Genomic DNA, 128,386 nt, shown 5'->3' with positions numbered 1-128,386 from the left:
AAGAAAGAAAGAAAGAAAGAAAGAAAGAAAGAAAGAAAGAAAGAAAGAAAGAAAGAAAGAAAGAAAGAAAGAAAGAAAGAAAGAAAGAAAGAAGGAAGGAAGCTGGTTGGGCATAGCTCTCCTCTGACACTGTTTGTTTGGTTTGGAGCACTGCAGTTTCTGGGGCATTTGGTTAAATATAAAGAATGTTGAAGACAAGTAGTATGTCCTCTTGACCTTCAGGTAATCAAATTTTAAAAAAACCAAAACAAAACAGGAAAATAGCAAAATGCTGGTTATTACATAAAAACAAACAAACAAAACCCAAACCAACCAACTAACCAACCAAAAAGTAAAACAAGAAAAAAAGAAAAACAAGAAACCCCCACACCCCCAAAACTGTTTTCTGTCAGATTATTGAATCCAGAAGTACTTTACCCTCTTTTCTCACCTCTTTCTATATTTTCTTACTTAATTTCCTTTCCCCAGATGAATTTTTGTCCTCTCAACTTAATCACAAAATATTTTTTCAATTGTTTGAAATGACAGAACAGAAAAATCCAAAACAGTGCTCTATTGATACAACTCAAAATGATTCTTCACTACTGAGCTGGGTCAATGGTAATTTACAAATAGTTTTCCTCCAAAATTGCTAAGTGCTGACATGGAATGAATGTCTTCTTTCATCACCATTCACCAGAGAACTTGCTTGTTGAGGTTTTTTTTTTTTTTGGGGGGGGGGGTGGGGGTGTTTGGGCTTAGGTTTTTTTTCAGTTGTTCTGTTTTTAACCAAGCAGCTTCTTCCAAAAGATGGTTTCTTGACAGTGCTACTTAAGTTGTAAAATAAGAGTATCCTGGTTAGAATGTTATTTGCACAGAACAGAGTTCATAGCTAAAACAAGAAAAAGACCTTGATAATTCTATGAAAAAACTAAACTAATACAATGCATGCATTTACTAGTTGGGCCTTCTCTTGAAGTTATAACTGTACCTTGTCAGTGATCTCTACCAAATCCACAATGTGTTTCTGGTGTCTTTTTGTTGTCCCTCCCATGCCTCAGGAAGTTCTTCTATTATTGTGTATCATTATTTTGTTCCTGTGAGTCCTTGGAAGAAAGGTATTTGAATAATGTTAGGAGGTTGTCATCCCTCTTGCTGGGAGGGAGAAAGATAATGTGTTTTTTCCACATGTAAGCACTCAGTGATCCCAACAAAAACAGCATTGCAAATTGGAACTACAAACGACACAAAATTCCCTGTATGTTCTGCTAATAGCAGTGATGAAAATCTCTGCTAATGACTTTGAGAAATAACCTTGCAATCTCTGGCATCTGCATCAGCTAGAGAGATAAAGTTACAGCAAGTCCTTGGTTAACATATTCTCAACAATCCTCCAAACCTCAATTACCATGGAAACTACTTATCCTTAAGGCAGTAAGGATAGCTGAAATATTTTCTCTTGACAAAAACGGGAGTGAGGCGAGAAATATATGGGATTGTACATAATGAGGCCTTTGATCTTTCATTTACATCTGTGTTAAGCAGAAGTAATCTCAGTGAAGCAAGTTGAGTTGCAGAACAAAATTTGTTTACAGGACAGAACAAGGTTTAAAACATTGTCTAGTTCTGATTATTTCTAGATATTTTTTCATTATCTTCATATGTTTATGTTAACAGATTTCTTTTTCCCTTTTCTAGTAAGAGAAACATAGTAAGGACAAATAGTATTTGTATATAAAATGAGTAGACACCAAGCTTTGAAAAATGCTTGGGGCAAATGGAACCAATCAGTCCCATTGAAGCTCAGAATTTTGCATTCTGAGATTAAAAATGCCTCCAATTTAGACCAGGTCCCCCAAAATCCCTGAGTACTCAATTTCTATAAAACAGTGTGTAGTCCGCTGTGCAGAAACATTTGCGCACCTCAAAGCAGCTCAGGAACAGAAAACCTCATTTCTGTCTTTATGTAAATTGAATCTCTAATTTGCTGTAGGAGTTCTTGTTTCATTTTAACATCAAGTTTAACAGATTTTAATGGAATAAAAATAACTTTTGGGAACATTACCTTCAAAACCCCTATGGTTCCTAATAACCAGATGCTCCCCCAGAAGTCACTGTGAGCAATAGTCTGAATGTGAAAGCTTGCACATGGGCAGGCACTGCTGGGCCACGATGTTACCTGCATTAATGTAAACCCATCAGTGTGTCATGTTTGCTCAAAGCTTCCCACTTTGACAACTAACTCGGATTATTAGTTACACTGCAGCAATAATTCCTATGAAATACACTGATCTTATCTCCAGGTTCCCTGTCTGCTGAGCAATGAGCCCGGACATGTCGTGGGCCGAGAGGTGGTTGTGCTCTGCGCTGGAGCGGGCTCACCTCGAGTACTGTGTGCAGTTTGAGCACCCCAGTGTAAGAAAGACATTAAACTATTAGCGAGTATCCAAAGAAGGGCAACAAAGGTAGTGAAGGGCCTTGAGGAGAAGCCGTGTGAGGAGCAGCTGAGGGCACTGGGTCTGTTCAGCCTGGAGGAGACTGAGGGCAGACCTCACTGCAGTTCCAGCTTCCTGAGGAGGGGAAAACGGGAGGCAGGTACTGATCTCTGCCCTGTGGTGACAGTGACAGGACCCAAGGGAATGGCCTGAAGCTGAGTCAGGGGAGGTTTAGGCGCACATCAGGAAAAGCTTCTTCACCCAGAGGGTGGTTGGGCACTGGAACAGCTCCCCAGGGCAGTGATCACAGCCTGACAGGTTCAGGAAGCCTTTGGACAATGCTCTCAGGCACATGGTGTGACTCCTAGGGTATCCTGTGCAGAGCCAGGAGCTGGACTGGGTGATGTTCGTAGGTCTCTCCAGCTCAGCACATTCCGTGCCCCTGCGAGCGCCATCGCCGCACTCCGCACCGCCCTGACCGGAGCCGCCCCCGGCCCCCCAGCCCGGCTCCCTGCGCATGCGCGGCGCCGCCCGGCGGGGCAGAGGCCAAGGGTGAGGGGCCGGCCCCGCCCCGCGGCAGCAGCGCCATGGCGGGCGATGGCAGCGGCCCCGTGCCGGGCGATGGCCCCGTGCCGGGCCATGGCACCGACCCGTCCGCCCCGCAGCGGGTGCTCTTCCCGCCCACCTTCAGCGTGTCCGAGATCAAGAACAAGCAGCGGCGGCACTTCATGTTCCTTCGCTGGAAGCAGCAGCAGAGGAAGGTGGGGCGGGCTGTTGCCGGGGGGCGGGGGAGGCCCGCGTCTGGCGTGTCTGGCTAACGGAGCGCTGTCCCTCTGCCCGCAGGAGAAGTTAGCCCTCAAGAAGAAGCGGAGGAAGGAGCGAGAGGCCCTCGGAGACAAAGTAAGGGCTAGATGGTCTTTAAAGGTCCTTTCCAGCCAAACCATTCCATGATTGTATGCGCTCTGTGCTCGCTGGCTGTGGTTGCCTTCGGAGGTACTGTTGTCTAGCAGAGGTATCAAACAGCTGATTTCAGAAACATTGTTGCTCCTGTGTTAAATGATGCTGCAAACAGGCAGACTGAGTTTTAAACTAATGACATAAAAGCAGGCCACTCTTGAAAAGTTGTTTCTGATGTGATTGCTATGGCATTTGTGTTGACATTATTACGAATTATACTCTAATAGTAATTTGTATAAATTAAAACAATCAAATCTGACCAAACCGTGCTCAGACCAGTTACCTGCTGGATTCCAAGCCTAGTCGTGAACAAAGGTTTTGCTTTCTTTTCTGAACTGATTGAAGATAGTCAGATGCAAGTTGCTGTATTACAAGTCTCACAAGAGTAGTGTAAGTTAACAGGGTAAACATGAAAGGCTGTTAGTCATTAAATTGTAGATATGAAGGTTAAAAAGTGTTGCTGTTGAAAGCAGGATCCTTTTCTTTCATGGAAGAAATAAAAGTGGATAGAAAATTCCCCTCTATTTTTGTTTTTTTTGAAAAGTGACACTGTTCTAGTGGTGCTTCTGTCCATCTGGTGCTCTCTGGTGTCCCAATACCTGTGCATGTTTTTAATCAAACTTCTTTTTTAAAAGTGGCATCAAAGAAATACTACATCCAATTCTGTGTAGAAATATACACAATATTGTGGTAGTATAAATGTGGTGTTTGCAATGCATTTAATAATTACATGAATGTGTTATGTTAATAAACTTTATGTATTTTAGGCACCTCCAAAAGCCATACCAAAGACTATTGAGAATCAGCGAGTGTATGATGAAACCACTGTAGATCCCAATGATGAAGAGGTAACTGCTTTAATTTCTGCATGTGCTATTAAGTTGACCATTTTTTTTTCTAAGAAGGGACATAAACTGATTGATGAAACTGAACATTCACCACTTTCCCGTTAATCTGTTGATGAATTACTTTTTACACATGATGGGTTTAAGAGGTGTTGTCATTTTTCATTATGTATATTAAATAATTGCCTTTTGCATTACTGATATTGGTAGTAAAAGCTGCCCATGTTCATCGCACTAGATTCTCAAAAACATAAAACCCACACACCTTTGGATGATTAATTACAGAATAGATCTTGTGAATTGAAATTTAGATCAGATTGAATAATTGCTCGTCAGTTATTTCGTACATGGTGGATTTAACAAGGCTTCTGTTCTTCCAGGTTGCTTTTGATGAAGCAACTGATGAATTTGCACCATACTTCAATAGACAGACAGTTCCCAAAATTCTTATTACAACATCAGACCGACCCCGTGGGGTATGTATATTTTACTTGGAAAGTTCTGAGCAACCAACTGATTATTAGATACCAAAGTTTGATTAATGTACTATGATTGGTACATTAAAACTGAAAATAATAGCATTTGCGTGGATTTTTTTCTGTCATTTTAATTAGTGCCCAACAATAACCTTGTATGTGTATGTTTGTTTCCTCCATAACAAAAAAAACAACCCTGTGCATGTGTTCTTATATTGAAATGATCAGCATTGCCTGATTGGAGAGATTACTGGCATAAAAGAAATTGCTTTAAAAATAAGAAAAAATACACCTCAGACAGTTCAGCTGAAAACTCAGACATGAGTTCCTGAAGAAATAGTTGTATTTTATTTTGAGATGCCGTGAACTTTTTGTAAACCAGTGTCCTTAATAAATAGTGAGTGTGGAGATTATGCTTTTTGCATTTTCCTGCTTTTCTGTGATGGAGGGAGGGGGGAAAAAAAGTCCTTAATAATACGTATCTCTGGTGTGCTGCAGTCTTTACTGCCAATGAATGTTTTTGCACTAACCGAATGAAGTAATTGAATATCTTCAAATCTTTACAGATATACTGGAAGTAATGTATGCTCAGGGAGGGTGGTTGGAATGACCAACCCCCTGTTCTCCTGATAACTGAATTCAGTGCTGAATTCCGCACATTGCCATTTAACTCCCGTGTTTTGCAGAGAACAGTGAGATTCTGTGAGCAGCTGGCTACTGTTATACCCAACTCACACGTCTACTATCGAAGAGGACTGGCTTTGAAAAGAATCATTCCACAGTGCATTGCGAGGGACTTCACGGATTTAATTGTCATTAATGAAGATCGCAAAATACCAAGTATCCTTTTGTGTGTTTATCAGGGAAAGAAAACAATTCTGTAGTGTGCATCAGAGACCTACTATATTCTGTTTTCTTTCTCTTCACAGTACAAATTACAGAGCTAAAAATCAGATCCAACTTGTGTGTCTGATGGCTAATGGAACTGGGAGTGTGTAGACAGTTGGGACTTTTTTGTTTGTAATGCATGGATAAGCACTGTTACTATTTCAGTAAATTTAACAGTTTGATTAATTAACAGATTTTTCTGACCAGGAAGATCCATTTTATTTTTCTGACAAGATAAAACATTACTAATTCGTAAGGGAGAAAGCAATAGAGGATAACTCTTGTTAGCAATTGAAACAAAATGTTTCAAAACAAAATTGAGAAGGCTAGTTAACTAGTTTGGGAATGTATGTCTGAAAATTTAACAAAACCTTGGGCATAGATTATGGATCTAAATCTCATGTAATACTGCATTTTCTGAAGACTGTTCCTCTGTAAATTGCATGTTCAGTGTTACCAGCCTTTTTTTTTTAACTTCGTGCACAGATGGTCTTGTTTTAAGTCATCTGCCTGATGGTCCAACCGCTCATTTTAGAATGAGTAGTGTGCGTTTGCGTAAAGAAATAAAGGTGAGACTCAAAAAAAATTTGTAAAGTGGGTCATCAGTTGGGCAATGATAAATACATCCAGTCTACTTCAACTGTCAAAACTGCATTTTGATATAATTCAGCTGATCTTGTAAAGGTGTTTTTCTGGTAAGCTAACAGGAGGCTAAGGATTAGTGTATACTTCATAAACAGCATATTTCCATTTTCAAGCTTATTTGCTGAATTTCTTTAACTGCCAAGTATTTTATAATGTAAGTCTGACGAGTATTTTTAAAATGTCATTAAATAGCAGATGATAACTTTATCAACAGGAAATACCCCATGTCTAGCATACACACAATAGGGTATATAAAATCAGCAGTATAAAAGGTTTCATTAGCTGTAGTCTTGAATAAAACATAGTTCTTCTTACAGCCCTGTTACCTCTTCTGTAGTATTGCTTACTTAGCCCTGCTTACGTAGCCCTAAGGAATTTGCAGTAAAGTGTGTTTTCTTCTTTGATGTATGTATTCTGTAATCAGTTTTTATTAAAGAAGCCCATATATTCTCAGTCCCATATACCCTTAGTTGGTGTGAGTACAGAGGGAATACACCTATGATAGGTAGAGTGGATTATCTGCTATAACAGGTTCTGCCAAGAGTAAGAATTGGTGCAGGAGAGAGAAATGTAAAATTACTTGTGCTTTTTCATTTAATTTATATTATTGAACCAAAGATCCTTATCTTACCAGCTGCTCCTTTACTTATGAAGTTGTGTTTGAAAAAATTATTAGGGCATGTTATCAGCCCTGTCTTCCTATTTCAAACACTTCTTTGATAATACATTAAAATCCTTTTGCATTCACTCTGTTCTTTGCATTCTTATTACTCCCATTTCAGCGAAAAGGGAAGGAGCCCACAGAACACGTCCCTGAAGTGATCCTGAACAATTTCACAACGCGGCTCGGCCATTCCATTGGCCGCATGTTTGCTGCTCTCTTCCCACACGATCCTCAGTTCATTGGAAGACAAGTAGCTACATTTCACAACCAGAGAGACTACATCTTTTTCAGATTCCACAGGTGATGTTTTCCACAAAAGTCATTTACAAGTGAGAGAGAATACTCTTGTAACTTAATTCCTAATTTTAATTCTTTTCTTCCCCAAGATACATCTTCAAGAGTGAAAAGAAAGTGGGAATTCAAGAACTGGGGCCACGTTTTACATTAAAGCTGAGGTCACTTCAAAAAGGAACCTTTGATTCCAAATTTGGAGAGTATGAGTGGATTCATAAGGTATGTCTTAATAATGATGAAAGTCCTGCTTGGGGAGACTAAACCTGGCATGAAATGTACAAAAAAATCTTACCCTAGAAAAGCAGTGTAAATGCAGTTCTCAGTGTGGAAGTGTCTAACTAAAGTTTTTAGAGGTATATTTTGAGAAACATGCAAAGCAGAAACATTCTGCTGTAGTCCAAGTCAAAAATAAAAATAGCAAGGATGATGAAATATCAATATACCATGACTACTTAATTTGCAACTCTACTATACCATAACTACATTTCACTGTCCACCCTGCTATAAAATGGAGTGGTCATCCTTGTTTGTATCCTGCATTAACTTCCTGGTAAACAACTTTTCTTTTAAATTTCAGCGTCGAGAAATGGACACAAGTAGAAGAAAATTCCACTTATAAGTGAAATCTGCCAATTGTGGGTGACCAGGAATACAGCAGCTGCTTTCAACTATGGATGATCTTGGACTCCTAACTAATGATAATGATGCTGAACAGTATCTGTCTGCAAAAAGACAAACAGCAAACATTAAAATTTTCTACAGCAGCAGATCAAGTAGGATGTCCCTTTCTTCCTGTTTGTAGCTAACATGACAAGGACAGTGACTTTTTCCAGTTTAGGAGGAAAAACTACAGCCATGTTTGAACAACCTGTCATGTAGCTATCACTAAGGATTTGCCAGAAGTGCTGCTGTTCTGTAGAAACAGATTATGCTTCACAACATCAAAGACAGTAAATATGTTGGTTAAAGAAGTTTTCAAAATAAAGTATTTCTAGTTTTACAGTTTTGTTTTATTTTTTTCCATTAACCCAGACATCTTCAGTTAATCAGGTAAGAGATAAATATTTAAAACTTATTTCTAACTTACAGTATGCTGTTCCCTGACAGTATGGGCATAGTTTTCCAAAAAAGTTCTCCTATCCAGAGAACATGGAGAAGGCAGTATGCAATCCATGATATTTTATTTCATTAGCATTTTGCATAAAAGAGGCGTGTTGCTCAAGTTACAAAAACAATATGCATAACTCAGGTATCTCTTTTGTAAATACCATATTGACAAGAGGTGTATGTGCCCAAAGCAGTTGAAAGTAAACAAAGACAAATGGGAAAGAATTCGTAAAACCTCCCTACAAGAAGTACATAAAGCTATCATCTAAAAATGCTGCTCAGTGACTATGTGAGGTCTCTGAGCAGGGCTTTCCCCATTAAAATTTTAAAAATGCTTCTTCAGCCTCACAGCTACACTGGAGTTTGTATTATCTGCATATAAACTACTGTTTTGCCTTAAATTGGCACATTCAATGGCAGCTAAAAGGTCAAGTTTTCTTTGAGTTACTTTCTTTTCATATATAGCTGTAAGTGCTTTTTCATATTTACCTAATGAATAAGAAGGCTCATAGAGTAAGTTACCTCCTAGGGTAGAATTACTTATTAAGATAAAGAATAATTTACTCTGTCTTTATTTGATGTCTATGATATGGGACAGCTGTATAGCTGAACTATAAACAGTCCAAAATTTTTTTCTGTTCTATTTCTGTTATGCTTCTAAGTATGGTACTGCTGGAGCCTCATTGTTCTGTAGGACTGTTAACCCCAGGCAGACTTGCAGCAGCACAATATTTACACTCCTTTCTCTGCTCTCCAGCTGCTACAGAGTGATGCACTGACTGTGAGGTGCCACCATACCCAGAAGTCAATCAAATTCTTACAGTAATTTCAAGACCAGACTAAGTCAAGACACTTTTATTTTTTGCTTGGCATATAAAACTGATTCCCTTATGAAACAGAAATATGTAACTAGCATACAGTTCATCTGGAGAGGTAGATGGTAAGAAGTTTGACGACAGTAGCACTTTTAGAGTTAGATTTGGCACATTAAAGCTAAGCTTTTGTACAGACTTCAAACCAGGCCACTCCTTGAGGCACTCTGCCCATATACACATCAGCAGGTAGGAAAAGATGCTAAAAGATCTGAAAAACAAAACCAAAATCTAGTTAGAAAGGTATCACTGCTAAATGAAGCAACTGTAAGAACACATATGTTCAGAGTATGCCATGGACAACTAGTTACGAAAAAATATCCTCTTTTTCCACAGCTGTTTTATAAAATATTAGTTTAAAAAATAAACCTTTAATGAAGCCATCCCCAAAGACACAATAAGATAATCAAAGCTCTTACAAAAGAACTGAAGCTTAGTGTCTCCTGGAAACCAAACTGCTAACTGTAAGGATAGAAGACATTGTTCCCGGTCACTTTGTGCTTGCCAAAACACCAGGTATCTATTTTGCCTTTGAAAAGCAGGGAATTTGTTGTGTAACTTACAGATTACACTTCCTCTTCAGTGAGGTGGTGCTGACTGGGCAAACATGAACACTATTGGCTCATCAAGAAAATACAAGGAATTATGACTAAGAAACCACCTCTTTTCAGGAAGTGCCTGCAACAGATACTGTGAAGTGAAGGAGTTTCACGTATAGGTAGTGTAACTAAAATATAAACAAGAGTTCCATTCCAAAGGCTGTACCTGAGAAAGAACATATTAAGCCTTTTATGCCTTGTGTATGCACGTGTGTTGTGAGACAGAGGAAACATTGTTTCCTGATATCCCCACCAAGGAATCCAGGAATTACTTCGCCTTGGCAAACCTTCGTGGGGAATTTTATGTGTCACTGATTAAGTACAGTTTATTAGCTTTGTATAAGTTATCAGTCTATAATGCTTACAATTATCTAATTCCGTCCTTGGATTAGTGCTTATAGATGAAGCTACACTAGTGTAGCATTCAAGAGTATTTTTAAAATAACAGTAGTTGGCAAAAATTCACAATAGAAGTACCTCTAAAAGCTACAAGAACTCTAAAGCACATTTCAGTTATACTGCTGTAATTCACTGCTCAAAACAATGTGGGAAGTGTTTCTGTTTGTTAAATAGGTAAGGATCTACTTCCATACTGTTACTACTCTGGTCTTTAAACATGGTTATTCATGCTAGTACACACGTCTGGAACTCTTCTACAGTCTGCCTGAGGGGAGAACAATTTTAACAATCAGACTGTGGTCACCTTTCTATAAAGCTGCCTTACAGCACAGTATAAATTACAGTTCTTTGGATGATACAAGTCAGCTACACAACCAGAATTTTTCAAGGTTAAGACTCACTATGAGATTCCTAAGGATTGTGAACTACTGTTAAATATGTATCAGGTGCTTTGAAATAACGTCTGTGCTCTCATCTCCAGCAGATCCAAATCAACCAGCAACAGGAAAAGGGAACATGGTAAAATTATCATGCATTTACTGCGGTCAAAATAACCAAGTTATTGTGACTCTCAGAGTTTAGATGAAACTATTCTGGATCTAAAACTCACCTTTCTAAAGAGGTTAGCCTAAAATCTAATCACCAAAATGCCAGATGAGCGAGCAGTCTGCCTGGTGATAGCAGTAGTGCTAATAAACCTATGAAAGTTTTGGAATGAAAATCCAAATGAGTATTCCACTGTTTCTAGTTATTTAAACTGCTACCCCTGTAGTAGCTTACTTGAGTGGAGTATGGGCTTTTAAAACTAAATACTTTTTTAAAAGTATATACTTATTTCTTTTGGCATAGAGGGCATCTCCCCTCCGCAGTGGTCAGTGCTCTTCTTGTGGACCACCACCACTAATCTGTTTTTGGAACTGTTCTTTAGTTCTTAAACTTCTGAAGTCTGTTTTATCTGCTACAATCAGGATTCACCACATATGCTGTCAGGTGATTAATTCTATGTGAGAAAAGGGAAATAATACCCTTACAGAGAGGAAGATACAGCACAATTACTGTACAGCTTGGTTAGTCCAAATAGCAGCTCACTACTTTGCTACGGGTACAGAAACAGGTGGAAGCTATGCAACAGCAAAGTGCTACTCATAATACTTATGGACAGCCCAGTACAGAGCTGTGACCAGAAAAGGGGAGAAGGGACCAAAAATGGGGATCTAGACCAACACCAGGTGCACAAGTCAAATGTTTCTGAGTGCCTTTCAAACAGCCTGTCTTATTTAAATGACAAAAGAGTTTATGAATTGTAATTCAAGAACTTACCACTGAAAGATACTGAAGTAGTTCACATAATTACAAAAACGAACAAACTTTCTGGGGTCTGAATGGATTTGTACTTGATGATACTCCCGTCAGTAGGGGATCATGTTGCGCATTCTGCAGGCAGAATTGCTTCAAGTCAGCTGCAGCTTGAGAAACCTAGTTATAATAAAAGCTGGCATTAGAATTCACTGAACACTCTTTACTGAGGATGTAACAACATTGAAAAGTAGAAAGAATACTACGGAATGATTTTGGAATACAGTTTATGCAGATTTTATACAATGTTTCATTGTAGTTTTTTTGTTTCTTAAAGACAAGAAGTTGAACAATGTAACAATGAAAACTAATTTGGATGTTTCAATTTCCATGTTAAACTTCTAAGTATGAAGGGTGACACACGAGCAATATCTTGGAGATGGCTTTATTACATGTACAAAGATCCTAGTTCTAGCATAAACAATTCAAAAATACTGTCTATGGTTTAACATGTTCTACTCGACTGAACTGGCATTTCATCCTCCCTTGGAAAGCCATCCTTATGATGAGATAATGGGGTTCTGAGCACCCTAATATGGGGGTTTTGGCATGCTTCCTAAAAACTGAACAGTGAAAAATTCTTTGTCTTGCTTTTCTTTGCTGTAACTCTGAACTCATAAAATAGAACGATCAAAGTTTCAAAAAGTTGCATCTTCCACTGGCACTTCGTATCTGCAGTTTGCCCAGCGTTTCCCTGCCGTGCCGGGCGCAGTGTCGCTCGGCACGGCACAAGTTCAATGCACTTCGTGTGCCTGGCACCGACATCTCCATTTTGCCGTGCTGGGGCCAGCCCAGCTCGTTGTACGCCCCGGCTCGGGCCGCCTCTCCCCAGAGCCCGACGGAAGGGCGCTCCTCATCCCGAACGGGCAGCGCGGGCCGCGTCCATCGCCCGGGGAAGCGCTTCGGCCGGGGAACGACCCCGGAGCCCGAGGGGCTGCGGGGAGCGAGCGGCCAAGCCTGGGCAGGGGCGGCGGCGGAGGGGACCCGGCGGTGCTGCTGTTCCGGGCTCGCCTCGGCCGGGGAACCCCGACGGAGCCCCGGGAGAAGCCCGGGCGCCACCGCCCAGCCGGGTCCGCGGGGCGGGGCGGGTCGGTGCCGGCGGCCCCGGCCCGGCCCCAGCGCGGCGAGCGCGGCCCCGGGGCGGTGAAATGGCGGCGCGTCCGCCCCGTCCCGTCCCGTCGCGGCTCCGCGCTCACCTTCACGCGGGTCACACTCGCCTCCAGGCGCAGCTGCTGCACCACCTTCTTCATGGCCGCCACGTTGGAGGAGCCCGACATGGCGGGGTTGGCGGCGGGCTCGGCTCGGCACTCGCGGCACTCGCAGCACAACTTCCCGGCGCGGATACAACTCCCGGACCGCGGCGCCTGCGCACCCGGGGCCGAGGCGGGCGGGGCCGCTCCGTGTGCCCGGGACGGGGCACCGCCTGCAGGCACAGAAACAACCCGCGCCGCCGCGCATTGGTAATGTGGACTGAAAGAGGAGGCTACATTCGCACCAAGGTGGCGAATCTTGGTGATAATATCCAGTGAGTTCCAAGTTTGGAGGTTATTTTGAGGTACAATGAATAAAGTGCCTAACTTTGCTCTTGCTAGCAGTTTGAGTGTTGACTGTAGCTTGGAGGATCAATTTACTAGTCCTAGGTCAGTGCAGAAAGTGCCCGGGGATGGCGGTGAAGCCTGGAGCATGGGGTGACATGAGGTACTGCAAAGTGCAGCATTGTCCGTGTAGGCAGGACCAGCGGCAGGAACCCGCGCTGAGACCGGCTGTGCCTGCCTGTGGCTGGGAATGACCGGAGGCGTGACGGGGTCTTACACTCAGGCCATTTGTGGGAGCTTGCAAGTAAAGACACAGGCCCTGGCTGAGTAGGTGCTTCCCACAGACATGAGGAAATCTTAATTCCACAGTGTCAGGGTGAGACCTGGAAGGTCGCTTGGAAAGTCTGGTCACTCGTGCTCAAGAACAGGTGAATTAGAAGTAGCTGGGGTAGAGGCAGGAGGAGGAGAGAGATTCATGTTGAGGAGATCAGAACAGCAAGGGAGTTCAGCAGGCTGAAAATCCAGAGGAGGTTTGTAACCTCAGGGGGGCTGGAACAGCCTTCAAAAATGAGAATACCAAGGAAACTCCTAACAAAAAGAGAAAGATGGAAGCAATCCTTTTAGCAGGGCCTGTTGCAATAGGACAGGGGGAATTTAAACTAAAAGATGGTTGATTAGAGTTAAAAGGAAGAAGTTTTTTACACAAACAGTGGTAAAAGCCTGGAATGGGTTGACCAGAGAGGTAGGAGATGCCCCATCCCTGGAAACATTCAAGGTCAGATTGGACTTGGAGTCTGGACAACCTGGCCAAGCGGGAGCTGTCCCTGCTCACTGCAGGGGGTTGGACTAGCTGACCTACAAAGGTCCCTTCCAACCCAAATCATTCCATGATTCTATAACAGTGTTAGGACAGAACCATGGTTTATAATTGATGGAGGTGTTTTTCTGACATGGTTGCCCAGCACAGTCGCGTTTCGTTGGAGCACTGCGTTTGGCCGGCACAATGTGTTGTTTGTTGCAGTTCACAATAATTGTCACTTTATCAGAGCCAGGCCCTGCAAGAATATCATTTTGTGGGGACTTAGGTCTGTGTCTTTAGGAGAGCAGTGGGACTGTGTAGAAAATTATATACTACCGAACTATTTTTATGAAAGGGGAGAAAATGTTAAGAGGACGTGCTCTAGGGCAGATCTCTTAGAGCCGCAGGGCTGTGATTTAGCAATTCCCCCAGTTACTTAGGTGATACTCACTTGTGTAGAAGGTGTGGTTGATTCTGTTTGCAGTTAGCTGGAAGCTTTCTGCTTCACCATAGACACAACTTCCATTTCACAAGTGGAATGAAGAACAGTATATTAAAATAAAGGATATTTATGGAGTAACTTCTCTCATAACAGATTATAATGAAACTGGCTCTTAAAGAATGCTTCAATCAAAAAGAAAATTAGAAAGCCCACCTGGCATTTGCTGTGGTCAAACAGAGGGACCAACATGTCATTCAGTCAAATGAGACCTCGAACATCACAGGTGAGAGTTTTTGTACTTTTCCATAAAGATTTTTTAGATTTCACAAATAAAAATAAAAATTTATTAAAGTAAGGTTCTAGAAGACCTGAGAGGGAAAAAAAAATTGTGCTTTTAAAATAGTATATATAGAAATAATTATTTTCTAGTTAACATTAAGCCACTCAACACTTGCAGAAATATTTAATATAGCTTATTTACATGACTTCTAGTTATAGGGAGGTGTATCATTGTTGTCAATACTATCTGATTTTTACTAAAAATATCAAGACCTGAAAATTAGTAGTGCAACAACTACCACAGGTCCAAACACAGTCTGAATGAACCTTGCTCAGAGCCAACTTAGTTATTTTTGCAGACATTAGCAGGAGCATTTTAGTGTTTTCAAGGTAGCTAATATTATTAACAACAGTCAGAAACATTTTGAATTTTTTTTTCCTTGATGACAAGATCAAGTTGTGGTGCTGTTTGAATCAAGCTTTCAGGGCTTTGCATTTTTTATGAGATGAACAAAGGTAGGATTTCAGCTGAGGGATTCTCATAGTCATGACACTCTCCAGAGTATCAACTGTTTTTGGTAAGATCTCTCCATTGCTGTCACAGTGATACATAGCAGTAGCACAGGCTCTCTATTATCTCACTTCCATTGTGGAGCTTGTTCTAATGTGAGTTATTTTGATGCTGTCAGCTGGCATTCAGTCAGAAATTGCTCTGCTGTCACTGTTCTCACTATCTAGTCATCACTGTGAGACAGGGCCTCACTGTTCTAGTCCCTGTGCTAATATCAAAGGAACCATTCCTGCCAACACAAACTAGAAGTCCACCTATACAAAACAAAGTGTATAGGAAGAGGATTGTAATACATTTACATCTGTTCCTTTTTTTTAGCTGGTGGAGCTTCATGTTTTTTATGTCCCAGCAGAAGTGTGGAACTTCAAGCTGAATACAGTTCCTGTAGCTCTTACTAGCAAATTCATCTCAGCTGGATTTATAAGGTGAGTGCAGTCTTAGGTTTCATGTATGTGGTAGGTCCTTCAGTCTTTCAGTCCAACTGTTGCTCTAGAGAGCACAGTTACATCTGTCAGCAGAAACTTGATGCCTAATTAAATTTCTGGAGGGTAAATGGTGACCATAACTAACATTATGTTCATTTGTACTGTATTGGGCTTAGCTCCCTTAGCCCATGGTGTAGACCATTGAAAAGCACTTCCAGAGCAGTGCTAGTATTTCTGCAGAATAATTTATATTGTAAAATCATATCTTTCTGTCTCCTTGAGACTGATTATCAAAAGCTGGAATTCTTTTGGGCAAGGGGTCAACTTCGAGACAGTGGCTTGGTGAAGACAGGATAGCCTGTCAGTTCCTGGGAACAGGGATGTGATGATCTGAGCCCTCTCAGTCCAGAGAAAGAGCTGAAGCCTTGTTTCTCAAGGGGAAGCATTACAGCCCATGAACCAGCAGCATTTCCCCTTTCTTCTTGAGCAGTGAAAGGCTGTGCACAGCACCATGTGCTATGTGTGCTCTCAGGTAGCTGTTTAAAGGACTTAGTGAAGGAATACCCTGGTTCCCAGTCCTAGGCTCAAATCTGGCACAGAGTTGCATTTTTAATCTTTCATAACTTTGAAAGTTTTATTTATACTCCTAAACACTTTACTCTCAAAATCTGTGTGTATCTGGTGTGGTAAGAAGTTGTAGATCAAGTAAAGTAAAGACGTGCATTGAAACAGAGGTTTTACATGCACCTTTTCTACCCCTGTGCAAAACCTGTCAATTCAGCTTAAACTGCAGGGAATAGAGGTTTTAATTAATTTAAATTGAGTCTTGTTTTATCCACTTAAGACAATATACAGTGTAGCTGAAAAGACTGACAGTGGTCAGGTATGAGCATGTAGTGCAGAATATATTCATTCTCACAGCTGCTTTTGTTGAAAGGCTGCTCAAAATCGGACAAAATAAGTGCATATACCCATTTCATGCTGTTCTAGTCAGCAGCAGAGGTGCAGAACACGTCTGAAGTGGTAACTTCATTTCATGTCATGGACATCTGTCACTGCCCTATAATATCTAGTGCAAATTTATTTCACTGAGGCATCAAATTAAATTAGGATCCTCACTGATTTCAGTGGGTTTATATTTGCCTGGGTATTGTTTTTTGCTAATGACTCTTAGATACTTGCTAATTAATTATTCTATGGGTACTATGCAATGCTGCAGTACATTAGCATTAACAATAACTAGCACCTGGCCAGTGAATCCCTGTGTTTAAAAACAAAAAAAAATTTTTAAATCTTCTTCTATTATAATCCAAGATAGGGAATGGCAGCCTTGCTGGTACTCCTGTGGCTTGGACATTGTTGTTCAGTCAGCTTGACAATCCTAATAGTGTCTGAGTCAGCCTTACAAAGGATTCCTAGGTCAAAGTACAGGCCACTTCCATTAGCTGTGTAGTTAGAGGAAGATATTAAGGGTGTAATTGTCTATGGCCCTGAGTTCTTGCTCCTATGAACTTGATTTCTCAGCCTCTGTGAGCTTTTTCTTTTTAATTCCTCGTTCCTCACCACAGAAGCTAAACTTTTATTATTTCTAGATGAGATGCAATGAACTCTTTTAAAGTTACAATGAACTCTTTTAAATCACTTTTAAAGGGATGCCCTGAAGGAAGTGACTCTTATGTGACTGTTTTCTGCCAGCCAGTGGCAGCAAGTGACAGACTAATATTTTTGTATTTTCCTAGCAGCTGCACTGGAAAATAATTTTTTAGATAATTTTCTGCTGAATATCTCAGGATCTGGGTACCTAGATATTTTTCTCTCATTATGCATTGTAGTTACTTAGATGTTTTCCCTGCTGTTCATAAATGCCTTAGTTTTAGGTTTGCTTGCCAGTTTGGACAGGCCTTATCAGTGAAGGGTGTGCAGTGTTATAATTGCCTCTGAAAGAGCTTGCATTTATTTGGTTTCAGAAGACCACTCAAGGGGCATATCTTCTCTGAGACATCAGCTTGAAGAAATTGTTGTAAATGAGAGATATTTGAATTACAGATCACCCATGTGCCTCACATAAGTCATGTAAGGATGTGTGTTGATATATGTATCCATCATCCACATTTGTCTTTATACAGTTAAAATAAAGGATGTTAAGGACAGTATCTGCAGCAAATGCGGGCGAAACGATGGCTGGGGAAGAAATAAGCAGGAGCCAAATGTACAGGAACTATGTCGTGTGGCCTAGATGTGTCCTCTCTGCAGACTTGGGTCTCCTCTGCTGCATGCCTGTGCTCCTTCTTAAGAAGGGTCCTCTAAGTCCAGGGTGTTTGAAATAATACAAGGGAAGCATTGTAGCCCACTGAAGTATTGTGTTCATTAGATGAAAATGACTGTTTTTATTACGTACTTGAGGTGTGAACTGAAGGCCTATAGGGCTGCTTGCCAGTGCAAACAAACCTTGACAGGTTAGTGTTGAAGACCTGTTCAAATGGAAGACGTGGCAGGTTCTTGACTATACAGTTTGCTGGGAAAGGCATGTGCTGTCCCCCAAGCTATGTCTGTGCATTGCTGGAGGAGTGAGAGCTGCCTGGACCAGAATCATCCTACCACTTAATCAGTGTGGGTGATTAACAGTCTTGGGCCTGAATTTGTTCTCTGGTTTATCTTATATGGCAGCAGAGAACAATTAGCATTGCCTATGCTGTGCTGCAGAGCTTTGGTGTGCCTCTGGCATACTTGGATTTATCGTGCAGAGATGCTTTTTATTCTGTAGTGATTTTTCTACTGAGCTCATTACTTTAATATTTGCATACTTTCAAGTAGTACATTAAATGATGCAATTCATATTTGTGTCAGCATTCTCATCCTCAAATCACAGTGGAAATGTTCACACTGCAGTGTTTGGTTTTTATTTAAAATACATTTGCATACACACATGCACACACCCACCTATAAATTTGTGTTGGAGAAGACAAAAGCAAAGGAATGTGCCTGCTGCTTAAAGTGGAGAGTGATGAAGGCTCCTCTGGCCGTGGGTGCTTGAAGGGAATGTTCAGCAGTCCTGAACCAGCCCCATGACACTTTGTCACTTATATGGAAGTGCACAACTGTAGTTTCCAATGTTGTTATTCATCTGCAGATGAGCAACAGCATTCTGAAGAAGTAACTTTCAAATTTTGTCTGCTTCCATATTCTCCCTTTGTATGAGGCTTATAGAATGTGAGTATTGCTAGTTAATGTTATGACAGCCCTTACAGTGCAGTGTTCTGACTGCCACGCCAAGGCTCTCTGACCTAGGTGTAACTGGGTTCAGTTCTAGGACATAGCTCCCAGTTTTGGTCATTCTGTCTGTGCAAGCCAGCACGTGTAGAGCATTATCTTCCCCCTCCTACTAACTAGCCATCATTATTTGATCTTACAGATGTATTAATGAATGACAACATTCTAGGGTGTCTCCTCACGTCACATTAAGAGTGCTGCGGGACAAGCTTGGAGAATACCTGGGTGGAGTGGTAGTTGCAGATAAATTCAAATTTTTAAAATGCATTGGGAAAAAACTAGTAGTGGTAAGTTAATGTTTTTTTTTTCTTGAGCACTCTTCTGTTTTATAATGTAAAGGAGATATTTCATTCCTGTAGATGAGATAATATCACATAAAGTAGAGATAACTTTAGGAGCACTGTTAGCACTTTTTTTAAACATGCTGCAGCATAAGCTCTTGTCAGAGCACATCTACTTCCCCACGTGCAAAGGCACAGCTGGACAGTTATATGAGCAATACCCTTTAAAGCAACAGGTGTAATTAGTTGCCATCCAGTGAAAAGATGCTAGTGTTGATAAGTCCATGGATTAAATATGATAAATCTGGTTACATTACAAAAAACCCCAAACTCATAAGTTCATTATTACCTGCATATGGTTTGGAATATGGCAGTTGATGAATTAGCAATGGAAGCTCAGTCAGAGTTCCTCTAATGGCTGCTGCTGTGACCTGCCCAAAAGCATTTAAGACATCATTCTCTGAATGGAAACTTCTCTGGATTTTCCACTGTTTAGTCCAACAATATAGCCTGAGATGTAAGTAATAAAACCCCTGCACAGGTGAATCATAACTGTTCCTCACATTGATTCTATATATATATTTATGTCTTACAAATTATAGCTTAAGATTAAATAAACTTGAAAATTAGTCCAACAGAAAGTTTGTTGATGTAATACAAAAATATTTAAGTAATTTTTGTAAGTATAGAGTACTTTTTCCATGTCTCATTTCACCTGTTTCTCATGGATTTGGAAATTAACTACAAGCAGGAAATTTGGTGCCATTCTTTATTTCATTTCTAGTTGAATTATCACTAAAATAGTGATAATTCTCTCACAGAAGACTAGAATAAATACTAAGTAATATGCTAAAACTAGGTGGAAAAACATGAAAAGAAACTTGAAAGACTGTGGTACAATCTAAATTGGAAAGTATGCTTATGTTTTCAATGAATTCAGGTCTTTTTAACTGGATAATGATAATAAGTAAGATGGTGTATTTTCTTCCCCACATAGTTTGGAGATAAATGGAGAAATTTTCCAGCCTCCTTTATAATGTCAGCAGATGAATAAAATGTTTTATGTTAATAGAGAATTAAAGATACTGGTAATCTACATGAAGATTTAGAGACAAATCAAAGGTACAGGTTTACTTTGAGGTGCTTACTGTTGCTTGATGTTTAAATTTATAACAAAGTGTAAAGCAATAAACCAACAGGTTTATTTGTTGTTTAGGGTCACGGTAACCTCACTGAATTACATCTCCATGATTAAATATTTGTTGAGTGTTCTCTCTCTCAGTCTTCTGTTTCACAACTCTAACAATGTAAGCAGAACTAAGAGCTGTGCTCTATTTGCAAGCAGGGGTCTTTTAAATGAAAAGACAAACATAAACCAAAGTCAAGTTCATTTGCTCTTCAGTTTTTGCATGTAACCTGTGTGTTTAATTCAATACAATGATTTAGATGTAAGTTCAGATTTCTTTTCTCTTCCTTACATTGGAGCACATCTTTCAAATACACACTGACTATTTTAGACTTTGTTTTTAGGACAACTGTTGAAATGTGGAAGTGTATGTCACAAAGAATATGAAGGAAAATGATAAATACAAGAAGACGTAGGATAATATTAGATTTTTTTCCATATATATTAAATATTTTGCGGTTTTGTATTAGGTGAATAGAGAAAATTATGTGAGACTCAGCATTTCTGTCCAGATTCAGCTTGAAGCAACTTTTGATAAAGAAAGTTGAAAACGTTCTTTTCCTGTGACTGTTGGATAAGATCCTTTGAACCATAAGAGAAAGGGTAAAGGAAAAAAAAAATATTCAGTATATGCATGTAATCTTGTGGGTCTGATTAAGATTTTGAAAAATAGACAAAGTTTCAGAACTATGTCAGAAAATATAATTGTATTCTAAGATTATTTTTCCCCATAAGGTTACTGGAGATTATAGTGCTGGTTATGAAAAAATACAGCATGTAAAAATGTCAGTAGAATATATATGTCACATGCAACATGATGGATCAAAGAAGTATTGTATTTTTTATGTTTCCATATTTTATCTTCTGAGGTGAAAGCAAAGCAGGAAACAGAGCTGGAACTGAAGTCATTTGCTCCTCCTTATGTAAGTATTGAATGGCTTGTAAGGTACCTTTTCAGAAACTTTACGTTGCACCTCGTCTCTTTTGTCCTGTCTGATGAATATGCTGTGTATTTTCAGGCACTTTATCCTGAATTGTATTTATTACCTGGAGTGGGGTATTTTGAAGATGTTTATCCATTACCATCATCGACTCAACAAAAACATCACTTTATTGAAGAAGCTAATAGGTTTGGTCTTGGATCAAGATTATCCAGTCTTTCCCAACAGAAACCTGAAAAAAGCAAACCATTTTTAGAAAGTGTACAAAGCAGGTGTCAGGTAGAAAATCTGGAAGTGCCCAGTCCTGTGGAATGGGGTGAGAAAGAACCTGTTCCAGTTTCACACACAAACAATAAGCAAGACAATAACAACAGGATTCAAGAAAACCAGTTTGGAGAAAAAGGTAAGTTTAACCAGTGTAGTGAAGGAGGATGATGAATGAGAAGAAAAATAAATATCACGGTTAACATTTACAATAAAATAATATCTGTTTCATATTATCAATTATTATGCAGATCAAAGTGGATCTGATGGACCTTTCTTCACACCAAGTCATTCAAATCCTGCAGATCAGGAGTCTGGAAAGTGTGACCTGGTGTTACAGAGCTCTGAGCAGAATCATCTCAGCCAAGATCAAGAAGACTATGATGCTCCTAAGTGGAATGACAAATCCAAAGGAACCGCTCTTACTCATGTAAACCATGGTGATGAACAAGGCCAGGATAACCAAAGACTCCAAAATCACATTAAATATCAAAAGGGTACAAATGTTTATTGTTGTCTTTTTGCTAAAGCAAGAGTTCTAGAAAGCTAGCGAAGTAAAGCTAAGTTTTAAGAAATCTGTAATTAAAGCGTGAGCTGGAATAGCACTATCAGAACAATATTCTGTTTTTAAAATAATAATATCTTTCAAAGAGATGTAGCTTTACCTTGTAAGTCCTTCATTATCACTGTGTGCTGATATAACCACTCTTCTATAGTTGATACATATGTCTAATCACCAGAATTAGTCAGGTACAAATTCTTATAACAAAAATACCCTTTTTTTTTCTTTATTTCTTTCTTCTATTATTCATGGAACATTTCCAAATCATAGAGATAACACCACTTGCTGTGTTAATTCACTGAATTTCCAATATAGGTTGGAAAGTCCAGTCATTGACAGTCAAACCAACCTGATTTTTGCAAGTGTAATCAATATATTTTTGTCATCACTATCCTGTCACAGAACTAACAAACACAGAAAATAGTGAGCACCAAAAAGAAACCAAATTAAGAAGAAACAGAACACAGGATGCTGAAATTTTTGAAATAATGGAAGACCAAACTACAGATTATGTCCACAAAAAACAAAGGTTAGCAAATAATGAATCTTCTAAAATAATGGATAATATTAATTCACCAATACAGACTTACTTTACAGACTTTAAATAAATTAAAGGAGGGAAAAAACCATTTCATTCAGTGAATTTTCACTTGCTTTTTGGATTTTACCTTAGGTTGCAGCAAAACAGAACTAAGAAGACTAGAGCTGATCTTGGTGAAAAACTGGATAATCAGGTATGTTTTTCAAGGTAACACTCCTAGTAATCTTGAGCAATAGATATAGTCCTCCACCTAGAAACAGTCTAATTTTGTAAGACAGGTGACTCATTATAAGTATGAAAGATTTGAGAATAATTGAGAAAAGTTAATTCATGCACTGCTACTTAGCAGATTTTCTAGTGAATATTAACTATATTTCTAAACAATTGAAATTTGCAATTACAAATTCTAGTTTAGAAATCAGCAGGTTTTGATTTCATAATCAATTAATCAGGTGGCTGTTTTAAGGCCCTGAGTTCCTGGTCTTGCATGGGAATGTCAGTAAATTGTGGGGTTATGAACATGGACAAGAACAGTTAGCAATAATCTATGGTTTTGTCTGTATGTTCTCTGTGATGTAAGTGTTCAGTGTTCTCGTTTTGTTTGCAGAAGTCCAGCTGTTTATAATTTAGTAATCATGTGTACTGGTAACAGAATAAAAAAGCCTACCTGCAGAATTCAAATTCAGCCCTCCCATTCACTCAGGCCACTTTCAGGGCATGTGTCTAATGTAACTATTCAGGATTATGGTTATGTACTTACAGTTGCGTCTTTTGACTCTATAGGCAGATGAAAACAAGCAAAATCATCTTACTTGTCCAGAAGAGTATATTTCACCTCCTAGTCCACCTTTTTTGGCGCTTACTGTAAATCCAGTTCAAGTTCCTGTAATTCAGGCAGCAAGTGAGTACATGATTCCAAGAAATTGCAAGGAAGTGAACATTTAATCAAGACTGAAGAGTCAATGAAGATGTAAATACCTACTTTATGAAAGGATTTGTACATACATTCATTCTCAGTATTGTTATGAATTTTAATTTATGGTTAGAAAATTCCAGGTATTTATGATTGCATGGGCTGTCCTTGCACTTGGCAGGTTCCCAGCACTAGAAAACCCAGCTTGTGGAGTTGTAGATTGAAGGAGAAAAGGAGGGAGATCAGATGAAATACTGCAGGCTCAAGTGAGAATGTAGCAAAGAAAACCAGAAGTAGTGTTGCTGAGGAGGAGGATAGTGAGAAGTTAAGTGTTTGACCTCTTGTTGCAGACTAGTGAAAGTCTGAGATATTGTCCTGCCAGCTGGACATTGGCAAGAGTTTGCAATGTATGGAGTGAATACATTTCTTGATTACGTAGTTTTAGTGATACATTGTCTAAACATATAGAAGGATGTTTGTCTGTGTGTATGTGTGTGAATGCCTGGTTGAGTGATAGATTTCTCCCTTTTTCTAAAGCACCAGCCATGTTGAAAAGTTAGATTAAAATGAAACCCGATTAAAATGAAGTTGTTTCTACTGCTTGTTCTGACAGAGCTTTTGGCATAATTTGTGATGAGTGCATTACAAAAATCTTGACTGATCCTTTGTACTTAGAGTATTCAGATGCTTGCTAAATAGAATTGTAATATCTTTAGAAAACAAGATGGCAGAACAATTGCAACAAATGAAGAAAGACAGAAGGCACATGGAAAAATCTAGAGAAGAGCTGATCAAAAAAGCTAAAGGGCTGCTGGAACAAAATAAGCTGAGGAGATACCATGGTACAGTTTTAATTTATTTTGGAATTTGGAATGATTGAGAAATTACACTGAAACCAATGGGAAAATATTTGTCTCCTTGTCAGTGAGCTTAATTACAGAGAGAGCAGTTTGCTAACCAATAGCTCCAAGAAGACTCATTTTGTGTAATAGCATGCTAGAAAAATTCATGGTTGCAATGTTTCCTTCCACTTTTTTTTTGTGGTATATTTTATAAAGTTAAGATTATTCTGGCTTTCATAAACTATTCAAGTTGTGTCTCATGGACGTGCAGTGTTCAGAGAGCTACTGCAGGCTGCTTCTCTCTGAGGCCCAGGGCAGCTGACATATTCTAACCCTGCCTTTAGCTGGTGCTTACAGAGGCTTGTACTGTGTTGATAGAGCTTCAGGTAAATTGCAGCGTAATAATTTTTGTTCTTCCCATCTCATGGGATTCAGCTTACGACATGGAAGTTACAAGCCTGTTGTGACAAGCTTGACAAAGCTTGGTTTTTAACAAGGTCAAATCTCATTAAAATCTTACACAAATTTCCTTCGTTAAATTATTTTCAAGTTTATACTTAAAGCTATCTTCCCTAAGTCACATCCTGGTTATACAGAGATGAGATTTAATCATTTTTGATGTTTTGAGATCTTTCTCTTTTTGCTTAAAAATAGCTATGTCATTAGGAATCTTAAATATTACTTGTAGCTCGTTGAAAGGAGACATCAAGCCAATTCTTTCAGTTATTCTCTTAAGGACATGGCTGCACTGCACTCCACAGCATGGGGAAGCTGTATTTAAAAAACCCCAAACTTGGGTACTTGAAGAACTCTGTAGTAGCATGGAGCTGCAATGCAAGCTAGAGATAAGCCCTAAATGGCTCCTGCATTGTCTTAAATTATGTTATCCAGTTAGGTAAAATAAAGAATATTTCACAAGGATTCAAACAGCTTCTGCAGGTTCTTTAAGAAGTGTCTGTACCTCTGAATTTTTTTTTTCTCAAACCTGTAGAGTTTCATAAGCAAGGGCACGTAGCAAGCATGTTTCTTACTAAGGAAAGAGCATTTTCTGCAGGAACAGCCATCCAGTCTGTATTTGATATCCTCCTAAGGCTGCCATGCTGGCAGGCACTCTCAGTTACATGGTGTAGAGTCCTCCAACAGCCAAGTTCTTTTGGGAACGTTTCAGTCATCCTGGTTCCATGAAGTATGCCTCGAAAGAAGGGATTCATTTAAGACACTGCAGGCATGCAGTGGCCATAGACTGCCACAATGCATACAGGGGTATTTATGTGCCAGCTCTTGACAGCACATTAACAACATGGGAGGAACCATCGTGAAGTGTAAACTGTTTCCCATAATTTGGGATGTCAGTATAAAATGAAGCTGTTCAAAATGTCTGGCCATGAAGAGCATAAATTTTGCCTAAATCTCCGATGCTACATTTTCTGCTACAGTAGAGCTATGGAATTCAGACTGTGCTGGGCATACCAGTCTTCACCAGCCAGGAGCACTTAAACATGCAGCAGAACCTGCAGAACAGCCAGGCTGAATAAAACTTGGGGTTTGAACCCTGTGTTTTATCTCACTGGACAGATAGAGCCTTTTGTTGCAGATGTTTGTGTGAAAATTCAGTTGCATTTATGGTGAATGTAATTTTAATGAAGATTTTTTCACTAAATGTTTATTTTAAAGAAACCTACTGCCATGTTTCAATGTGTACATTGGCCAGCTGAAGCTTGTGAGGTGAGCTGGTCGTGACTGTCTTCAGCAGACCTTATGGTAAGGTGAACAAGAGTGAACACACTATTACTGTTTTCCTGTGCAGTTCGTGAGGAATGGAAAAAGAAGTACTTTGAAACTAAGAAAGCTACAGTTTCACTGGAGGACACTTTAAATAAACTGCGGCAAGATTTAGAGCTTTACCACCAGAAATTGCTCTTGCAATTGGAAGCCAGAGCTAGCCGACAACGACCAAACAATACAACAAACTCCAAGGTACTTGCTTGTATTATTTTATTATCTCTTTTTACACAGTCTGAGGGGTTTTTGTATAAAACATAAAGTAAAGAAACAAATTTATCGCCAACCAATGACTTGTAAACTAGCTTTAGCTCAGTGATTTGAGGGACAGAATTTCTTCAGGCCGTTTGTCTCAAAAAGACTGCAGAAGTGCTTGAGTCTGAGCACTTGTTTCTTTCTGCTTTCTGTTGGTACCTTTTTGTAACAATACCACCTTCTGTTCAGTGTAGCCAATGAATAGTTCAGCTCTACTTTGTTCCCATCATTCCAAATTTCATACACGGAAGTAATGAATGTTTGGAGGACAAGAAACGTATCTGTAGCTTTTGAAGTTGTTGTACTTCAACTATTGTGCAACTGTGCATTTCATAGGAAGTTCAGAGAGGGATTAAAAAAGAAAAGATAAAAGAAAAAGGGGGAACACCCTTTCCAACAGTTGTCTGCTAATTTTCTAAATGCATTGATGGAAGCAAGTCTGTTGGCAAAATTGAAGCTAGTCTAGGAAGAATAAATGTCCCCTTCTTGCATCTGAAAGGTGCATGTATGTACAATCTAAGAGTGTACATTATATACAAATGTGTATTATTTGAGCTATCTTGAAATATCTACAAAATAAAAATATGAATAGGGTTGACATTGCATTACTGGCTATGTTCAGACAGGTTATTGCTCCTTGTGAGGGGCATATCAGGGGTGGGGTTTTTTAGGCACAAGGTAACATTCCTACAGCAGTTCTGCACTGGCCAGCACCCAGAGAAGGTAGCCAGGATTTAATGAGCTGTTAGGCTGAGCACAAGGGTGCTCCTCACTCCTCATGAACAACGTGCTGGCCAGGCAGGCATCAGGCAGGTGGGAAAGCAGGGAGTTGGAAACAGGTCAGAGGGTTGTTTCTGAGTAGTGAAGTAGCACCCAATGAGGGAAGAGATGCACTAATGCTGCACTTCAAGTTTTGTTGTTGTTTCACACAGAATTGCACAATCATCCAGATTGCTACAGTGCAGCATGAACTCGATCAGCTGAGGAAGAAGCTAGATGATACAAAAATGAAACTCATAATAGAAATTAAGGTACTTCGCCTTTTAATTAGAACAGTCAAAATGTGACAATATGTTAAAAAAACTAGAACTTACAAATTATTGGATTATATTTGCTGAAATATAATAAATATTTAAATATGTATTATGTTATACTTTATATATTTAATATATAATTATATAATATTTTATATATTTAAAATAAATAAATATTCTTTTAAATAATATAAAATATAGTAAATATTTGCTAAACAGTTCTTGTTTTACACTGTTAGTTTTAAGGTGTTAGGTGTTGTAACTTCATCACTCGAGCCAAATTACCCCAGAACACCAGATATCAGATGATTTGGAATGTAAGGCATCCAAACAACTTAGATACTCAATGTACTATATAATCTAACGTTCATAATCTTGTTCATAAAATTCCCATTTCATTCAAAAGCTAATTGAAGAAATATACCTGGTGTGGTGAGGCATTGATCAGCAATAAATAGACCATGGCAAAAGAAAAAAAATTGTTTAAAGGGAAAAAACCCCAACCAAAACAAAACAAAAAAAACCCTCTCCAAGCAGATGGCAGACCTCTCCATCAGCTTTATTCCATATCAGTGCTGCCTATGACACTTTCTGGAAGGAAGAGGTAGTATAGGCCTTCATACTGGATAGCTTTCCAGCTCTGAAATAGGAGTGTTCTATATCACAGAGATTGCCCATACCCCTTTTTACTGGGTACTCCAGGGTGGGTGTATTCATTATGACTTCTCCATTGTCTAGCAAGGAGTGGAAAGAACAATTAACTTTGCAGTTGTCTCAAAAACATCAAGGCAAAATATAGAACAAAGAAGTGCTAGAAGTATGCTATCTAATTAGACATGTAAAATTTTAAAGATGAAAGATGTATCCTGTATTCAGCCATCCTGTATAAAATATCAGTCTTAGTTATATAAACTTATATGCATGTCAGCTCCAAAAAAAGCTTCCTTAAATTGCCATTCCTTAAATTATGGGTTCTTTTGCAGATGAGAAAGCAGGCAGCATCTGACTTACGAGCACTGAGAGCGGAACTGACACAGAAGAAGATTCATTCAGCTTTAATTCTCCAGTCCAGAAAATCAAAAATTTAAGAAGATGACGTGACTAACATCTGTAAAGTCTACAGCAGCTCTCTAGTGTATATAGAAGAGAATTTCAGAGCATTTGTTTGTATGTTCTTGAAGGTATTTTGTAAAAAGACATCAACTATATAAATGTTGTGGAATTTGGGTACTAGGCTACTGAGGTAATGCAGCTCACTTCTTTTTAAATCTCACTTACTGTAAGATTAGTCAGCTCCTTAAACATACAGTTCAAGCTAGTAATGTGTCTAAAACTAAGATGTTATTTTTAAAGTGCAGATTAGTTAATTGTGTAACATCCCAGTGGTATGCTGATGTTCTTTGATTAACTACATAGCTACCAAGCAAATAAACCTAAAATCCATAACCTCCTGTTCTTTTCAGGCACACACACTACATTTTTGAGAAATTATTAAAATGCAGTTTCTATAGAATTACAGCAACAGTAATCCTTTATTTAGCTATTTACTGGAATATGTTTTTGGCATTATAAGTATGCCTATCTATAAATTAGCAATGTATCATTACTGTATTACTATGAAGCATAAACAAAATCTCAGATAATCTCACTTTATTTCATATCTAGCTTGTTCTGTTCCCTCTTTTATTAGGAAAGCCACTTGGACATTAACTGTCTTCTGTAGTTCGAAAGCTTGCCTGAAAGCTCTCTTGTGGACCAGTATCATGATGATCCTGGTCCACCTTACACTCTTGCATATTCTGTCTTTCCTCAATTCCAAGGTCATGCATGTGCTGAGATTAACAATTCTCTGAAAGAGGAACCAGAAACCTCTTCATAGGAAATTTTTTCTAGCTTTTGTATTTGCCTCTTTGCAAACCAGGTGTTATTATATTAAGCAGAAGAATAACATGTTAGGAATTAATCTCAGCTAAAAGGTTGTCAAGGCTGTATTTATTACTGGAAGTGAAACACTCATGGGAAATAAGTTATAGGATAAGAAAATTATGCAGCTCTCAAAAGAACTAACTTAGAAATGTCTTGAGTCGAACCACCCATTATCCAATTTATTTTCTAAAAAATAGGACTTAACAAAGACTTTAATTAAGGATTAAATAAATTATTAAAACTACACCCACTTTTGCTCAATTCAGGGTTGAAGCTCACATTTTCTATTTCAGAATTGTGTCTTATTTAAGATACAAGAGCAGGCTACGAGCTACTGGAAAATCAGAACCTAAATTTAAAATATAATGTTATGAATTAATGATTTTTGACTGCTACAGGAAAGAGAGTTTTATTATTGTCATCTCACCCTAGTTAGGATTTTGCAGGTCACATATTCACTCCAGAAGACTCTTTCAGCATATTCAGCAAATACCCATCTCACAGGATTTAAGCATATAGGTAGTAATACACATTTTGAAGTACATATATGTGTGTAGATATATATATAGATAGATAGATAGATAGATACCTACATCTATTACATATAAAATTTAGCACTTTCTCTTAAGCCTTACAGACCAGTGTTCTAGTGAAAAGCCTTCTGATTTGTTAAGGGAATTTTTTAGTTTCTGCAAGAGCAGTAGGCTTCACCTTCTGCTTTCCATCACCTGTAGTATCAAGCAGACAACTCAGATGAAGTCTCCAAGTCGTTTCTGCAGTAGCCATTATGGTAGTGCTGCCATACTATGGTAACTCTTTAGCAAGTGAAAAACCCCAACCAATTAAACAAAAAACCCAAAAACCATCCAACCAAATCAAACCAAAAAACCACCAAACCCACAAATGACTACATCCACCTAATTAAATACATTTTTTAATTAATTGAGTCACTTAAGCAGGGCCCAGTTGCACTTTAATTTGGTTGTGAAAGAGTTCTGAGAAGCAGACAAGAAGTGTGGGCTGTAAGCTGTAGAACAAGTAAAGCACAGACAGGAGCCATTGTTTACAAGCCTTACCAAGAGCAGCATTTTATTTAAGAAAAATATCCTGTAAACACCATCCAATCTTTACATCACTATGGATATTTTAAAAAGTTAAAAAATTTCTTTAGGCAAATGATTTTATGAAAATATGAACTAGAAAGAAAACATAAGCTCCTATTATCTCAAAGGCAACACCCCATAAAAATGAAAAGCAGGCTACTGAATGAATCTTAGGGTGTGTTGAAAAACAGATATGTAGTTCATTTAACTTCTAGTTTTCAGAAAGTAGTTTGACATGGAAGGAAACATCATCCAAGCCCTCTCCATATTAATGCTTCCTCTTCAAGCTAAGGTCAGAGGTTACTGGCTTTTGAAACTACGGAATTATGTGATACATAAGCACAGTGAAAATGGAGTTTATTGAATATTCCTTTCTAACAACAAATTTGATATAAATCTTAACAGCAACTACTTCATGTTATGTAATTTTGTCAGTCCAAAAAATCTTTTCATCTAGAAGCGTAACCAAGCTGCATGTAATCAACAATCTGTTTACCCAGTATTCTGATTTAATCTGATTCTAAAGTGACTTAGCTATAGTATTGGTTGGGTTGGGAAGTCAGAAGGCTGAGACTGCACCATGTAACACAGGAATAAATATTTGCTACATCTGGCAGCTTTAGCAAAGCATCATTATGAGCCCGCCCCTGTAAATCCATCAATTGGTCTTGTTACCAGATACATGCTGGGTTCAAGCATTATAAAACTTAGAGTAATTGTGAAAAGTGAAGAAGACAAGCAGTCTTAAAAAAACCCTACTGATAAAGCAACACTGGAATTTTCTGAATAATGAAAATACAGCTTTGCATATAAAATAACAAGATTAATTTGCCTAGTTTTTAAAGTTTTTGTAATCACAGTGTATTTGTATAAATTCAAAATCTGTGAAAGTGTCAGACAAAATAAAAAATGACCAATTTTCATAATTCTAAGTCAAGGGTTCACATAGTTCCTATGGTGTCAGAGCTTGCCACATTGCTTGAGTTTGGTGTTCTGCTACAGCTTCCTTGGAATAGTCAAGACTATTTCCATTCCACATGCCAATGCCCCTTAAACCTCGATTCTTCACATATGCTGCTTTTAGAGAAATGCTGCGAGGGTCATCAAACCATACTTGGTGGAATTGACCAACAGAATCCTAGAAAAACATTTAAACACTGGTGTCAGTAAATCAATTTTCTGTTGAACACAGTTAAAAGTATAACTCAAAACAGATATACAAGCTAGGTAGATTTACATAATATTTTCCTGATTTACCAATTCTTTGTCACACAGGAAAATTAAAAATTCTAAGCCAAATACTTGGATATTTTTTTAATTGTAGAATATAACTTATTAAACAGTGACACAATTTAACTGAAGTTAGATGAAAGGACTTAGCTAATTTGTATCTTAATATCTTTTAAAATATAGATAAAATTTCAGATACATTATCTAACCCAACAGGTGAATTTAGTTAGACGTTGTGGGGTTTTTAAAGCAATAAACAGTTTTAGAGGAGGTTATAAAATTTTATCAAGGTTATGCTGCTTTTACCTGGTCATTGCTTACAACATCTTTTAATCACCTACCTGTGAAACTTAAATAATGTCTAAAGAAACAAGATAAAATAGATACACTGTGGTGTTCTTGTCAGCACAGTCATTTATGGACTCTTCCACTGTGTCCATGTAGAAAAAAAATGCAGAAGAGAAAATGCATGCAAGGCACTGAGCTAGAAAATCTTAAGAGCATCTCAGAATCTTTATAAAAGTGAAGCGCAGAGCTATAGGATGTCTTTGTGCCAAAATGTTGGTTTTGACATGATACAGTATCTCAAGAAGACTGCAAAGTGATAAAGATCTTTATTACTCCTGTAGCCTTCAGGCACTGCACCCCTCTCTCAGACTAGGAATTCAAGACACAGAATTCCAGCAATCCTTTACCAAAAAAAAAAAAAGAAAAAAAAAAAAAAGAAAAGTAGAAAACATAAAAGGAAGAATCTAATCCTGATAACTTTATAGCCAAAGATCTATGGTTCATAAATGCTTACTCCACACGACGGTGTCTTGGAAAAAGACTCCTACCTTGTACTCATAAAATGGAGCCTTCTGTAGCTCATCCCACAGCACCCCTGACAGAGAACTGTTCACCTGCTTCATGATGGTTGCATAGGGGACCTGGATCCCTGCAGCATCACTGCAAGGAGCCCCTCGGAAAGGCACTTTGGGAAGGGAGCAAACATGATCCTGAACAGAAAAGCAGAAGGCATGAGTTTCATGTTAGATATACTGAACTCCAGAATAGAAGTACAGCCAAGAACAATTCACAAAAGGCATTAAGGCCTCAAAATAAACAAATTTCCAAGCAACTCCAACAGATACTATTTGTAGAGAAAAGTAAATTAAAACAGGTAAATTTTCGTTACTCTGCAGTAATATGGGATTGAATGGATATCATTCAGCTTATACAGTTGTCTTATCTTTTCCACCTTTAATTGGCCCTTACATTTTTCATAAGTATAATATTTGAGACTTCATAAACTGCTATGCTCTAACAGTAATAAGTTTGCTATGGTTTGTTGCACCTGCCTTTAAGCAGTGGTGTTGAGAAGGCACATACAAGTGTTGTAGGGCTTTTGGACATTCCCTCTTCTCATACAGATAACATTTATAGCTCCTTAGTCAAATACAGTGCTTGTATATCATGGAGTCCATGCTGCCTAAGGAGCTAAAATGCCTTGTCTGGTAGCACACTGCTCATCAGTTATCAGCCAAGCAAAAGATTCTGTTTTGTGCCCCAGCTTTATGCTCTTATCCATCAGACCACAGTATTTCCTAGTCCAGAAACAAGATTACCAAAATCTAGTTGTATCTTTCCTAGGAAAAAATTAACAGTATGATTGCAAACAAATAATCTTCACCTTACCGTGGATAGGTTTTGGCAGGCATAGTCATAGCCATACCAGGGGACACCCATCACAAGCTTCTTAGGATCAATGCCCATAGCAATGTATTCTTCATATCCTAGTTTTGAGGGAAATAAAAATTAACATGCATTATTTACTTTTTCTATGCTTTTTATTTTTACAACTAATCTAGAGCCAGAACCACTACAGAACTTGCATGATCCCCAGCTACAGGCCAAGGTGCAAGCTGTCCTTTGCCTCCAACTGCACTCTCCAGTGAATAAGAGGCTTGCTCTACTGAGATCCCAGTATCTGCTCCAGTTGCTCACACTTTAAACCATCTGCCCTGAGCAGAGGTTCACAAAGATGAGAGAAATGGTTCAGGTTCTTTGCAATCCCAGGCAGACACCATTGTTCTGGCTGCCATTTGTCATTCTAAAAGAGTTCTTCACACTTGTGATATTACTCTACAAGTAACAACACACAACTGCTAAAGGTCTGCCTGTAGTGTCATACGGATCAGGGATACTATTTTCACATCAGGACTGCACATACTTGAGCACAATCAATGCCTCACTGCAACAATAACAAAATAAACCTGTCTAAGAAAAAGCAATCTTTTCTATCTACTCATGTGAACAAATGGAAATATTCTGACTCCTGGGGAGGTGTTTTGTCCTCACCAACCAAAGTCTGCAGGTAAGGAGCATTGGCTTTTGCAATACAGTCTGTCCAGATCTGGCTCTGTTCATCATATGACATCACAAATAAGAAGTCACAGGCATCTGCAATCCCAGTGTAGTTGTAGCACCTTTTATCTATGCATGCTGGAGACCAAGCCACATCAAATGTTACCTGAAGAAAAAATGCTCAACTTAGTATCAAATATGGTCCTTAGGTGCCCTTGTTATCTCTTTTTAAAAAAAGCTGTAACTTTTAAAGACAGTATTTCCCAAATGGTGCAGTTTAACACACTGTGATAGTAATGAACTACAGGAGAAGCTGCTCATCTGATTAAACAAACAAGATAATAAAGTGAGTACCCCATTAGTGAATATATAGCACCAAAGAAATTAAAATATAATATGAAAACCACCAAAAATATGAAGCATGATGCAAATCCTTAAAACTTTCATGATGGGTTTACCAAAGCACTGTCAAGCTTTTGCCCCAGAAGGCTGTATTTGCCCTACTTTCAACAATTCATTAAGCCACACTAAAAACTGCAGGCTCACACATGTAACAGTGTACCTACAAATCTCAGCAAAGCCCATCTCTCATTTAAATTCACACAGGTCAAAAAGAGTGATTCTTACAAGATCATATCACAGCTAGCATTCATAATTAAGCATTCACTAGAATATTATATTTAGATCTGCATAAACTTTTTCATATTCATATGCTAAACAGCACTGCCAAAAGTCCTTACATTTCATAAGCTTAAATTGAATGTTTGTATAAAGTACATTTTTATTACCTGTGATCCTGCTATTTCTCTGTGAAAAGCATCTGTAGTTTCTCTAACAAGCTCTGTCAATGCATAATACTCAGGGGAGGTTTCATTAACTTCTTGCTCTATATCTATGTTAATTCCATCCATATACTGTTTTTTTGCGAGGTCCAGCTGTTGAGATATCCATGCTGCTCTTTTAGCAGGATCAACAATTTCCTTAAGAGGTACATCACCTAGACAAGAGGCCTTCAAGAGTTAACATGCATTTGCACCACAGTAATAGTAAGGAGGAAAGGTTTGTCTTTAATTAACGAATAAATATAAACACAACATGAAAAATACCAATATTGGCAAAATACAAAGGAGTTAACTTTTTCCCCAAACATAATTTTGAGAAGCCACCCCAGAAGAGATTACCAAACTTCTTTGAGACAGTGGTGTTAAAATCAAGTTCCTTTGGTTTTTCTATAATTTTAGTCTTCTTACTTCTGTTTAATATTCTTTTAGCCACTGTAAACTACCTTTCTTGAAATGAAAGTACTTTCAGCATTTCCACTGGTCATGTTTAGAAAAAAAAATACTTTTATGTTTAACCTTTGTTGCTTTCCACACTGTAGTCTTGGATTCTGTTTTTTCTAAACAGAGCCAAAAGGTAATTACAACACATAAGCTGTAATGGACTTTGTCTATCTAATCAGCATTTGTATCTGCACAGAGTTCCTGAGTATTCATGTTTTATAACTCAACCACTTCCTAATACAGAGGGACTGATTTAAGTGCAAAATACTAAAAATTACTTAAAATCCCTTTCCTGACTTTGTCTTTTGGGTACTCCACATAAGATCCAGAATACAGACCCAAATAACTATCTTCTACAGGCTTTTTCTTTCCTCCCTCTTCCTCCATAGCAATGATGTTCCCTGTTAGAGAACTTTTATTAAGATGTCACTGGGATGGTTTCGTTACTACTGTAGCAGAATCCACTGTTGGTTTCAATACCCTGCATACCAGCACATGCAAAATGTCAAAGTATTATAGTCCTGGGTTCATTGAAGCCTTATTAATTAATCCTCTTAGTGATTTTAATACTCTGCATACAACTGAATGCAAAATATTAAGGTAATATGGCCCTGTGTACCTTATCTTCTTATTCACTTATCATAAACACCCACGTTTTTCCAATGTAACCAACCTTTCAGTACTATCCTCGAGCCTTTGGAGTGGGCATAGCACATGAGCTCAGGATCGTACTTTCCAAAAGCTGCCACAGTGGTAATTTTTGACCAATCGTAGTACTTCCAGGTTTCCTTCCCCACATCAAACACAAAGACCTGGAAAAGGGGTAAAAGGCACCCTCGTCAGCCCCGAACACTTCTCAGCAGGACAATTATTCTCCACGCGGCTCTCACACCGGCACATCCGCGGCTCGCAGGGATGGCTGCCGGGAGCCGAGTGCGGGCCAGCCCCGAGCAGCGCGCCCGGCCCGGGCACTGCCCGCACGCCCCCGCCCCCCGGGGACCCTGCCCGGCTCGGGCCGAGCGCGGGCGGCTCCCGAGCGGCAGCAGCGCCCGGGGCGCTGAACGCGCTGCGAGCGGCGCCGCCGCGGGGCCCGGCCCCGCCTGTGCCGGCAGCGCCCGCCCGGGCCCGGGCCGCGCACCTCGGAGCCGGCGGGGCCCGTGACGGGCTGGCAGAGCCACGGGTCCCGGCAGGGGCAGGCGCCGGCGGGGCCCAGCAGCTGCAGGAGGCCGATGGGCAGCAGCCACCCGCCCCACGGCCGCCCCATGGTCGCCGGTGCCGGCCCGGCCGCGCAGCCTCGGCCCCGGGGCGGGCTGAGCCCGGGGCGGGCCCGGCCGGAGCCGCTCCCAGCGCGCCGCGAGTGCACGGACAAACGAGCTCGGCCGCGCGCGTTCACAGAGCGACTGTTTATTGAAAGGTCACCCCGGGACGGGTGCCAGGATTGTTTCCAAGATCTCCAGGGGAAGAACCAGAGCAGAGCGGCCTCCCGGAGGGGACGGGGCTCATCCCCGCTGCCCGAACCAGCCGTGCCCGCGGGCGGCCGGGCTGAGCCGACCCGGAGCGGATCCGTGCGGGGGCTCAGGCCGGGCACGCCTGCTGCTGACAGGAACACGCCGTGTGAGCGGAGACAGAGCTCACGACGTCCTCGGATTTCTGGTCCAGCCTAGGCTGCCCATCCAGGCTGAGAGCGGAGTCTAAAGGAGGAAGAAGAGCGGCGTTGGTTATATATCGGGGAGCTCCTGTGTTAGTACGGTGCACTTCACGGTTTTTTACAGAATCCCAGTCAGACATACTGGTCGTGTTGTGCACAGGGTCACCAGACTCACCGGCTGGAACGCAGTGGAAGCCCACGGAGACGGGAACAGTCTGGGTTGCTGAACAGCCCTTTACACAGCGAAGGACTGGCTCCACAGAGAAGCATTTTGTTGCTGTCTTCTCAAATGAAACCGGCTTCTCACTTTTGACAAATTTGTGCTGCAGCTTACAAACTACAAAACATGAACCCTCTTAAAGCCTGCACAGAGTTTAGATAAATAACTTTCTGGACTTAATTTGTAGAATTAGCAAACACTAAGACCAATGGATAAACCAAGTGACAAGCTAGATGAAGCTAATCTGGTTGTATGGGATTATGCATATTTAACTGTCTCATTTCAGGATTTTCATTGAGGTGAATCAATTTTCTGTTAAAGGCTCAGGCTGTGAAAAAAAATGAGGCATGTGAAGCACAGTTGCAAGGACAGAGGCTTGTCAGATGGGATCTAGGTGGCACGCTGATGTCCAAATCAAAAAAGATACATGTGAAAACCTTGGTTAGCTGACACCCAACTTTACCGAAACTAAGACAGTGCTTCATTTCAGGGCAGTAGTGGCTGCTAGACATCCATATATTCACTTCTGCACTGTGAGTAGCATCATACCTGCCCTGCCATGGCTAAATAGTTTAGTCCTTAAGGCTATGATCCAGGCTTTCCTGGACCAGTAACCCCAGGGAAGCTTGATCTAAGAACACATTACAAAAAGGCCGACACATACCCAGGGGATTGTGTTCCACACAGAATGTATAGGGCACCCTAATGTAACCAACACATTCATGTTGGTTTTATGTAGAACGTGGATGGCGAAAACCATCAATCATCCCTGGGCTGAAGTTTTCATGTTGTGTTAATCTCAGCCCGAGGAAATTAAAACAAGTTTTTCCCACCTCAAATGCCCTCTAGTTTGATAGTCAGGGGTAGATATGATTTTTAAATCTAAACTAAAAGCCTGGAAGTAACAGGATGAAAATAATGAAACTATTAAAGATGACATAAAATTACTTTTGTCAACAGTCAAACTACCTCCTTTTCATACTAAGTTACCATCTTAAGGAGTTTTAAGTTGAACACACAAACTCCAGGTAACTACAAAATGCATAAGATCTTGATAAAAAAACCACAACGAAAACAGTGAACTACCAACCTCAGGAAAACCAGGGTTTTTTTTCTTCTTTTAGTCTGTGGCCACTAATCACAAAAACAGCAAAAAATGAGATGACTGTGCTACAATTAATATAAATCACCTGTTCATGTAGCTAATTAATTAGTTGAAGGCAATGATATTAATAGATGTTAGAATCTTAGTACCTCCAGCACAGGGGTCTTCTGAGATGATCCAAGAGTGACCAAAACTCACAGCATCTTTAGCTAAATATCCACCGGGTGTTTGATATTCTCTTTCCACCTCAGCATCATATTTTCCACAAATGCCACATGTTTTTCCAGCCATCCAGAAAGCAGCTTGAATCTTTGTGGAAATACAGAAAAGTTGCATGTAAATGCTTTTCTTCTGAAAGTATACCCACTGAAAGTAACTTAAAAATTACCTCAAGTTTATGCCCATCATAATATAGTTTATCTATGCCATAATCTGGGGCTTTTAGTGCCAGTCCTTTCTTTTCACTGCTGATCAGCATGCTTGCAGCTGCAACAAAAAAGCAAAATAAGATCTTTTCTAAAATGAAGTGACTGTTCTAGGGTCCACCCTGAACCATTTGTTAAGTTCCTGGGGACATAATGCACACTCTAAAGAATCTTGAAAGAGATAGGGGGAAGGAGAACGACTACTGCTCCCTGCCCTGGGAAAAGCTGAAGTCACTCACAAGGGTGGCTGTACAGGGGACATCTAGATGCTCATTCTGTGGTCTCTGGGATCAGCAAAACATACCACAGCCCTGCATTTTTTCATCTGTGCAAAGATGCGCAGGATCAGCAACTCTTTCTTTGCTCATCTTTCTTGCCACCCACTATAAAAGCTTTCATGGAAGTGTATTAAAATCACCTAATTGTTTCTCAAATTAGGATGATCTTTATCTTGTGAAGTGTTTGAAGGATCATGTTCTTTCCTTCTTCAAAAGATCCAGAAAGATTAAATATAAAGGTGAGTCTCTTACCGGAATTAGATGTGTATGGAAGATCTCTTGGGGCTTGGACACCATTAATCTTCAACTGGATGAGTCCATTGGAAACATACATGTCAACCTCACTTTAAATAAAGGAAATTAGTGTAAACAAATGCCTACTCAGCTCATAATTTCCTGTTCTGGTAGAACTATCCGTGCAGGATGCTCATATCATTCTGGCATGAATCACATCCTATCCTTTAGGAAGAAGGTTGAGGGGGCCCAGGACAGTGTGCCAGGAGGATTGCTCCCCGTACACCTTCCCCTTGTGTACTTGTCTCTGAGTGGCCACGGCTCTGGCAGGAAGACACCAGGCTACAGGAACCTTGCTGCAGAACAACCTAATTGCTATTACCTTCACATAAATTGAAGGTGCTTTACATTTCAAAGGAACATTGGGTTCCCTAGGGCAGTTCTCTTACAGCCTAAACAATCTGTGTACTGTAGTATTTTCTTCAGAGCAGTATTTGCTCTAATGAAGAAATATGAAGCTCAAGCACATCAAAAGCACATTCATACAATTGTATGAAAAAATCAGGAATGATTCAGTGATGAGGAATGTCTTTATCACAAAAGATACAGTCTACAAAACAAAGATTCTTGTGTTCTTTCACAAAACAGGTGCAGGGAAGACTAGATTCCCTCTGTTTCTCTAACATTATGGCTCAGTTAGGCACACATTTTTCAGAAATAAATAATTACTGGTAATGAAACCTTACAGATAAAAGTCTATTTATGTGCTTTGAAGAACACTCACTACAATGATTTTAATATGCATAATCCCATACAATTTAGGGGTGATTGCTCCAGGCTGAAACAAAGTGTGTCTTAAATTAATTTCAAATAGATTAGAACATTGTGTGCCAGCTAGGAGATGTCCTAAGAGAGTGCCTCTAATCTGGGATAAGTAATGCCCTTTTCAGCTATGTCCACTTCTCAACAACCCTGCTGTAATGAGTGTGGGTTCTAATTTGTTCTAATTATTAGTTTCAGGTAGAAGGCCAGACTAATGATTACAATAGCTCCTTCTGGATTTATAGTTTATGTGTCTGCCTAATCACGAAATCCTGAAATGAGACAGTTAAATTCTAACAAATGAATGAAGAATTTGGGGCAGTAAAGACTTTAGGTTACTGTGAACCTCAAATATATTTCAGAAGCACTTTTAAAAGACAGTCATGTGGCAGGTTCAGTTCATAAACCGAGCAGAAACACCAATTAAGTGCAGTGGTTTGGTTCAAAATATCCATGACTTACTTATTTTCCTTCTGTGAGATAAGAATTAGGAGAGAGCAAAGCAGGCACAAAACTTAACCATGCCATGTCCCCAAACCCCAGTGACACTCCTAGATATCATTCCATTGACATCAGTACTTTCTGCATGAGTCTAATGCTAACACCAGTCTGCCCTACCAATTTGATCTTCATTTTCAGCCTGGCATCTATTTTTTACTAAGTTTTTGTTCACTTACTGGCTGGCGAGTCTGACATTTATGGCTTTAAGGTCAGCAGACTCTTTGAGTCTTTTCACCATCACGAGGAATTTAAGCTCTGGACTACAGTCCTGCACCAAGACATGGTAGCAATTTGCAGGCATTGAATAGTTAAATTGAACGCCATTGAAAGTTGTGATCTTATTTTGGAAAACTGTACAATGACCTGGAAAAAAAAAACCAGTAAAAAGTAAGCATTTTATAATTTATATAAGACAGCTATTTTATTTTACTTTTGTAATTAAAAGAAAAAAAATTAATTCATTCTGTCAGGCGAAATACTAGATTTGTTGCAATACAAAAGTAGAACTTTGTCAGTCCCCAGGCAGCAGCACAACCCTCCATGATTCAGTCATTGTGTGAGATGAATTCTGCTCACAGCTGGCGCTGGTGCAGCTCTCGGTTTGTGGCGTTTTGGCTTTTCTAACTTTGCTGTAGTCAAAAGAATTTCACAAAAGGTGATAATAATTCACATATCATTAACACTAGAGAAAGTTCACTAAAATGCTGATACCTTTATTGGGTTATAACAAGGATTAGAAATAGTTAGAAGATGGGAAGGAAAAAATAGCACACTACACTTTTCTCTTTTTCACTGTAATAGTATTTTGTTGTAAATCCTACCAGCTCTGATTAGAAATTATTTTACAACAATTGTAAATAAAACAGATTAGTTTTGATGTTTACCAAAGAAATACCAAAGCATCGTGGAATGGCTTGGGTTGGAAGGAACCTTAAAGATCATCTAATTCCAGCACCCCAGCTCCGGACAGGGATGCCTTATAAATATGCATGGTATGATATTATCCCATTGATTCCAAGCAAAATGTGACTCCTTATTGCAGGATTACATAAAGCTTTTAATTTTAAAAATTACCCTAAGTAAGTGTAATGTGATTAGTTCTTAATACAGCATTAATCAAACAATAATCCCTTCAAAATCAGAGTGCAGGATTTGAAATTAATGGGTATATTTTTGAAGCTGTTTCAGCTTCTACATAACAGTGCTAATCAAGCAGAGCACCCCAAATCAGAGGTCACTTAGATATCCCTCTCACAAATTTTGTAATGTGTTTTCTTCACAAACAGTTTCTTCAGGGAAACTGAAATGGATGCATTCGGGAATGGATGTATTTGGAAGCACTATTTGGCATGGAACTGAAGGTTTAGTCTTCCTGTTATGTCTCCTTTTCTTTATATCTTTGCAGCCTCACAGATTTTCATACAGATTATTTGTTTCTATCTGACATCCAACTGATTTTTAAGTAAATGAATAAATAAGTAAAAAAAAAGTTACATCCAAAGTATAAGTCATGTTTGCAAAATTTTCAATGTCAATCAATCCCTGTGCAGATAGTTACTTGCTGACCTTTAAGACTTCCAATGATTGAAAGTGTTGCTTGGGAAAAGACCTTCCAGTCAGAGGATGGTAATGTTGAAATTGGTATACCTGGATGTGAAGGGACTGGCAAGGGAAGGCTGATGGCTGTGTCATAAATTGTGAGCTGAAAATCAGGCAGAAAACAAACATGAATGGAAATGCAAAGTACAGTGTAGAGATAAGGTAGCATTTTCCTCTAGTATTCCAAGAGAACTGTGCTGACTGAAATCTAAATTAGCATCTGGATTTAGGTCAGAGTGAAAAAGAAATCAAGTCCTCTGTGTACAGCATGAAATAGTTCTACAGTGTGACACATCTGGAACCAATGGAACAGCACTGCTATAAATGAGAGTCACCAATTTGTGGCTTTTTGGGTAGCTGTACATCACATTTGCTCTCAGGCTGAACACTTTGCTTACCTGAGATGCACACCCTCTTTCTGCCCATACATCAAGCGCTGCTCTTTGGCTGTCTCAACAGCCTGGTTTTACTTGTCTTTTCCAGAATACAGGAAAAGCTATCATCTGTCTGAAGATTTTGGGAGGAGTGGTCTTTTTAATAAGCTATTGTTAACGTGCTATCAATCACAACGGTTGTTCTCTAACGTGTTTCTTATTTCATATGCTTGCATGCTACATAAGAAAGACAAATGTGTTATAAGATATTTTGATAGTAAAACCACTGCATGAATATAATGTCTTGTGAAGGCAGTTTCTTTACAGTTTCTTGGGTCTTTTAAAAGCTATTAGTCATCTATTTCCTGAGTATTGACTGCTTCAGGATAAAAGATAGTGGAAATAATTACCTCTGGCAGCTTAAAGACAATATCACAGGTTCTTGGAGATGTCAACGCCATAACCAAGGTTGCCTGGTGAGAGGGACCAAGCTGTTGTCTCTGGGAAAACCCAAGCACATAGGCAGCTCCTGGAAGAAATGAGTATAACCTGAAAAAAATGAAGTAAGTGATTAAAACTCTCTGTCTTCGAAAAAATTGGTTATTATTTGTTCACATTAAAATACCCCCATAAAACAATATGCATTCTGTGTTAGACATGTTTTGCATCAGGGTTTGGTGATACATGATGTTGTTTATGGAAGGAGGGGCAGGCAAATTTATTTTTTAATTGGTGCAGAGGATCTTGAGAGACTGGATGGGAGAGTGATATGAGAAGAAATGTGTGGCAAACTTATTTTAAACATATTCAGACTTAAAAATAGGCATCAATTACATAAGCCCCCAAATAGTAACATGCTAAAAATATTAAATTAATATTTCATATTGATATGTCAGTCCTGCAGTTATAACTTTAGGCAAGGATCCTTTTCCCACTAAGACTGTCAACAAGCTGATGGAGGGATCTCTACAAATGAGGTTCCAAACAGGCTTGGGACTCAAATAGAGAAATACAGAAAATAATCCTTTTTAAAAAGGCATAGTCTCAGAGCAGAAAAAACCTAAGTTCTGTGGCATTGCTCCAGGATAGTCAATTGGATGGTTTCATCTCCTTTAATAAGAGCAGATAACAGCTTCTGGTAATTCAATCCAATGTAGAAAGTTACCCTCTTCAGAAGACTTTAACCAAATGCCTTTAATGTGAAAATTTTGTTGTGTGTGTGTTTAATTAACTGAGTTTCAGTACATGTCTGTATTTTGGTAGCACTATGACAAAAAATAGGCTTTGGTGTGGGTCTATATGTTATTGCAGGCAAATGCATAGAGGGATACAATGAATGAATGAATGTGACAGGTATTTCATGTATATGGAGACACACGTGAACAGAATCCAGCATCTACAGTTTTCTCACACTAAATGTCATAAAACATTTTTTATTTAATGTGCATATGCCTTATAGGAAGTTTTTGTATCACCTGCTTCAGAAGCCAGAGGCAAGGTGCCTGCATTAGGAAATTAAGTAAGAGCCTGACTTCTTCAGAGGACCAATGTCAGGCTTCTGCTCTGAGCCTCCATAAATCAGGAAGCATCAGGAGACCAATCTCCTAAATCAGGCATGTTAAATTACAAGTCTACAATAGATTAGGTGAATCCCATCATCCCAGGTGGTTTTCTTGCAAACTAAAATGCAGTATGCTTTGAGGGAATGAATGCAGAGAAAGCAAACACATGTAATCTGATTTTAAAATATCCTACTGATTAAGGGGAATTTTTCCAGCTTGGAAATTGCAGAACTGAACCTGTAATTATTTGGAGCATTGACATACATTTTTCAAAAACTAAAATGGAATCTCACCATCTTGCAGTTGTTCGGATTATTGAAGGCACTTTTAGCCACTCCAGCTTCATCTGCATAGCTGGATAAGCAGCAAATTGTCCTGTTGCAATCCGAGTAGCAATGTGGTAGTCCTGGCAATCTTTACCCCATTTAAGAGAACCCTAGCAGAGGGAAATACATAAATTTTTGCATAAAACACAGTAGGATGCTTATGCTTCATTTCTATTTGAGCTGATTGATATTTTAAACTTACTGATACTCTTCGGTAATTTATTACTGAAGCATCAGCACAGAGTTTCCATCTACTTGGTCCTGTGATGCTTGAACCAAACATCTGTATTCTCCACCTCTTGGGTTGTGTATCAGTGTACAGGACAAGCTGCAATCCTGTTGGCTGCTTGTTTCTGTGGATGGCACGAAGAACTGCAGCCAGTATCGGTGGCTTGCTGTCTCCCAAGAATTTAGGCTTAAGTGAGCAGAGAGGAAGTAGAGGTCAAAGACATAAACAAAGCGTTAGAATTACAATAGTACAAGCACTGGCATGACCTATGCAAGTAAAACTGTATTGGGAATTTTTTTGCAAAGTACTTTCAATGCAACAAAAAAAGCATGGTACTGGATAAAGAACTGATATGACCCAGCTCAGCACTCCTCTCTTACCCAAATTCAGTTAAACTAATAGCTTTTTGATAAAACTAGCTTGACCACCTGTTTAAAACCATGATAGTTTGTATTGTCAGGGGGATCTGTTCAGTGCAGTCCTAAGTGTGGTACTTGCACGAGGAGCAGCACATGGCCCTGTTCAACGCTGGGCCCTTGTGCCCAGCAGCAGCACCTGCCTGAGTGTCCTACCTGAGCTTTGGGCAGAGTCCCCGCCTGGCCAGGGGACAGCTGCAGGGGGAATTTGCTGTGGGGCAGCAGGTCCTCCCTGTGCTGCCAGGTCCGAGTGACAGAGACACACCAAAGGATTGGGTGAGACAGAGCTGGATGGGGTTTAGTGGGAAGTGGGGAAAGAACAAGGCTGTGGCTGAGAAAGAGTTCAGGGAAGTAGTAACATGGTGAAAAGATGGACAAGAGAGGTGAATTTAAGCTGCACAGAAATGGTGGGGGAGAAGGTCGACCTGGTTTCTTTTTTTCCCCAAGCTACTTGCACTAACCACTGGGAGCTGCTGCTGCAGAAGGGATGCTCCAGCAAAGTAAGGCTTATTATGTTGTAGGCATGTAGGTCATTGCCTGAAATGTGTGAAATTTTTCTTTGTTGAAATCCGCTCCAGATTCCCTCAGTTCTTGTAGAAGGACCAGGTACTATTAACTGTGTTCCCTGCACACATTCCTGAATAAACACCTGGATTGCTCTCAGAGTCGGAGCCATGCTCCTACTCAAGGTTTTTTCAAAGGCCTGTTACGGTCCTGCTAACATGAACAGAAGGACTCTGCAGTGAGAACCTAATGAACAAATGAGCAGCAGAGTCAAGTCCTAAACTTTTACAGAAAGATACACAATAAAAATATACCTGAAACCAGATTCTGATCAAGCAGGTCAGCACTTCTAAATTGTTCTTATTTTTATAGTGAATTATTTACTGAGTAAGACAAATTTCAACATATACAGCAATACATTCCAGTTTCATTCAAAAATAGCCTGTATTGAGTGAATATTAAATAACATTCAATGACTATCCAATGTGCTCACCTTTATAAAACAAGAAACAGTTCTGTTTCTTTCTGTATACCTAATATGCTAAATCACCGTATTTTTCCTATTCTGTTATATACAACAGCTGGAAATGCAAAGTAAATATTTTTATTTCTTGCAGATTAAGACACTCACCTGAGACATGGCTCTAGAGATGCCTTCATCACTAGCTGAAGAAGAGGAAGAGCTGATGCTGATGTTCAGGATTTCCCCTCCTGGGTCCTGCAACAACAGAGAATCACCTTGAAGCAGGTGCCTACCACTGGAAGTTGTTGCAGAATCAATTTATTATATTTTTACTCTCAGAGAACTAGGGTCTAGTTGCAGCAAAGACAGAAAGAGTAGTTGTACACCCTGGTCCCACTATATGCAGTAAATGTACCTGTTCATCCGCTGGCTTAAACAAAAACTGGTAAACAGGTGTGTTTTCCTGTGAAAATAGATAGTGTGTAAGAAGACCCAAGAGAAAATAAGGAACTAACTTTTGATAAATGCATTAAAAATTTCCATACTGAGTATGGAAAACAAAGCAAAACAAAATTGAGTTTTTCAAACATTTTACAGTGAAATATTCTGAAATGTCAAAATTCTGATCCGAAATGCTTCAGAGAACCAGAGTTCATCTTTCTTTGGTCCATGCTCTATGAGCACAATTTCCTGATGTACAAAACAAATTACTATAAGAAGTGTAGAAAGGTCCAGCCAGAGTGAATTACCTGTTGGTTGGAATATTCACTGTCCCCACTGCAGTGCCTGTCCCCAGAGTGGTCTTGGCTGCTGCTGCTGCATGCTTTGCTGCTAGCAGAGCTGCCACTGCTGCTGCTCTTGCTGCCACGCTTCTTCCCAGATTGCCTTATTTCATTTGTTCTATGATGGTTTCCGGGCTCTTTACCATCAGCAGAGGAAGCAGCAGAAGAAGAGGATGAACTGGAGAGGTGGGATGCACTGGGCTCTGCCCAGAGGCCGGTATCTGCATTCTCGTACTCTCGGTTAATCCGTTTTGTGCGGCGCCGTGTTTTATTTGCAGCCTCCAAAAACAGTTGAAAGCATCATGAATTTATAGCTTGTTCTGTAACATTTCCCTGGCTGTCAGACAAGATGCTCACCACAGGCTTCCAAGGAAATAGAACTTCCTGTCCCCACACACTGCAGAAGCTGTACCAGAACTACTCGGGCCCATTCCTCCCAGCCCAATTCCTTGCTTTCCCATGCCACCTTTCCACAATGGAAACCCTTGGCTTCGTTTATAGGAAATATTTCCCTCTCTGATGCTCAAAGTCTCTTACCGTGAACACATTTTCAATGCCTAGAATCTTCTTCAGTTTAATTTGAATGTCCTCATATGGAGATGCCTCTCCCGCCTCCTTTGACCCTGAGCTTGATACCTCAATGATTTTGGAAGCTGCTTTGGATCCTGCTTGAACCTCCAGCTGTATTTTTTCAATATCAGCATCTGTTCGAACTAAAGGCAAAAGCATTCCAGGATTGTGCTGCTTGAGCATTATTCACTGTGATTGACAGAAAAACTTGTTATTATGACTGTACCTGGCTTTAAAATTATTTTGGCTTCAAATTCTCCAAATAATTTTTGCAGATAGGTATTTCTTAAGAAAGCAGAATTTCGTGATTTAATGCTGAGACAAGTAGAACATCCCAAACTTTCAAATTTTCTACAGAACTTGCGTGAGTAAAATCTTCTTCCTGCACTGCTGTGATGTGCCTCTTCTGAACCTTGCTGGTATTCTTTGGATATCACATTAAGAATACTGCTTTGCTGCATTAAACAAAAATATGGCAGATAAAGTCATTTTCCAGCAAAAAAAAATTGTCCCAGCTCTTAAAATAATTCCTCCCATTAATGAAGAGAATGATGACAGTCCTGCTTAAAGAAGGAAGCAACACTTAAAATTAGAGATCCAGGCACTGGAAGCAGTGGGGTTTCCTGCAAAGTGCTCTGTGGAAGAGGGCAGCTCTCCTGCCCCCCTTTCTCAGGCAGTGCTTCACAAACACACTTCCCAATGAGAACCTGCAGGGCTCTTTGGAGGGGCTGTTCCTCTGCATTTAAGGATTCTAGCCCTCCTGCTGCAAGCCAGTGTAGCCCTCCCATGCCAGCCTCAGAAGCTGAAGAGCACATAAAAAAAAGTTTTTTGCAGGGATTATCTCAGGATTTGGGAAGAAAAATCTACATCCTGCCCTATTTTTCACACCATTTTCATAATTTTCCACATTATTCTGATTCAGGAAAAAAACAGATATTGTACAAAGGATGTAAATTTCAGGCACTGTCTCATGGATGCAAAGAAATACAAAGACATGCTGTCAAAGCAGCCCTGCCTGCGTGCAATGAAGAAAATGAGTGGACTGTGAATGATCATGTCATGAACCCATTGAGCCTTAGGCTTGGTTTGAGAAATATCAGGGCCCTGTTGAATCTCACCACTCCTGTGTTTGTGATCTGGTTTATGACAACGTCTGTGTCAGGGGTGCCCAGCCCTTCTGACGAGCTGCCTGTCTGCAGTACAGATGGTGAGAGGCTCCCTTACCTTCCAGCTACCAGGTCTTGAAGATCCTTTTTTTGACTGCAGTAGGTGGTCAGAGATATTTGGTATTTCTCCTTTGGGGAGAAGTTGGGATTTCTTTTCAGAATCTTCTTCTTCCATGTTCCTTGAAATAGCATAAACTTCACTCCTGTGAAGGTGATAAATGGCACACAAATAACACCTTCTGATTTCACTCTACCCTTCTTTGCTGGTGCAAAAAAAGACAGTACTAAGCTTTATGTGGCTGCCAGGTATGGCAGACCTTAACAAGCAGTTGTATATGTGTGATTTTATAAGAGGGAACTCACAATCAGTAACACAGAGCAAGCAAAATGCAAAAAGCTCTTCTGTACCTCACAGCTGCAAGCTCAGCCTCCTGATGGCAGGGAAGGGTTTCAATCTTCAAATTTTTCTCTTTCATATTTATCCTGGCATCAAATTTCATTGTAGTGTTGGCACTGAACTCTGCACGAAATTCAAGACCACTCTGAAAGTATTGCGTATTAATCCCCATCATTGCAATCGTATGAAAATATGCTCTGAAAGAGTGGAAATAAAACCAGTCATAATTACATAATTTTATGCATAAATTTAACTTTGAAATGAAAAATTACATTTTCATGCTGTTCTGTTTATTGTAAGACCCACTATGGATGGATGAAGAGATTTATCACAGCAGGATAAGCAAAAAGCTGAAAAGGTGAAGTGATTTGTCTGAAAAGCAAAGCTAACGTGGGCCTTCTGACTGCATTGTCACTGATACATTGCTTGAGGACAAGCTAACTCCAGACTTTTGTAGCTTCAGATTCTGTCAATTTTTTTAATATTATCACTACTGTTATTATTATCATTGTTGTTAATGTTATCATTATTATCATTATTACTATTATCATTACTGTTGCTTTTGCAGATCCAGAAGCATTCCCCTTTCCCCCCTGAAATCCTTCTGGCTTATGCCAGGTGATGATGTGATTCTATGCTGAAATTATAAAAAACTTAATACCTAAGATGACATATTTTCAGATATTAGTATCTTTAGTCATTGGAAACTACAAATGTGAGCATTTTTAGCAATGGCAGAACAGCACAATGACCTGTGGGATACCATGCACACTGCTGGATTTGCAGGGTTGTAAAGCATCAGGGGATTGTGTTACTTTCTCATAACTTTGCTGCTCTGGACTAGCACATTTGTCCAAAGTATGGGACAAGTAAGATCCCTGTATAGCTACATGCCACCACATATCTATGTCAAATATAACGCTCAATATAAATGCTTGTGTATGTGAAAATAAATGTAAATTTTACTTTGGCCTGATGTCAGCATGAATATCCACCTTGGCTTCCCACAACTGTGAGGGTCTAAAATTCTCAGATACTGGTGGTGATACCTTTACATCCACTGAAAAAGACAGACAGAAATTACATGAACAGAGAAACAATAAATTCTGGGGATATAATGCTTTCAATAAGCATAGTAGTTAATGCAAGGGCAATGCTTTTACATTTTGAAATACTTTACATGGTTATTTCAAGTTTGCTAATCCAAATTAGAGTTACACAAATACATCTCAGGTGAAATATGCTAATGACTCCTCAAACCCTTTGGAGGTAGCTGGTCACTAATGTTTTGACATTACTGATGTATTTTTCAAGAATATAGCAGGATTGAATTTCAACAGAGCGATTTGACCCACAGTTATTGTGGGGCAGCTGCTCAGTTTGGCAGCCCAAGCTCACCGTCAGCCGCAGCCTGGGCCACCACGGCCCCGCACAGCCCGAGCTCCAGGGGCAGGCCGACGATGGTGGGGACGATGTGCCGCATCTCACCCACCAGCACCGGCAGGGCCCATCGGCCTGAAATGCCTCTCTGGATCTCTTCCACCACTTTTTTCACCACTGGCTGCCAGTTTGATGATCCAGTTAGACTCTGGAAACAAAGAAGTAGGTTAGGTAAGAGGAGACACAGAAGGGAAATTATTCAGCATTGCAGACAAAAAATTCAACAGCCTTGTCAGTACCATCATCATCTGTTGAATGGCATCTTTGTCAACGTCAACAAAGGCGATATCTTGACCCAATATTTTGATGTAAGCAGATATCAGGGGGTCTTCAGGTGGCAGTTCTTTCCAACCCAGAAGCTGTGGTGTTAAGGAGAGATGGGAAGAAAGCAAAGAAGCAGAAAATGTCACTTAAATGGAGTAATGTATTAGCAAAGAGTAGATCCTGTCTGAAGGATGAGAACTGTGTTTCCTTAGCCAAAAACCTAATAGACATCTTACAGGCCTGAACCGATGTGGCTTTTCTTATACTGCATATCTGATTTCAGAGAGTTTCCCTATGTAAGGGTGAGGTAAGGGCTTGGTAATTTCTGCTGCTGTAAGTAGTAGGTGACACCTAAGGACTCATGAAGGAAAACCTTATTCAATAACCCTTTTAAAAGAGAAGAGCAACCACTTAGTGTGTTCTAACATACACTTTAAAACATTTTGGCTCCCAGCAGCATCCTCATCTTTTGTACTATACATTAAGAGCTGACATGTTGAGTGAAAAGGTGGCATCTGTTGAAAGAGTAAGTACAATGTAAGTAGAGCTTTCCATGACTGAACAGGATGACTGACTCCTTTCTTCCAGAAACATGGAAGGGACGCCTCAGTGGGTGGGTGATGCAACCCTGTTGCTGTCAGGAGCTGTCTGTTGCAGACAAGTGGGAAGGGTGCCCAGACATACCAATTTACCCAGCTCCTTCAGGGTCTTGTACGTGTCATACTCAGCAAAGGGGATGTTCTGCTTCCTGATAAGCTGGATTAGGCTTTGTGACCGGAAAGCCACCTGTAGGAAACAGAGTCAGGTATCACAGCCCAAGTACAAGAGAGCTCAGGAAAACCCTTGTGTCTGGTATTAACTCACCGAGGCCACACGAAATACTTGTTTCATGAAGCCATTGCGTTACAAGGACATGTCTACCTGGCAGATGACTGCAGGCTATGGCTGCAGATGCTGAGGACGTGCTGAGCCAGCCAGCCTTAAATTAGTTAACAGGGATAATTTTAGGGTAGTGCAGAACACAGCCCAGGCTGCAAAGCTTGCCCAAGAAGCTGTGTAAATTTCTGCATGCTGTTACATGGAGCTTTGTGCTGCCCTGGCTGTACTGCTGGCTGAAATTTAATTTCCCTGTACTTATGCAAAATACCCTGGATCCCATGTGACTTTAGGTGGGCAGATGGATGTTCTGCTGTGTAAGCTTTCCTCTGCTTCTAGATTTACATGCCTATACTGGGTGTGTTCATTGATGAATGTATATGTCAAGAAGCCCAAATAAAAGAAGAAGCCTAAGTAAAATCATAATCATTATCTAAATTTTCCCTTCCACATCCACCCTCACAGCCAGAAATGGAGTTAAACACTGCATCACAGTCCAAAAGCTGGCTGCCTTAATGCAATACTTACCTCAATAATATCCGTTGCAGTGTTTGCATAATATCCTCTTACTTTTGTGATTATATCAGATGGAAACATGGTTCTGGGACTGTTCATTAGATAGACCCTCCAAATGGCACCAGCCTGATATTGAGCTGCCACAGGAATAAAAAGCAGCAGAAATTAGGTTCTCCGAGGTGTCTGGTGCACGTAAGCCACCTCAGGTATGTGCTGTAGCAGATAACAAGGGGTTCTGCCAGGATTCAGTCCCACAGGTCCTCAAGTTTGCAACCTCAGTAGGAGGACTTTGTCCTAAGGCAGAGCCAGCACAACCCCAGGGACTGAAGAAGGAGGCCTAAATCCATTTGCAAGTACCACTTTCCTCAGCAGATACCAGAGATTTGAGAAAGAGCCTCAGGGAATTTTGCATGTGTGCTGATTTAATGTGCATGTTAGGAGGCTCTTCTGCTTTTTCTATTTCAAGTGCACTAAACTCACAGCTCATGACTGGATTTTGGATGAAAATCATAGAACGCAATAGAGGTATTGGGGTACCTAAGCTGAGGAAGTGCACAGGGCAGATGGTACTCACAGGAATAGTCGCTGATCTGAATGACCTTGCTGTAACGATAGCTCAGCCTGTCAAGTCTGGGGCCCAGGAGTTTAATGGCAACATTGCAAGCAGCAGATCTGAATAATAGAGTTAAAACCGTATGAAGAGAGCCGGCTGTGACCAAATTCTTAGAAAACTGCAAGAAAAACATCTCCATTTGCTACTAAAAATGTACTTCTTCGTCTACTTACAGTTTATAGAGCTGTGGGATCCTGCCTGCTGCCAAAGTCTTCATGTGTGAATATGCAAAACTGGCTACTTGCAGGCTGGGCTCTGTCAGCAGTGAGCTGGCCAGAGCTGCTACTGTTGGAAGAGCAGGCTTGGTTTCGAAGAGGACAACACAAGCCACCATTCGGACATTTGGAGCAAGTGTGCTGTCCATAAAGACCTGGAGAGTGATTTCCCTGACCTACAGGAGGAAGATACAACCTCTGAGTAGCCCATAAATTCCCAGTGAGCAGTATTTCCTAAGCAGTGCATATGTGCTCTGCAGTGAATGGAGAACAGAACCCTAAACAAGAGACGTGAGCACAAGTCCTGTCACTGAAAAGGAAGATATTGCTGGGTGCACCATGAACCCAGGGAGAAACACCCATTAGGAATGGGCCCAGTATTACAGCGACTAAAGCAAACTCTTTCCCAGGATATCAGCAAGGATGGGGTGATGTCAGGAGTTTGCAGTGTGGGCAAGAGGAAGACCAGTAACTGAGAAACCTACCTGGAGTTGCTAACATTACCTGATGGTTTTATTATTCCTGAATCACTAAGCAAACCCATACCCTTTAAGATATTTGTTTAAGTGATAATTTCAGTTACTTTTACAGGGTCTTTTCTTGCAATTTTCCTTAAGGCCAACAGAGCATCAGCATGAATTCTGTTTGGTAATGAAGCTGCAGCTGAGGAAAATGTTGGCAAAAACTTCAGGATGCGTTTGATACTGGCTGGCTCTCCTGCATTGCCAATGGCTTTCAGGGCCAAGGACATGTCTTTGGCATCACCTTTGTTGGTGGCTTCAGTAGCAAGATGGTGGAGTGGCTGAAAATGAAGCAGACCATGTTAATCTTACCAGGTAATGATCTTGTAATAATGCATAAAAATGTGCATTGCCATGGAAAGCAAAACAACTACTGCTGCAAATCCCAGAACAGGGCTGTTCAGACTTTTCTCCCAGGAAAAATCTCACCATCATTATCAGGATGCCAAACACGGGCCACACAAATAAACTTGATTTTCTCCTTGCACAGTGTTGTAATTGATTTTGAATTCTGCCTGAGCCTGAGTGTAGGAGACAGTCCCAGGTGGGTGCCTGCACCAGAGAGTCTGTTGCAAGTTCAAAGGCAGTGCTGAGCTGATGCCAGGTTCAGTTGTTCCCTGGGCCACCTCTGCCAGCCCTGCCAAATTGCACTCGCATATTTTTCACTTCTTATAGCAATTTCAAGTTTACTTGAACAGGTTTGTTGTTCTGAGAAGAACATTACCATTCTGGTGGCTTGGCTTTATTTCACTCTTAGAAGATTTAAAAACTTGTCAAACAGCAGCAAGGCCTTCTCAGTGGCCCTGCTGAGCAAGGAGCTGGAGCTCCATAGTCCAAGGACAATGTCCTGAATATTTCTGACAGTGAAATGCAATTGTGTAGCGGGGCCTCCTTGGAAGCCCTAACCTATGACATATCCAGAGCTTTGCATATATTCACACTTCACTGCTTTTTTAATACATCTCTTAAGTACACTTTACCTAATGTAAAAGTAGAATCATAGAATCATAATTATTTTGCTTTAATCCAAATTTCGTCACACCTAAACTCAGTTTAAGGCTGGTTACAGGATCCGTTATCCCCCTGGGCTTTTAGCACTACATTTGAAATTCTGGACTGTTACAACCTGATTTTTCAAAGGCATCAGCTCAGTGTTTCATTCTGTCTTTGCACTGCTAAGAGTGAGGCATGCAAAGAGTGAGTTACCTAATTGCCAGCATTTTAAGAGCTAAATTAATGACATTTTAAAAATTTCTTCACCTTTTATTATAAGAAATGAGAGTCACGTACCTGTAGAGGTTCATTTGGACATAGTACAGCCTGAGCACAGTATTTATTCACAATGCTACCATATCCTAGGTAAACAATTATCCTATGCAACACTATTTTCTGGATTTGGGGACAGGTCAGAAAAGTCTGCAGAAGGAAGAAGTATCATTATTTACTGTTTCTACTGATTAGAGCTATATTTATCAATAAGTGCATTTGAGAAATAGATAAAATTGATTTGTGCTTTTTCTGAATAATTTCAGGAATTAAATCAGGTACTAGATATTCAGCTACAAGAAAATTTCATAGACTTGCTCCAGTAATGCCGTATGCACTTTAGATATTGGTTACATTGTATTGTTTTCTAGAATTTGTCCTTTTTTTTTTTTTCCTGCTTCTGATTTGGCAAAAAGAATCAAGAGCAGTTTTCTTATAATTTGTGGTGTTTAACATCAAATATAATTACAAACTTTTGGCAACAAGTATTTGGGAGTACTTTCTGAGGAATTCCCCATTTCTGTTAATACCTTGCATTTTACAAATTTAGAAGTAGATATGCTGTATCTTTCACTTCTAATCCTATGAATTCACCTTTAAAAATGAGTGAGAGAGAAAATAGATGGAAGAAGGATCTGTACTCACTGAGGCAATTTCCAGGGTTTGTTTGTTTGGTGTAACAAAATGGAAGGCGAGAGGGAGAGTTGCAGCTGCTTCCCAGATGCTCAGCTTCTCATCATGGATTTTTTGCTTCAGGAATCTGAATGTGTCAGTAGTTCCAGCAGCACAGATGGCGCTCAGGAACCAGGGCCTGCCAGGGAGAGGAGGATTCAGTCTCCTCATTGCCCAGTGTGCCTCTGATCAGAAACCCTGGCTGAAGGCCACAGTTACCTGTAGGGGAGTTCATTGACAAACTGCAGCCACAAAGACTCGATTTGATCGAGAGTTGCTACACGAAAAAGCTGGATCATCTGTAAGAACTTGGCTGAAGCTTCTTTAGTGGCTCCTTTCTCATTATTCTGAACTAATTGCCGCAGCGTTTCTGTTAACTGTGGAAAAAACAGACAGTTGGAAGGATCCGTGTCTAAAGTAATTATGTGATGATCTGTTAACTTTATAAATAATGGAAGTGTGTGAAAGTAAGCCTCTAATACCTGTAAATCTGGATTTTTAATTCTTACTAGAGGAATTGGCATCTGGGATAGCTCTCCTGAGAAATTGTAATGAAGATTCCCCTGGTTTTGCAGCTGAGATGTTGGTGCACTGATAGGAGGCCTTTTAACGTCGACCAGAGACAGCTGTTGTCTTCAAGGGAAAGAGGGAAATGCATCAGTAGCCTGTAACCACACTCTGTGCATGGAGGATTTGTACAGCATTGGAGCAGACTGAGGGGTACCCAGAGGGACTGCAAATGGATCGTGCACTTATCCATTGCTCATGATTATCTGGAAAAGCCATATGACTGCAAAAGCCTTTGTGAGAGTTTGCTACATTCTCTGAGAGGTTGGACAGATGTTTCAGGGGACCTAAACAGTAGGGCACATGCCACCTGAAACATCCTGGGCATCTGGGGTGGGCATCCCACAGGCTGTACAGTGTTTTGGCCCTTGGCAGCCACAGGCCAGATGCTTCTGGTTATCTCAAGAATCAACAGTAAGTATGTTTTAGGCATCTCCTCCTGGTTATGATAATGTGAGGACACGCACAGTTCCTACCTTGCCTCCATGACTGCTGCCCCGTTGGGTTCATTGAAAGGAGAGATTTGGTACACCTGGTCCGACATAGCAGACGTCAACGATGCCCCGCTGTCACCATACTTCATCTGGTAGATGAACGTCACTGTGCCCTTAATGTTTTTTTCTTTCTAGAAGTGCAAAGAGACCCACTCAGAAACAGGAACAGGCTGGTCAGCCCAGGCAAGCCGAGCCACCTACGAGCATCAGTGCAACGTGAGGGCTGAGCAGTGGCTCATGGCCGAGCAGGGCAGCGGTGGCTCCGTGCTTCTCGTACCAGGGGGCAGGTCGGGCAGGGCCGGATGTATGCCATTCCCAGGTTCTCCACCGCTTTCTCCTGGCAGTCTGTCAGGTCCTTGCTTTTGGAAATGGTGGCACGGTTATTCTTGCTGTCGTCCTGGATAACGTATCTGGTTTGGCAGATGCCTTCAATCCCAGCCTGCAAGCATTGGTTAAACACAGTGAACTTCCCACTTGAAACAGCAATAAAAAGGTCAAAGAAAACAGTCTGGGAAGTATAACTTACTCTTTAATGATAAAATGTGAATAAAAGTAAAATCAGAATGGAAAAAACAAACCTCCTGTAGTTCATACACATTTTGTGACTTTTTGATGGTTATCTGCATCATGTTTAGAATCCCTCTCACTAGGTTGATGCACAGAATGGGACAGCCCCCAGGGGCAAAAATACTTCCAACTCTTCCTTCAGTGTATTCAAACTTAAAGGGCTGGCTGAGACATGCAGCAATAGTTTCTGAGAGCCTTGAAGATGGAATGAAGGGGTCAGTGGGCCAGAAGCCATTGTGTTCCTCCAGCTTTGGTGATCCAATCTGTGAACAAAAACAGGAAAACAATCATACTCTTCCCCATCAGTTTGAAACAGTGCTATAATAGGGGAACCGGACACTTCTTATCCACGGCAAAAAAGTCACTTGTCCAACATTGCAGGAAACAGTTTCCAATTCAGATTTCTGTGCTTGGCCTAGGAAGCATCCTTGAAAATACAAACTTCCATGAAGGATTTCTGCCAGAAAAATAAGATCCAAAAGAGCAGGATCCAAAAGTTCAGCAAGTCATGAAGGTTATAGGGTGAGTGAAACACCAGCTACCTGCAATCAGTACAGACAGGATACTCACTCCTTTCCCACAGATGACAAGTGAGATCTCCTTTCAGTCTGCAAGGCAGCCAAGCCATTATTGCCGAAGCTGCCTGCCTAAACACACAGGGACTGTTCTGGCTGCTGCTCCAGGTCCCAGCACATCCCCGAGCACTAAAGCCGTGGCACAGCTGATGGGGGAGCAGAGGTGACCGAAGGAGCTCACACCTTTGGAAGTGGCTGACATCCCTCTGAGCTCCCCAGGCTGTAAAGCTTGTTCACAAGTCCTTGACTGCTACCTAGTGGGAAGCGTGTGCCCGCATGCACAGACCAATCCAGTCCCATACTTAAACACACCTCCCACCCTCGTGCATAAAAGTACATGTTCCTGTGTAGAGAGAAAAGGTGTGGGCTCTGTGCTCTGTTTTATTTTAGGCATTCATCAGCAATGCTGAAAGGGTGGCTCGCCTCTTGTCACATTTTCTCAAATTAAATCCTACTCAAGACTGTTGTCTGCAACTGCTAATATTATAGCGACTCCATCGAGGTTACACAGAGCCTGCAGTTGCAGCAGTGTTTGAAGTTTGACAATAGGTATTCCTTCACACTGTTTCCCTAATATATGTGCAGGATGAGAGACTGAGAAAACTCCTAGGGCGAGTGCTAAGTGCACCTCTTACAGCTTTTCCCCCACTTGCTGTCTTCTTAATCCCTTGTCTGTGGTCTTTCGTGCCATGCCAGTATTTTAAGCTGTTTGTTTTAATCTTTTTGATGAGTAACAGTGCTTCCAAATCTGATATCATTATGCTAAACACAGGCATTACCATTAGAATTCTTCACATTAGAATTAATGCCTATGTGAAGAATATCAAAAGGGGGATAATGGAGACAGTTGGGTCTTTCTCATGTGATATCTGAATTCCAGTGCTGAGCTTTTCTAGGCTATGGACCAGGATAAAAAACATGGATCTTTCATTCTAGAATGCCCACTTTCATACTCAGGCTTAGTGTTACCTTAGTAAAACTATCTTAAGGACATTTCTTTAATGCAGCTGCCTGCCATATTTTTATAGGGAGATGAACCTGAGGTAGCTTTGGTCAAGGGGCTCAGATACTGATGGCAGCAGAGCTGGAGCAGCTCCATCTCCTTCCTGCAGAGGAGCAGGCTGTGAGTAAGCCTGTGCTCCCTGTAGGTCCCTGCCAGTAATCCAAAACATTCTGGATGCAGCTGCAGACCCTTCAGCAGTGCCCTCAGCTCTCCCCATCATGTCTTGCATGTACAGGGTGCAGAGCTCAGTGCCCATGTCCACACCTCTGCCCCCACTGGGGAATCACCACTGCCTGGGGGAAACTGCATGGACTGACACTGGGCTTAGAGGGTCATCCAGCAGTGGGTAGGGCCCATAGCTTTTGTGTGAGCTCTACTTCTTTTTGCTACTTATTTTGCCAGCCTGGAGGTATGAACTGAACTTCCATAACTGCGTGATAAGGGTGGGTGAGTAGGTGTGTGAGTGGATAGGTGGGCTCCTATGCCCACAGTGATTTACCTGCAGAAGGTGGTCACTGTGAGACACACGGCTGATCTCCACCTGGCTGGTCAGCCTCACCCCTGCCATGGCTAGGCTTCTGTCAGGGAACCCATGCACAATGATACTCTCATAGCTATACAGGTAGGTCTTGCCCATATGAAAAACAGGCTCTGTTAGGAAAAAAATATAACAGAAACATCTTCTTGGCTGTGACTGTTGTGATGTTACTTGAACCAGCCCAGCAAAGAAGGGTGAAGCTGCCACTGCCAAAAAACAAGTGCAAGCAGTGGGCAGGGCAAGGCTGTAAGGGAAGGCAGCAAGGGAGCTGCTGGCAGGGGAGCCACTTACCAAGGTCCTGCTTCTGGCCCCCTGTGAGGAAGGAAAGAAAAGTGTTCATGAAAAAAACCCATTTCTGTAGATCCTTTCATGTATTATTCATTAAGTCAGCGTGCTAATAGTTGGCAAACCACCAGTAATGGGGCTCACCCTACACCCCAGGACACTGAGCCCATGCCAGCCCTGCTCACTAGCTGCTGCTTGCTTGGCTTTTCTCCTGCTGCTGAGCTTAGCACAGAAATCTAATAGTTTACAGCTGAAGCTATAAACGGGCTTCGGCAAATGAAGCTGTAAATATCCCTGAAAGCCCCAAGGAGATGCAATTTGCTCAGGATCACAGTGGCTGTTACAGCTCAGCAGTGCTGGTAAAGCTTCAACTTACCCACGAGGGTGAACACCAGGGCCAGGATGAGTCCCTTCATGTTAAAAGTGACTGAAGCCCACAGGGGAAAATCTGTGGCTTTTATAGAAGAATTATTAACAGGCACAGTGAATTTTGTTGAGTTATCAACTTCTTATCAACCACCCAACAAACCCTTTGAGGGAAAGGGGGTGGGGGTCAGGGCAATGGGTATTTTTGCTGAATCAAAACCATCACAAGTGCTGTTATTCTCACTTCGCCAACTGAATGCCTTGAAAGTACCTTTAGAAACAAGTGCTTAAAAGTATTAAAACATAATTCAAGCCAAAATTCATTATTATGTAAGTAAAACTACTAATTACCCTTACTCCCTGAAAGGACCCAGTGCTATTGCAGTCTGTGCTGACTTGGTCCAGGTTATCCTGACCTGACCATAAGACACAGAGCTTATCTAACTGATAGTGCCTCAGCAGGATTGTGCAAAACCCTGGGCAGTCCTCCTGTGACACTGTATCCACCCCTGCCCTGCTGTGAGTGGGACAGGCTGTCAGGACAGCGCTGCTCTCTGGGGACGGGGACTTCACCCAGTAACACAAACCTCCCGTCACGGTCACAAAGGTGCCGCTGACGTCCATGCTGCCCTCACCTGGCTTCTCTTCCACGGCTGATGTGCCAGCCCCTTTCACAGAGGGGTGAAAAGAGGGGTGTTGATGAGGGTTGCCTGGCAAGGGGGAAGGGGTGAGGCTGCCAGGTATTGCAGACAGAAACCCCTTGGTTTAACAAAGGTGGATAACATGCAGACCACCCAAACTCTTTTCACATCATTAAACAAGGGGTGGCATCCTTACGCCATGGTGGAGACCCCTTCTCTCACCAGTGGGCATTTTCCCTGTCCTTTTGGAGGCAACCCCACAGGTCTCTCAGGCTGCTCTTGGCTCCAGGGTTTGGCCTTGTTCCTAAGTCCCCCGTTCCCTCCAGTCAGGTCATGGAGCTGCTCCATTAGGAACCGGCAAAAGGAAGGCAAAGGCAGCCCCAGGACTGGGGGGGATTCACACTGGCACTGTGTGGCTACTATTTGCCTACCAACCTTCTCCTCTGTGGGTGGGGAACCAGAGCTGCTGCTGCCCAGCTCACTGTGGGAAGGAACTGGATTCAGTTTCTCATCAACGGACCAGTGGCTCCTATCCAAGACAGCTTAGTTTTTGTAATGCTGTTTAGGTGATGTTTGTTTATAATTAGCAGTTGGGATATAATTTGTAATGTCTGACAAACAGTGGATTTTGTTCCTAGATCAAAGATTGCATCTGTAGGGCAAAAAAATTATTTTTGAAGTGTGACAAACCCTTCACCATGTTTTTACTGGCCCTATATTCAAGTCCTGATTTTTTAACCCTTTCCCTTGTAAAACTGGTAGCACATGATAGAAAGCCAAGCTATTTGCTAGAGAGTTGTGTCATGGCTTTGGAGATTTGGTAAATGTAATTAAAGTATTTGAGTATATAGCTACTGGCCACTAGCACTTGAGGCCCAAAAGCTGTTATGGCATAGCTATGTGCAGCTGCACAGGTTTGGGTTTTTTCAAAAAAAACCCCAGCTTGCAAGTAGCAAGGACTTGAGGTCAGTGGCAGTACAAGCAGAGGGCTGCTGTGATGGCAATATTAAATGCAACAATGCTTGTATTCTCAAAATTAAAACAATGTATCACTGAAATATCACACTATAACAGTGACTCCTCAAAATAAGGGTCAAACAACAGTCCTCAAAATAAGGGTCTTCACTGGGAGCTGTACAGGCTGCACCCAGCTGCAAGGGCAGGGTCCCCCAAAAACTGCCAGCACTGCAGCCTGGGGCTGCAGAACCTTGCTCCCATCCCACCCCATCCCTCCCTTTGGGCAGCAGATGCTGCATCCCCAGTCACCCCAGCCATGCTGCTGCCATGGGGCAGGGTCATCTGTTCTTCTGCTTCAAGGGTCACCTAAACCTGCTGGCAAGGGTTTTGTCTTTAGCAATTTTTAAATAAAACTGAAACCTCTCTTTTTCTAGGTCATTTCTTCAGTACCTCAAGATCAGCTCCAAGCCTTTGCCCCCATATACTCTCAGCCCTTTTAGAAAGGACATAACCTGAATTAAAAAGAGAAAGGAAAAGCCCCAAAACCTAAGAAAATTATGATGGTCACAAAAAATTTTGCTGAGTCCAGGACCTGGCCTGGACAGCATTTCCCTCAAACTGTGCTCAGCTCCCTCCACAGTGGCAGTGGGGGAGAGGAGCAGAGGCTGAGGGCTCTCCACAGCCTTCATGAGGTGGGCACCTACAGCCCACATCCTCCTGCAGTCCCACAGGTGCGCTGGCTGCTTTGGTGGTTGGTTGATGCTCACCCAGGGTCTCCTGCCAGGGCGGTGCTGCTGAGCTCATCACATCTGAATGCTGAGGCTGGAAGACAAAAATCCCCCTAAAACTGTGCTCCAGCCTTGGCACGTTGGGAAGAGAAGAGCCCCATGGGCTGCCCCCACTGGAGCTGGGAGTTCATGCCAGCATTGCCAGCAGAGCCAGGCTCTGGGGGCCATATAAAGCCCTGGATTCTGCTGGATTCAGCCTGAGGTTACCTGAAAATCTGTGCTTTCCATCACTGCTCCATGTGAGTTCCAGGCAAGGATCAAACCCACCAGCTCATGGCTTTACTGCTGCTGCCAGTTCCCCTTCACTCTGCAGTGCAGGTTACCATGGCAGCATTTAAACTGCACAGAACTGTATATTTAGACCTTTCAAACATACTTCTTTTGGTACTAAGGACTTTACCTTTCTGAACTGATATCCAGACAAGAAAACTCAGGTATATGCATCCATTGAAGGTGCAAAAGCTGCTGGGGAAAGCGAAACAACACAATTTTTACAGAATATTCTCAAGTGTTTTCAAAATCCCATTCACCCAGTGTGCATAATCAGCCTGCAAACACAGCCTTAAGGGCAAGCAGAAAACAGCTTCCAGATCTGCTGGAATCCTTTGGGCTCCAGTGCTCAGGGCAGATGAGTTCATCCCTGGCCATGCCCACACAGACCTGCGGTGGGGGGCAGGAGGCAGAGCCCACCAGTTGGTGGCTGCAGTGATGACTCTTGCTGGGCACAGAGGTTGGGACATCTCACCCAAAGTGCAGAGGTCTGGCTCTGCTTCAGACCCCTTGGCAGGTGATGTGCTTGGGTAACCCCACCCTGTCCTGCTCAAAGACCCTGGTTCACCATAGCTTCTGCATGTGGTGCACCTGAAACTCAACATGTTCTTGGCTCCCTCAGAGCAGCCTTGCCCAGGGACATGAGATTCAGGCTTATTCCCTGAGCCTGCTGCTCCCTACAGCAGCTCTGGCCCATCACAGAGCTCTTGCCAAGCACCATGGCTGCATGGCTGCTGCAGAGGGTGCAGCATCACACCAAGGTGATCAGTTCCTGCTGCAGGTGCACAGGGTCCCAGGACCAGGGAAGGAAGCATTAAGAGAACAATCAGGAGTAGTAGTACTACAGCTATCCAACCCAATTCCCAGTGTGACCCTGAGGCACAGAAGATAGTCACAAACTCAGGAAGTCTAAGAAATGGGGGATTAGGAGAACCTATGCAGACCTCCTCTTTCCATTACCAGTGAAATAAGGAAGCCTTCACAATTTTTTCCATGCATGGATTTATTATGAAATCAGATATTTATGGGCAATCATAACAGTTTCTACAATAATAAAGTTTAATACTTTAAATTACTTGGGAAGATTCCACACATCCTCAAGTACTTAATTTAGCATCTCTATTATTCCTTAAGACAAGGCTTTTTACACCACACAATAAAAACATGAAAGTATTTCTGTTTTCTCCTATGCTGCAAATGTACAGCTTCATGCACTGCAGTCTTCGTTCTCACAAGAACATGCTGTGTGTGCATCAACAGTGTCCTGCATATCCTCTGACTTCTGGTCAAACTTCGTCTGCTTGTCTGTCAGGCTGGTAGCTGAATCTGATGGGGAACAAGAAATGAAAAGTAAACAGCTTACTTCACAAGTAGTTCTGCAAGGTACAGCATTTACCATACACTAGTCATTAATTACAGCAGGCTTGGCTGTTCCTCACTGATTTACATATTTATATTTGTCTCAGTCACACAGAGATGTTCCAGGAAACCCACTTCGTTAATAAGCCAGTTCTACCTTGAAAGCTACTGCTTCCATGCAGAATTTTATTAATGATACATTTAGGAAAGGGCATTATGATCTTTAAGAAAAAAAACTTGGAAAACAGATACAGTTCTATGCTCTATATAACCTATATCGACTTTATCTAATCTCTTATCATCCATAATATACCTATAGAAAATAAATCCTCCTATATCACTGGGCCCGTGTGCAAGAATCCTGTCCACACCTGTACCTCTAGTGCCTAAATCAGCTCAGTGAAATAGGATCACATCCAAAGGCAGTGATATCTGAAAAATGCAAGGCAAGGATGCCCGTTTCAAGGTGCTGCACTTGGTCATATATGGCTCAATCCCCACAGGCTGCAGTAAAAACTTTTCAGTTGAATCACCTTGTTGACTGTGCTGTTATCCTGCCCTTACCTTGACAGCCCTAAGCACCATGAAGGTGAATTCGGTTTAGATTTTAAATTCCAGTACAAGGAAAACAAGTAAATGTACAACAGAAAATCATCTCTCTCACTGAAGGAATGCTTGCCTATTAATAAAACAGGGAAAGGGCTTCAGTCAATAGGGCACTAAGTCCACACCTACTTATGTCTATGTTATATTATTCACACTTTTCAAGTGGAATGATTGAGTCAAGTCACAATCTATTTATACTTTTGCTCAGCTCCTATCAGTAGGAGTTTTGTTGACTTACCAGCAGGGAGACAGTGGAAGCCGACAGTGACTGGAGTAGTCTTGGTGGGAGAGCACCCCTTCAGGCAGCGCAGCACAGGCTCCGTGGAATAGCACTTGGACTCGACCCCGGTGAGCTGAACCGTCTTCTCGAGCTTCACAAAGGAGCGCCGCAGCTTGCAGGCTGCAACAATCATTGGGGACAGCTTAAGTGCTTACAGTCAAAAGCTCCACACCTCCCCAGAAGGACCCATCTGCCAACACTGTCAATTTGCAAACAACTTCCCCTCTGGGAAAACAGTGTTTTGATCATAAATGAAGCAGCTCTACAGTCTGATAAACCTTTCAAATCAGCTTGTTAGATATGGAGTCCTGGAAAGCTAACTTCAAATGCAACTGGTCTATTTCTAGATCAGGATGTAGAAACATAGTCTGAGGTACTTTCTAATAAACATTTTTCAAAGTAAACTTGCTTACTGAATAGCTGTCAAACCACATTTTAAAATGTTGGCTATTCAGCAGTGGAACTAAAGGCAAGATGTCTGGCCAAATAAAATTAATCCCCAAAGAATTGCATTATTACCAATGTCATTCAGACACAGAACTGGTGCAGATAGAGAGCAAACAGTCATTGCTGCCAGCAAGTAAACTCAATCTCATTTTGGATTCCCAGGACAAACAGTTACAAGTGAGAAGCTAAACAGACCACAACTTATTCTTAGCTATAAGTTTTATATCTTCAAATTTCAGCAGTTTCCACCATATGTTAAAAGGAAACAGAATGTGGTCACTACCAGCCACAGGAATATTATTGTGTATGGGTATGTAAAGCAAGTTTGTTGCCCAGAATTTGTGACAAAAACTTGGAAGAATAACAGTTAATGCAGAGATAGACATGTACAAGCCATCTCCAGGGACTGAGGATGTCCTTCCCACAGGGCAAGTCTCTACACATGCAACGTGCCTGTTCTCCTTGAGCACCGTGGTGTGATGTTGCATCATAACCTCAGCTGAGAGCACCAGCACACCATAAGATCCTAATCTGCTGAAAGACTTAAAATGCAGGGTTTTTATTTCAACCATGTAATTAAGTCCCTGGAACTGTTCATGTACTTGAATGCTTTGCTTGACAGGTTGCACTGGTTCAAAAACCAGGTGGTCAGCCATGGTAATAACTACTAATCCCCATCTAATTTTTTGATGGGCCAATTGCTGAAAATTGATGTCTGGAAAATGCTGTTGTACTTAAATCAAAGCATTCCATGCAAATTTTATCCTCTTTCTGATCTTCTTCGAAAATACTTCAAAACTGAAACAAGATTTTGATTCATCTTGTTTTTTGAACTTCAACTAAGTTGTATATTTTGGCTTGTTTAACCTGTGATTTCTTATTTCTTTCTCAACTTGCAAGTAATTTTAATAATTACTATATAACTTAATAATGAATCTTCTAATATGATTTTATTTCCAAAATATATACAGATTTAAAATTTTCTGAACAGATTCTATATTTTCTGAACAACTGCAGTAATATTATGTTAAATTCATTAGAGCTAGCATACCTCCTCTACAAGGCTTTTCTTCCAAAATCCAAGAATGCCCAAAGCTCACTGCATCTTTAGCTACATATCCATTGGGCATCCGATATTCCTGTTCACATTCTGCATCATATTTTCCACACAGTCCACACATTTTCCCTGCCATCCATAAAGCAACTTGAATCTTGGAGGAAAAAGAAGTGAGAAGTATTTCAAGTTAAAGAAAAACAATACCTGTGGAGCACATTTTTGCTATGCAGGTCCCTTCCAGTGTAAGGTAATGCACATACATTTAAAATCTCTTTGATAAAAATTCAAAAGGGTCTGACAGTCTGACAGAGATGCCAAACTCCTGGTGGGCTGCAGCATCTATAACTGCTACAGTCTTTATAACCTACTGTGCCAGTCTAGGTTGTTAAGCTATTAATGCTCTGGACTATTAATATGCTGAAGCTTTTTTCTGGTGGCTGTTTTGATAGTACAGGTACAGTTTATTGACCTTTTATGTTCCAGCTTCATATTAATTTTAGTGCAGACTTTAAACTACTCATTTATCTAAAAAGAATGGCTGAATTTTTGATATTTGAAGAATTACACAGCTGTAAGAACAGTGCTCAGGAGCTGAAAACTCATTTTTCTTGCAAAGGCACTGCTGACTCAGCGTGTGTACACTCACAGACCCGCTTCCCAATACACACCTGTACTGCAAGAACAATGTACTTTTGTTGATCAAAGATTCTCATTTCTCACACTCAGAAATAAAGAGTAGGACTGTGCAATCCTGTAGCATTGTCTTCCCTTTGAGGTTTTTTTGTGCTCTGCACACACTTCCCTTTGCCAGTGTACACTCTTGCATTCATACACACAGATTTAAGGGAATCCTATGGGAATTTCTTAACACCCAATCTTATGAAGAGGAAGAATGATACCCTGAATGTGTATCCATCAAAGTACAATTTATCAATGCCATAGGCTGGGGCGAGAAGTACAAGCCCTTGCTTTTCACTGTGGATCCACAGAGAAGCACCTAGAAGAAAAAAACAAAACAAAACCAAACCAGACCAAACTTAGCTTCTTTAAGCAAGAAAAAGAGCAACTGTCATGTTTCTGAAATTTTATTTTCTTCAAAATTCCTCAGTTACCCTACTCAAGAAACAAAACAAAGAACAAAGCAAGGTAGAAATGTGCATATATAGAAACTAGGTGTTTGCTAAAGGTTAGAAGACAATGTTAATGATCACAGATGTATTCTTTTTTCTTTGGGTTATTAACATTCACATTTATGTCTAGAAGTTATTACTGAGCTGTCTATAGTATCTGTGTAGTTGTGCAGATTGACAAGGCTCTGAGTACACGGTATTGGAATATGGAAATATGAGGAACACCGTGACTGTCACTGGAGCCATTTCTAGCACAATTATCACTTCCCAAGCACATAACAAATAGGACAGAGCTCAGCACTGGTATATGCTAACCCAATTTCAGCAAGATTTAGCCCAATGCATATATTGCAGCTCTTCTGTCAGAATACCCACACTGTATATAGCCCCTGACTACACAGCACAGGATGAAACAAGGTCTTCCTGTACCTTTCACAGAAACAAACAATCCCTGTTTTCAGAGAATCAAGCAGGTTGTTTCACCACTTCTCCATACCTATCCCCAGCACAATGCAAGCCAAATTTATACCTACAAATCGAATTGGGAGTAACATCCATATACAAGTCATGTGTGGTGAATTTTAGAAAAGCTCTACTTCAAAAAGTTTTAATTAAGAAAAATTTCATCGTATAACCAAAATGCTTCTCCAATTTGGAACTATAGTAGTGATGTACAAAAAGGAGGGATCTTCATGTTAATTATACCTTGATTATTTAGGCTACTTCAAGAGCTTCACACTCTAATCAGTCTTTCTAAATGTTCCAGTGCAAGTGAGTAAAATACATGTTCTTAAATAAATATTACCTTAAAACCAAAGAAACACTTATTGAATACAAACTGATCAAATCTCCTTCACAGATTCCTTCTCTTTCCTTCTTTCTCCTAAAACATATGTGAAAATTAAACAGCATATGCTGTATCACTTACCAGCAGACGTAAATGAAACATTTGTTGGGCTCTCAGCGCCATCCACCAGCAGCTTCACCCATCCGTTCACAGGGAACATATCGACTTCACTGTCAAGGACAAGAGTGTTCACAGCCAGGCTGGGCCACATTCACACACATACAATCACAGAGGCATTTTCCTGCTCACTAAATATCAATGGTCAGAGCACAAGCTCATTTCAAATGCTTAAATTACATCAGGGGTATTCTTGTCACCTGAGATGCAGGATAAGAGGTTCAGCATCACATTCAATATGCACGGAAAATAAATAAGGGGAGTGCTGAAGCCCCATGGGCTGCTCACCGTGGCAGTAAAGCTCAGATCAGAGCTCCTCTCATGCTAAATGTGGACAATGAGGTCCCTCATGCTCCCAGCATCCAGTAGAAGTTACTTACTGATTGCCAAGCTTGATGTTGATTGTTTTCAGGCTCACAGCTTCTTCTACATTCCTGATCATCACCACGAACTTCAGGTCAGAGCTGCAATCCTGAGCCAAGATGTGGTAGCAGTTTTCTGGCATTGTGTAGTTGAACTGAACTTCATTAAAGGTTGTGATCTTGTTGTAGGAAACTGAGCATTGAGCTGGTTAAAAAAAAATGCCACTGAGTATTTGCTTTTCCGTGAGAGAAGGCCATTTAATGGGGTTTTTTTATTATTATTTTTAGTGATGTATTATTTTAGCTTTGTATTTTTTCCACTATGTGATATTTTCATATGCTTTACAGGGACTTTTGGCTACTAAGCACCCATAAATTCTTAAAAATTCATATAAAATATGTTTCTCTATCTAACAAAAAATAATTGCCAGAAATTTTAAATGTTACCACTTCAGATAATTGGTATCTTGATCCCTGAAATGTTGATGATTTCTGTACTATATGCACAATATTTTCTCCCAGCTGAACCACCCTCACATTATTACAGAACATTTCCTAATTAAATGGAGATAAACAATGCCAGCAAAATCAAGAAGGTGTCCAAGTAAATTGTGAGACTGAAGTTGTCATGCTTCTGAACCCCATTAAACTCTGACCTTTCAAATTCTCGAGCACTGCAGAAGGAGCTTCAGCAAAGACATTCCAGATGGGAGGCTGCAGCTCTGAAGCTGGTATCCTTGGACCTACAGGAAGTGACAGGGGAAGCCTCATGCCTTTTTCATAGAGGGTAATCTGAAAAGGAATTTAAAAGCACATTCAAAATGCACCTGTGCCAGCAAACAGGTAAGATTTTTTCCTATTTCTTCTACTTCTGTTGCAAAGACTTTATGTGAACACAACTCATCTGACTCATTGTCCATGAGGTTTTTCCTTTTGCTCAGTTTTCTCTCACAGTGTGAGAGAAATCATTCAAGTATTATTTGGGAGAGAATTAATTACTGCCTTTCAAAGGTGATGAAGTGATCACTTATTCAGATACTACAGATGGAAACTCATGTCCTTATGAGTACCCATCTCTCTCTCTATGAACAAAACCACTATATAAATGTCCTTTTATGAAATATTAAAAGGTTGGAAATAAATAAAAGTAGTTTTCATCATTTGCACCCAAACTGATACTAATTTAATTTTTCTTTCTCAGAATTGGCCCACTGTAATTAAACAGTCACACTTTTCTACTAGGAAAAAAATACAAGAGTGATAAAAATATTTCATAATTACATCAGGAAGCTTGATAACAACATCACAGGTCCTTGGAGAAGTTAGAGCCACGATCACCCTGGCTTGTCGAGAAGGGTTCTTGTCCGTTTTTTCAGAGAACCCCAGCATAAATGCAGCCCCAGGGACAAACTTGTAAAACCTTCAAAAGTTCAAATCAGAGATATCTGGTGAGATGGAGAAACAAATGTCTGCACACATCCCAACCAGATTGTCTCACATCTGTGTGTAAGTAGCACAAGTCTTCAGGATCCCTGGTTATGTCCTCACACCCACTCTCTGCACTACTGTTCAAGTGTTCAGCGAAAGGAAGGATCTGTTCCTCGGTTTTCAGTAATTATGTCCAGGATAAAGAATTCATGTACATTAAAATAAGATGTAATCTCATTCAGCTTTTACGTCCAAAGGCAGTACTTGGACAGACCAGAGAATAAAATATCAGCAAGCACTTAAGCCACTAGAACCTTGTGTGCAGATGCTGATTTTTCCCAGTTGACCACTATTGTGAACAAGTGTCACAAAAGACTAAATCCTCACCATTCTGCTGTGGATTTGATACTGGAAGGAACTTTAGGCCACTCCAGTTTCACTTGTACAGCAGGGTGGGCAGCAAACCGCCCAGTTACCAGCTCAGATGAAACCTTGTAGTCCTGGCAATTCCGTCCCCATTTCAGGTAAGCCTGTAATGCAGGGATAAATGGTCCATTTTTTAATGCCTGAAGCATGGTTTTCCTGTGATCCATATATATCTGTACAAGCTAGTTTTGAGCCTTACCACTGCCTTGTGAGCATTGAGGACTGAAGCATCAGCACAGAGCTTCCACTTGCTTGAATCTGTGAGGTTTGACACAAATACCTGCATCCGGGGCCTGACTGAGTCAATATCAGCATATACCACAAGTTGGAGGCCTCCTATCTTCTTATCATCACGGATGCCATGAAGAAGAACAGCTAATACTGGAGTTTTAACATCTCCCAAAAACTTCGGCTAAGAAGAAAGGGGAGAAAGTATGCAAAGCATATAATTATAGAAGAGTTACCATGGAACATTTTAGATGCAAGATCTAGATGGATAAATGAAAAATAAACAACTGAGCCACAAATATATACCAGCATATGTGTCACACATATATATGTGCCTATAAAACCTCGTGCGTATGACTTTAACGTGCACGTGCCTCTGCATGCCAGATGGATTTTATCACTGTGTTTATATGAGCCAAAATTTGTGCCATTTCCTGAGCTACAGCTGATACCATGGAAATATTAATATAATTAAAATACAGTAATGACTATATGATTTGGGCTTCATTGTTAGTATCCAGCCTGTGAATAAAAGAAAGCGGTTCCGTTTGAACAACATCAGCTGTCAGTTGTATGCGTCACTCACTCCCACAGCAATAACATCCCCCAGCTTGTCTCCTCTTGTTTATCCGTCTGGATCTTATGTTGGCTTTCTCCTCAAGCTTCAGCTGGGAGTTCTGTGGGACAATCAGGTTTTTTGTTTGCACAGCAACCCAGCACACAATATAATCCAGGACATTTTCTTCAACATCAAGAACCTCTTCCCCTGGAGCACAGCCTTAACTGCACTATGACCTTCAGTATCTTCACTCCATCATTCTCAAGCCTGTACACATCCAGCTGGGTGATAGAGAGGAACCCAGGTTCTCCATGTCCCCTCTGGAACATGCCTTTGTCTGAGGCTGCTCGGAGCCTTGGCTGCCATCGCCAATGTCCTTCCACTGGCACTGCAGCACCTCAACCTCCATCCAGGCTGCAGAGGTCACAAGATCAGTCTCTGCAGGCATCTGTTGGGTGGGATTCCCCTGAGGGAAGGGTTGTACTGCAAGTAAGAAGGATCCTCGGTGGAGAGAAAAGAGCATGTGGGAACTATGGTGCATGTCTTGACTGATACCTGAGACTCGAGAGGCTGGCATTTCTCCCTTCCCATTATCCTAAATATACAATCGCTGTGAGTGCACAGCCACTCTGCCATCATTCCAAGCTGTCAAAACCCCCTAAAAAAGATGCAACTAACCCATGAAGCTCGAGATGAGGCACGACTGGATCTGGCAGAGGAATGGGAGCTGCTAGTTCGGTCATCTGGGAGTTTTCTTTTTGGGAACTGCAAAACAAAACAAAACAAAACAAAACCACAATATGCTTAAGAGGGTAACTTTAAAGCATGCTTGAAGAAATTGCACGAAGCAGTGCTGAACAATGCTCTCTCTCATGGCACTTGGAGTTGCTAAGCTTGTATTCCAACCCTGAGTACCTCAGTGACTTGCAATAGGCTTTTTCCTGCTTAGTATGTAGGATCTAACTCAGAAAAATCTTGTTTGCCCAAACACATCTGACTCCTCACAGTCCGTAAGGACCATGTCTAAATGAGACTTCCCCATATGAAAAAACAGTGGACCAGAGAAAGTATAATTAAATCAGCTTCTCACTTCAATATGAAAGACCAGAAATTCTGCACCAGCCTGATCAACTGGAGGACAAACTGAACGGAAAGGAGCATCTGAATGGACAGGCACTGCTGAAATGCTACTTTTTGAGGAACACGGATATCAAGTACACTGCTCTGGCTGGCTTATGCCCTAGTAAGAATCTGCTCAACCAAAATACTATAAGGTATCCTCCCACATTTGTCCACATCACTATCCTCGTTGTGTACCTGCAGTGATCCCAACCAAGTGATCAAAGCCAGTCAAATGAACCAAGCTTCTGATGGTTCCTCCAAAGTGTGCAGCTCCAGTCCTTTTCATTGTTTTGGCAGAGACTTTGCATCTCCTTTGCAGAGCCACAAGTGGTTTCATGTACACAGCACAAAAAGGAACACAGCTCTCTGTCTATACGCATTTCAGAAGAACCAGCACGGTTCTAATGTTATCAGTGCTGTAATTTTCTTCAACAAAGATAACAAGTTGCCTTTAAACTCTCCATTTGACTCTTGACAGATTCCATACTTCTTTTACTGAGGAAAGAAAAACTCACCTCTTGTCTATGTGCTGATTTAAAGCGGTACTGATAAATCTCATGAGCCTCCTTTGAAAATGACAAAAACAAGAAGATTAGAAGCCTCAGATGAAAAGAAATGCTGCAATTATATTGAAATCTAAGCACTGGGAATTAAATAAGAAATTTACTAATTATCATTCATATATAGTTCTGTACTACTAATTATCATTCATACATAGTTCTGTATGCTTAGATGCAAGAACGTAATGCAAGATAAAGTAGTTCATATAAAGCATTAATGTTTCTACCACAAAATTAAGACAGAAATACGCAATGTTTATGGGCAGTAAATTGTCAAAAAAACCCATTTCCTGGCAGTAACAAAAGTTTCAACAAATAACTGGAAACTTTTGAGATGAGGTAGACATCTGTGCCAATGATTGCAGGTGTGTTTGTAGAATAAATTTTGCAATTTTATGTTGCTAAAATTTACTGGTCAACCCATAATGCCCTGAATTGTCATGCAAGGCCACCCACCATCAGGAACATGATTCACAAACATTAGCAGCATCAGTCGATTTACTGACAAAATTACCCAGATTTTGGAATATGCGCTGCTGCTGCTGCCACCTTCCAGACGCCCTGAATGATGCTCATGGCTATGGCGGCTCAGTGACTCACTGCTGCTGCTGCTGCTGCCATTCACATACTTTGAGTGATGCCCATGGCTATGATGGCTTGATGACTTCCTGCTGCTGCTGCTACTGCTTCTGCTACTGCTGCTGCTGCTGCTACTCCTACTGCTGCTGCTGCTTCTGCTCCCACTGCTGCTACTCCTACTGCTGCTGCTGCTTCTGCTCCCACTGCTGCTACTGCTGCTGTGACTGCTTCTGCTGCTGCTACTGCTGCTGCTCCTTCTCCCGCTGCTGCTACTGCTGCTGCTACTGCTCCCGCTGCTCTTGCTACTTCTGTCACTACTGCTGCTACTGCTCTTGCTACTTCTGCTGCTACTACTACTGCTGCTGCTACTGCTCTTGCTGCTTCTGCCACTACTGCTGCTACTTCTGCCACTGCTACTGCTGCTGCTACTGCTCTTGCTGCTTCTGCCACTACTGCTGCTACTCTTGCTACTTCTGCTACTACTGCTGCTGCTCTTGCTACTTCTGCCACTACTGCTGCTACTCTTGCTACTTCTGCCACTACTGCTGCTGCTCTTGCTACTTCTGCCACTACTGCTGCTGCTCTTGCTGCTTTCATCTTTGTTTGTCGCTTGCTTTTCTTGATCATTCTCATCTTCATCACCAGCCTCTTTACGACGAGGAGAAACAGCAGATGATGAGGAAGAGGAGACAGCTGAGGAGGCAGAAGATGAGCTGGAGGGACGTTTTATATCGGGGTCTGCCCCAAGCTCTGTTAGCACAGTGTTTTCTTTCTTTGAGGGTTGCTTCTTCTGGTGTCGTGTTTTATTTGCAACCTGCAAAAACAGTCCAAGAGGTGCAAAAGAAAGAATACGTCTGGTCCTGTGTTTACAAAGTAAAAACTTCTGTGGCTGTCAGACAAGGCTGGGTTCTCACACCAGCCTTTCAAAGAAAAACCACCTCCCTGCTTCACTCACTGCAGAAGCTGCAGAATTCCCTCAGATCCACTCTACCCAGCTGAAATCCAGCCCAGCACAGACCACCTTGCTGGATGCACCCCATAGGAGCAATCCCTCAGCATGGGGCACTGGCACCTTTCAAACCAGCCCCATCCTTTCTTTGCCACACCAGCTTTCCACACTGAACTTCAAATTCTTGCCCTCGTTTAGGGGAAAATGCTCCCCACTGTCATGCTTGAAGTCACTTGCCTTGAACACATTTTCAATGCCTAGAATCTTCTTCAGTTTAGCTTGAATGTCCTCATACAGAGATGATTCACCCTCTTCCTCAGACGCTGAGTTTACTTCATGAATTATTTTGGAAGCTGCTCTGGATCCTGCCTGAATCTCCAGCTGAATTTTGTCAATATCAGCATCTGTTTCAACTACACACCAATTGCACGCATTAGAAGGTTATAGTGTTTCAAATAGCACTGCCAAGCCTAAGATGCTTTTTCCTGGGATCAAGTATTTTTTACCTGGGGTCAAGACTATTTTAGCTTCATGCTCTCCAATGAATCTGTGCAAATATGTATTTTTTAGGAAACTGGCATCTCGTGACTTTCTGGAAAAGCAGAGCTGACACCCAAGATGACGCAGTTTGATGCAAATGTCTCGTTTGTGAGCTTTTCTTCCTGTGATGTGGCGAAGATCCTCTTGAGAGCTATAGGCACGTTTCCTTGATGTGCTGTCAGCTTCTTGCTGCATTAGAGATGAGTATGTGAACACCACTGGGAGTGTGTCATAGGCAAGAGTAAAACTACAGACATCCATTACAGAGAGGGTAAGTTTTACTACATAAGCAAAAAGAAATAGGTTACCTTTGTGAAATCTTCACCAGAAGCTCTATCTGATGATTTGAAAGGTTCTTCCACAATATTTGATGAAGCATGTGCTGGGAGAATTGAGGTTCTCTTTTCAACACCTAGCTCTCCTAAATTTCTTGATACAGCAAAAGCCTGATGTCTGTTGAGATACGTGCAAAAAAATGGTGAATTATTCTGACCCTTTGTCTTTGGATTAAATGAAATACATCCCTGTCAGTATCATGTGACAGCACAGAGATAGGATATTTGAACACAGGGATTGTATGTGAATTTAGAAATATAAATATTATTGAAAACAAATAAGAGTTCATTACAAATATAAATTTTCTTATTTGCAGGAAGTTTTCAAAATCTGGATAAATTTAAACAAAATTTCCAAAACAACAAAAATATTCCTTCAAACATAAAAATCAAAATCCCTAAAAGACAAAAATAATAAAAATAGTAAGAACACAAAAAAAATTAAACAATTTAATATAAAAATTACACTGCTAAATAATTTAGGTATCTTTTGATTTTTAGCTACTGTACTTTTCTTCCTCATGCTTTATCCCAAAGGTTCTGCTACATGCTGAAGAGTCACTCTGCCTATCTAGAAACCTCTGTGGGAGGTCAGTCAATAGTGAGCTTTGTCAGGTTTCAGCAACGTGAAATATTCTGAAGTAACGGGGCCATACCTTCCGACCACTATCTCAGTTTCCTCATGGCATGGATTCGTTTCAATCTTAATATTTTTCAGCTTCATGTCTATCTTGGCTTCAAACTTCGTTGGGACTCTTGTCAGGACCTTGCCTTGAATTTCCACAGCTTGTTGGAAGTATTCTGTGTTGACACCCATTGTTGCAAATTTCTGTATGTATAAGCTGAAACAGAGTGCAGCAGTCAGGTGTTAAGAAAGGCGCTCTTTTTACCCACGTGGTTCTGCCTTCTCTTAAAAACCTCCTTCACATGTAAAGCCTTAGAAACCTGCCATACCTGGGACTTATATCAGAACGAATCTGCACAGTGGATTCAAGCAACTGTGAAGGTCTGAAATCTCCAGTTAAAGGGGGGGTTATCTTTCCATCAACTGCAAATGCAAGAGCAATATTTAAACATGGTAAAAATGAAAGGAGTCGAACATAAGCAAATGCAGTTTTCAGCAGGAGGTAGTATTTTTGTTAGTACAACAAATATGACTGGAAAACAAGACAGACTTTGGGGTACATGAGACCTTTTATGAGTCTGAAGAATACTGAAAATATATAGGCAGATTGTTCTGTAGGCAAAGGTTCTGTTGCAACATACTGAAAATGGAAATAAAAATATACTTAGAAAAGGAAGAGCTGGCCCAAATTGAAAGTTTTGTAATTAGTGTAACATTAAAATTTTAGAAACATGGGGAATCAGAAGACAGAGTAAATGAAGGGAACCTGGCTAAACAAACTCTGCTCTCCAATCTTTCTTCACATCAAGTGTGAACATCTTTCTTGTACTGTGGACCCAAAACCAGACATTGTACTCCAGATGCAGCTGCAAATGTGCCAAATAGAGAAGGAAATCATTGTCACACTGGTTCTGCTCTTGCTTCTGCAGCCCATAATGATGTTGGCCTTCATCACCACATGAGCACACTGCTGGTTTATCGTACCAGCTTGTCCTGGCCTTCCTACAAAACTGCTCTCTGTCTAGGTGATGCCCAGCCTGTACACTTGCATGGGTTACTCCATCCCACATGAAGGACCTTGCATTGCCTTTGTCAAATTTCACCACACTTCTGTCAGGCCATCCTCTCCAGCATGTCAGGCTGCCTGTCAGTGGCAGCCTGATCCCCCAGTGCAGCAACTGCTCCCACTAACTCAGTGTCAATATTGACACAGATTTGCTGAGGGTGCCTTCTTTTCTAAAACTCAAATTTTTAAAAAAGGCAATGAACAAGTGCCAACGGCAGAGGAACGTTTCTCGTAACAAGTCACCAATTATATTTTCAGCTGTTGATTACCCTTGAAGATCAGCAGTCCAGACAACCTTCACGCAGTTTGTAGCCCATCCATCCAGTTCATACCTCCCCAACTTGGCTACAAGATTGTCATTTAAAAAAAAAAATATACAGAAAACACACAGAAGGGGCAGAGCTGCAAAGATATTACTAAAGTAAACTAACAAACCAAAAACCAAGAGCAGCAAAGAGTGGATACATGGTAGAGCACAAGTATTCCTTATGTGGTGTCAGCAGATACAAGGGAAAATTTTGCCTAATTTATATCTGCTGCACAGCACACAGTGTGATCACTGAATTAACTTCTTGATGAGGATTAGCACTTGCATATTTATTCCTTTAAAATAGAACTCCCACCTCTTTTCACAGGCCCTCTTCTCTCCCTGCCTTAACTTTACTAACAGTTCTCTTTTTATTGTCTTCTATTTTCTGCTCTGTTTAAATCAACATTGAATCCTGCTTAGCTTGTGTGTGCATCTCTCAGGAGTCACCCCCTTCTGCCCATGTTTGCATCAGCTCCTCAGGCAGCTCTTGGGTTTTTTTGGCCTTGAATGTTGTGACCTCTCTCTCTCTGGCTTCCCAAGTTCTCATCTCACCTTTTCTGTCTTCAATCCGTTCAAAGACAATGCACAAATCACTGCATACAGCTTCTCTTCAAACATCTTCACTGCCCCACTCTCCAATACAAAAACTAGTTCTTTTTTTTACTTCCTGGCTTTCCACTTCCTTCTCCAGCCTCCCTCAGCCCCTGTCCCTCTCACCCCCTGCTCAGAGCTTGTACAGCTGATCTCCCACTTCCCAGCTCACCACTGACTGCAGCCCTGGCCAGAGCAGTGATGTAGGAGCTGTATTCCAGAGGCAGGCCCGTGCAGGTGGGGACGATGTATCGCAGCTCTCCCAGCCACACTGGCTGTGTCCACTGTCCCGCAATGCCACTGCGCAGTTGGCCAGCCAGTCTCCTCAGCACCGTGGTCCTGTCAGCAGGTTCTAGAACAGTCTGCAATAGAACAGAGATCCAGGAGGTTGGGATATGAAAGTGTAACACTGTCCAATATTGCAAAGAAAAGTAGGGGTTCCTGGTACCTTCACAGCCTGTTGTAGGACTTCCTTATTGATGTTGATGTAGGCCAGCTCTTGGCCAAAGAGTTTAAAGTAGGCTGATATCAGGGGAGTTTCTGTTGGCAGCTCCTTCCATCCCAGCAGCTGAGGAACAGATAAAGAAACAAGCAAAGTTTCTTAATGCAGCCCTTCACAAATGATAATTCATCCAGGTGACTAAACCCATCACTGGCCAAGTTGCCCTTTTCCCTTCTAAAATTTCCGATTGTAATAGCGTGAATGCACTAATTCAGACTTTCTTCCACCATTGAGATGCCTGCAAATGTTTGGTAATCCAATACAATAACATTCACACACAGGGTCCGGGCTGTTAGTACCACCAAACCCAGTTTGAAAGCACAGCAAAAAAATAATCTTTTCTCCTGAAGACAAAGGCATATTCTTGTAAACTAGGTGAGATAGATGAAGCGAGGGAGTAGTAAGCCTGCCAGGCATGTGACACACCATGCTGCAATGCCTGCTGCTCCCTTCCCCTCCTGTGCTCCTCCTGGAGCTGTCTTTGAGGTGGGGAGGAAGTAAAGCCAGAGCAACAACTGGCAGAAGCTACTGCAGCCATGGCAGATGTTCCCTGCAGTCCCCACTGCATGTCTGTCCCTCACAGAAATACTTGAGCTGACTCCCAGGAGAGGAGTTCAGCTCCTGAGACAGGGCTTAACTAGAGTGAGAAGCATCACTAAATGCCCCTTCACATAACACACAAGTTGTATTACTGAAAATACCTACAGCTTTTCCAATCTCCTTTATCTTTTTGTATGTGGAATATTCAGCAAACGGGATATTTCGTTTCACGATGACTTCTGTGAGGCCTTCCACACGGACACCAGCCTACCAAAACAGCATGAGAAGGAGCAGTCTGCAACATGCTTATAGAGAGGAAACTTTGTGAGCAGTTTTAACTTTAATTTGATTTATTACTGTCTCAGGTAAATATTTACCTCCACCAAATCAGCCACCGACCCTGCAGAATATGCCATCAGCTTGGAAATTATTGCTGATGGGAACATTGTTCCTGGGCTGTTCATAACAAAGACATCTCCAGCAGCACCAACTTTATAGTTATCTATGGCAGAAGGAAACAAGAGACATCTTTTTTGTCACCATTCTGCTTATCATTCAAGATCATATTTCTGCAGCTTTTTCCACTGTGAGCTGTAAGATCTGTCATTACATAAAATCTAACTGTTTAGGCAGAAATCATTAAATGGCTACTCTAAACATGTGAGTCTCACATTTAATTAAATTTCTCACTGAAAGAAAGAATGCCATATTTCTCCAAAGGACTTAATATTTTAAGAGTAGATTTCTGAAGTGAAAGTTTCCTGATCACTGAAGCACTTACCAAAGTAACCACCAATACGTATGACCTTGCTGTAGCGATAGCTCAGCCTGTCCAATTTGGGGGCCAGCAGCTTAAGGGCAATATTACAAGCTGAAGATCTAAACAAAATGAGAAAGGCAATAGTATTCAGAAATAAGCTGCACCCTGTCAGTAAATAAACTGACTTCAGTTGTCAGCACATGCAGAAGATCATTATTTGCAGAAGAGCACCTGCTTTGTTCTGTCTCTACTCACATGTTGTACGTGTACGGCAATCTGCTCTTGGACAAAGCCTTCATGTGGGAATACACAAAACTGGCCACTTGCAAATTGCTCTCCTTCATGGCCACATTGGCAATGGTTGTTATTAAGGGAAGGGCAGGCCTTGTCTCAAATATAACAGCACAAGACATCATCCGCACTTCAGGGGAAAGCGACTCGTCAGCGAGGATCTGGATGAGATATCCCTGCACCTGCAGAGACAAAACAGTGTCTGGAATTACCAGTAACTGAAACCATTTTGCAAACTGGATCCACACCTAACCCATGGGCAATATGGGAGAGGGGATCATTATCCCTGTAGAAAGGTTTCCTGATCTTTTTTACTGCAGGGTTCCATGTAACTTTATTAATATGGCTGAAGGGGCCACGGTGGAACAGCCCCATGGAGGCACTGAACCCGAAATAAACGTCCATCTATTGATGTATTGAGTCAACCCATGACAATCAAAAAGGCATCAGCGTTGCTTTGTGTGCTAATTCAAGTCTCAGTGAATATCTTTGGAAGAAAAAAATGTAGATAATAAGACAGATTCATTCTTTGAAGAAACTCCACTGACTCAGTGAGTATGCTTCACTGTTTTAGACCAGTTTTAAAAGGGTTCAGCAGTTCACCAAAGGCAGTCTGAGTGAATGGTTTCTCATATAGGTCCTCTGCCTAGCCCACCTGAAAGGCAGGAGTCTCGCCTACACTTTCTGTGACAGCAACCTCATTGTGGAGTCAGTGGTGACTCATCCAACCTCAAGGCAGGGGTCTAAAAGAGGCAGAGTAATGCCGACATTTGGCCTAGGAGTTTAACAGAAAGTGTCTCTCCTCCTGACTATAGAGACAATTTAAATTACGTATCTGACTTTTAGGTGTCTAAGTGTCCACTACATATAACTAGCACAGGACTTAGCTGGTTACGACAGATGACAAAAGCAACACAGCTGATATCCTTCTGGAAGCTTCCTACTGACTAATTATTGTTCCAGCTTAGCAGAAACCATCAGCTAAATGTAAAACTGTACAGTATTGTTCTTAAAAATAATCTTTTTTTTAAAAAGTATGCTGAATCTATACACACAACACCATTAAAATCATTCCCCTTATGGCATATATTCTAATTCATTGAGTAGGGAAAACCTACCGCATCCTACTTACTGTTCTGCGGTCCTTCCAAGCGATTTTTCTCAAGGCCATTATGGCATCAATCTGAATGTGGATGGGGATATCAGAAACACTGGAGGAAAATATGGGAAGGAACTTCAGGATGCGCTTGATGCTGGCTGGCTCTCCCACGTTGCCAATGCACTTCAGAGCTAATTTCATTTTGTCCTCACGGCCTCTGCTGATTGCTTCATCTGCCAGGTCATGGATGGGCTGTAAACAAAGCACAGTTCAATCTTCTCATTGTAGTGTATAGACTGTCCACAGTGTCCCCCTTACCCACTGAAAAGCCTATCACAATATAGCAACTGGTTTTAATAAAGTCACTCAGTAGTGGTTTCTCTCAGGATTTTACCGTTGCAATGTGAAAACTATGATTTCAATGATGAAGCAAATAACTACATTGATAAAGTGATTTGATGCCTTTGTTCTGAAGAAAACCTACAAAATGTGTATTTATATTTCCAGTCACCATTTTTATACTGTATCTTAAAAGAATTAAGCTAATATAATGAACACTATTAAGCTATTAAAAAAAAAAAAAACTTGGCAAAAATCCACTCACCTGGAGAGCTTCTTTAGGACAAGCTGAGGTCTGAGAACAGTATCTATTCACCACAGAACTGTATCCCAAGCTGGCAAGTTGTTGAAGCACGGGATTTTTCTGGATTCGAGAACTTGTCACTAAATCCTGTGAAGAAGAAAAAAATTAATTAGTTATTTAATACAGTGCTTCACGAAGCTTTCAGTGCAGGAAAACCATCAGATCCTATTTGAAGGGATCAATTTCAGAATGATTACTGTTCTCATCCAAACAAATGAAAGTAGGTTGTAGACATTATGTTCGGAAGCTTCACTTAGGAGCTTAATTTCCCACTAGTTTATAAATATGTTAGGTTACAGAGCCACATTTTGATTTTCCTCAACTGAACATAACACTGAAAACATTAAGATTATGGATAAACACCAATGGAATATCTCTAGAAAATTGTGCACCCCAATTATATTAATGATGCATTTTTACATCATATCCTCTTTTCCTGTTTAAGAAGAATATTGACTAGAGATGGCAAAAATTCTGTTCAGAATAAATGATTCATTATTGTATCAACATATTTGATGTTTGCACTAATACTTTTCCTGCAGCACTTTCCAGTTCATGGACTAGCTTGCAATTGAAAGAGCTGCTCAAGTGACATAACACACCAATCATCATTTGTTCCAGAAGTAAGAGATTAAAGGGGACGAAGTTTTGTCTGTAGAAGGCGTGACAGAGCAAACTAAATTAAACTAATTCCCAGCAAACTAAAATGGGAATTAATCACAGAAGCTCCTATAAGAGAAGGGCTTTATATCAATACAGAGAAATGAAGACACAGAACTCTCCTCTAATAAATGTTATGACACAAGAAATTCATGGGTCAACATTTGCACAAAACTAGTGTACACTAGAGGAGAATGCAGTCTTTAATGTACTTAATCACAGGTCATTGACTATCATTCCTTTCACTGTGAGACAGGAAAGATTCACATGGCTTTACTCACTGCTGCTATTGGAACAGTGTGTTCATCAGCTTTTGTTAAATGGAGAGCAAAGGGAACACTTAGAAGAGCCTGAAGGTAGCTAAGGTCATCACCACGGATTCTGCTCTTAATGAATTTGAGTGCTTCTGTGGTGCCTGTTGCAGAAACTCCACTCAGCAGCCATCGCCTGCAAAGAGATTTTCAAAAAATCCTTCATTTTATTTCCCAGTTGTCACAAAACCAGAAAAGTTTCTTAAGGGTTGATACAATGAAATACCTGTAGCGGGGTTTATCTGAACACTGTCTCCAGATGGACTCCAGGGTGTCAGCGCTTGCTGCGCGGCAGAGCTGGACAAGCTCCAGGAAACGGTATGGAAGATCATCGTGGAAATCTTGTTGGTTATTCAGGACTATGTGTTGCAGTGTTTCAATTATCTGTTACAAAAGACAAGAGAGAGGGCACACATAATTACATTCTTTGGAATTTATGATCACTATTTTTTTTTTAAATTAGAAAAGCAATTTGGAAAAAAATCCTCTACCCGTTGTTCAGGGTTTTTTGTCTTGATGAGCTGCACTGACATCTGTGGCAGTACTGCTGGGAACTGGTAACGAAGGCCTCCATAGTTCTCCATGGAGATGTCAGGGGAGCTCCCCCGTTCACTCCTCACTTCAAGCAAGGTGAGTTGTTGTCTGTCAAGAGACAAATGTCACAGGAGAAAGGCATTATCTCTCTTCACCCATGCACCTTGTTTGTTGGTTCAGTGATACTGTGAAGGTATCAGTTTTACCCTATGATAATTTTTCTTATCAAAATAAAGCCTTTTGCTAATCAATAAAGCCTTCTGTCTGGAACAAAATGGTATTGGAGTTATCTACAAAGAAATTGTTTCTGAGGAGAAGCAAAACTACTGTCTGCTGAATGAAAGATACTGACTCTGTGTAATGAATGATCTTATTTCTATGTGCACCATCTTCCTCCTGACACTATAAATTAGCCCCTTTTCAGGACAAACAGAGCAGTAATGTTGCATTCTTATGGTATAAGTGAGCAAAAAAGCTTTTCTACTTTTCTTCCATGTAATTGTAATGCCAGTAAGTTTGACCAGGGTATAAAATAAAGAATGCTTTGCTGAGCTTTTAGGACTGTGGAAGTCCCAAGTGTGATTACCTCTATCCAACTGCTGTGGAGCTCAATTCTCATGTCACTTCAACTGGGGGTGAAGGGGACTGATAGAACCTATAATTATTCTCACTTTGTGAAGGAAGCCCATGTCCCACCTACTTTGCTTCTGTGACAGCGACACCGGTGGGTTCACTGAATGGTGAGATCTGATACACCTGCTGAGACACCACCTCTGTGATCAGGGTACCACTGTCTGACTGCTTCAGTTTGTAGGAGAAAGCTGCAGTCCCTTTGACAATCCTTTCTTTCTGTAGGAGGAGAGAGACCCAAAGAGTGAATGGGAACAGCATGGCCATGCTTGTAATTAGGAAGATCTTTTCACATCTCACATACCATCACGTCAACAGGGCAGGGATAGATGTAAGCCATTCCAAGACTCTTCACCACTTTTTCCTGGCAATTGTTTTGGTCTACAGTTTTGGTAACAGAGACTCGGCTGTTCTTCCTGTCTTCCTGGATGACATATCTTGTATGGCAAACACCTCCAATTCCAGCCTGGCAGATGAATACAGATGATGAGACTTCACAATTACATCAGGATTTCACAGTGTGAGAAGTTTTACTTAATGAAGATTATCAATGAACCTGTTACTATTACATACAATTATTCCTACTGAACTAAAAAATAGGCATGTGAACAATACTCAGACAGGGGATGGAGTTTAAAATTAAAAAGTAATCAATTAATGAGTATCAACAATTAACAAATAAAATGTATCAAATAACTGTATTATGGAAGCCATATAACAAATAATTCATAGCTAATAATTTTTTTCTCTGAAGAACTGTATGTTAAGACTTAAAGACAGATGTTTTAGAAAGAATTCAGCCCAGATAATTTGTTCAACACACATGCACACGTTTTCTTCTATATGAATAAAAATCACCCTTTTCTTACTACAAACATTCAAAAGTAGATGCAAACTCAAAGGAAAAGTAACTAAAGAGAATAAACACAACCTTTCAGCAAAATACTTTTAGAACGGAAAGAAACACACCTCTTGCAACTCATACACATTCTGCGACTTTTTAATGGTTATCTGTATCATGTTCAGTATTCCTCTCACTATGTTAATGCAAATATCAGGGCAGTTTTCTGGGCCATAGATGTTTCCAATCCGTCCACTGTTGTATTCAAACTTGAAGGACCGGGTAAGGCATGAGGAAACCATCTGAGTGATTTTGGAAGATCGAGTGAATGGGTCCCTGGGCCAGATGCCATTGTATTCCTCGAACTGTGGGGAGCGGATCTGGGAGGAAATTAAGAAACTTAAGTGAATAAAATTGCTTTGGTACTAAATATGCAAACAGATTGGAAGAAATTAACAGAAGCAATAGTTAGATACTCTTTCCTTCCAAATGTAGGCTTAGAAAGTCATACAACAATTTATTCTTTTGTCTCATGGTTACACTATTGTAAAACCAGTGCAAATCCTGTCGGCTCAACAGTACTATTTTCTTACAGAAGCAGTTAACACATCAAATGAAAGTCTCCCTTTTTGTCAGCCTCAAAATAAATATTCTGCTTTAGACAAAATTTAGCATTTAAAAAGCTTATATAATTCTAAATGTAAAAAATCGCAGGTTTAGAACACTTCATTTTACCTCATACTTACACCATTTTTAAATTTATTTAAAATTAGTTTCTATATTTGCTTCATATTTGTGAATTGTTTAAATCAACAAAATATTTCAACAGTTAACAATATATTTATAAAGACTGAGACACTATGTAAATAAGAAGCAATTTCAATAACTTTGGCAAAGTTACTGCCAGCTTAGGTGCCTCAGAGCACAGGCTGGTGCACAACATACAAGAATTTCAGGACAGAGGCTATAGTGTGAAATGCAACCCCTAGCTCCAAATTTTGAAAGATCTACAGTTCAATACAACTGGTAAGAGCTGTCACTGAATTCAGTATTCCAAAAAGAACCTCTGATTTGTAACTGAATTAAAGGGACAAAAATACATTTCTGAAGCATATTTATTTTGAATTGAGTCAAGTCCTATCACTGCTGATGTCAGCAGAGTCATGATTTCACACATACAGATGTTTTACTGCATTATTCAAACATTATTACATGCTCCTTTTTGATTATTTTCATTTTTTAATCTTACCTTTATCATGTACCACTTTTTATCTTTAGCTTTTATCACTTTTTAAGTCTATGTTTATCAGTTGCCTTCATGACGAGGATTTTACACACCCAAGTCCTGCCTTCCCACAGAAGTTAGAAATGTGTGCTAAGGCTAGAATCAAATCTTAGAGCAGGCTTAAATGTATCGAGATAGTTTGCCATTTTCTAACAGAACCCCCAGAAATTGTATTTCAAGTACAAAGTCTTGAGGAACACCTGCTACAAACAACTTCCACATCAAACACAGGTAAGTGACTCATCACCTCTGAAACTGCAGCTTGCAGATCATTCTCTGATATCTACAGTGATAAGTCTCTGGTTGTGTTTCCTGCAGCTTTCCTACATGCCAGACCAGCCAGATGCAATTACAGATGTGATTTTAGCTTACTGTTGGCACATTTAGGAGACCCAGTACCTTGAGGAGGTAGATGTTCTCTGACAGCCCACTGATCTCTAGTTTGCTGCTCAGGCGCACTCCGGCTTTGGCTAAATTCTTTTCCTGAAGCCCATTCAACACCCAGCCTTCATAACTGTACAAGTAGCTCTTTCTGATACTGAATCCAGGGTCTGTGGGAAGTAACAGCCATTTTCACCATGCTTGCAAGCACATTCTAATAAATAGAAATAACAGCAAAGTCACTGGAAAAAGATTATAGAAGGAAATTTACTTACCAATGTCAAACTTCTGACTACCTGCAAAAAGAGATGAAAAAACAGGTAAGTAATGTTCATTCTAGATCCAATCACTGCCACTGAACTTAAGGAAAATTTGGGGAAGAAAGGTGAAGGAGGGGTATGTAGCCTTACCTACAAGAGTGAGCACTAGTGCAAGTATGATCCCCCTCATAGTGAAGGCGAATGGGGCTCTGCCAGACATGGTGAGACTTTTATGGAAGAAAGCTTGGGAACACGTGGCTGTGTTCTGCTGAATTCTCAAGTTTTTTATCAGTTTATGTAAACACTTCCCTTTTTGCAATCTTACTTTCTCTTCAGATGGAATAATGGAAATCTAGTCATACCTTGGCATCTACCTGATTATCTTATAAGCCCTTTGCTGAATTATTTAAAAGTTTCCACTTATCCTAGTAAATTTTACTAGATAATTTATAATAATTTTACAATGAACATATTACTTCATTTCCTAGGTTGTGTCACAGATGGCTGCTGATATTTGGTCCTGCTATAGGTTAGGTTGATTTTGCCCAGGTTATGCTGACCTGGCACCTGACCCAAACTGTTATCTCGCTGATAACAGCCCAATTAAGAGTACGTATCACACACTGACAGTGCTCTTCCTCTTCCCTCTGCATTGGTTACAGCTAACCCTGCAGACAGCAGACAAGGACAGATAACCCATTGCTATTATATTCCTATGCGCACCAAAGCACATTCTAAAGAAAACCTATCTATATGGAATATATATATATTTATTCAAATAAATCAGAGGATCAGTGTGTCCTTTCAGCTCTGGTCACAATGACCAGGAATATTTTTTAAATGAACAAAGATTTCATAAGCCATCAGTAAATATTTTATCTTTCAAGGTAAATGACAGCCAAATCTGAACAATTAAAAGCCACAGACACTCCTCCCAGCAAAGCAGAGGGAATGGGAGTGCAGGTCAGCTAGAACTTTTGCATTTCCTAAGGAGTCAATCACAAAATGCAGCTGAATTACCTGAGCAGATGCAGGCTTGCAGCCAGCTTCACCATCGATTTACAGTGAGAGCCCAGGAACACATTCACACAAGTGTTCTCTTCTGAAAACCTCAGGGCCATAGAGGCAAGTGGAGAGGCACAAAACACTCTTGGCCTGTTTGAGCATGTAAGAGATTGGGGGATTGACCAGACTCATTCCTCCCAAACAAGTGACACAGCCTTCCAAAGAGAGCTGGGTGGCACCTGGATCAACAATAAAAGGCAAGAAAAATGCACAGGGGCTTCCAAGTTGGAGGATGTTTCTGGAGGAGCAACTTCAGGCAACACAAAAAACTGTAGGCTTCAAACCACACAAAAGCCATGAATCTCATTCAAATTCAACATCTATGACATACTGGTTAATCAGACACTTTATTTCTACTCCCACAACTCCCATAGCTACATGATTAACCACAGGAACGTGCTTTGTGGCAAATGCTATTTTAACACCCACAAATGAACATTTATTTCCTGTTTCAGCAGTTTCTACAGTCGTCCATTAGCAACTGCTCTTCCTGGGTTGTCAGTCCCATAGGTTTTGACTTTGTCAAACAGATTCCATGTGGACTGTAAATCTACCTTAGGTTGTGCAAACTCTATTTTGGGAACTACTACCCAGCTCCCTGTAGAAGACATTTGAGGGGGAGGGGTGGACACTTGCTAGAAATGTCTCCTTTTTCATGATACCTATCTATAGTGTTCAAGGGAACAAGCATGTTTTGTGACTCAAGGGACAAGCTCTTTTATAAAGCAGTAATTTTTTTATTGTTAAATATTTAAAACAAACTTACCTGTTGTACATTCCAGTTAATTATACATCTTGTACAACTCAAAACTTGAATAAAGAACCATGAACAGTGTCAGTGTGAAAACTACAACAAAATATATACCATGGGAGTTCAGGTTTTTACTACAGTGAAACACTGTAGGGCATAGTGAATATTGGATACCAGATGTATTGTCTGAAAAAAAAAAAAAAAAATCAGATAATCCAAACACTTCTTTTGAGGTCAACATTTCATATCTTCTCATCAAATTCTCTTGCAAATCAGAAAAAATCTAAACCCAAGATGTCTTACAAGGCTTCACAGACAAAAGCTTTGTGATAACTGCAAGTTAAAAAAAGCTGCACAAGTAAAAACTGAGCTAATTCAACATGGACAGTATTGCCATTATACTGCATATCCTTCCCTTTTCCTTTCAAGAATAACCTGTTTTTATTGATATTATCTAGATGTATCAGTTACCTTGACCTGGTTGAAATGTACCCGGACACAGAATAAGCACAGGAAGAAAAAAAAATCTACAATATGGTCTGATTTTTCTTTTGTCCTGCTGCAACTGAAATAGAACATGCCTCCAGTATCTGGTTGGAAGCACTTCTTCAAACTAGGAAAAAAGCTGTTTTGTAGGGAGAAGGTTCTCGCAAAGAAAATTTCCATTTAGTAGGTTTTTTGCTATACAGTCTGTATTGCAGGAGCTATATTGTATAGGCATCAACCACTGGAGATGAAAGGAAAAAAACCAAATAGTTCCAATATAATCCTGGAAAGTAAGTACTCATACCTAATCAGACTGATTTTTATGGTAAAAGCACTCTTATCACAGACTGAAAAAGAAGCAATGAATATTGTATTTAAAGATTTTTGTTTAAGAGAACCACTCATCTTTTCACTACCATGCATGGGTAGCTAACAATAGCTGTACTGTAATCACTTGCTGCCAGTCTCTACTTCGTGTTCCTTGAGAAGAGCAGTCACTATACTATTTCAAATATACACCTATGTGAAGTGACACACCTGTATCACACTCCTGCAAGAAATCTCCCCCTTTGCTCTTCAGCAGACTCTTGAGTAAGAAAGATCCTGCAGTTGTTTCCAACAGCTCTAAGTACCACCATGACACCCTCTGCAGAATTCATACCATTATTAGCTGTAGCTTCAGATTCAAAATCTTCCCAGGCACTGTGTATAGAGAAAGCCAAAAACTCTAGGTACATTTTACTTTTTTACAGGGACAGGACTGAATCTGTACTCCAGACTTCCAGACCAGGTCTGACCCCAGCTCAGGACTCAACTGCATACACCATTCTAGCACAGTGAGTTCTTCCAGGGAGGCATTCAAATGCATTTCCATTTCTCTAGGATGGGTTACAGAATTCTAAAGCAAAAAATTAGTACAAAATGCTAATGAATTTCTAATCACTCAATAAACAAGAGTTTAAACAGGTAAATTATTTTATTCTTCAAGGCGTTATTATCCTAAAAGCAGCTTTCATGAAGAAAACTAGGCTGAAGGAGGAGGGCCCAAGTAAAGCAAACGCGTGTAACAGTCCCAGTGAGGCGCCCACGAGCACACATTGGAGCAGCAGCAGCCCCTGGTGGCATCCAGATGCTGCCTCAGCCATGGAGGGCTGCAGTCACTACTGGCTTGAAGACAGTCCTATGTGCAGAGTTCTAGTCTCCGACTTAATATACTAAATTTTCACTTTACTTAAGTTTTTTGAATGTGTATTTATTCCTCCACAACTAAAATTCAGGTAAGAGCTGCCCAACAGCAGCTCTTAGGAAGGGCGAAACCCAACAGGAACTGTACGCTGCTAAAAAGCTGCGGCAAATGATGTGACTATGAACACCCCTTTATTGGGGAAGAACAGGAGAAACAGAAATATTATGTCTTTCCAACCTGACTATCCATGCAGCAAAAAGACAACCAAGACACTAGTACTATTATCATTATATCCACTCCTGCTCCCTTTAGGGTACTATGTGAAAACCACACAAGTATCCTCTGCAGTTTACATTGGCTACTACTTCATCTTAAGCTCTAACTCACTGCACTGAACTCAGCAGCAGAAACTGCAGCTTTCTGCCTTAGCTTCTTGGAGAACTGCAGGTTTTTCTCTTCCCTATATTATCCTACCACTATTTTTCCAGGTAGTCCAATCACTACACTCCATCCAATTCTGAAGAAAATGGGCAGAGCAGCAATGGATTTTCAGTGAAGGATTCTAAACTTGAGTTAATTTCCCACCTATGACCCCAAGAAAGGCAGTTTACACTTTGACTCTTCCAAAAGGTCAATTACACAAGGATCAGAGCTACACAAGTGATCACATATGCAGAGGTAAATATAATCACATGTGCACAAAAACCCAACAGAGAAGATGGATTTGTATGGGGCAAGGAAAATTCCATGCACTGAGTAAGGTAAAGGGGACATTGAAACATCTTACCTCTAACCTGGCTATTTTTATTACATTATAAACAAAAGACGGCTCCAAGGCTACACAAAAAATAAAATTCTGGAGTTAATTAAAACAAAAAAACTAACAAAATACAAAACCAGCACCAGAGTTGTAGACATTGTATACAGCCCTATAACCATAGTTGCTTAATAGTTTACTGCACACAAATCATTCAACCAGAGGTTTTTAGAATAGAATTACACGTTTATTGTTCACATTTGAAATACTTTGGTTCTTGGCTGAACCATTGAAAGTCCTAATGGATCTGTAAACTGAATATCACTATAAAACAATTTAAAATGGCATGTAAAATAATATTTATGTATGCATGTGTTTCATTTCATGGTTTCTCAGCATAACCAGTTGTTCTATTTACAAATATATAAAGATTTTGCACTTTAAATCATTGAGATATCAAAGAGGTATTTTCAAATCACACAATAAATATAGAACCTGTTTTGTTAAAAATCTACAGTATACTGTACATTCAAGTCGAGGCAAAAGAGGATTTAATGCCAGTTACACTTGAGACATAAATGAATGTTTCCAATAATTAAACAATTTCTAAAAGTGCTATCTCTGCCTGTGATGAAAGGTCACATTAAGATCCAGTATTTCATTACAGTCAAAGTTTCAGACCATTGCTTTATTCCAGAATTAGAGCTTCTGTTACTAGAAAAATATCAAAGCTTTTATATATTTTTAATTTTTTTCCCAAGAGTTGCAAGAAAGAGGCAAAAAATGGTCTAAAAAATAAAAGCCATGTGCACACACATAGAAACACACCACAATTCAGATCACCACATAATCCTCTAGAAGAATGATCAAACTCACAGCATTCTGTTTCGTTTAGAATGATATGTTTATGAACAAGTCTTTAACAAAAAAACCCAGCAGGCCACCCTAGCAAGTCTAAGGCAGCTGTTCCATGTGCAAGTTTCTACATAGCAGAGTGCCAACTCCAGAGTCTTCCCATGACTTTGTGCATTCTTCAGTTTCTTCTTTGTCATCACTTTCCACCCACAGATTTGGCATGTTATCTGCAGCAGGTTTTTCTGATGCAACACTGGAAGCGGAAAAAAGAAGTTACAATGCCAATAAATAATGCTTTGAAAGGAAACAGAGTACTCTTTTTACAATATGATTAATATCCTTTGTTATATACCAACTGTAAACTTTAGATTACGCTCTGCTCTACATAGAATTCAGCACCCTAGAAACCATCTACAACATTGTTTCACAAACCTGTTTTGTGCAATATACTGAAATGTCTGGCAAGGTTCTGCTGAAACAGGAGCACTCAACACAGAGGGAGGTTTTCTTTGCCGTGATGCAGACTTCACTAAACGAGTGTCTGGCTCAGAACCTAAGAGAGACACATCAGCAGTTAAACTGCAGTCCACTGGAAACAAGCAAGTCCTTCAAACGTTTGTGTCTTCTGCTTAAAAAAAAAAAAAAACACACAAATACCTTAAGGCAGAGTTATAATAACAAATCTTATTGTTACAGACCTGGGATAAAATTTTAGAAGTCTATGTAATGCCATTGCATGAAGTTATGTTAAAATTAGGACTCTAAATTTGAAAATGCAGCATTTGCGTAGACAGCCACCACTGCAAGTAATCATATGAAGTCACTCAAATGTAGCTTCTCACTTTACAATTGATAAAGCTTTTTTATTCCTTAAGTAAAGACTTCTCCAGCATGCACAGACAGTAACTAACACCAACATGAAAACCTCCAAACTTGTCAGAATATAGAAAACAAAATCAAAATGAAGTTAGATGTCTTATAGTTTACATGAACTTAACCATCACTCAAGTCAATGGAAAGACACAGCAAACTTAGCAGGGCCAGAACAAGCCCTTCTCACATTTAGATTTCAAAGCTTTCATATGAAGTGGAATACCAGAATGATTACATGTTCTACAGTATTTATGAAAGCACCTGAAAGTTACCTGCTGTGCTGTCAGGTATTTGATATTCACCAGATTGTTTCACAAAAATAAATTCACCACATAATTAATTATCAGGAAGAGAGTTACAATTCCCTTTTAAAAAGGAAATTCTGAACCATCCGTTGCCCTGACATGTGGAGGCATACAGATACATGGTAAAGTTTTCCTTGAGATGCTTTGGTTTTGTTCATAATTGCAACTTCTAGCTGAAAGGAAGAAAAAGAAATTGTGCAAGAACATTAGTTTGAACCAAATACTCACTTCTTAAGAAGGCACTTGGAGTTGTCGCATTTGGATTGTTGCAATCAGCAGTCATAGTTAAGAACTGGTGCTTCAGCCATGCTCCTCTATCTTCTTCAAATGCCTTTCTCTAAGAAAAGAAAGGACAGTTTACACTTGTGACCACAGGAACAAGCCTAGCCCACATTAAACTGATGCTGTTGTGTTTCAGAAAGCCAAAGCTGTAACAGGTCCATGTCACTAAGGAGAGCCAGCAGCTTAACACAGAAAAGACTGTCTGTAAGCCAGCTTTTGAGCCCAACAAGGATTGGCTGAGGAGGCACTTACAAGCCAAGTCCCATGGTTTGTGCCACAGAGGCCTAAGTAATCCTTTCAACTTTGCTGCTCTACACTCCAGTGACACCACCTCCTATGCTCCCCTAGTGCAGCACTACCTCTTGGAGGCAGCCCTCATCCAAGGCAGCTGCCAGGAATGATTACTGCTTAAACCTTCTAAATAGGAAAAATTACATTGAAAACAGCACTGATTGCTTCTGATTAAAACTGGGGAAAAAAAAAAAAAAAAGGCTTGTTTCACTTTCCAGCCCCTGTGAGAACAGGAAAGGAAAATAATGCCAAGTAGACAGCTTCCAAGAGATCCAACGGCTCTGGAATCCAGCAACAAGCTGCTTCATCTCCAAACACCATCAGTGAAACAGGATGCTCCTATTCTATGGCAGTAGAAAAACAGAGGAAGCCGAACTCCAACGCAAACTTTCACAAACACCTACAAAGCTTACAGCATTGCTTCTCATTCCATACTTCAGCCTTTTGACAAGCTGAAGCATGAGCAGTTACGCTTATGCTGCAATGTAGTCCTAAACATTTCCAGACAAACAATTATTGTTTATTATCCCTCATGACTTTTAAAGCAGAATTCAATGTGCAACATGAAATCAACTAACTCATTAAAATGCAAATAAAATTAAATAAGTCAGGGTCAGTATTTGTTACCATGTGAACTACTACTATCCCAGTATCCTAAGTAAAATCTAGAGTATTTTATATTCTGGGTCAGACAGGTTATCCAGCTAGCTCCGTATCCTGTGGCTGCAAGAGATGCTACTTATGAACAAGGCCTCTATCTGCAGTGCATTCCCTCACAAGTTCCCAGTCCCAAAAACCATTTGATTATAGATGCTGAAAGACACCCCTTGTGCCCCACTTTTATTATCTGTGACTGTGTTGCCCATAAGCTCAGGCAACTGCTTTTTGAACTTGATGGTATTCATTGCCTTTACACTCTCCTTTGAAAAAAATCCAGAAGTCAACCACCTAACTGAAAAAAAGGGTACCTTTTTGCATATGTTTATGACTCAATTTCAAAATTAAGAGTTCCCTCTAAATCTTGAGTGATTTGGTGAACAACAGTAGTGCTTTCGTCTGCTCAAACTGAATCCACAGCTTTATAAATTTTAATCACATCCCACTCCAACTTTCTGCTCTGCACATCAAAGCAAGCAGTTCTGTAAGAAATAAAGTACATTTCTTTTTTCCTTCAGTGGCTTTTTTCCTGTCACATCTGTACCATCCTGGTTTCACAGTCATATCATCATGACCTTTCCTTGCCAAACTTGTAAGCCCCTTCACATTTTTGACCCTAACTATGGGCAAGACCAAAGCACATTTGCTAGAGCTCATTTACAGACACATCTATCCTGACTGCCAGTATCTGTGCTTACTGGCCAGCTTAGCTAAAAAAACAGAACAGATAATGACCCTACTAAGGGAAACATAGCAATTGCTTGGTGTTTTTGCAGAAGTCGCTGGTTTTCAAAAGAGTTTAGAAAACAAATGCCTTTTGAAATTCAACCAAATTTGTCTGAAATTTGCATAGGCCTTACTTTTGTAGGAAATGAAACTCAAGCAGTATCTAAGGGATTTAGTTAATAAATTACTGATTTTGGAAGTACTTAAGATATTTCAAAAGCTGAAACAAAGATGGTTCAGTTCCAGCAGCAGAAACTGCACTTTCCAACACACACAAAAACCTTGGCTTTTTGAACTGCCAAGAGAATGATCTTCCAGAACGACCAAAGATGTGTTTTATCCAGTATGGCAATGACCCTTCTCTACAGTCATCAGAAACAGATATTGTTGCATGGCTGCACTTCAGCATGTATCAAAGAAAGACTTGTAATTCATCTTCCATAGGAGCTCCCTTTTCTAATACCTCAAGTCCTAATCTAATGGCAGCTTCTGTAAAACTTTTTCGTTCCTTCTCAAAATTCTTCTTTTGTTCTCGAAATAATCTCCATTCTTCCTGAAGACGCTCTCTTTCTTCCAACAAATAGCAGTCTTGTAGTAACAGAGTGGTGTCATCATCACATGTAAGCTGTTGCTGTAGACATAAAGCAACAAAGGACAAATGTTAATTGGGGAGTGACTGAAGAGGTACACTATTCCCACAGCTTCAGATTTATCAGAAAAATGGTTGAAGTTTAATATGGAAACAATGCATTAAATATCAAGTTGGTGGAGAGTGGGGGCAAATTTCAGATAGCAGTTAAAATGTGCCTGTTCAGGCTGCCTCACCTTTGTTTAGCTGCCAAAATTATTCCTACCAGGATTAAAAATTCACAAAATTATCAACCAAGCCACTAGCACGCCTATACTCGTATAACCCACTAAGTTATTTTAATTTAAAAGCATTATCAAGAAATGGAGAAAGGCTCAGAGGCAACAAAAGTGTCACATTAAGTAAAACACACTTGGATTCAATGAGAAAAATAAGAAAAAATAAAGCCTACTACCTGTAAGAGCTGTTGCTGAGTTTTGATCATTTCTTTACAGTGCTGAATCTCTAACTCTAGCTTTTCAGTTTCTAGCTCATGGTCTTCTCTTGAAATGACATCTTTTTCATTCAAAGCTCCTGAATGACCACGCGACACTAAAGGGGAAAGAAGCATATTAAAAACAAATTTTAAAAAGCCCCAACACCTCATATCAGAGACTCCCAGGAAGAGCAAAAAGTTTTAGACTATTTTCTTCATCCTGAAAGACAGACACACAGTGTACTCCACAGCATTTCTATCAGAGACAAGAGATCCAAAATTGGTGCTACACATGTAATTATCCATCAAATCCAGTTCAGAAAAAACACCAGCAATGAAAACATGAATGTTTCATGTCCCCCAAGGTAAATCAACCATCTACATTGCAATAAGCGTTACACAAAATCCTCGCTTGTTGCAGCAGTCATTTAAAAGAAAACTCAAGATAACTAAAGACTTTTTTCACTGACATGCTGTTAGCCCATTCTCCTGAGACCATTTTTGAAAGGCTTATGTGTTCATAAAAATATGACAGTAACTATATTTATCACAGATATAAAAAGAAAGCCTTTTCCTTCAAGTCCTGTGAAGGAGAAACGGAGCTAACAAACATTAGATGCATGTTTTCATTCCAGTAAGGGAATGAATTACAGGCATGGTTGTATTTTGTAAAATTACATACTGGTTTATTTAATTTAATGCATAGCTAAATCACAATGATTGTAATAAGCCAAGTTTTGATCCCCTGATGCCAGTATTTGAACACAAAACAGAATCCTAAAGGGCTATACTATGGTCATCCTTATAAATGGTAAAAACCTAGAAGATGACTCCAAAAGAGCAAATAATTGTAACATTTTTCCTGATGCTTATTTTTCAGTTAGTTACACCAAATAAAGTATTACAAGCATTCCTGAAATCCTTTCTAGTGTGTAAAGATACTCTCAAAGGCCATCTGCTCCTTTATTTGCAATTGCATGCATGACCTTCTCAATCTTATTCTTGACAGCAAACATCCCTGTGGTAATGGCTGCATTTACTTGCATGGGAAAATAATACTAGGAAAGAATTTTATATATTTTTAGCTGTCTTAATGCTGTTTAACAGCTGGAAATGAGGAGAGTCCAGCACCATACCATCAGTCAAGTTTGTTTTAGAATGCCACAAGAGGTCTCAGAAGATGTGGCAAGACAAGACTCCTGAGAGGGAATTACGTATTTTGCATCCAATTATTTCAAAGCTCCACATCTGCATTACTTTTTAAAAAACGCATTTTATATGAGCACATAATGCAGTTAAACATCAACCTTGGTTATCCAGCTTTTCAACGTGATTTTTCAACATTCGCCACTGTTTTCTAATGCTGTTGGTAAGCTGTTCTCGCACAGTTTCACAAGATAATTCCCACATATTCTCTTTATTTAACTCTCCAATATCTTCCTCCTGGTCTGACAGCACCTGTAGAAACAGAAATAAGAAGCTGCAAACCACTTCACTCTTCCAAATATGTGCATAGATTAAATTTACTGAAGGGAAGGAAAACCCTTACAATAAAGGAAACATTTTTCCATCCAGGCCAGAACCCCACCACAGACAGTGGGTCAGCTAGCAAGACTCACTCACACTCATATCTCCAAGCTAGACAGGTTCAGACTGCTGAGTTCTGGTGTCAGACTTCAGCAGCAGCTGCCTCAGTACAGGGGCAAGTAATCCAGTCAAGTTAAAAAGAGTTTATTCACACTGTACAAAGAAGTGGACAGAGAGAATCTAGTGCTTTTCTACACAGCCATGGCAGTAAACTGTTCCAGAAATATATCCTGTGTAAAGAAATACTTAAAATCTGGAAACAAACAAACAAAAACCCCCAGGCAGGCAAAATCCAATATGCACTGCAATACAGAATTACATACCAGTAGCTACTACATCTAAAACTCATTCAAAGAATATTTTCAAGCTTTTCATTGACTGACTAGAAAGAATACAGTGTGTTGTTCACAGAGAGCAGACATTTATCAAGGATGAATTTTAAGCAAAGCACATGATGTGCAATCCACTGCAAGTCTCATAAGAGGTTTACTTTTTTTTTTAATAACTATCAAATTACTCCAGCACTATACCAAACTACCATGGAGATTTAATTTTAACTGAAGAATACTTACCAGCCCATCTTCAGACTTTTCTTTAGGCTTTTGTTTCTGTGGTGGAAGAAGTGAAATAATATCTTTCTTCATTTGCTGAAGAACTTTCTTTAGCTCAGCATTTTCCAGTAAAAGCTGTTTTTGGCGTTGTTCATAATCACTTAACAGAACTTTGTACATTTCTTCTTCGTTTCTGGAAGAAATAATCTTACAGTAACAACATAACAGCCCTAATACATGCTTCAAGTAAGATTGTTCTAAGACAACTACCTGGCTTCTGTCTTATCAGTCCTCCATGCACCTCTCTTCCCATCAGCTCTACCAACACAATTTAGAATTTCCATAGCTACAAATGAAAAGGATATTTCAAAGGGTGAAACAATATGCAAATATATAAAGATTTAGATGACATCGCATTTATATGTAGTTGTTATAAAGAGATCACATTACTCAAATAGTTCCCTCAGTCTTCAGACCCATATGAAACCACATTGCCCTGCTTAAAGCAAAAATAACATAACCAAAGAAAGAGATAAGTTTTTGCATTTGGAAACTCAGGAGGATGTATTTTCATCCTGTCTTATCTTTTATATGCATTTCTTAATGACATCTTCATCCCTATTTCAACCTTTATATCAATGTATAAACTCTATGCTCATTCTGGCAATAACACTTGTTTTATCTCCTGTTTAGGGTAAGGAACTTATTAATGTTTCATGAGATATTCCTCAAAACAAAGAAATTTCTCTGTTCACATTTGAATAAAAATAAAATCAAAAACCCCCAACCACACCACCAACAAAAACCCAAACCCAATATATGACTACAGATTAGTGACCCATGCTAGTTAGCTATCACACAAACAGTAACTAGTTTTAAAACACTGCTATTTTCACCTCACTGATATTTGAATTAGTACTAGTAGCCACCTGAAGTCAAGAATGCTTAAGTTTTGCTGACCTCAGGGTGAAGTTTCTAGAGCTTACTGAACTGATTCCAAGAGTTTCTGCAGCCAAAATAAGCGTTCCTCCTACTTTGTTCTAACCTGGTTTGGCTTCCCCATGAGGACTTTCAGAAAACTAAATCAGCAGAGAACCATCTTGGCAACAACATGAGTAGTTTTCTTCTGGTTTACTGAACTAAATCAGCTTACTAAAACATGCCCTACAGCTGGCAAACAGCTGAGTTTGGGGGTGGCAGGTGGACAAGAGCAGGACTTCCCTTCCACTGGAGATACGTTATATAAATAGTTTAAGGCCAGATATATGAACCAAAAGGTACATTTTTTTAATACCTAACTACAATACCCATTTTCAGCCATTTTTGACAGAAAACTGTATTATTTATGGTAAATAGCACTGATGAACATCTTGAACACAATTTTTGGGCAGTACAACATACAAGGACTCAGATTTCTCCTCATGTCACATAGTACTGGATGGTTCATCTGCCTTCTGTTACTTCCTCTCTAAAACTTCTCATTACTTGTGCTAACCACAAGCAGAGTGTAGTATCTCCAGTGTAAAAAGCTCATGCAGTGTGCCTTCCTGATGGCAACTGCTTGGAACAGTACAGTGTTTATGACATTATCCAAAATCTTGTGATAGCAACAGTAGCAAGAAAATAGAGCAGAGATGGCTCTAGCATAGGAATTTATCCCAAATAAGTTTTCCCTAGTAAGGAACAAAAACCAAACAGAACACCCCCACCTCATTTCATAAAGATCAGCATTTGGTTTGTGCTTGTAAGTGATCTCATGCAACACAATACTGAAAAGATTTACACAGTCAGTTAACATGAAATATTACATCTTTTCTTTAATGTTCTAACATACACATAAACTGCAGGAGGGACGCATTGCCTTTAATGATAAAAATACTTAAAATTGGCTCTGGTTAACATACAGAATATGCTAATTTTGCTGTGGTAAAAGTCAAAGAGCTACTTACCTATCTTTTTGTCTTTTTTATTCATGACTAACTGATGTAAGCGTTCCTTTAACTTGTTGTATTCTCTCTCTTTCCTCTTCATATCATGATTGTACTGTGTAGCTCTACTTGAAATTATGTTCTGTAACTTCTGAACCTAAAAGCAATGCCACAAAAAAACTGTTTCTTCAACTAAAGTATAACCACAAATTTCTTCAGAAAACCAAAATACATGAGGCAAAACAACACTTCCATTAAACTGTACTTCTGCTCTCCCAACCAATGGATTCTGATCTCAAACTTCTCAGGAAAAGTAGTTTCTTTTCAGGAGAAACTCACATCATAAGCAGCAGATTATAATACTATAATTCCTCTGAAGTACAACTGAACTCATGTTCTGAGAAGTCACATAACCTTTACAGCCTTTATTGAACAGAGTAGGGATTATCTTTACTTTCAGTAATTCATGTTCAGGATCTAGGTTTACTCCAATTCTGTGGCATGCTTGTTAAGTCTCACACTAGAAAAAATAAACTCCTCCTCCTTGGGGCAGCACCACATTGAAAAATGCTATTCCATTTGGTCTAAAAGAAACATCAAAACATCATAAAGCAAATTTTTGACATGTACTATCAATTCCTAGGTTGTCTTGTTCGGGTTTTTTTTTTTAGTTTTCTGATTTAACCTTACAAACATGCAGCACATTCAATATCTTAAGTTGGAACTTTAGGAAGTCCACTATATACAGTTAGTGCTGTGATTCCCAACTGTATGAATATGTTTATGAACACAGAACATTCACAGAAACTTAGGAGCCACATTCACAAAAACATAGGAACCATGTGAAGTACAATGCTAGGGAAGGAGCATACAGGAAACAAATCCCAAACTAAGAAGTCAAAACGAAATCCCAAACATGAATGTCAAAGTGTTTTCTGATCTTGATTGTTTCAACATATTTAAGTTTAATGAGATTGTAGTTTTGAGCTGGGTTTCCCCCCACCTCCCCTCTTTTCAGTCTTTTGCTCCCCTCTATAATAAAAAAACCCAAACCCCAAAAGCCTCTATACATAAATGTTTGAATAAGTGACTGCATCCTGTTGCCCCTCCTACTTTTTGATATTTCTCAACATTCTAAGATAAAGATGTACAGAAAATCTCAGAATTTTCACATCTGCATTTCTGCAGTACTCTCTACTACTGTTGTAACTTGGATGGACCTATCCCTTACAGGACCTATTTATCCATATGCAACATGCCAGTCACCTTGAAAGACAACATTTACCAACAAAAAATACACATTCAAAGTGAGCAATTAGAAGACGCCGTGCAAAAAAAAGAAAAAAATCTTCAATATCTATGTAATGATTTGTGTTAATGTACAAAACAACTCACTTCATCCTTTTCATTTTTAAGTAACTGGTGCAAATTTCTGTTCTTGCTTTGTAGTTGTCTGTCTCTTTCCTGAAGCCCAACTATTTCCCTTTTAGATAATTCCAACTGTTCCTAGAAAAAGTGTTGATAGTTCAGCATCAATAAGAATTAATAGCATAAGGTTTTAAACAAACCCAACCAACCAAAACAAACAAGCCATGTTAACCAAACTTCAAAACCACTTCACCTGAGATATGGCTTGGTGTTTAACAGGTATTATCTTTATCAGTTAGGACTTTTCCATTAAGTCAGGATTCTGTAAGCATATCTGTACTGTGAGAGTGAGGTGGATACTAAGCAACCTGCGTGAATTTGGAACTACAGTTTTACTGGAACATTTCTGTTGAATCATCAAGGGTACAATTGACACAAATATACAGACTGTGACCATAGCAATGCAAATGGAACATTTCACATATACAGAGAAGGCTAGACAGATGATCTCATTATAACAGACAATGTAAAACTAGCATTTTAGAAAGTTTTGTCTGCAAATGAGACTCAGACCTGAAATTGGCAGCTTAAGTGACAGCCAAACACTATATATAAGCTTTTCCTTCATATGTGTAGTGAAGTACGAATGTGTAGATACATTTAAGCAACAAGAACTTCTAAACAAACCACAGTGAAATACAGGTAACACAGTAGTGGAAGACAAGAGAATTGCTGTATGGTATCTGAAAGAATCTACATGAGAAACCTCACAGGCTCACAACCAAATTAAATACCCTAGGATTCATGTAGTACAAACGAGTTTTCCCTCTCTCCCCATAAAGCTATTCATCTAGGGAAAGCAACTGGAGTGCTCTAGAACCTAACATTTTATAGTGTTTGTATAAAAATCAGTGCAGTTACAGATTACTTTTTAGGTCATCAAAAATCCTTCTACATGAATGACCCATCTCAGCAGAAGGACTACTATGATTTTGAAAATCTACAGTAATATTTCTCAATGAGATAGTGGTGACAAACCCAAGTGAAAAGCAAGCCTAAAAAAGCACTGAAATTTTCTTTTTTTATATTTTATTTTCTTGACAGAATTTAGAGAAAGTCAAGTCTTTTCTAATATGACATACAAGTGCACCCATGAACTTCCAATATATCATCTACTCCACACTGACTGGCCTTGAACATGCATTTATCTTGTGATAAAATTAAGCTTAGTAACTTCTGGTTTGACAACAGCTTCTGAACAATTCTTACAAAGAGACTTTGTAGTTGGATGTTCAAGGAATCCAACAACAAAACAAAACACATGGAAAAAGACTGATAAAAACCCTGTAATGCACTAGAAGAGTTATCTGTGCTTTTACTTGTTACAATTACATTGGGAATTTATCTTTCAGAGCTGGGCATATCCTTTTAAGCAATACTAAAAGATAGGAACCAAAATATTTAACATTTTCACCCAAAGCGTACATTAACGCTGTCAATTAAAACTCTCTTCCCCCTTCCTTGAACAAGGAGGCTAAAACTGTAAGTGATTAGAAGTTCTCTTATTAACTCAAACTTCATTAACTTTAAGGCATTTTCACTTGGAGAAAAATACTTCAAAAAACCCCAAAACAGAACTGCAAATTTGTACTGGAGAGAAAAAAAAGCCAAACAGAAAAGGACTTGCTATTAATGTAGACAGCTACATAATACTAGTGGAATGATTTTGTTTTCTACCTTTAACTTAGCATAGCAGTTCTGTAAGTGATCCATATCACTTCCCAGTTTCATATGCTGCATTTCTACTTCTTCCTGAGCTCGAAGGTTCTTGTGCTGCAGTACAAGCAATTCATTCATACAATTTATGATAGATACTAAATTTAATTCTTTTCCTTTGGACTCCGCATAAATAGAAGGAAAGCCCAATGTTGTTAATTCCTGGTAAAAGACAAGGGGGGAGGGGGGGAAAATGAGATCAATAACTGGATCTATCTCCCACAATTCTCCAAAAGACAGTATCAGGTGAAATCCTGTATGAAGGGGAAAAACCTGAATCCTACTTCCCACCAACATCAACTTCTGAGCACTGAGGAAGAAGTCTTCTTAATCCAGTCAATCCTTTTTTTACCACAATTGATTGTCACCTGCACACAACCTCCAATAAACAAGAAGATCTGGCTTACCCTATCAATATAGGATATACTCTGTTCAAGATTCTCTTCTGTGCAGAAGGCACTGAAAAAGCTGTGCATGTTTTTGGACGAAGGCAGTGACAAGCGTAGCACTTGTGAGTTCATGCTTGTAGGAGATATCTTTTTTTCTGAGGTATATGAAAGTATATTTTTGCTATCTAGAAGTTAAACATTAAGAAAGAAATCAGGGCTATTATTTTAACACATCACAAAATCAAATCCTTATGTATTCAAGTTATTATTTACAGAAATTTAGATTCTAGAGCTCAGAATTTTATCTAGAATGACATTAAACAATTCACAATATATAAAAAAGATAAACTTCCACTGAAGATTTAGACTCAGTAACATTTAAAGTATTGTATCTTTCAAATTTTACTCATCCATCAAGAAAAAACTGACCACACTTCCTTTTTATAGACTTACTACAACACAGGTGCAAGAGATGTGCATTCAGTAAAACCTTATAGAATGTATGGTATCATTAGTCTCCTTAAGGATATGCTGTAATTTACTCTTCCACCAGGCAGAAATAGGCAAGAAAATATTTACTCCTTTAACAAATTGTAACCAATTTCTGAGGCAAAAGAATACAGAACAAGTAAAGAAATCTTTGAAAACACAAGGTACATTGATAGGTGTGATTATAAAAAAACAAATTACGATTGAAAGTTCTTAAAACCTTTCCATATATGCATGAGTATTTTACATTAGCATTTCTGTAAGGACTTAATCCAAGACAAAGCACTGTTTGTACTATGTATTATTTACCATGCTGTTTACCTACTCAAATAGGTCATGCACAAAACTCCAGTCTCCTTCTTTAGCTGCTGTAACATCACTAGTAAAAATCAGTAAATCGACTAAATTCAAAACATTACCAGTTTACCTGATGACAGCACCGGCACAGTAATAGTCTTCCAATCTCCCATAGCAACAGAGACAGGCTGGGTACCTGAGCAACTGGTTCAGCAGTGAAGTATTTAGTGCAATTGCTGGCAACGTGTGTTACGTAGGCATCTCCTAAAATAGCAAGAGCGTTTTAGATTAACAAAAGCAGCTAATACAGCTAGACAGTTAAAGCAGGCACAGGAGAGTGACTGTTGAACTTGAACCACGTGGAATTTTTCTACTTCTTTACACTACATTTGGAACACAGTAAGCATAGCAAATAGTATACTTTAAAAATGATGCATCTATCTATATTTAGCCTTAACTGTCTTGTAAACCATTAACTAAAGCCAAAATGCCAAGCACGCATGAAAATAAAGACTCACGCTGTAGATAACTAGCTGTTTCTGTTGATGTACATCAGAGAAAACGCAGCAAGCCAAGTACTTTTCCCTGCTATATAAGCAGGAAGCAATTTTATTACAGTAAACTTAAATGAAGATTTAACATATGGCTGTTTAAATGGGATTGTTACTTAAAGAGATGCATTACAAAGGCTCTAGAGAGGATATATTGGCAGAGGGCAAAGGAACTTTTATTAAATGTTTAATCATTTAACTTACACATTTAGTTATATTGCCTTTCCCTAGCAAGTTTCTTGCTTCCTTGCAGAAACCCCAAAATTGTTGAAGGAAACAAATAGGAGAAGCCTTACCCTGTTGGCACAGCCGCTCAGTACAGCACTGTCCCTCTGGAAACCAAAGGGAAGCCACCCACTCTTAAGAAAGAGCAAAGAGATTGTCCCTTCACCCCACCTCCACCACACAGTGAGAAGGCACATAATAGCATTAGTTATCTCTCACTGCTGGAAACTTTAAATCCAGCTTGGATGCTTAAGACTTGGACAGCACAACCCATCAACAATGATACTTCGGGGAAACAAACTTTCCACCTGAGAGGAAAGAAGGCCCCTTTGTTTCAAGCAACACTTGGGAACAAAGTCTAAAGTCTGTTTTAGATTAATTCAGTAGACTTTTAGAGCACAGGGATGTTCTTCCCTAAACCCTTGCTAATGTTCCAATAAACACAGTCTGGATAAGCAACTTGTAAATTTCTGACACCAAAACCTTGCATTTTTATCACTGTGGAAAAAACTATCATTGGAGCGGGGAGGGGGGGAAGAGAAATGTTTTGTTATCCCTAAGGTCTCCTGAGAATACAGAGACAGTAGAAATCCTTATCAACATGACAAAGCACAAAATACAGTGTCCAAAGCAACACCAATTTCTTAAGAGATCATACTGGTGCACAGTCGCATTACAGAATGCTCAGCACTAAAAAAAAATATCTAAATAAGTATCCAGCTTGATAAAAATTTCTCCAGGTTCATAAATGTGCATGGGAAAAAAAGGTAAATAGTTATTCCTCACATGTGTTATAATTTAGTAGTTCCTGAAAACTTTCAGATCAGAAAGTACACAAAAGGCAGCAAGAAAACACAGTCAATGTAACAATCTAGTTGCTGTTCTTGTTTAAGAAATGGTTTTTTCTGCTTTCTCTCAACACTCATTAAATTATGCGTATTTTTCACTTTTTCCCCCCGTAAAAATCAAGATGTTCACAAATTAACTAGACAACTGTGCTTTTAAAATGGAATTCAAAGTCAGTAAGTATTAAGAGGACACACTTCTTACATGCTACTTTCATTTCTGCTTGATGCATCAGATAGATAAATGCACACACATAAGGCAAAAAGGCAGCAAATTAAGGTCCAAGTAAGTTTTCATTCCTGACATCACAATCCTGCATTCTAATAACATATTTCAAAAGATTATTAAGAACCTCAAGACAAATTCCATCGAGGACTGTTGGAAAGTCCACAAAAATACTAATCTCATTTCAGATACGCTGCTACTTCCAAACAAACTGGCTTTTATTCTTTAAGAGACTGCATCCCCACTCTGAGGTCTTATCACCCACATTCACTGAACGTACAGTGTTATCAACCCACAAGTCTCTCTGCACTGACAATACTATTCTGACACAGCATCTGTCACCCTAAACAATGTCTGACTGGAAGCAGGACTAATCCAGGTATAGGAATGCAATGATTCTCTAAATTTGCACCCTGCAAGTCACATGCTGATTCATTCAGAGCAGACACTTTAGCAAGACTTCTCTGTAGTGACACACTATTAATAATAGGACACGTAGAAAATTAACACACAAAGTTAGAGGGAAGCCTAGTGAAGACAGAGAAAGAAAAATATCTAAGAACTACAATGAGGTCCAGGTAATACAACCATATTCTCCTCTCAACCTTGAAAACTCTAGAGCCTTTTGTCTTGAGAAGTCCATTGTGCAGTTTAATATAACAAACTAAAATCCACCCTCAGCAATTTCAAGATTTGAAAAGCACCAAACTCAAAAACTTCCTTCATCTGCTAGACCACTACCCCAAAGTATCTCAAACCATTATTTGACATCAGACAAGTGCAGTAGCTTTGAAGAAGTAATCATTGTAGGGAGTAGTCAGCATTTTGTACTTGATTCATCTTTATTTACTGTATTTTGAATTAAATTCAGATGTGAAGAACAAGACAATCCAGTGTCAGCTGCAAAAGAGAATGCAACAAGCCTTTAGTCTCATGCTAAGATCATCTCAACAGTTCCACATGGCTTCTACTGCCAGTTCAGCACCTCAGCAAGGACCTCTAAAGCTATCTAGTGATTAATATCCATCAGATACATTTCCTTCCCAGTGTAGGCAGTTTCTCTGGAGCAACACAACTCCATAAAGCCTCTCTGAAGTATGCAAGAACTAAAGATGAGCATTCCTGATGAAGACAGTAGATGTGAAATTAATTTAGATACAGTGTATTCAGAAGGAACCCTTCACTTTTTTGTACACTACAATGCTCTCTTTAACCACCCTAATATACCAGGGAACATATTCACGTAGAGGATGAAAATGTCTAACTCTGAAGCAATATCTCATGTAATTATGGAAGAACAATAAAATAATACATAAGATTAAAATGTATTTTAGGGATCTTCCTAGGATATCAGAGTTAACAGAAAAGGCTTTAACCAAACAAAGTAGCAAGAAAGTTTTGTGTCCATGTTTGTTCCTCCCCCTTGGCCCTGATAAGGAAAACATGCAACAGAAAGCAAAAATCTAATTTTGCTGCTTCCTAGCATCTCATACCAACGTCAAATCTGACTGACTGCAGGTGAGAGAAAAAAGAACCACTGCAGCCAAAAGTGCTGTAACCACACAACGATTTTCCTACTGTGCCCATTCCCTGTACAGAGGGCTTTGCTATAGTCACTTCCCTAGCAGGTTCAATGACTTGCCCAAAAACCTGTAACCACCCAGTCCTTACTAGATGTAATTGCCCCAACAGGCAGTGTCACTTCCTCTCCCAAGCAAGAAATTCCTGGAGAGGCCAAGACATGAATGGATTGTCTGAAAATGAGCCTCTGGGACCCAACTTCAAAAGTGTGAATGTAAGAGCAAAAAGAAACCTTACATCAAACAAAAACCCCCAACACACACCCCACTAGAATCACAGAGAGCTTAGTTAATACCAAGGAAGCAGTAATCAAACCAAGGCATTCAAGTGCTAGTTGGAACAACTGAAGTACAAAATCCCCAAGGAACTTAAAAAAAAGCACTGTCATCTTAATAGCATACCAGAATTTCTTTGAAAGCCATCTTGGAATTTTTTGGACAAAAAACTACAGAAATATTCCCAGAAACTTCTAGATAATTCACTAATAAGCACATCTTTCAAGAATAAGATTAAAGTTCAAAAATAGTATATTTCATAAGCCCAAAGAGCTGAAAGAAGCAGTTGGTAAAATTACTGGGGTGTGTTTTGGGGGACAGGAGAGGAACTGACAATAAATGTGCCAAGATTTAAGACAGAAATCTAATTAAGTAAGCCTGAGTTCAGGCCATATAAAAACTTGAAAATCATAAGCAGCAAGAAGTAGAATTATAAATTTAACACAATACAGCATACTAAAAATTTCTAAAGATCACGTTTAAACTTGAAAAGGAGCAGTTTTAACTGGGTTTGTAAAACTCAATCAACCAGCAGAGAATTGTCACAGCACAGTGCTGTGATCATATTGCACCATCTGGTCATCCCTAACCTAGACAGGGTGTGACACAAGTGGGAAATGCAGTATCTGCTAACCCAGAAAACTTTTACCCCCCACCAAGGAAGGGAGGGCATGGAAAGGCAACTCTGGAGAGGTGCAGTGTCTCAGACGAAAGTCTGAAGATTCAGCATCAACCAGAAATATGTATATTTCAAATGCTACAACTTGTGACACGCGTGTTTCAACTTGTGAAATTGTGGGGGCACATACTTAGCATTTACTTAAAGACCAGTGTGATTCTTTTCTACTAAAATAATACCCAAAGGGAGCTATGAAGCTGTTTAAAGCTTTTACATTTGTCTAGTAATCCACAGATGTCACACAGATGGCTTTTATCCGGATAGACATAAAGACACAAAACTCTAGGTAAATTTAGGGTACACTCCAGACATGACATTGTAGGTTTACAAATACATCCTTGATAATGTCAGGACATAGACTTGCTTTAATTCATGTAATCGCCATGGAAGCCCCTACATTTCCTCCCTAGAGTTTTGACACATTGTTTCTCCACAGAATTCTTAATAACAGTTTATAATTAGCACTAATATATATATTATATCCAGTGATAATGGTACAGTAAAAAGAATTTATTTATCTAAAAATCTATTACAGTTTTAGTGACCTTTATTTTATATTGCAATTTTAATGGCAGCTCTTGCAATTAAATCTGAGCCCAGATTTTTCTTCCCACGCTTACAAAATTGTGGCAATTTAATCATTAATCTATTAGCTTCCAAATTAAAGTGAAGAAATCCCTCAGCTTATCCACATTCCATGGAAACTTTATGTAATATCAGATTTTCAGCTGAATTTCCCAGTACTGTCAAAAGTGATGCGAAAAAGCAAGTCAAACCATCCAGCCTATGGGTATGAAGCCTCTGTTCATTCTGAATGCATCATACCCAGAAATCCCAACTACATTTCTCCCCTCCATTTTACTTAAAAAACAATCAGGAAAACAAATTTAAATTACCAGGGGTCTTAAGAAAACGAATATTCAATTTTCTCAACACATATAATCACACAAGAACATATAGTCTTACATCTGATAAAATTCAGTGTTCAATAACTGTCCTGTCATGGTCTTTGCCTCAAGCACTCAGGTTACAAGGATCATAATCTGATGTACTACCTCAAGATTCAACTCTACACGCTATGTACACAGATGACTGCAATTCTGTTAATTCAATCACGGAAAAAATTGAAACACCTGGAAACATTTTATCTGGCTCCCACATTCCTACCCCATTTTGAACTAATGCAATGGATTTCACCTTAGTATTTTCTTATCACTAAACACCTGTCTGTCTCTGCAAGCAGACAACTTTTTAAAAGAAAACCCAACCACTAACTTATTAGTTCCTACAGTTAGTGAGATATTTACTGGGCAGAGCCAGAACTAGTATTCCAGATACCAGAAATAAGGAAACTTAGAAGTTGCAGTAGCATATAACCTGCAAGTTAAATCAGGCACAGAATGCAAGATAACTACATAATTTCTCTAGAGATTACCAGGGAATTCAAGGAATAATTCTCATGTAAATTCCTGGCATCTGTTAATCAAAACATGTCACAGAACAGACTTGGCAACTGCGAACAAATAGGACTGGTGAAATGTCAGCATACTTTCTGTGGAAGGAAGGAACACTAACAAGTCTGCTACAGTGCTCTGGAAGAAGGAATAATCCAACACACCTGGGCAAGACAGCAAAACTGGATTTTCAAAAAGCTTTTCACAATGTTCCCTCCAAAAGCTCTTAAACTAAGATGTTAAGGAATTTATTCACAGCTGATTATAAACAGGAAAAGGCAAAGAGTAGGAACAAGTGATAGAAGGGTGAGGAAAGTGTTTGAAAGTCCCAAAGACACAAAAATTAGAGTCCCAAAGGGGTCTGTGCAGGCATCTCTGTCGCACAGTAAATCTTAAAAAGGTAATGAACAGGTGATATACTCAGGTACTATACAGAGTTACTCACAAAAATAAACATAGATTGAATGATGAACTGCAGAAAGTTGTCCTCACACTGAACAAATGGATGATAAAAATCAGCAGCTGAAATTCCTTGCTCATAAACACAAACTAACACAATGAAAAAGACAATTCTACTATGCACTTAAACCAACAGACTCTAGTTAGGCATTATCATGCAGGAAGAGATCCCAGGTCCCTATGATTAGTCCTCTGAAAATAACAGCCCCCAGGCAGGTAACAGAACGCTGGAGCAGAGGACAGAAGAGACAACCATAATGTCTCTCTGTGAGCACCAAGCTTCTCCACCTTAAATATCATGCACAGGTACAGCCTTCCCTGTAAAAAAGACAGAATATACCTAAATATGGTGCAAGAAAGGACAAGCAATGCTTTCATACATGAAACTAATAAGCTGTGGCTTTTCAACTAGAAGAGGAAACAGCTGGAGAAACAGGACCAACATACAGAAAACAAATATTCTTTGCTTCTTTTAACACAGTTATAAGAACGCAATGAAACACTCAGTGTCAAAGCTGGAAAATGAGGGCATTTTTTCCATATAAAACACAATTAATCTGTGGACTTGCATCACCATGAGGTGCTGTGAATACTAAATATATAAACTGTCTCCAGTTTTTCAAAAAACATCCATCAGCAGCTATTACATTTTAAAAGACAGATACAGCCTCTGCTCAGAAATCGTTTAGCTCCAGACTGCAGCATCTTGGGAGGATACACAGATAAAAGCATTGCTGTACAATCAAACTATACTTAACATCCTTTCCTTAGTATCTGCTGCCAGCTTTAGAACCATGATATTGAACCCCATGAGCCTGGTGTTACTCTCTCCTGTGATCTTTCCAGTCCAAATTATAACTAATGGTAGTACCACAGCTTCCTGACCCCATCCTTCCCCCCCCCCCCCCCCCCCCCGCAATACACCCTAGAAACATCATCTTCCCCCATAAACACTTGTAATCTGAAATCTCCATTAATTGTATCAAATCATTTCTCTAGGTCTCCTTTTTAAAGTTCATTATTAAAATTTACCGAATACGTTCACATTTTACTTCGAATGCCTCTTATTTTAAGTCATTGCCCTGAAATTCCTATCATACCTTGGCAGCCTATGGAGTCCTGCTTAACTACTTCAGTCAGCACAGCAAGCAGCAGAGCATTCTACGTAAACTGGGGATGCAGTAACACTACAAACTGGTCCCACACTACGATTTGATCTTCAAACTGAAAGTAGCTTTGCTACAAAGAAATAAAATTCTAAACAACGTATTTTAAAAACGCCCCAGTCACTTACGGAACCTGTACTCTTTTAACATCACGTGAGCCGCCAGCTCAACCCCAGCAGTCACAAATTCCCTGACTCAGTAGAAAGCTTTACGGCTCTCACCTCTGAGCATCTGCCGCTTGTAGCTTCACGGAGACCGCAAACGCCGGGCCTCACAGCGCCGGGGGGACAGCCCGCAAAGCCCAGCCCAGCCGCGGCTCTCCGTCGTCCCCGCGGATCAGCCGGAGCCTGAGAGAAGGGAGCACATGTCAGGACCCACAACCCCACCCGGGCCAGAGACTCCTGCGCCCCCGCACGGGGCCCTCCCCCGGCCCGGGGCAAGCCCAGACCACGGGAGCACCGCAACTCCCGGGCTCGGCAGAGGAGCCCAGCCCAGCCCAGCAGCGCCGGTACCTCCGCCCCCGGCCGCCACCGCGCCCGCCGTTACCCGCCGCGCCCAACGCCCCGCCCGTGACGGGGCGGAGGAGCCCGCACACCCCCCACCTGCTGCGGCCGCAGGGAGGAGGAGGAGGAGGAGGGAAGCTGCTCCCCAGCGAGCCCCGCGGCCGGTGCGGCCCTGGCCGGGCCCCGCGGGGTTAAACCCGCGCCGCGCCCCGCCCCGCCCCGCCGCCATTGGCCGGGCGGTTGCCGGGAGACCTCTAACGGCACCTGCCGCGCCTCCGCCGCCTGCCCGCGGCCCCGGGGCGGCGCAGGCCTGGCTCCTGCGGCAGTTCGAACCTGGGCCCCTTGTGCTACCACTCTCTGCCTGTGTAAAAGTCACTCTCTTTTACAAGCTCCCTTCAGTAAGGGAAGGTGTGATGAGGTCTGCCCCGAGCCATCTCCAGGCTCAACAACCCCAGCTCTCTCAGCCTGAGGTGCAGAGATGCTCCAGCTCGCTGAGCATCTTCGTGGTCCCCTCTGGACTCGCTCTCACAGGACAACACGGTTCTTGAGCTGAGGACCCCAGAGCTGGGTGCAGTGCTCCGGGTGGGCTCTCGGGAGCAGAGAGGGAGAATCCCCTCTCTGGACCTGTTGGCCATGGTTCCTTGGAAGACAGTTTCTGAGGTTTTCCTGTTGTCAGCCCCGGGACAGGGTTGGCTTTCTGAGTTGGCTCATGTCCAGCTTTTTATCCACGAGAGCCCTCAAGTTCTTCTCCACAGCTGCTCTCAATGGGTTCTTCTCCCAGTCCCGTGCCACAAAAATGCCTCCCTGTGCAAGACCTGACAGTCTTCACTGTGGCTGGGAGTGATGGTGGAGGAGCACCAAGATACCCAGTCTGGCCCAGAGAACATCAGTTAAATGTTCCAACGTCACACCACTAAATATGTGATGTGTTGCCTTTAAAAATTTGAATTTTTCATCCTAATGTATTTCCAGGATAATAAGCAATAACTTTCGATATTATCAACCATAATCTGTTATGGTATTTTTAAAATTAAGATGAGGTCACCAGAACAGGTCCAATATTCTCTTTACATTTAGCTTTAAGGAGACTACTTTGTTGGAGGATTCAGTGCAAGTAATCACAAGCATTAAACAAAGTGATCTCAAGGAAAGGATATTCATCAGAAAATCTGGGACCATAAAAGGGAAATTTTGAGGCATGGGATGTACACAAACAACCACCAAAGACTCTCGAAAGATCTCATATTCAAATAAGTTCATGGAAATAATTAGCATCTACATATGTATTCAGGACATGTTATGAATATGCATTAGTTCCACGGATATAACCTGGCCTGTTAGGTTGTTCTTCATGAATGCTTTGAGGAGAAATCCACATGCATCCAGCACTGCTAATAAACCAATGTCAGCTTTCTAACCTGGTAAATTTATTAGGAGACTTTATTTCCTGGCTTTCGGTGACAGGAAGAGATTGATGATTATTCTTGCCATTTTTTCTTCAAAAGATGGGGTGTTATAGTCCAGATCAAGAATTTTAAAAAAATAAAAATTACTGATAGAAAAGAGGCTTAGAATGCAATAGACAAAATTACTATTATGACTGGAAAGACACCACCACAGAGAAATAGCAGCAATTAGGATATAAAATATTTGGTTTTAATATATTATAGTTATATACTCTTCCTTAAATTCAGTTTTCCATCCAAGTTGGCAAATTTTGCTTATTTTCTGACTATTTTCAGTATATGAAAGGGGTAACATAGGACACAAGAATTACATTAGCATTTTCACTGCTAGGGTCACCAAGTAGACATAGCAACGCCCTGTGTGCAACAAGGGAGGGAACTGCAGAAGAAAAGTAGCCTTATAGGTTCTCCTGCTGCAAACACAGCTGTGATAAACCTCCCTACATTTCTCACACACTGCTTGCCCTGCTTCCAGATTCGCTTTCATTCAGCATTTCTGGTTTTCAAAGGTCGACTCAAGAATGGAAAAATGCTGAGTAAGGTGAAAATCAGCTTTACAAAAGTCAACAAAATTTGACTTCCGGGGCAAAATACACTCCTGTCATACATATTGGAAATAAAGCTATTTCTCTCATTTATGAGCCGACCATAACTACCTCTCCAGGCAGCTGAAAAAGAATATGGGGCAAGTAAACTGACTATTCCTTGCCGTGTCAGAAGGACGTTCTGTCAGCTTCCAGAAATACTGCTTATTGTTTTGGCTTTTAGTACCTTTGCAAAAGCACTAATAAACATTTATAATAACTAAATCTTTTTAGTGTTATTTACGTCATAGGAAATAATTACTCGCAGTACAGAAGAAAACTTACATTTTATCACTCGGGTTAATGCAGAGACTTTGGACCTTTATACTGCAGCTTTGCCGCAGGTGCACTCCAAGGAGGAAGCAGACTTGCACAGAATATGTTAGTGGTAATAGCAAGTGGGACAACAGACCTTGTTCACAGGAAGGATTAAGCTCTTGGAGCTTTAAAACATAATACAGGGGTGGGTGGTGCCGAATTCCCTTTGTCCATTTGATCTTAGCAGCTGTTCCTGAAGTTGATGCTATTCAAAGGAGAACTCCCCAAGCACTCTGCTGTGCATCATGGATCGAGTTTGGTTTATGTTTTTTTAAAAGGATGGCCAGGAAAGGAAAAGTCTTTGTGGGATGAATTCAGGCAAAAGTATCAGAGGAAATTTTACCATATGAAAAGCTGTAGCCCAACACAGTCCTTCACTGATAATGTACCAGTTTGGTAGAACATAGTCTTTGTAAACTACAGTGGGGAGTAAAACACAGCTTTCTAAAGTGATTCATAGCAGGGTGACATAAGGAGGATTTTGATATCAAGAAGAGGTGGTGTCTTTGGAAGTTTGGGATCCTAAGGGATACAGTAAAGGATAACATCAACTATTTTCTATACTCTCTTGAGTAATATCATAAATATCCTGTGGATGTCAGGTCTTTGACAGTAACTCAAATTTCAAGAGTAACTCCTTAAACAGTTTTTTCCTTCTTTACTTGGGCTTGCTTGAAACTAATCAACTGAATTATCTGGAGACTCCTTTTATTTTGCTTTATAATTCAGTTTTAAAATGACCAAACATCTTGTGTTATTTCATAGCTGTTCCACTCTCATATAGACTGTTATCCTAAAAATTAATTTTAGCTCAATTTCTTTTATAAACATACTTTACAGAATAAATTATTAGAAAAATTTTGAAGATGTATTTATCATTTCTTTTTTGTCATGATTTGCTAAAAATCAGGATTAAGAATTATAATGGGAAAAATATTAAAGAACCAGAGGAAACTGCTTTATGAAATGAAATATACAAAATACCTCTAAAAACTTAAATTCAAGCTGCATTAAACTGTGACATTGTAGGGTAACAAGCTCCTACAATTCAGAAAGAGATGGACTGATCTACAGTTTGTTTGCATTTCAATTCAGACTCATCTTCTTAAGTACATTCAAAACCACTGTTTGCTGGAGTGGTTTCTATAGCAGTGTCCTGCTTCATTACAAATCAGCAGGGCTGACGAACCGTGGACTAGCAGAAGCTCATTAAAATGTCTGATCCTGTTATGCAATAGGCCAGTGGCAGCCTGTGACTCCTTTATTGTCTCTTGGTGTAAGAACTGCGTCTCGACAAAGCCCAGCTCATAGGGCTTTCATGTCCCTTTGTGGAGATGCATAAAAATAACCTCATAAGCCAGTCTGTGGGTTGTGCTCTGCACTAGTAAGCACTTTAAGGTCTGCTCTCAGTTCCAGCTCACACATTAGAAGCTCCAGTCATGCAGTGATCTTAATAGATGTCTCTGGAGTCCATTGGAGGCTCTAAAGATGCAGAGACCTCCAGCAGGTGACAGCACTTTACATTCTTAAGCCCACCTGTGTGATCCAGTCCCTCCTCTCCCCTAGTGTCCCACTACATGAGAGTCACTTATTTAAAAGACATTCAACTTCTGGCTGAAAGTTTCCTCTGCTCTTGCACTTGGACAGTGAGATTTCAGGGTAATCCCTGTTAGGTTTAAAAAAGCAGAGAAAAAGATGTCTATCTTTCCCTAGGGGTTTGACCAAGGACACCAAGGATCACAAAAATATCCACAGATGAGATGGTGTTCTTACCTGTCAGAGTAACACAAGTCTTTGTGCCGAGCCAAAGCCACAGAAAGCAAACTAAGCTTCAGGGATCCAAACTGGTGCAACACAAAAAGGATGCTGAATCCACAGAAAAGAAAGCACAGCCAAAACTTTTGAACAAGATTGCCTCAGAATGAGTGACAAGATGCCAACTAACACATGGACTGCCTCTATTTCACTGCTCCTCCTCAAAATTGTCTACACAGTTATGCTTTTGCACAGGCCCTGGTTTTTATTGTACTCTTGTCTGAGTCAGTTCAGCTCATTAATTCTATTTATTTTAATTTTTTTTGGTTGGGATAGAGTTCCAGCAGCTTAGCAAGTGAATTGGCTCACAGGGTGTTCCAAATATGCTAGAGCAAGTACAAAACAATCTAGGATAGAAGAAGGGGGAAAGAAAAACCAGAGACAAGAATGGGACTCCCCAGTTTTAGTGTCAGTGAGGCATTAGATACTAATCCCTTTCAGGGAGCTACAACCACATGTTTCTCTCTCTGCAACCTTATTTCTGATTAAAGATGGGAGCAGATATTTACCTCATTTAGCTATTCCCACACATGATATGGGTACCATAGGCACTCAGTCTTTCCTTCCATTCTGGGAGGCAGGCACCAGGTAAGCTTTCACTGAATTTACCCCAAAGAGCTTTGGAGGAACATAAAACATCAAATGGCTACAATGCCTGCAGAAACTCAGGTTCCCTTCTGAAATAATTCAGACTATTAGTAGTTCAAGGGACCTCTTCCATGAGGTAAGGAGCAGCACAGACAATGCCATTTAGTTCAACTGTGTTGAAGAGTTTCAGCGATGTAGATACCTCATGACAAATTTTGATGTTAGTAGCTATAGCAACTCATGCCATGAAACAGCTGTTCTCCTTCCCACCCTGTCCTGTACTACACATACATCATCTTTGGAGAACATGTGCAACATTTTGAATGTTTGCTTCAATCCCCATCTGAAGAAGCTTCACAAAAATTTATTCAGCATCTCACACTTGTGAAATATCACTATAGGCAGGGCTAAATGTCACTGAATCTTGTGCATCTAACTGCTCTCCTTCATTAGAGCAGCTGCTGAAATAGTTGTACAAATGCCATTACCAAACACTAAGGTATTCAAAAGTGTTTGAAATTGTTGTAGTGTGTTTGTAAACGAGGAAGAGCCAAAGGTAGCACCAGGGAAATGAAGAGAAGCTCCCACAGCTTGTGAAGAGCAGCAAAATAGCATTTCAGGGGAAAGTAATGAATGAAATATGTTAGTTTGGTGTCTGCAGAAACAGTGTGTGGTTTATCTGATCTCTCACCAGTCATGAATAAAAGACTTTTTTACTGTCAGCAAATAAACAAAGCTGTGTTGTTGTTCAGCACCCCAAAATAAACACTGAACTCCAAACTCTGAAGGGTTATCAGAGAAAAGGGAGCAGGAGTGGTGTTAATTTTAAACATGTGGCAACTGAGGCACCAAAGTATTAAGTGTATCTTTAGGGAAATCCATTCCATAACCAAGGGCTGTAATTTATTTGCTTAGCTCAAATTTCAGATTATTAGAACATTACATTTCAATAGAAATATGCCCCTGACACTCTCAGCTGAGTTTACCATTCATTCTTCAGTCCTATGAAGCAGCACAGGCCTTAGAGCTACCAAGACACTGCATGCAGATACAAATCTTCTCCTTCCATGAGAAAATTTACTGTAGCATAATTTACTGACTGTAAAAAGAAGACGAATTAAAAGCTTTCACCCAGTCCTACTATCAACCATACAGTGCAATATTTAGGAAAATAAAATTTCTAAAATCGTATTTTACCACAGCACAGTCCTTTCATTCTGATGCCCACAAAGCAATACTGTTAGAAAAGCAACATAACGTAATCATTTCAATCCTGTCTCTCTTAAGCTGATCTTTGATTAGCTTGCAGAACCATTAAACTGCAGTTGTCCACACAGAACACAGCTGATACTCCAGTTTTTAAGCATTCTCAGCTGCAGCTAGTTTTGAACAATGCCTCTCCCAAGAGAGGTGCTTCATGTCACTCCTCTGGAGTATAGCCTGAGCTAGGGTGAGTTACTTAAATCAAAATCCTTTCTTTTTTCCTTTAGGATGAGCTCAGCAAAAGAATTAGGAAAAAATTATGTGTGTGATTCCCTATCACTCTTCAGTCTGGCGAGTGCTGATGCTCAAGTACTTGCGTACAACTTCACGTGCACAAGTGCCATCACCTGCACTTGGGAAAAAAAAAAGGAAGTTACAAGACAGATTACCATCTTAAAGGAAACTCTTTAACTATTTAGCAAAAATGCAATGTTCAAGTTAATATCTTAAAAATATAATCAAATACTTATGGTTTAAAATAAATTTGAAGAACGATGGTATGGAAGGGAGCAGTATCTCTCAGATGTCTCTACCCAGACATGCTGTCTCTGCAGACAGGTGCCCTGCCTCCTGCACACTGTGCCTGCAACAGAAATGCAAAGGCCAAACTAAAACCAAAGAAAATATTTTTAAATCTCAATGCTTAAAAATAATAAGGAAGTCTTGGTAATGTGAATTGTTTTCTCCTTAGTTCTTAATCTGAAGCCTGCACAAAGAAAATTCTCATTCACCAGCACACACAATTTAAACACAACAAATACACTGGTACAATAACTCTCTGTCCAGAACTGGAAAGACAACGATGAGTAACTTGTTCTTACTGGTCTCTAGGGTAATATTTTAAGAAAGGTTTTCTGTTATTTGAAGAAATAAAGTGAACTGCTTAAAAAAACAGATTGAGGCCAACAAATGGATGTTTAAAAATGTCCTTAAGTGAAGTATTTTTTTGTAAAATCGTTATCAGAAATTACATTCTAGAAGATACCTGAACATTCCACTCCATAAGCTTAGGTTATTTCTGCAGAAACAATATCTAATCTTGTATGCTGTGGGCATGGTAACAACTCTCTTATGCACCTCTGCAGTCATTGTCCAGGCTGTGATGTGCTCTGGAACACTTAGATTATTATTATTATTATTATTATTATTATTATTATATCAGATTCCTTTTGAATGAAAACTGGTATTCTGCATCTTTCAATTGGATTTACAAAAAGTTAAATAGTGTCCTTTTGAAATGAAGCCAAAGAAATCTTTTTAAACATCTACATTGGCGCATAAAAGGAAATCACAACAAATAAAAGGGGCATTTTTTCAAATAAAAATTATCACAAAGCATGGTGGGAAATGTTTGTTGTCATATTAAAATCACTTGAACTGCTGAAAACTGCAAAAGAAAAAATCATGGTGATTTGTTTTAGGTTCAGTCATAAATTAGCTTGTTATTTCTGGCTCCATACCCACATAGCTGACAGTTACCTTTCCCTGGTGACTGAAGTACAACTTGCTGGACTTTGAAAGGCAGTTGAAAAATGAGGTTAGGGATTCCTCAGCTAGAATAAAGCAATCTTGATTTTAATTTCAAACGTCCAGTATTTTTTGTGTGTGTGTGTGTGAAATTGCCAATAGAAGGAATGTGTTTCATAAGGAAAAAAACCAACTATATTTCCCTCTTACACTATCTGTAGGAAAGGGAAAAACTTCTTTTAAGTGGTACAGTGAGGTGCCAACATGTAACATAATTCCCTGATTTAGTGCTAAGTTTTAGAGCAGAGGATTTAAGACATTACTACCTGCGGTTGTTGTCTTCACCTCTTGCTGGAGGTGACTGCCTCTGGAATATCAAGTAGAGCAGTTAAGAGGAGAATGTCTATTCCTTCCTGACAGAGTTGTCTCCTGGAAATGAGAAAAATTCACAATATGGCTGCATGGCACAGACAGTGAGGGATGAATGATGTTGATGTGTGGAGAACTTGCATGGGAAAACAGCTGAGGAAATGCTGGGAGCTGAGGGGCTCACAAGTGGCATCGTTGCTCACACTTTTTATTAATAGAGCAGGGCTCAGTGCCAGCTCCAAGTGGGAATTTAATAATGGAAAACATCAGCATGAGATAGTACACGGATCCCGTGTCATGGGATGCAAGGGTGTGGAGGCTTTGGGGCAGTGCTACACCCTGTGTTTCTCTCGGGTAAAAGAAAAGCCCTTTCAGGAGGGAAGGCTGCAGAGCATTCATGGGAATGCCTCAGCACTGCTGCATGACCTGAGAGCCACAGGGTTTCCCTGTGGGCTTCCAGAGATCACAGATCTTAAAGAGCTGCACACACAAACCTGAGGATGGTGAGAAATACAGTAATCCATGTCCTGTGATTCTGCAGAGGCAGAACTGGTCTGACTTCATATATACATATATACAGTTTATAATGTTAAAAACAGTAAAAAGATTTTAAAAGCAAGATAACCCAGACCCACTCAAGTAGAGAAAATTTCACAATTTTTTAACATTGTTGTCTTCTGATCTTAATGTCTCTCTGACATCCAAAACTGAGCTTATTACTGTCAGAGGCTCTGAGCATCCCTGTAGCCTCTGCCAGCTGGGGACCATGGTACCATGACCATCTCCCCAGTTCAGTTCTCTGAATTTTTGGAGGCTAATGTTAGGTGATTCATGTCTTCCTCTTTTCCTGAATAATGCCTAAATATCCTGCATGATGAGAGTGTGGATTTGGAATTGCTTCTCTTTAGTCAAAACATGGAGGTAGCCTGCCAGGCCCTTCAAAGGGAGAGACTGGTGCTGTGATTCCTGCAGGGAAGTGGTTCTGAGCAGGGGAACAAATGAAATTTCTAAACACATTAAAGGGCATTAATAATTTCAAATCTAATTGCTTATTTTCTACAAAAAATTGCACATACCACCGCTATTTGAACTCCCCTCTTCAGGATAGTAAGCCAGTCAGAAGAAGACAACACTACATTTTATTTCAGTGGAACAATAGTGGCATCCAGTGGTCAGTCAGCAAATTCAAAGCACAGCTTCTCTGGGGTTTTTCTGGGATACTGCAATCTACTCATATCCTTTGTAGTCTGTCCTTGATTGCTTTTTTTTTTTTTTTTTTTTTTGAATGGTGGTAGATAGTAATTTCCTTGAAAATGGAGGGTATTTGCATTGTTGTAGAAAGATTAGAATAGATTTTTTTAAAGTCCAATAGTTAAAATGTTTATTCTCCAAGGCCCTATTGCAGTTGGCAAGTAACTGTAGGGAGGGCAGAGCTGGCCTTGGTGCGAACACATTTGACCTAAAGGGCCTGTTCTTGTGGTGAACGAGGTCAAACAAACAGTAATACATCATTGCAGCTATCTTCTGTGTTTGGTTCCTCTGGCTGTCTAGAGGAAGATCTATGTGCAGCTTTATAAATCACCAGAAGTAATACTTAGGTTGCTATGAATCCTTGGAAACTTATTTTGCCATGTCACTGAAGTCAGTTGCATCTTGTCTTCTTACTAGCCGTCGTTCATATTAGGAAAATGTATTGTGTAACTTCATACCATTTCTTCCTAGACTAAGAGCAAGTTTTTAAGATAATGTGATTTGCCATATTTGGTTTTAGAGTCTCACCTTTAAGTTGTGGAGGTAGAGCTTCCATTCACACCAGGCTGGTCGTGTTAATGGCCATTGCCTCTGTTCCTGCACCAAAAGCAAGGGGGTGCTCACTCCACCAGAACTCTGACTAGCCCATTTACATCCATCTTCTGTTTACTCCATTTAGATTTCAGCCAAGCCAATGAATCTAACCCTGACTCAATAATGGCAAAATATTTGGCTGCAGTCTCAGTACTGCAGGAAACAAAATGCTGTAAATGAGATCCTGTGATACCTAGGGAAAAATGCAGTAAAATTGAGCTAACATCTTGTAACAAGCATAGTATTTTTTCCCATCAGATATAATACTGACTAAAGTTTAAAGATTCATACAGAAAACTTGGTTTTGAGTTGTGTAACTTCATAGTTATAATAGATGTGTACGTCAGCCAAGGGGAAGACAAAATACTTATAAACCTGAATTCAGATCTCTGCAGAGTAGATATTGATGATATCCATGATTCTCGCAAGTAATTGTAAATGTTCTGAATAATCTATCTTCCCAATTTCCATCTTAAAAACTAAATAGAGTTTTCATTTCAATGGAAGTAATAATATAAAATATGTTGAAGCTTTCCATCTGCCTGTGTTGAGCATTCATGTCTATCCTAAATATATGTCAAACATAAGTTCTGTAGTGCTTAGCCCATTTCGGGTTTATATATTGTCTTAACAACATTTGTGCTAGTTGACAAATACAGAAATGCAATTAATTATAATTAGGTGGTGTGACATCTGACAGAGAGAAACTGAGTTACCTTCTTTGAAATGTTCAGAAAAGTTTACTATCCTATAATTTAATTATATGGTTGTCAGGTGATAGGATGGGCATTGTATGGAGGGGAGGGAGGGAATCTTGTTCAGTTGTGGTTAGTAGATGCTTTCTGCCCAGCAAAAAGATGTCTTCTATCTTAAATGTTTTGTGCATTTTATGTAGGCTTATGAAATTCCCCATTCTTGTTTTGTTCAGGTTTGCCTATTTCCTTCTTTTTCCCTCCCTGCCTTCAAATGTATAAGGTCTCAAACTCAGTCCCCATTGAAGTGATTATAGACTCCCACTGACTGCAGTGGGAATTGGATTAAATCTCTAAAACAACAATTACATGCCTAATTGCTTTTTATTGCTCACTTAAAAATGCATTCTTTGAAACACTACCGATATTTGTAAAGGCTGAGAGTTTAATGTGCCAAACTGTTTAGGTTATTTGGAGACCTATTTTCCACCAGTGCCTGGGGATTTAAATAAATGCTATAAAAGACTGTTATTTACATTATGCATTTATAACAGAAGTGTTTATATTGCATCATTATTCTTCATATTGATTTTCCTCTAAATGCCAAGACTTTGCTGCATTGAAGTCAGTGGGGGATCTGCCCCTGACTTCATCCAAATTGAAACTGGGAGCTAATGTGGTGAAAAGGGGATGCAGTTTTCAGATCATGCTGAAAGAAAGACAAATTTTGTGAAATACCCTTCCTAGAAGTCTGTACTGATTCTCGCAAGTAATTGTCTCTTCTGGAGATCACCCTTGCCCTATGCATTCCTCAGTGGATAGGCACTCGGTGTCTCCTGAGCATCAAGAGGCCATGTGCTAGTTTGGCAGTGGCTGTAAACAGTAGTTGAAGTGACTGTGCTGATTGGAGAGTGGCTCAGAGAACTTCCTCTTCCGCAAGTGGCAGCCTGCACCAGCTCAGCTCTCCCTGTCACAATCCTGACTCTAAAATATGAACCCCATACTATAATGGGTGTGAGAAGGTTTTGCAGAAATTAATTAACCACCAGAGATCTTTTACTTAGCCTCTGAGCCTCTGAAAAGAAGTAGTCACTGAAGGAAAACAGTGCAATCCTCTTCCTATAAAATCCACTTGAAAGAAACAATATAATTAAAACAACCCTGAGTCTCACAAGCATGGCCTCGAGGAAGATTATAAAATCTGAATTTGGCTGCATGCCTAATGACTTTTACTGCAGAAGTGTTAGCTTCCTTCATTACCAGCCTTCCCTCTGAATGTGCAAACCCCATCTCTGCCACAGAGCTCTTCTAACTGTAATGGACTGAGTTCAGGCATCTTTTTAAACAGCTACAGCAGGAAAGCTCTGCATAGGCTTGGAAATACTACTGGGTAGTGCTGTTAGGCACCATAAGGAGGCAAGTCAGGTTTGGGAGATGGATTGAAATACATTCAGAATTTTCTCTTTAATTCGATGGAGGACTGGCAAAGGACATGGTTGTTGGAGTGAAAGCTCCATCCAAGCTCAACACATGGTGAAAGCAAATAGCCTGAAATGCCATGAATCTACCCACAAATCGGCTGATCAGTAAATAAAAATAAGCATGCCATGAGATTACAAATTAAGGTGGAGAGTACATACACACTGTTAATTTCAGCAGTATTTCAATGTGTGATGTTTGCAGATCTAAGGGAGCCAGATTTTTCCAGGAATTAAAAGTGTATACCTCAATTTGCTGTAATATATTGATATGACTCAGATTTAAAAGCATTTCAACATCGTATCTTGATATGCTACAGTAATAAAAAAACTATGCTAGTTGCTGGTGGACAATGCTGTTTTTCTAGAGCTAATGTGAAAGTAAAAAATTACTCTTCTGCTAATTCAATAAAGGTAAATAACTGGAAAGTAACCTATTAAAATATCTCAAGATTAAGACTGGCATATAAGCACTTTGTTTTTGCAGGACTCTTGGTAAGTGTAGAAGGTTTTTCCACAAAACCATAGGCTGAGAAGATAGCTTCCAACTCTTACTTTCTTTATCTGTAGCCCTGCATTTCATCCTGTGACTACAGGCACATTTTGTCTCTAAAAGCTTTAATTTTTTTTTTTTTTACAGTATAAATTCTCATGGTCAAATTTATCTGCTTTGCAAAATTTTCCTTTCTGGTGTTGTTTGATTAGCAAGATGTTGCTATGATGCTAGAGGCAAACATTTTCAGTACAATTAAGAACACCGTGAAACTAGGGCAAAGCTGAAGATTGCTGAACCCAGCAAAGTGGAAGGACGTTAATGTGGGACATAGTAATATTGAACTTTATCATATATTGTAATGGCAGTGGATCAAGCAAACACTTCTGGACTAATGGAAAATGGTTGTGCAACAGGGCAGACATGATAAAAGAAGAGGTCAGTTGTGTCCATATGCCTGGTTAGTTAAAACAAACAATCCTCCTCCTCAATTCCTTTCTCTTAGCGATGCTCTCCCTGTTGCTGGGTCTGAACAGCATCTGACTGCTGCAGCACTGTGGTCAATCAGTGCAATGCAAACAGAAGGGTTGTATTTGACCAGGTAATTTAAATACAATCATGAACATAACACTTCTACAGAATAAAACCAACAAAGGCCAATGTTCCACAAACTTAGACATTATTAGTATTACTACTACTACCACCTAAGGTCACCCCAGCAATTTTTCAATATAAGGAGTGATGATTTTAGATCCTGTTAGCCAGCTTTCAGTGAGCTCAGGTCCATTTCCATGGCAACACAAGATGCAGCCGTCTGAAAAGTTGTCAGAAGGCTGTAATGTTTGGCTCCTGTGCGGAGCATGGCTGATGACAATGCACACAGTTGTAGGAATTAGTCTCCACTGCAGGCTTTTAACTAAATGAAATAGAAAAATAAACATCCTCTTAATTGACTGGGGGTGTGTGTTATTGTACAATTTAGCTTTTTAAAGATTTAATAAAAGAAGTCTTTGTAGGCGTGTTTATTGTCTAGAAAGTTCCAATACCTGCATTTTAGTTATAGCCCAAGCCTTTGCAGTAGAAATTTGATCTGATTCTTCTTTCTTTCTTTGGTTTGTCTGGTTTTTGGCTAAATTAAGGGCTTTTTCTGTTTCTCCTCAGCTCTGACTTGTTCACAGCCTTTGGCAGGGGATGACAGCCCATGTAATACTGTGCATATAGAGTGCAAGGAGTAGTTGTTTGGCCAGGTTTATAAGCTGAAATGTGGTGACTGACAGTAGTTTCAATAGACTGCAAATGTGATGGGACAAACAATCTCAGGAAGAATTTGTGCAATTTAATAAAGTTTGGATGAGAAAAATACTCGAACCTCTGGAAGATTCCTAAGTATTCAACTAATGGAAGAGTCAGTACAGCCTTCTGAAAAGTGCATTCCCTGCACACACTGTTTGTGGGCTGAACAGCAGCTGGATGTAGCTGTGGCCCTTGGAGCCATTCCAGACACTGGGGAATATCCTGGAAGCCAAACAGCTGCCCTAGCTGAGTGCCCTGCATATCAACACAAGAGGAAACCTGCCAAGCTCTAGCTTAACACACCAAGCTGTAAAATGCGGTGGCTTGGCAGAGCTTTACATTCACTTCAGCCACATCTCCCACAAAAACATTCATCCATGGCGGGACAAGGTGCTCACCCAGGGGCTGTGGCTGCAGCACTCTGAACTGTGGCCATGAGCCCTGATGGCATCGCTCTTTGCCAAAACGCTTCTGGCACCCTCACACCTTCCCCAGCTGCCGTGGTACAGCAGTGATTGATGGTGCTGAGCATGCAACAAGCAGTCCATGGGTTAGGCAGCTTTATTCTCCTAACAGGATTTTCTGCTTGCACAAGTTCCCAAAACACAGCCCAGCCTGCTTCTACTTTGAGCATACTGAATTGTAAGGAACTAACTAGGAAAGTACAAGGGAGGGTGGCATAATACCGTGCAACATATGGCTGTTCTGGTCTGCCATGCCCAAATTCTGTCTTGCATAAATAGGCTCATTTCCTACTGACATCAAGAGTTGCTGTCTTAGATTATTCTGTACTGAAATCTAAAAGTGGATCTTGATCATCTCCCACATTATCAAACAAAAACTAGTTGTCCAAAGCCAGGCGAGATTCTCATAACAGCTTTAGCATATGCCATCACTCTTTCCCTGGCAAGTGATTTTCCTCTCATTGCACTGACTGTCCTCTGATTCAGCAGATTACTAGCAGGACAACGTGGAGAATGGGCCTCTTCCAAATGCACACTGCAAAAAATAGCTCCATTCTGGCTTGGTTGAAGTGGTGCCAGAACTGCCCCACACCCTGACCAGCTCCATTCCAGGTGTGAAAAAAGAAAAGTGATGCATAAGGGGGACTGAAACTTGACTGCTGGTTCACTGCCAGGCCCCCTGCTCTCCAAGAGCAGCCATGGTAGGATGTGGCTCATGATAGATATTATGCACCATCTCCAGCAGACAGCTGTGTGTGTTGCACGTTTTAGGGAACACAAGGCCATGCTAACCCCCTTTATGTGATCAGCAATTCCTCCAACTATTCATGTTCTGCTTCCAGATAAGAGACCTTCCTAGCTTGTCCTGCATGGATGGTCTTCCCAGGATGCAAGGGCTGGGAGACACAACAGTGGCTGCACCCTAGGATGCTCTGCCACCCAGCCCAGCTGCAGCACAGAGCCTTGTAAGCTCTGCTTTGCCATCAGACTGCAGCACCACATGAGCACCCTTGCTTTTTCATGGCAAATGGAAGTTTCTCCAGGAAAGGACACACTCAGACATTCTTTTTTTTTTTTTTTTCCTGCAGCTTTTCTGGTGGAGTAAGAAAGAAGCCACATCAGCTGACAGTGAGGTGCCCTTTGGACTGCTGTTTTTCAAGTGGCCTGCTGTGTTGAATCCTTAATTGCACTAATGGACCTAATGAACCAAACCTCCTGGAGGAAGCAGAGAACATCACAGTGAGAGGAACATTTATAATTAAATCTAGTAATGCTTGGGAATATACTGCCGGGAACAGTTCTGCCTCAGAGGTGGTGGTGGTCCATAGGTCCTAGTCATCTTCTGCCTGTTTTAATCTCCAAGAGCAGCTGCATTCCCCTTGGCTGGCAAAACCAGACCCACCTCACCCAGGAGTCTGGAGAGCAGCAAGAAGACAGCTCTGCGCTGCCAAGACACTACCCAGCAGCCACATTCTCCTGATGTGCAGGAGGGGTTTCTTGCCCTAGTACCCTCTCCTTCCAGGATGTTCTGTGTAGATTTCATTGAATTGCACTCCATCTCCCCCACCGACAAGGAGCTGGTAAAAGAGCAGGGTTCACCATTCCCAGTCCTGGTTCTGAGAAGATGACTCTTAACAACTCTGCCTTTGCTTTTTCCACAGAATTTTCTACTGGCAGTCATGAACCTCTGCTGATCTCCCATCTCAGCCTTGCACCAGCAGCATGCTCAGCCCTAAAGAGGAGAGGCTCGTGAACTATGTTATTTCTTTATGCCAAAAAAAAATGCAAATAAACACAGGCAAACCTCTTATTTCCTGATGTACCCCAATGTGCCTGATGTACCCTATGGTTATTGACTGTATGTGTGCTGGTTTCAGTATCAGTTTTAAGCTGTTTTCTCTAACTGTTTTATCTGAAATGGGAGTGTGTAGGGCACAGCTTGCCCACAGTTGTGGTTCTAAGA

The 128,386-nt window shown here is 40.2% G+C and overlaps 6 protein-coding genes across 6 annotated transcripts; 2 read left to right on the top strand and 4 right to left on the bottom strand.

Moving 5' to 3' along the window:
* The first annotated feature begins 2,982 nt into the window (after nt 1–2,982).
* RPF1 (ribosome production factor 1 homolog) lies at nt 2,983–8,177 on the top strand. Its single transcript, XM_082287354.1, has 9 exons — nt 2,983–3,175; nt 3,258–3,314; nt 4,139–4,219; nt 4,597–4,692; nt 5,379–5,532; nt 6,067–6,149; nt 7,008–7,189; nt 7,276–7,402; nt 7,761–8,177. The coding sequence occupies exons 1-9, from the start codon at nt 3,002–3,004 to the stop codon at nt 7,800–7,802; spliced, it is 996 nt and encodes a 331-aa protein (XP_082143480.1). The 5' UTR covers nt 2,983–3,001; the 3' UTR covers nt 7,803–8,177.
* A 170-nt stretch (nt 8,178–8,347) lies between these two features.
* Nucleotides 8,348–12,875, bottom strand: GNG5 (G protein subunit gamma 5). The gene is made up of 3 exons (XM_082287190.1): nt 12,713–12,875; nt 11,481–11,636; nt 8,348–9,373 (listed from the first exon to the last, which is right to left on the bottom strand). The coding sequence occupies exons 1-2, from the start codon at nt 12,791–12,793 to the stop codon at nt 11,511–11,513; spliced, it is 207 nt and encodes a 68-aa protein (XP_082143316.1). The 5' UTR covers nt 12,794–12,875; the 3' UTR covers nt 8,348–9,373; nt 11,481–11,510.
* Nucleotides 12,876–14,445: 1,570 nt separating this feature from the next.
* On the top strand, nt 14,446–28,591 carry SPATA1 (spermatogenesis associated 1). The gene is made up of 13 exons (XM_082286945.1): nt 14,446–14,575; nt 15,461–15,567; nt 19,007–19,124; nt 21,174–21,227; nt 21,324–21,648; nt 21,761–22,006; nt 22,474–22,600; nt 22,745–22,805; nt 23,396–23,513; nt 24,242–24,367; nt 26,175–26,344; nt 27,337–27,435; nt 28,422–28,591. The coding sequence occupies exons 1-13, from the start codon at nt 14,540–14,542 to the stop codon at nt 28,524–28,526; spliced, it is 1,692 nt and encodes a 563-aa protein (XP_082143071.1). The 5' UTR covers nt 14,446–14,539; the 3' UTR covers nt 28,527–28,591.
* A 1,799-nt stretch (nt 28,592–30,390) lies between these two features.
* CTBS (chitobiase) lies at nt 30,391–36,603 on the bottom strand. The gene is made up of 7 exons (XM_082287180.1): nt 36,465–36,603; nt 36,000–36,138; nt 34,832–35,040; nt 34,038–34,209; nt 33,375–33,472; nt 32,534–32,695; nt 30,391–31,605 (listed from the first exon to the last, which is right to left on the bottom strand). The coding sequence occupies exons 1-7, from the start codon at nt 36,588–36,590 to the stop codon at nt 31,420–31,422; spliced, it is 1,092 nt and encodes a 363-aa protein (XP_082143306.1). The 5' UTR covers nt 36,591–36,603; the 3' UTR covers nt 30,391–31,419.
* Nucleotides 36,604–36,901: 298 nt separating this feature from the next.
* LOC309576235 (vitellogenin-2-like) lies at nt 36,902–86,861 on the bottom strand (the record flags this gene model as incomplete). The annotated part of the gene is given in 65 exon segments (XM_082287391.1): nt 36,902–37,311; nt 38,449–38,608; nt 38,688–38,785; nt 39,255–39,346; nt 44,388–44,530; nt 44,623–44,835; nt 46,201–46,287; nt 46,782–47,093; nt 47,352–47,527; nt 47,725–47,839; nt 48,609–48,753; nt 48,959–49,144; nt 49,914–50,007; nt 50,346–50,535; nt 50,627–50,746; nt 51,336–51,437; nt 52,056–52,180; nt 52,618–52,715; nt 52,830–53,047; nt 53,455–53,673; nt 55,304–55,469; nt 55,550–55,707; nt 55,840–55,963; nt 56,374–56,522; nt 56,669–56,830; nt 56,970–57,221; nt 59,036–59,187; nt 59,366–59,386; nt 60,313–60,393; nt 63,597–63,707; nt 64,585–64,746; nt 66,125–66,284; nt 67,030–67,127; nt 68,189–68,277; nt 68,605–68,791; nt 69,243–69,378; nt 69,868–70,006; nt 70,402–70,544; nt 70,640–70,852; nt 71,906–71,992; nt 72,865–72,915; nt 73,424–73,717; nt 73,883–74,302; nt 74,675–74,850; nt 74,944–75,166; nt 75,286–75,430; nt 75,969–76,154; nt 76,267–76,360; nt 78,077–78,266; nt 78,353–78,472; nt 79,112–79,213; nt 79,324–79,448; nt 79,728–79,825; nt 79,962–80,179; nt 81,130–81,348; nt 81,701–81,826; nt 82,681–82,846; nt 82,937–83,094; nt 83,202–83,352; nt 83,945–84,093; nt 84,179–84,340; nt 84,844–85,095; nt 86,400–86,551; nt 86,657–86,677; nt 86,792–86,861. Coding segments are annotated over 65 exon segments (10,161 nt in total).
* A 4,979-nt stretch (nt 86,862–91,840) lies between these two features.
* On the bottom strand, nt 91,841–104,497 carry SSX2IP (SSX family member 2 interacting protein; the record flags this gene model as incomplete). Its single annotated transcript, XM_082286831.1, has 13 exons — nt 91,841–91,994; nt 92,174–92,294; nt 93,148–93,256; nt 95,339–95,506; nt 95,919–96,055; nt 97,247–97,397; nt 98,099–98,270; nt 98,348–98,423; nt 100,027–100,162; nt 101,401–101,511; nt 103,111–103,311; nt 103,557–103,723; nt 104,455–104,497. The coding sequence occupies 13 exons, from the start codon at nt 104,495–104,497 to the stop codon at nt 91,841–91,843; spliced, it is 1,746 nt and encodes a 581-aa protein (XP_082142957.1).
* Nucleotides 104,498–128,386: the final 23,889 nt, after the last annotated feature.

This window comes from Coloeus monedula (assembly GCF_965178545.1).
Source record: "Coloeus monedula genome assembly, chromosome: 9".
Taxonomy (NCBI): domain Eukaryota; kingdom Metazoa; phylum Chordata; class Aves; order Passeriformes; family Corvidae; genus Coloeus; species Coloeus monedula.
This window is presented reverse-complemented; position numbering and strand designations above follow the sequence as displayed.

Excerpts from the sequence above, each read along its gene's own strand:
- CTBS (XM_082287180.1), bottom strand. The coding sequence starts at position 36,590 with ATGGGGCGGCCGTGGGGCGGGTGGCTGCTGCCCATCGGCCTCCTGCAG. Across the intron at positions 34,210-34,831 it reads GAGAAATAGCAGGATCACAG|GTAACATTTGATGTGGCTTG; the intron begins GTAATAAAAATG and ends TTTTTTCTTCAG. Across the intron at positions 32,696-33,374 it reads CCTGCCAAAACCTATCCACG|GATCATGTTTGCTCCCTTCC; the intron begins GTAAGGTGAAGA and ends TTTTCTGTTCAG.
- RPF1 (XM_082287354.1), top strand. The coding sequence starts at position 3,002 with ATGGCGGGCGATGGCAGCGGCCCCGTGCCGGGCGATGGCCCCGTGCCG. Across the intron at positions 3,315-4,138 it reads GAGAGGCCCTCGGAGACAAA|GCACCTCCAAAAGCCATACC; the intron begins GTAAGGGCTAGA and ends TATGTATTTTAG. Across the intron at positions 4,693-5,378 it reads CATCAGACCGACCCCGTGGG|AGAACAGTGAGATTCTGTGA; the intron begins GTATGTATATTT and ends CGTGTTTTGCAG.
- GNG5 (XM_082287190.1), bottom strand. The coding sequence starts at position 12,793 with ATGTCGGGCTCCTCCAACGTGGCGGCCATGAAGAAGGTGGTGCAGCAG. Across the intron at positions 11,637-12,712 it reads CGAGTGTGACCCGCGTGAAG|GTTTCTCAAGCTGCAGCTGA; the intron begins GTGAGCGCGGAG and ends TATTATAACTAG.
- SPATA1 (XM_082286945.1), top strand. The coding sequence starts at position 14,540 with ATGTCATTCAGTCAAATGAGACCTCGAACATCACAG. Across the intron at positions 14,576-15,460 it reads TGAGACCTCGAACATCACAG|CTGGTGGAGCTTCATGTTTT; the intron begins GTGAGAGTTTTT and ends CCTTTTTTTTAG. Across the intron at positions 23,514-24,241 it reads TCCTGTAATTCAGGCAGCAA|AAAACAAGATGGCAGAACAA; the intron begins GTGAGTACATGA and ends TAATATCTTTAG.